At 39.8% G+C, this 144,179-nt stretch overlaps 1 protein-coding gene across 1 annotated transcript; it reads left to right on the top strand.

Moving 5' to 3' along the window:
- Nucleotides 1-38,393: 38,393 nt before the first annotated feature.
- LOC136874620 (zinc finger protein 239-like) lies at nt 38,394-138,421 on the top strand. The gene is made up of 5 exons (XM_067148251.2): nt 38,394-38,520; nt 50,259-50,339; nt 67,725-67,807; nt 106,764-107,287; nt 138,297-138,421. Exons 1-5 carry the CDS (start codon nt 38,455-38,457, stop codon nt 138,419-138,421), a joined length of 879 nt encoding a protein of 292 aa, XP_067004352.2. The 5' UTR covers nt 38,394-38,454.
- The last annotated feature ends 5,758 nt before the right edge of the window (nt 138,422-144,179 follow it).

Here is a 144,179-nt window from a genome sequence, read left to right as displayed (position 1 = left end):
TGAACTAGAATGTCTTGCAGTCTTGTTCGCTCTTGAAAAGTTTAGACCATTCATTGAGCATGTGAACTTCGAGTTGGAAACAGACAATCAGGCTCTTTCTTGGGTGCTAAAGAGGCCCAAAAGAACCGGAAGGATAACCAGGTGGGCGCTCCGTATTTCTTCTTTCAAGTTCAACGTTCGTCATATTAGGGGTTCTGAGAATGTTATTGCAGACTGCTTAAGTAGAATGTTCGAAGGGAATGACGAGTCTGAACTGAATCCTAATGTGGGAGAATTTGAAGTCAATGCTGTTGGTGTCGGCGCAATCCTTTCAGACTTTCCTCTATTGTATCATGAGTTCGAAGATCATCAGAAGTCGGATCCCGAATTGAAGAAGATCATAGACGCAATTAATGATGGTACGGAAGTAAAACCCTATTCTTTGTCTAAAGGAGTCCTTTGTTGTAAGGGTCGAAAGGACCGTAACCTAAAAATCGTTGTTCCAAAGGTTCTTGTACCCATCATTTTTAAGTACTATCACTCTTCACCCATTGGTGGCCATCTAGGTACTTACAAAACCAGGCAAAAGATTCGGCAGTTTTTCATTTGGAAGAAAATGGATCATGACATTAGAACGATGATAAAATCTTGCCAATCTTGTGGCATTAGTAAGCCTAACTTGAACAACAGAATTGGATTGCTGTCATCTTCCCAAGCCTCTCGTCCCATGGAACGGTTGTTTATAGACTATGTAGGACCCTTCCCCCGCTCTTCCCTAGGAAACACCCATATCTTTGTATGTATTGATGCTTTCTCTAGATTTTGCTGGATATTCCCTACCCGCTCCACCAACTCCCGTACTTCTATTAACTGCCTAAATTCCATCTTCTCATCCTTCGGTCCTCCCAAGTTTCTGGTGTCGGACAATGCTAGTTCCTTCACTAGTAATTCTTTCAGGAAATATCTATTTGAGTTGTCCATCTCCCACGTTACTACCACTCCCTATTATCCGAACCCTTCATATGCTGAAAGGTTAAATAGAAATTTAAGATCTGCTCTGATTGCATATCATCACGACAACCAATGCAAATGGGATTCTTGTTTGCATTGGCTGGCCCACGCCTTTAACTGTGCTACTCATGAATCTCACGGAAAGACACCTATGGATCTTATGTTTTGTTATACTCCATATTCTCCTATGTCCAATCTGTTGTCTATTGAAGATCTGTTGCCTGAATTCTCTAAACCTAAAGATGTCCAAAAGATTTGGGATGAGGCGAAGAAAAATTTGGCTGTGTCCTACGAAAAGGTGAAAAATAGGTATGATTAAGGCAGAAAGTCATCAGAATTGAAAGTTGGTGATCAGGTCTATGTAAAGTGTTACCCCATCAGCAAGGCTGTCCATAAGTTTTCTGCTAAATTTGCCCCCAGGTATCAAGGGTCCTGTACCTTGTTGTAGTTTCTAACTCCGGTATCCGTCTTAGTCAGTGATCCAATTGCTAAACGTATTAGGCGTGTTCACCTTTCTCAAATTAAACCTGGTTAATTGGTAATTTTTCTCGTTGAAACCTTTTGTTAAGTGTGACGTCGGTGGAGAATTAACAGCCTCTGTTGAAGTTGTTTTGCATACTACTAATTGGTGAGTGAATTTATTATTAGCCTTGTGTTAAGTATTTTCGGATGGTTCATTTGGTAACTTATTGATGATTTTCTGATTGGGAACTTGTAACTCGTGAATTTTTGGTAATCTTCTCTGTTTTAGTGTTCTTGTGTTATTTCCCAAATTATCATCTTTATTTTTTGAAAACTGATGCTTGTGTGGTGTACTTCCGAATTACCATTTTAGTAATTTATGGTGTTTACCTTGCTAATTGTACTTCTCGGATAGTTTCTATCTACTAAGTAGGTAATTTAACCTAAAGAATCATGTCCGGGTTGTTTCCGCGTTGAATGTTGAACACCAGATTAATTTATCGCGATGTGGCTTGATCATTGCTATCCTGAAGAGTAGTTGTGGTGATATGAATCGTGTGTGTTTACTGAGTGAATAATTTCCATCTGTCATCTTTTCATTGTGTGTGTGTGTGGGATTGGTAGTGATTCGAGTGACATCCTTTGTCGTTTATTTTGGAGTGGTTATTAGCTTTGATGTTGTATGATTGGTTAGTGGTGGAGATAATGGTTCGTTTGCCTAGTGCATGGACTCTGTGTCTTAATCGAGCTTCATTTCCTACATACTGATACCTTGTACTTATCTATAGCTCAATGACCTTGTGTTCTCTCCTTGGTTAGCCTTGTGAACCACTTCTGGGTTCTGTTCTAAGCGTGAGACTTTCCCTAGTCTTTTTAATCTGGTAAATGTATTTACATTGCTTACTTGGGTGGAAACTATATTGGAATTCTAATATCTACTTCTGGTGTAATGGAATTGGGTTGTGCACTACTTGAGTATGGTTGTTGAATTTCTTTAGCTTTCAACCTTAGTGGTATCTAGGGTTTGTTTTCATTCTTGAGTTGCAGATCACTGCTGGTGTTATGTAATTTACCTACCTACTGGTTGTTAGTATTATTTTGGTTTTGCTAATGGGATCTTTTCCGAAGCATGTATCTTCTTGGACCTAATCGGTATGCCTAAGGGCATTGATTTCTGATGTTTTGGTGGAGTAATTCTAATTTAATGTTTATTGAGATGGAATTATGGCTGAAGATCATGGTGTGGAAGATGTTTATCTTTTAAACTCTAATGAGTTAACCCATGTGTCTTATCTGTGGTTCTTCCTATGAGTATTGTGTCAAGTATTTTGTAGCTATGGCACTTTGGTATGGGAGTGTGTTACCTTTAATTGTACCTCTGTGTCTCAGTAGATTTTGGGAGGAATTAAGAGGTGTATCTGCAACTCATGGTGAATTAACTTGTCTTGCTATTTATTTCTTCTTGGTATCGTATACTTGGTTGCTTCATCTCACGTTTCTCTGCGTTACCTGCTAATCCGACGTAATTTTGAGGTTGCTTTGTTTTACTACATGGTTCTATTTATGTTATGTGCCACTCTCTGGCGTTTTCTTTTCCCCAGTGGTTCTGTAAGGGACATCCGGTAGTGTACGTTGTGTAGGACATCGCTCCTTATCTTCCTTCTTGGTTATCTAATCTGAGGTCTTACCTTTGCCTTTTGATTTGATTGGATGTGCCATTGTAGAATGAATTATTTAGTGATGCCATATAATAGGTTGGTTATTAGATTCCGGATTGTATCCCCTCCTGAATTTTTTTGCTCCGTTTCTGTCCTGTTAATTCCATGTTCTTTATTATGCTCAGAGGAGTGTTTGCTGTTGATCTGTAAACTATTCTTGCTTGGTATTTCTTGGGTGATCTGTTGTCGAGGACCGACTATGCGCAGCCCTACCATCTTCATTCGAAAAAGATCTCCAACCGATCGGCTCAAAGTTACTCTTGCTTGAAAATTGTTTACCTTATAATCATGGAATTGGCATTGATCTGAATTCTGTGCTTTCTGTGTTTTCTTCTATTGGTTGAGTTGTATCCTTTTCTCCTTTCCCTTCCTGTTTGTGATGCCTTGAATCCGTGAGATGTTGATCCAAGTTTTGAAATGATTCTGTAGTGTTGGCTGTACAACGAAGATTTTGAAATATTGACCATTTAACTCACTGATTGGTAGTGCTTGTGCTATTGTGTTCAAAGTATATTTTAACTTTCCTTCTTTTCTATTTAATTGAATTTGTTTGAGACCTGTCCTTGGTCTATGTATTATTTTCTGGGGTGATTTTGGGTATGCTTAGGATTTTTCTTGAAATGAAACTGATTCTCTATTTTCCTTAACTTGGTTCATGGTCATGTGTTTGGGGATTTAATTTTTCGTGTTGTGTACCCTTTTGCGCGTTTCCTTTTTCCTTAAATGAATATGTTTGGATAAATCAGTTTGAATTTACAAGAGAACCATGCCTTTCTCTAGAGTGGAAACCCCGAAAATTTATTAACCTATCCTTTTATCTGTTTTAAAAAAAAAACTAAAATGAAGTGTGACCTAGTTTTCTTCGAAAAGAACGATTTAATGTGGAATTCGGCGTTATTTTATGGGAAGAAGACCTTCGAATTTGTGTGTTCGCGTCCTGCAGATTTTGGTTCCGGACCCAGACGTATATTTAATCACCAGTACCGGTATACGGTTGATACTACTTGTCTACGGTGAAATCTCTAAGTTTTCATTATGACCTGATCCTTCACCCTTCCTGCAAGTCATGTCATGAGGATTTGATTTAATTAAAAGTTTGTATGAAGTTTTTTTGCTCTACTCCGCTGTTCCGCCCATCCCCGTGTTAATCTTTTGGCGGGGGAGGCTCTGACGGTATTTGAAGAGTTTGAAGGTATCTGAGTACCTGGAAATTGACTCATTTATCAAAATCAACTTCCCAACAACTTCATGGCCCGTTGATTGTAATGGAACGTCAACTTAATTTGTGCATGTGCGCGCATTCTCTTGGGAACTGCGTGATTCACGGGAGCCGTATCCTGGAGTGAGACCCGCTATCTGCATCGGACTGCCATCTAGCGGCATTCTCCGGTACTCAACTTGTTCTAGTGATCTACGGATCTCAGTCGATATCTCGGTACGCCGACTGCTTTTGTTTTGATTATTGTGGTGGTTGTTGAAGCTTGTTGACGTAAAAAGATTTGATCTCATCGCTGCTGGTGAAAAACATACTGAAATCTTGGAAAGAAGAAGCAGGAGTCATGATATTCGATACCGGATAAATCCCTCGTCAACCGGCGAGAGCCAAAATGTCTGGGTTTGCCTTATTTTCTTATTATATGTTCGGCGAGTCTGTAAGTATTGCGGATAACCCTAAATCTTGATCTGGGGTCTGGTTTAGACTGAAGAAATGTTGGTTAACTGAAAGTGGAACTGTATTGGACTTTCGATGCGGAAACCTTCAAAATTATTTTGTGCATGGTCCTTCTATAATCGATGCATTCACATTTGAAATTGTTTCGACAAGATGCTATAATACTAATCATCACTTCATATTAACGATATGATTTAAGTCATGTGGGGTTTCTTTAATGTCAAATTTTGGCTATGTTATGCCTATTTATCAATTCAAAACTAGTTATGTTGTACTTTTCATCTTAAAATTCGAATCAGGTGTAACTGCTAAAAACTAATGTTACTCATTGACTGTGGCCTTTGAATTGTATTTATCAAGCATTATATTATGGGTGGGTTAATTCTTATTGTTTTGGATTTTGTGTAAGTCATCTGTTCATTCTGGAAAAAGGTTAGTTAGTGAGAAGAAAACGGTTCATTTGACTTCCTTGATTGTTTATGGGCAGCCATGGCCTGTGGTCACGTGACCCCGTTCCTATGACGACTCTTGTAAACATTACTGTGATGAGAGCTCTCTGTTAGGTGCTAACAGCTGACTCTCGTTGTCTGTCGTGAGTATTTTTGGTGTTGTCATGGTGATGATGTTGATTTGATTTGACGATTGTGAAGTCTGCTGAGTCTACCGCGGGATCGTGTTAAGTGTTTATGTGTATTTCCTTTCTCGTTTCGTTCTTGCTAATTCTTAATTTATTGAATTTATTCTAATTCTCTGTCTGGCCTTGATGGAACTTATTCTGCGGAGATTTTACTTGGAGTTTACTTTTCTATAACCTGTAATTGTTTCTTAAGGAACCGTTTTCTCCTCTCGTGCTGCAGTCAAGTTTTCCTTTGGTGGCAATTAATTTATTATAATTTATTAACTGTAGTTCTGGGATCCCAAGGTCTTTTAAGGGTTTTCTTTAGCTTTTTCTTTTAAGACGAGATCTCGCCGAATTTTAACTTTAATTTTTTTCAAATGCCTTATTTTAATGAAAGTTTCAAATATTTATTTTCCAATTTCAGTATTTCCTTCAAATGGTTGTTTTATTTTAGTCAGTAGCAAATTATTTTACTTACTAGTATTTTGTTTTGTTCTTAATCCACCTGACCTCGGTGGGCCCTAGTAATCTTCCACGTGTTGCTACGACCTTATATTGGGTTCTTTCCTATTCTCAACTGGCCCGGGTCGTGCAAATACTGTCGTGCTATACCTCCTTGAAAGTACGCGACAGTGTTTTTGGTATCAGTTAGCGTGGTTCTTTTGTTTTGTTTGAATTTTAATTTTCTCGGTGATTCCTCTTTCCCCTTTGGTAATCTGTTCGAGGTCATATTTACCTATCGTTAAATTGTTGGATACTGACTAAAATAATAACAAGGTACATTTTGAAAGTGCTTAGTTGTAAAGAGGAAGGCAAGATTCGACTTGTGTTAATCCAAATATATTTCTGTTCCATGTGGATTTTATCATCTTGGGGGAGCCCATCGCTGCTGTGTGAGGTATCCGAGGGTTATGTATTCCTGATTCTTTGGCTTGGGAGCTTGGTATGCTAGCTTGCTGCTGGAAATTTGCTTTGATCTAATCATAAGGCTGACAACCGGTGAGTTATTTTGTTTGATTTTCTCTTAGTAGTTTCTCAGTCCTGTAGCTGAGAATTTTATTTACATGAAAAAAGGTGAAAACATCTCACACTGTTATTTGTCTTGGGGTGCATCTGTGTCCTTCTGTCTTGTGTTTGATGATCCTATGGGTTTGGCATACCCTAAATTTACCGGGAAGTAAAGGTTACTGGATCTCTTATCGTTTTCTCGGTGCCTGAAGGCTCTTATGCGTCACTCATAACCTTTCTTTGAAGGTGTTGATCGACCTGTTCTTTAGTGGAAATAAGCTTAGGGAAGGAAGTGTGTATTGGGCGTGATCTTTGTTTCAGTGTCCCTTACCCAAAAACTATGTCTCGTACTGTGATTTTTCCCTATCAGCTTCGAAAGGCTGAGTTGATATATGAACTATCGATCCGGAATTTAGAGGTACCTGGTACCCTAGGAGAGTGTGCTGCCTTACTGACAGCAAATGTTCATGTTCCCATTGACCTGTCTATTATTGAACGAACTAAGTGTGGGGAATTTTTAAGTGTGATATGTGACTCGTTGCAAGAAATTAACGTCATTAGGGAAGAATTTTCCGAATTACCTCCCTCTAGAGCTCAAGTGAACAGGTTAAAGGCCAGAGCTCATCACTATCTTGGGCGCATTCAGGACATTCTTGCTGTTAAGCCTGAGGACGGAATAATGACAGAATGTATCAAGTTAATAACTATTGTTTCGGGCATTTCTGCCGAACTTGACCTTTTGTTGATCAACAAAGAATTTAGTAATATGGGAATTTCTGAGAAAGTTAACTCCATCACGCCTTCGTCTGAACCTTCTCCAAATTCTATTGTATCCTCTCCTCATAACCCGTGTAGCTGTGGTATCACAACTTCTGTTCTGGAAAATTTGCTAACTCGAGTTAATTCTGCGTCATCTCCTAATTGTTTGAAGGAGATTTTTAAAGGAGTAAATAATTTTTCGGTTAACTCTATTGAGGAAAGTATCAGGTTTTTAAGATTTCTTGTGGAGCTGACAGAGTCAGCTAATGTTTATTCTGTGGAAGACTTGGGTATCTTTCGTGCTCTATTCCCTCACTGTGAAGGGATTTTGAAAAGAGAGATTTCCGAAGCTATATCTCGGAACCTATCCATCAATGCTTTCCATGAGCTGGTACTAGGGAAGTTCATTCCATCTCTTGCTCTCCAGAGCTTAATTCCCAAACACTGTTTCAGAACTCAGTTTTTACATGAAAACTTGTTGTCTTATGTGTTGGACTTGAGATTTTACTGCAAGGTATTTATGATCTCTGTTCAGGAAAGTGAGATGGTAGCTAGAATTTTAAAAGGCATTTCACCCTCGTATCGTTCCTACCTCTCTTTAACCCGATGTCCCACCAATTTCCGAGAACTGGAAGAGGCATGCTCATTCGCTGAGGACGTCAAACATGGTGACTCCACCAGACCTGTCAACCTTCCTCCTCCTGTTAGACCTGATAATCCTACTGTCTCTTCAGTTGCTAGGGATGGAAATGTTCGCAAATGTTTTAACTGTGGATCTAGGGGTCATTTGAGGAACACTTGTCCAGTTGTTAAACGTCATTCTGGTGGTTGCTATTCCTGTGGATCAAAACAACATGTCAAGAAAAACTGTCCCTTGTCAGTTCAGAGTAATAATCAATGACTAGAGGACAACAAGTTAGAATGTAACGGGCCTAGCGTAGAAAATTCTTGGACGTCTGAAAAATTTATTTGCCCGCATGAATGTAACAAGATTTCTGTTCATGTTCCCTCCCAAGGTACTTGTACTCCCGTAGAAATCAATAATGAACCGGTAAACGCTTTACTTGATACCGGAAGTGTGGTGTGCCTAATTAATTCGACATGGTACTATAAAATGAAATCTCCATGTAAATTGCCGGAATTGGAATCTACGAATGTCAAATGCGTCACTGCTAACTCTCAGTTTTTGAAAATTTTAGGTTCAGTCAAGGTTAAGTTGAGGATTGGCAGATTTACCTGGAAGGTCAGATGTTTAGTAACGCCTAATTTGACTTGTAACGTAATTCTTGGTTCGAATTTTCTGTCTAGTGTAGGTCTAGTGTTAGACTTACAGAGTAGGAATTTTTTAAATTTTCTCCAGACGTTAAATTTGCCTTGGTTGATGCTCCGTTGAAGATACCCATTTCTTCGTGTGTAGGTTACCCATCTCCTGTCGAGGATAGTGATCTGAATTGCCTTGATCTGGGACATCTAGGGGAAATTGAAGCTGAAAAAGTGCGAAACCTCTGTAAAGAATTTTCGGAAGTCTTAACTAGTAAATTAGGGTTGACTGATGTCTTAGAATATGACATTGAGTTGTTAGACCATCAACCGGTTAGATCTCCTCCCTATCGTCTGTCTCCACCACGTATGCTAGAATTGAAGAAGATTGTGGAACAGATGGAAAAGGATGGTGTTATCAGACCTTCTACCTCTCCATATGCCTCTCCGGTGTTCTTAGTGCCCAAGTCCTCTGGCGGTTTCCGTGCTGTGATAGACTATCGAGCTCTAAATAATAAGATAGTACTCCAATCGATTCCTTTGCCTGATCTCCACACTTGTTTCGGATGGTTTTCTGGAGCGAAGTTTTTCACCGTTCTGGACTTGAACCAAGCGTACTACCAGGTCCCCCTTTCTAAGAGATCCATTCCCCTAACTGCCTTTATTACCGACTGGAACCTGTATGAGTTCCTGATACTGCCGTTCGGTCTGAGCTGTGGAGCAGCTGTGTTGTCGAGGCTGCTAAATTCCATTCTGTCGGACATAAAGTTCAAGTTTGTGTATAATTATTTGGACGATGTCGTAATTTTTTCAAACACCTTCGAAGAACATCTAGAACATATTAGGGAAGTTTTGGTACGCCTGAAGAAGGCTGGACTTACTGTCAAGCTATCTAAGGTTGCCTTCGCAAAGCCTAGCATGTCCTTCCTGGGGCATGTAGTTTCCTCAGATGGCGTCTCCATAGATCAGTCTAGAACTCAAGGTATCAGGGACTTCAAACCTCCTAGGGACGTTAAAGGTGTTGCCCGCTTCATTGGTATGATCAATTTTTTTCGGAAATTCATTCCAAATTTTGCAGAAATTGCTGCTCCCTTGAATTGTCTTAGACGCAAAGGTGTGAAGTTCACCTGGGGTAACGCCCAACAAGTAGCCTTTGATTCTCTGAAAGCTGCTTTGACCAATGCTCCGGTGTTGGCAATTCCTGACTTTAACAAGGGATTTGTTGTGCAAACCGATGCTTCCAATAAGGCTATTGCCGGGGTACTCTTGCAGGAGTATGATGGTGAGCGTAGACCTATTGCCTATGTATCTAGAACTCTTAATAGTTTGGAAAGCAAGTACTCTGTCTATGAACTAGAATGTCTTGCAGTCTTGTTCGCTCTTGAAAAGTTTAGACCATTCATTGAGCATGTGAACTTCGAGTTGGAAACAGACAATCAGGCTCTTTCTTGGGTGCTAAAGAGGCCCAAAAGAACCGGAAGGATAACCAGGTGGGCGCTCCGTATTTCTTCTTTCAAGTTCAACGTTCGTCATATTAGGGGTTCTGAGAATGTTATTGCAGACTGCTTAAGTAGAATGTTCGAAGGGAATGACGAGTCTGAACTGAATCCTAATGTGGGAGAATTTGAAGTCAATGCTGTTGGTGTCGGCGCAATCCTTTCAGACTTTCCTCTATTGTATCATGAGTTCGAAGATCATCAGAAGTCGGATCCCGAATTGAAGAAGATCATAGACGCAATTAATGATGGTACGGAAGTAAAACCCTATTCTTTGTCTAAAGGAGTCCTTTGTTGTAAGGGTCGAAAGGACCGTAACCTAAAAATCGTTGTTCCAAAGGTTCTTGTACCCATCATTTTTAAGTACTATCACTCTTCACCCATTGGTGGCCATCTAGGTACTTACAAAACCAGGCAAAAGATTCGGCAGTTTTTCATTTGGAAGAAAATGGATCATGACATTAGAACGATGATAAAATCTTGCCAATCTTGTGGCATTAGTAAGCCTAACTTGAACAACAGAATTGGATTGCTGTCATATTCCCAAGCCTCTCGTCCCATGGAACGGTTGTTTATAGACTATGTAGGACCCTTCCCCCGCTCTTCCCTAGGAAACACCCATATCTTTGTATGTATTGATGCTTTCTCTAGATTTTGCTGGATATTCCCTACCCGCTCCACCAACTCCCGTACTTCTATTAACTGCCTAAATTCCATCTTCTCATCCTTCGGTCCTCCCAAGTTTCTGGTGTCGGACAATGCTAGTTCCTTCACTAGTAATTCTTTCAGGAAATATCTATTTGAGTTGTCCATCTCCCACGTTACTACCACTCCCTATTATCCGAACCCTTCATATGCTGAAAGGTTAAATAGAAATTTAAGATCTGCTCTGATTGCATATCATCACGACAACCAATGCAAATGGGATTCTTGTTTGCATTGGCTGGCCCACGCCTTTAACTGTGCTACTCATGAATCTCACGGAAAGACACCTATGGATCTTATGTTTTGTTATACTCCATATTCTCCTATGTCCAATCTGTTGTCTATTGAAGATCTGTTGCCTGAATTCTCTAAACCTAAAGATGTCCAAAAGATTTGGGATGAGGCGAAGAAAAATTTGGCTGTGTCCTACGAAAAGGTGAAAAATAGGTATGATTAAGGCAGAAAGTCATCAGAATTGAAAGTTGGTGATCAGGTCTATGTAAAGTGTTACCCCATCAGCAAGGCTGTCCATAAGTTTTCTGCTAAACTTGCCCCCAGGTATCAAGGGCCCTGTACCTTGTTGCAGTTTCTAACTCCGGTATCCGTCTTAGTCAGTGATCCAATTGCTAAACGTATTAGGCGTGTTCACCTTTCTCAAATTAAACCTGGTTAATTGGTAATTTTTCTCGTTGAAACCTTTTGTTAAGTGTGACGTCGGTGGAGAATTAACACCCTCTGTTGAAGTTGTTTTGCATACTACTAATTGGTGAGTGAATTTATTATTAGCCTTGTGTTAAGTATTTTCGGATGGTTCATTTGGTAACTTATTGATGATTTTCTGATTGGGAACTTGTAACTCGTGAATTTTTGGTAATCTTCTCTGTTTTAGTGTTCTTGTGTTATTTCCCAAATTATCATCTTTATTTTTTGAAAACTGATGCTTGTGTGGTGTACTTCCGAATTACCATTTTAGTAATTTATGGTGTTTACCTTGCTAATTGTACTTCTCGGATAGTTTCTATCTACTAAGTAGGTAATTTAACCTAAAGAATCATGTCCGGGTTGTTTCCGCGTTGAATGTTGAACACCAGATTAATTTATCGCGATGTGGCTTGATCATTGCTATCCTGAAGAGTAGTTGTGGTGATATGAATCGTGTGTGTTTACTGAGTGAATAATTTCCATCTGTCATCTTTTCATTGTGTGTGTGTGTGTGGGATTGGTAGTGATTCGAGTGACATCCTTTGTCGTTTATTTTGGAGTGGTTATTAGCTTTGATGTTGTATGATTGGTTAGTGGTGGAGATAATGGTTCGTTTGCCTAGTGCATGGACTCTGTGTCTTAATCGAGCTTCATTTCCTACATACTGATACCTTGTACTTATCTATAGCTCAATGACCTTGTGTTCTCTCCTTGGTTAGCCTTGTGAACCACTTCTGGGTTCTGTTCTAAGCGTGAGACTTTCCCTAGTCTTTTTAATCTGGTAAATGTATTTACATTGCTTACTTGGGTGGAAACTATATTGGAATTCTAATATCTACTTCTGGTGTAATGGAATTGGGTTGTGCACTACTTGAGTATGGTTGTTGAATTTCTTTAGCTTTCAACCTTAGTGGTATCTAGGGTTTGTTTTCATTCTTGAGTTGCAGATCACTGCTGGTGTTATGTAATTTACCTACCTACTGGTTGTTAGTATTATTTTGGTTTTGCTAATGGGATCTTTTCCGAAGCATGTATCTTCTTGGACCTAATCGGTATGCCTAAGGGCATTGATTTCTGATGTTTTGGTGGAGTAATTCTAATTTAATGTTTATTGAGATGGAATTATGGCTGAAGATCATGGTGTGGAAGATGTTTATCTTTTAAACTCTAATGAGTTAACCCATGTGTCTTATCTGTGGTTCTTCCTATGAGTATTGTGTCAAGTATTTTGTAGCTATGGCACTTTGGTATGGGAGTGTGTTACCTTTAATTGTACCTCTGTGTCTCAGTAGATTTTGGGAGGAATTAAGAGGTGTATCTGCAACTCATGGTGAATTAACTTGTCTTGCTATTTATTTCTTCTTGGTATCGTATACTTGGTTGCTTCATCTCACGTTTCTCTGCGTTACCTGCTAATCCGACGTAATTTTGAGGTTGCTTTGTTTTACTACATGGTTCTATTTATGTTATGTGCCACTCTCTGGCGTTTTCTTTTCCCCAGTGGTTCTGTAAGGGACATCCGGTAGTGTACGTTGTGTAGGACATCGCTCCTTATCTTCCTTCTTGGTTATCTAATCTGAGGTCTTACCTTTGCCTTTTGATTTGATTGGATGTGCCATTGTAGAATGAATTATTTAGTGATGCCATATAATAGGTTGGTTATTAGATTCCGGATTGTATCCCCTCCTGAATTTTTTTGCTCCGTTTCTGTCCTGTTAATTCCATGTTCTTTATTATGCTCAGAGGAGTGTTTGCTGTTGATCTGTAAACTATTCTTGCTTGGTATTTCTTGGGTGATCTGTTGTCGAGGACCGACTATGCGCAGCCCTACCATCTTCATTCGAAAAAGATCTCCAACCGATCGGCTCAAAGTTACTCTTGCTTGAAAATTGTTTACCTTATAATCATGGAATTGGCATTGATCTGAATTCTGTGCTTTCTGTGTTTTCTTCTATTGGTTGAGTTGTATCCTTTTCTCCTTTCCCTTCCTGTTTGTGATGCCTTGAATCCGTGAGATGTTGATCCAAGTTTTGAAATGATTCTGTAGTGTTGGCTGTACAACGAAGATTTTGAAATATTGACCATTTAACTCACTGATTGGTAGTGCTTGTGCTATTGTGTTCAAAGTATATTTTAACTTTCCTTCTTTTCTATTTAATTGAATTTGTTTGAGACCTGTCCTTGGTCTATGTATTATTTTCTGGGGTGATTTTGGGTATGCTTAGGATTTTTCTTGAAATGAAACTGATTCTCTATTTTCCTTAACTTGGTTCATGGTCATGTGTTTGGGGATTTAATTTTTCGTGTTGTGTACCCTTTTGCGCGTTTCCTTTTTCCTTAAATGAATATGTTTGGATAAATCAGTTTGAATTTACAAGAGAACCATGCCTTTCTCTAGAGTGGAAACCCCGAAAATTTATTAACCTATCCTTTTATCTGTTTTTTAAAAAAACTAAAATGAAGTGTGACCTAGTTTTCTTCGAAAAGAACGATTTAATGTGGAATTCGGCGTTATTTTATGGGAAGAAGACCTTCGAATTTGTGTGTTCGTGTCCTGCAGATTTTGGTTCCGGACCCAGACGTATATTTAATCACCAGTACCGGTATACGGTTGATACTACTTGTCTACGGTGAAATCTCTAAGTTTTCATTATGACCTGATCCTTCACCCTTCCTGCAAGTCATGTCATGAGGATTTGATTTAATTAAAAGTTTGTATGAAGTTTTTTTTGCTCTACTCCGCTGTTCCGCCCATCCCCGTGTTAATCTTTTGGCGGGGGAGGCTCTGACGGTATTTGAAGAGTTTGAAGGTATCTGAGTACCTGGAAATTGACTCATTTATCAAAATCAACTTCCCAACAACTTCATGGCCCGTTGATTGTAATGGAACGTCAACTTAATTTGTGCATGTGCGCGCATTCTCTTGGGAACTGCGTGATTCACGGGAGCCGTATCCTGGAGTGAGACCCGCTATCTGCATCGGACTGCCACCTAGCGGCATTCTCCGGTACTCAACTTGTTCTAGTGATCTACGGATCTCAGTCGATATCTCGGTACGCCGACTGCTTTTGTTTTGATTATTGTGGTGGTTGTTGAAGCTTGTTGACGTAAAAAGATTTGATCTCATCGCTGCTGGTGAAAAACATACTGAAATCTTGGAAAGAAGAAGCAGGAGTCATGATATTCGATACCGGATAAATCCCTCGTCAACCGGCGAGAGCCAAAATGTCTGGGTTTGCCTTATTTTCTTATTATATGTTCGGCGAGTCTGTAAGTATTGCGGATAACCCTAAATCTTGATCTGGGGTCTGGTTTAGACTGAAGAAATGTTGGTTAACTGAAAGTGGAACTGTATTGGACTTTCGATGCGGAAACCTTCAAAATTATTTTGTGCATGGTCCTTCTATAATCGATGCATTCACATTTGAAATTGTTTCGACAAGATGCTATAATACTAATCATCACTTCATATTAACGATATGATTTAAGTCATGTGGGGTTTCTTTAATGTCAAATTTTGGCTATGTTATGCCTATTTATCAATTCAAAACTAGTTATGTTGTACTTTTCATCTTAAAATTCGAATCAGGTGTAACTGCTAAAAACTAATGTTACTCATTGACTGTGGCCTTTGAATTGTATTTATCAAGCATTATATTATGGGTGGGTTAATTCTTATTGTTTTGGATTTTGTGTAAGTCATCTGTTCATTCTGGAAAAAGGTTAGTTAGTGAGAAGAAAACGGTTCATTTGACTTCCTTGATTGTTTATGGGCAGCCATGGCCTGTGGTCACGTGACCCCGTTCCTATGACGACTCTTGTAAACATTACTGTGATGAGAGCTCTCTGTTAGGTGCTAACAGCTGACTCTCGTTGTCTGTCGTGAGTATTTTTGGTGTTGTCATGGTGATGATGTTGATTTGATTTGACGATTGTGAAGTCTGCTGAGTCTACCGCGGGATCGTGTTAAGTGTTTATGTGTATTTCCTTTCTCGTTTCGTTCTTGCTAATTCTTAATTTATTGAATTTATTCTAATTCTCTGTCTGGCCTTGATGGAACTTATTCTGCGGAGATTTTACTTGGAGTTTACTTTTCTATAACCTGTAATTGTTTCTTAAGGAACCGTTTTCTCCTCTCGTGCTGCAGTCAAGTTTTCCTTTGGTGGCAATTAATTTATTATAATTTATTAACTGTAGTTCTGGGATCCCAAGGTCGTTTAAGGGTTTTCTTTAGCTTTTTCTTTTAAGACGAGATCTCGCCGAATTTTAACTTTAATTTTTTTCAAATGCCTTATTTTAATGAAAGTTTCAAATATTTATTTTCCAATTTCAGCATTTCCTTCAAATGGTTGTTTTATTTTAGTCAGTAGCAAATTATTTTACTTACTAGTATTTTGTTTTGTTCTTAATCCACCTGACCTCGGTGGGCCCTAGTAATCTTCCACGTGTTGCTACGACCTTATATTGGGTTCTTTCCTATTCTCAACTGCCCCGGGTCGTGCAAATACTGTCGTGCTATACCTCCTTGAAAGTACGCGACAGAATATATATAGGTACTTTAAGACAGAAAGAGGTTCCAGAAAGGAAATTCCAGGAATCATTAATGAACAAGGGGAGTGTGTATGCGAGGATCTTCGAAAAGCAGAAGTATTCAGTCAGCAGTGTGTAAAGATTGTACATTACAAGGACAATGTGCAGTTAGAGGAGGTCACTAATACTAAAGAAGTATTAAAATTAACATATGATAACAATGACACAGTAAGATACAAAAGTTGAAAACTAGAAAAGCGGCTGGAATTGATAAGTTTTTCGGGATATACTACAGATAATCGGCTGGGATATAGTACCATATCTGAAGTACTTATTTGATTATTGCTTGCATGAAGGAGCTATACCAAATGAATGGAGAGTTGCTACAGTAGCTCCTGTGTATAAAGGAAAGCGCGACAGACATAAAGCTGAAAAATACAGGCCAGTCAATTTGACATGCGTTGTGTGTATGTTTGGGAGGGCATTCTTTCTGATTATATTAGATATGTTTGCGAAATTAATAAATGGTTCGCTAGAAGACAGTTCGGGTTTAGTAAACATCATTCCACTGATGCTCAACTAGTAGGTTTCCAGCAAGATACAGCAGATATCCTGGATTCAGGAAGTCAAATGGACTGCATCGCAATTGACCTATCTAATTTATTTGATAGGGTAGATCATGGGAGAAATGAAAACGAAAACCTATAACCCATTTTCCTGTCATTGAGTGGTTCAGGGATCGAATGAATGAAGCCACCACCTTGCGGCGACGATAGGAGTTTTACCAGTTGCCGAGGCCTGTCGCATTCCTCTGCGGCAACGATTAAAGACTGAAAGATGAAATGAAATGATAATGGAGAGTGTTGCTGGAATGAAAGATGGCGGGGAAAGCCGGAGTACCCGGAGAAAGTCATATCCCCCTCCGCTTCGTCCAGTACAAATCTCACATGGAGTGACCGGGATTTGATTCACGGAACACAGCTGTGAGAGGCCGACGCGCTGCCGCCAGAGCGAAGGGGACAGTTCGTGGGAGACTACTGGCAAAAATGAGGGCAACTGTACAAGAAAAAAGAGTGAATGATTAGGTGGATATATTGCTAGAAAACAAAACTCAGAGAATTACAGTAGTCGAAGCTTTATCTGTCCCTGTAATAATTAGGGGGGAATTCCTCAAGGCAATATCATTGGACTTTTATGTGTATAGAAGTGGAATCAGAGATAAGGCTTTCTGCAGATGATGTTATTCTGTACAGAATTATAAACAACTTAGAAGTTAGTGAGTAAAAGCAACATGACCTAGATAATGTTGTGAGATGGTCAGTAGGCAATGGTATGATGATAAACAGGATTATATGTCGGGTTGTGAGTTTTGCAAATAGGAAAAGTTTTATCAGTTTTAATTACCGCATTGATGGGTTGAAAGTTCATTTTGGGGATCATTGTAAATAGGTACCTAGGTGTAAATATAAGGAAAGATCTTCATTGGACTAATCACGTCAATGTGATTGTAAATAAAGTGTACATATCTCTGCCCGTGATTATGAGGGCGCTTAGGGGTTGTAGTAAGGATGCAAGGGAGAGGGCATAAAGGTCTCTGGAAAGACCCCAACTAGAGTATGGTTCCAGCATATGGGACCCTCACCAGCATTACTAGACTCGAGCTCTGGGAAAAATACAAAGAAAAGCATCTCGATTTATTTTGGGTGATATCCGACAAAAGAGTAGCGTTACAAAAATGTTGCAAACATTGGGGGAGGGAAGACTTGGAAGAAAGGAGACGTGCTGCTCGACTGAGTGGTATGTTCCGAAATGTCAGTGGAGAGATGGCGTAGAATGAGATCAGTAGTCGAATAAGTGTGAGTGGTGTCTTTAAAAGCAGGGAAGTTCACAATATGCAGATAAAGTTGGAATTAAAGGGGACAAATTGGGGCAAATATTCGTTTATAGGACGGGGAGTTAGGGATTGGATTAACTTAACAAAGGGTGAAGTTCAATAAATTTCCAATTCATTGGCAATCATTTAAGAAAAGGGTAGGAAAGCAAAAGATAGGGGATCTGCCAGCTGGCCGACTTCCCTAAATGCAGATCAAGATTGATTGATTGATTGATTGATATGATAATATTAATATATATATTTTACTGTTAGGAATGGTCTCTGAGTAATATTTCAGTATCTCCAAAAGTAGAGATATTTACCGTTTCTCTTTTGCATGAAAATATGTACGGTACTGAACAATAAAGCTTACCTGATTTCTTATGAGGTCAAGAAATCTATGAAGTTCTTTGTTGAGATTGGGAAGCCTAAAATGGCTGAGACTCCAACTTTATCAGCAACGTGTCAAAAGACTGTGGTCACAATAGGAAATGAAAGGAATCTCATTCGGTTGAAAAAATCTGAGAGAAATAGCAAAGCTCTCGGAATAAAATTGCGCAAGTTCTCGCGCCATGCAATGCCAACCACTTCAAGAGCAAACCCGAAAGGGTCAATACTCTTCCCACCTTAGTGTGTGCATAACGCCACCTCGTCCATGTTGCGGCGTGAGGCCAATATCACGATCAGAAGTAGGTTCTGAGAGGACATAAGGAGAATTGTCAAAACAATTACATTCGAAAAGACCACGAAATCGGAACATGAGGGGTACCGGTATCCTGGTTGGTTGTTGTTGTTGTTAGTCGTAAGTTACATTACAAACGTGGACATAAATGGGTAATATTATTGAAATCGTTAAAACCGGAAGGCACCTACGATAGGATACAATCTCCTTACGATCGTATTTTTGCAAGTATTGCATCCCCGTGAGTAACACCATGGGTAATTGTTTAATGTTAATTTTGTATTGTAATGTAAGGGACAAATCAAATTACCACATCATATTGGAATTAATAGCTGAAAGGTAACCTTTGAAAGTTATCCATATGAATGTGTAGCATAATTTCAATTACTACTGCATTGGACATCTGTAAAACAGTCCATAACATACACAAACAGCTGTAAAATACAGTATTTACCATGCTTTGTGATCTTTCGACTGAAATAGGTCTACATTAAAGCAGTGCCTATGCACAAGACACAAAGAGTGTCACATAACCTACAGGGGCCTGTTTCATAAAGCTACAAGTCTATAAGTGTACAAGTTGTAGTTACAAGTGCATGTTCCTACACTTGTAAGAAATTTTTGTTTCATAAACAAAATTTCTACAATTGTAAGGTTGGTACTTTTCACTACAAGTCTTACAAGTCAGCTGATTTCTGTGAGATAGACAAGTGGAGTCAAAGGAGTCAAAGATGAGTAGTAAACAGCAACAAATTGCCAACAAACTTTTAATCCTTAATAAAATCAGGGATGCAAAATAAATTTTGTTTGGAGCCTTCTCTTCTTCACTCACAAAAGAAGATAAAGTTAGAGAGTGGAGGAATATCCCCAATATTGCCTTATCTGTGGGTCTTATCCCTGATACTAAAGATTTTACCCATGTTAGAGATGTCTTGTGGCAGAGTCTAAAGAAGACCACTGTTGCAAGTATTAAAACATATATTGTCATATAGGCCTATATTCTTATCTCTTAAATTTTAAGGTTACGTTATCATTGTACACAACTTTGTACATAATTTTTATAATATTCTGAATTTCAGACAAATAGTATTCATATACTTATATTTATAACACAGTCAGAATATGAATTTGTTATACATGTACATTTTCCATTATTTCACAGGCAAAATTGGACAATGCCAAAAAAAAACAGGTTCTGCTGGTGGCAAAACATCAAAGCTGACAGATATAGATAATATAGTAAATGATATAATTGGCAAAGAATCCCCCATTGTAACAAGTTTAGGGGTAAATGAAACATGGGAGAAACCATTAGAAGAGACTACTGCTTGTGAAAACAATGCAGAAGCAACAGCAGTAGTAGTTGGTGATGAAACACCATGTTCAAGCAAAGGCAAGTTAATGTTTCTTATTTGTTTATAAATTTCAGATACATTCTAATATTTTAACCATATTTAACCATTTTAACAATATTTTAACCTTTAACCATAATATTCTAACCATTTATGAACATTTCAGGTCAGAAAAGGAAGAAAATTTCCTCTGAGTCTTCACTTCACCACACAGATTACCAGAAAATTCAGAGGAGAAAGAAGATAGCCCTTCAGAATGAGCTATTAGAAATGCAAATATATAAATCAAAATTGGAGGCTTTGAAACTTGAGAGAGACTTGGGCCCACCCATGTCTCATTATACAAAGGACATTAGAAAGTGTGATGATAATGTAGAAGAGGGTGTTTTTTAGTTATTAACAAATGGAGTGGCTGAAGAAGCTAATGAATGATTTTACATCTATGTTTGATTATTTTTCTCATGTAAATTAAACAATAACATTAAGGTAGTTTGTCTGTGTAAATAACTGTCTTTTATCACATTATTTCACTATATATTTTACAAGACATTATTTCACTGAATATTTTAGGTAAGCCTTAATCTTAAGCAAAATGGTTAATGAGTTGTTGTAGGCGCCTATGTGCTGCTGGAAGTGGTACATAGTCAAAATCTGGTTCATCGTTTTCATTTTCATTTTCAACAGGTTCTATGTTCATCACATTCTGATCTTAAAGTTCTCTTGAAATGTTACAAAGTGTAACACAACAAATAAAAATATTAGCTGCAAAAGTAGGGTTAACTCTAAGATTATTGAGACATGGAAATTTCTCTTTTAAGATCCCAATAGCAATTTCAATTATACGTCTTGTTGACTTATGAGCTTTATTAAAACGCATAACTGCAGGGTCGTTTATACACTGACTGACAGAGCAAATGCAACACCAAGAAGGAGTGGTCAGAACTTTATGCCAATTGCAGGATAGACTGACGTCACTGAGATATGCTCATGATGTGAAATGCGCCGTTGTGCTGCACACGTAGCGAACGATAAATGGGACACGGCGTTGGCGAATGGCCCACTTCGTACTGTGATTTCTCAGCCGCCAGTCATTGTAGAACGTGTTGTCGTGTGCCACAGGACACGTGTATAGCTAAGAATGCCAGGCCGCCGTCAATGGAGGCATTTCCAGCAGACAGACGACTTTACGAGGGGTATGGTGATAGGGCTAAGAAGGGCAGATTGTTCGCTTCGTCAAATCGCAGCCGATACCCATAGGGATGTGTCCACGGTGCAGCGCCTGTGGCGAAGATGGTTGGCGCAGGGACATGTGGCACGTGCGAGGGGTCCAGGTGCAGCCCAAGTGACGTCAGCACGCGAGGATCGGCGCATCCGCCGCCAACCGGTGGCAGCCCCGCACGCCACGTCAACCGCCATTCTTCAGCATGTGCAAGACACGCTGGCTGTTCCAATATCGACCAGAACAATTTCCCGTCGATTGGTTGAAGGAGGCCTGCACTCCCGGCGCCCGCTCAGAAGACTACCATTGACTCCACAGCATAGACGTGCACGCCTGGCATGGTGCCGGGCTAGAGCGACTTGGATGAGGGAATGGCAGAACGTCGTGTTCTCCGATGAGTCACGCTTCTGTTCTGTCAGTGATAGTCAACGCAGACGAGTGTGGCGTCGGCGTGGAGAAAGGTCAAATCCGGCCGTAACTGTGGAGCGCCCTACCGCTAGACAACGCAGCATCATGGTTTGGGGCGCTATTGCGTATGATTCCACGTCACCTCTAGTGCGTATTCAAGGAACGTTAAATGCCCACCGCTACGTGCAGCATGTGCTGCGGCCGGTGGCACTCCCGTACCTTCAGGGGCTGCCCAATGCTCTGTTTCAGCAGGATAATGCCCGCCCACACACTGCTCGCATCTCCCAACAGGCTCTACGAGGTGTACAGATGCTTCCGTGGCCAGCGTACTCTCCGGATCTCTCACCAATCGAACACGTGTGGGATCTCATTGGACGCCGTTTGCAAACTCTGCCCCAGCCTCGTACGGACGACCAACTGTGGCAAATGGTTGACAGAGAATGGAGAACTATCCCTCAGGACACCATCCGCACTCTTATTGACTCTGTACCTCGACGTGTTTCTGCGTGCATCGCCGCTCGCGGTGGTCCTACATCCTACTGAGTCGATGCCGTGCGCATTGTGTAACCTGCGTATCGGTTTGAAATAAACATCAATTATTCGTCCGTGCCGTCTCTGTTTTTCCCCCATCTTTCATCCCTTTCGAACCACTCCTCCTTGGTGTTGCATTTGCTCTGTCAGTCAGTGTATAATACAGGTGTAATGAGCCATTCCTTAAGTGGGTACCCTGAATCACCAAGAAGAATTGCACCTGGAAATGGACGCCACCCACCATCAAAGCGTTGAGAAAGAGTGCTGTTTCTTAGTACACGTGCATTATGCACACTTCCAGGCCAGTTAGCACCTGCATAGTAAAACTTCAGATTTGGTCCACACACTACCATGCAATTTATGGAATGGTTCCCATGCCTATCAATGAAGTCATTCTCATGTCCTACTGCAGGAGCATCAATGTTTATTAGTGTTCCATCAATACATCCACATACTTGAGGCATACGAGCAATACCATGGAACTCTCGAACAATGTGGCCAGTTTCCTCTGGCCAGTCAACAACTGTGGGAAACTTGACAATATTCACTGCATTCACAACTGAATGGACTGCTCTGCACACACTAATTTTGATACACCATGCATATCACCTACTGCATGATATTGCCCTCCATTTCCTAACCAGTGTAATGCTATAAGTAACTGTTGTTTTGGGGATAGAGCACAGTTTCTGTTAGTTGCATGTTGAAGTTGATTACCTACATCTTGAAGGAGTGACTCCAGTTTCACTGAACTCATTCTAAACCTTTCATTGTATTCATAAAAGCTTGTGAAAGCCGTGTTAACCCTACTTCTGAAATTTCTTTTACGTCTTTGCCCATCCCCTACTATATCTTCATCACTATCACTACTACTATATAACAAATCCATATTCCACACAAAAATGAACATAAAGCTTGAAAACTAATTGATTATTGGGTATTTAACAGAAAATTACACAGACTTGTAATCAACCTTACATATCTCAAACAACTTGTAAGAAAAACTGTATTTTCTACAAGTTCTTGTACTCTACAAGTATTTTTATGAAACAAAACATGAATTTTGACTTGTTGACAAGTCTTGTAACTTGTATAAATTCACTTGTACCTACAAGTGCTTTTATGAAACAGGAATTAAATTTTTCCTACAACTTGTATGAAAAATTACTTGTAACTTGTAGACTTGTAGCTTTATGAAACAGGCCGCAGGAGCATTATGGATAGAAAAGTACAGAAGTTTCATAAATCAGTGAACCATACAGCACCAACGGATGGCAACAAAAATGAACTCTCAAGAGCAAAAGATAAACAGGTAACAAGAAACTTTCACTTATCATAACTTGGAAAAATTCACAATGGTTTAGGGTCAACTTAAGATCAATTGGCACCAGTTGCAGTACCTATCTGTATATGTAGCAAGAGTGTTTTATATGCTTTTTCAAACTGTCTAGCTGTGGGCTTGTTGTTATGACCACAATTACTCCTAATGTCAGTAGCAAAACACTTCGAAGTCATGCTGACTAGGTTTGTAAGTGAGCAAAAAAATGCATCTTCATTAGTGGCATATTCAAAATTGAGTCATACACTCCTAAGTCAGACTGTAGACACATAATCAAACCTAAGAAACCAGTTTTCCTAGAGCACATCACTAGATGAACACTACCACCCATCTCCTGAAATGATTGTGTATATTTAATAACCTCCTGAATATAGGCCCTCGTTCTGTATATTCAGTGGTTTCTACCATCACTTTAAATGAAGATTACGGCTGTTCAAGGTGTCAAATATATTGTTCATAAGCCTAACAAATTTGACAGTCTCCCCACACCCTTGACGATGATATAAGTCTTTGTCAGAATATGTTAAGGCACTGGCAACACTTTCACACTTTCACTGAATGTTTCTTAAGCAAGCTTTATTTTCACGGGTTCCTTCTGGTAAGTTTTGTCCCAAGCTACTCTGAATTTTTCCTACTTCTTCGAAATACCTCCTGTCTATGAAATTCACCCATGGCAAAATTTCTCTTAGCTCCTAAAGTGTACCGTATATTTGTCTTCTAACTTCACTACCTGTCTTTTCCATTTCCAAATTATGTCTTTTTTGTTCAGCTAGTTCAGCATCATTTTTTGTTTACTATGAATAGAAGTTGCAATTCCTGCTGGTCCACCAGCTAATGCTCCAAGAGCACCTAATTCGGCAATTAAAAATGGTAAAAATCCTCGTTCTTGTTTTGTTAATCCAGAACCTTCTTTTTTTCTGTTTTAGATAATCATATATTTGTTTCACAATGGGAATAGCCAATGTAAATAGTAAACTTCCTCCTTTTTTGATTTTTGTTGCTTTCTGTTTCTTTTGTGCATCGTCAAATATTCGTCCAAAAAGTTGTTAGCTTGTATATCTTCGCTCGAGAGTTTTATTTTAACAGCTTTAGGTTTTGAATCCCCTTTTGGAGAACTATTATAATCAATACTAAATCCTTTCATTTATGTAAAGAAGAAATAATTATTAATTTAAAGACACCAACCATTTTCATCAAGATCTGAACCCATTCTTAATTTTCATTTTCCAAACATAAGGCCGGTAAAGGCTGTTGCTGCTAACCTTTCTTTAAAATCTGCGTCTTTACTAAACATTCTCTCTTTTGCAGCCTGTTGTAATGTTTTATCAGCTTCACGCCTATGTTGTAGATCATTATAATCTCTATAAGCAATATCATGTTGTTTACAAGCTTTGTCTAATGGATTTATTCCTTCATCTCCTCTAGCTAATCTTCCATCTAGTTTTATAAATGGACCACAATAATTATATCCTGCCATATGCATCTCAGGCATTGTAAATTATTTAAAGCCCAATTAAATAATCCTTTCCCATATTTTTCTGATATTCAGAATGTATCAGGAATGTTATTTAAAAATCTAATTAGATATGGCATCCCTTTGGGATCGTTATGAATAAACTTATTAAACTTACTCATAAGTTATTCCAAATTTTTCGTTGTAAAGGTCGTTATTTCCAGCATTTTCTTCACCGTGAATAACCATTAATCTATCTTTTTGAATCTCTAACATCATTCATCCAAACATAATCAATCGGATCCTGATTTCGGGGGAGTGTTTTGAGATGCAGATCTTTGTTGTCTACTTGCTTTCTCTGTGTGCCATATATCACTTATCAACATGTTGTACTTTTTACCCACACTACTTTTAGATTTTGGATTATTTGGGTCATTATTTTGATGAATCGCATTTATTATTTTAAAATATCCTTATAATTATTTAAATCTTCCTCAGTATACTCATCATCGTTTGGTAAATCATTTGAGGTTAAAAATAGCATTAAACCTTTTGTAGCTCTAAATTTCTTACCATTAATTATAATATCATCATTATGGAAATTAACTTTTGAATCACCTATAAAATGGTTATGAAAATTCTCATCATACCTTATCCCAATTTTAGGGTCATTAATTCCAGGCAAATATTTTGAAATGATAGGCCCCAGGTACGTTGTAGAATAATCTGTTATTTCCTTTCTATTGATCTTCTTCATTATCTTCATATATTTTTCTTCTCTTTAATTTTTCTGTTTGAACTTCTAAATATTTTCTGGCTTTTCTTCCTGATTTTAAAGCTTCTTTGCGCTTATCACTAACATATTCATGTATAAAATGTGAGTCTTAAGAATCTGCTGGGGATTCTTGTTTATATTCATTTTTATATGGAATTAATTAATTGCTTCTCAACCTCTCATTTTTCTTCTATAGCTTTAATAACATTTTCTCTAATAGTATCTAACTTATCTCCAAAAACACCGACAGCATCAATAACAGGGTGATCTTCTTTTTTATATTTCTCATATTCTGTTATAGGCTGCTTCTTCCATTTTAGAAACTCATCCTTCATTTCTTCATATTTGTTCCTATTTTTTTCGCTTCTTTAAAAACCTCAGTAAAAATATGATAACGTTTACGTTGACGTTTGTTTATGTTGTTTGTAGAAACGTTTTAATTTTGTTGCGATATTTCCCATCATTAGTTTTCTGAGTCATGTCAACAGTAATAAAACCAAATTCTTAATTCCAACAACTGCTACTAATAGCCTTAAAATATTCAAGCTTCATATCCCTACCCACAAATTCTTTATAAATATCATTTAAATTGGTATCATCTTGTCTGAATATATTTAAAAAGTTCAAGTTACCCCTAACCAATTGTTTTGGTATTTTCGAATATGTTTAGGCTAAATAAAAACAATCAATACATTTATGTCCTACTCTTGTAAAATATTCTTGAACAATGTCTTGATTACCTAGAATAAAATCGTCGAAAGTAACAACTGGATTGTGGTCACACACACCTAAAGTATAGCATCTTCATTATTGTCGATGAACGTAGTAGCTATCGAACAGCCTCATTTATCTTCAATTTCCTTACATCTGCTGATGAGGTTCTGATACTTTGATTGAACCAAGCTCTTTGAATAAACGTAAAAGTGTTTGACTTTTTCTCAATTGAGCCATCCTCTAGCAAGAAGGTAATTATCTAACATAAGTGTAGATTTCCAAAACATCTTTGGCCAATGATGGCGCAACGAGTAGGATTAGGCAAACGTTTTCCAAGTCTGTGCTTTATTTTTTTCTCAGGAAGCCTTACTTTTTGTTCCCAACCTGCCTTTTTTATTTTATTCATTTTTATCTATTTATGACTAAATAAATAAATAAATAAATAAATAAATAAATAAATAAATACATAAAATATTTGAATTAAGTGATAGATCATCAGTTTTATAAAAAAGATTAACTATTCCATTGAGAGGTGAATTTAAAAAAGTGGGATTAATTGGATTTTATTCAACTTCCTTAACCCATAATATTACAACAAAAAATAATAAACTACATTATGAAAACAATTGTCCCTGGATTAATTGAAGATGGGCCACATAAGATAACTGTGATGTTTATAACTCCAGGCCAATATACTCTACAAAATTTAGGGAAATTTATTCAAAATCAAGAACCTAGTATAATTATAGAACAAAATTAAATTTTAAACAGAGTTGAAATCATCAGTGGCTATAAATAATATTTTGATAAAGAAGAAAGTATTGGTTCAGTTTTAGGTTTTAATAATCAAATTGTACAACCAAAACACAAAACACTTGCGCGCAACTTACCTAAATCATTCCTTTCGAAGTTATTAAAATCCACTTTAACTATGCTGATGGAATGCTTGTAAAAGACTCTGAACAGTTTCATCGTGAAAAAAATATTATTGCGTCCTTTAAACCTAATTTGATATTTGGAGCGCCTATAATTTATGAACCAAAATATCCTATATTTTGCTCAGTTTTCGATAAAATACAAAACTTGAAAGTTATTGTAACTAATGAAGAAGATGAAATCGTAGATTTTGATGGCGCAAAAGTAACAGTAATTTTAGAAATGCAATAATTTACATTTATTTACTTTTTTCTTTCTTATAAATGAACGAAGTAGAAAGTTACCGGTGGCAGTCATTTCGTATAAATGAAAAAACTAAAAATAATTTAAAGTTGCCTAACAGCGACGTAGAAATAGATATTAAAGTTGGTGATGGTTGGATTGATAATAAAGCCCATTTGTATCTTACTTTCGTTGCAACTCATGCTGATGGAACTGATTATACTAATAATGAAGGAAAAACAAATGGGAAGCTAATTGATATTTTTCCCGATAATCAGTATTACCATTAGGGAATTTCAAGTTTCATCACTAGTGGATTTAGGAGCACAAGTTTCTCTAATATCTGACAAGTTGTTGATAACATTAATCAAGGACAGATATAACATTCTTATTTTGCCTGTAGCGCAAGTTAAAATCAAGGGCATTATTCCTGAGACGAATATCAAATGTGAGCAGCTAGTCTTCCTTGAGTTTGCCATCAATGAAGAAGTGTGTGAGCATATTTTTCTAATAGTTTTGCCTAGGCAATTTAACCTTATCTTGAATTCAGACTTTCTGTCTAAATATAAGGCTACCATAAACTATTCTGCCAACACTATTCACCTCTGTAGGATCTGATCCGTAGAGTTACAGCTGGTAGACGGTGAAGATCTTAGACTTCAAGGGATTGATTTACCACGTACACAGGTCGATGGTGTGATTGGCGATGCCGCCCCAGTCGACCAGGTACAGAAATAAGAGGGTTATCCCGAGGAAGAAGAGGGACACGTGTCAAAAGAAGAGGGTGATCCCGAAGAAGAGGGCCCATCGGTGAAATTTTGAATGACAAAGAGGCTGATTTTCTCACCTACATCTCCAGTGTAACTGAAGCCCCAGATTGCCACCTAACGTAGCAGTGGCGGAAGAAGGGATTTATCAGACATATCCGGACGTCTTCGATGAGAAGCCTGGAGAGATTAAGAATTTTAGACACCACTTCAACGTCAAGAATACTTCGCCTATAAATGCAAGCCATCCCCGGTGCCTGAGAAGTATAAGGAGGAAACCAGGACACTGATTCGTCAGATGGAGGCTGACGGAATTATCTCCAAGTGCGTTACGCCCTATATTAATCCGCTCACCAGAGTATGGAAACCCAATGGTAAACCGCGATTAGGCTTGGACGCTCGTGGCTTGATTGACTAACTGGTACTTGAGTACGACCAACCTCCTCCGCTTAAAGATGTCATTAAGCGATTTTATGGAAAAAAATATTTTTCAGGCATGGACATGACATTATCTTATTTCTATCTTGTGTCAGTTGAGCACAGCAGACACTTGACTTGATTTCTTCAATCGATAATGTGCCTCTGATCAAAAAGTACTTTGAGTAAGATGAAATTAAAGAAAATCCTCACAGTATTTTCTTTCGCCCTGAGAGGGAGGGATATGTACCGTTTACGACCAGTACATACCGTATTGTTTGATTATTAATTGTACTTCATCATCATGCAAGACGTTCAGAGCGAACTTGGTTTGTTTACGTTAGGAGGAGCGAGCAGGCTAGCCAGCGACAGCTGTGTGTGTGACGTAACTGCAGAGACAAGACAGACTATCCGCCTGACGCCACGTGTAGTTTGCATGGCCTGGTATGTTATGGATATGAACGTCACGCCTTAGCTAACATTCGATTGAAAAAATGTCAAACCTTCTCTAATAATAACCTCAGCGACTTGAGCGATATGTCGTTTCGAAGAGCATAACATAAAGGTCTCAGATTGTGAATCTCAAGTAAATCCGTCGAGGTATTCGCGAGATAATCAGCCTGAAAGAGATCACGTTATACGATGACGTAGGAGCCCCAAACTGAATATAAGCTGAGCTCACTTGACTCTGATCGGACAGTCATAGCTGGGAGTCCAGCCTGACTCTCCACGCTGCAGTGTTCGACGAAGTGCTGACAGAGGCTATCTTCGAATATTCGAAGTCTTCATGTGGGACTTAAACTCTGACAGGCGTGCTGAACTTATAATTTGTGCGCGTGTTTGAACTCTGATTATGACAATTCGTGTATTGGGCTTAGGTGACAACAGTCAAGTCGAACTTATATTCTGTGCGCATGTAGGAACTTCTGAATATAACTTAGTTTCTTTCATGTGGAACTGAGTTTATTACCACGTTAACTGTGTTAAACTTAGTCTCTGAACAAACATTATTAATTACAGTGTGACACTACTGCGATATACTAGGAACTGTGATATTTAAGTTTTAAATCTCAGTCAGCAGAACTTAATATCTGAACACACATTAATTTCAGTGTGATACTACTACATTATACTATTAACTGTGACATTTTTAAAATCTCAGTCAGCATAATCTCCTTAATAGGCAAGGGTGTTTCTGAAAGTGTTCAAACTTTCTCATGAATGTTAATACAAGTAATTATCATGATAAAATAAATCGTGTGCTACGACACGAGTGTTTCACCCTGAATTCAAACTGTATTTTTTCAATTCAAATATTGTGCATTATTTCTTCTGAATAGTGTGGAAATTATTTGTGTGTGACTGACAGCAGTGTATTTGATAAACTCTCGAACAGTCACCTACTTATTTAATGTCAAGTGCGCCTAACAACGAACTGTGCTTTTCATTTCAACCTTATTTCTTCGTCAAAATGTTTATTATTGTTTCATGTCTGACAGCAGTGTCTTTGATAAACTCCAGAGCAGTCATACATTTCTTTCAACGTCAAGTGCTACTTTATTTAGTGGAAAATCACCACGAACTGTGTCAAGTGCATGAACAATTTTCAGTTTCATTATTTCTATTCATGACCTGTGCTTTATTTTCTTCCAATCTCGATGCTACTCGCATCTACATCTGTAATGAACTTATAAATTCTATCTACAAGAATAAAAGTGAATTCAACGGCATATCCCAACCATATCAATAGAAACAGTGCTGTTAGACCAAAGTGTCGGGGGAGTGTGTAAATTTAGACACTCGTGTAAGTTATGTGACGAGTGATTACCCCGCAACGTCGTCGGAGACCGTCCAGAACGTCCAAAGTTCGAGACTCAAACCATATCCAACCAACCTTGGTGTTCCGGCCTTATCTCAACGAAATAATGGCAACTTCCAGAACGTGTTCCAGTCCCATTCAGCCTGGTGAACTGGGAGCGCGGGTCATCATAAGGTGACGTTGAAGACAGCGACTATCAACAGTAAGGTGATGTGCACATTGAAATGCGTTTTCTGAATAAAAAACTAATATTCAAACTATTTAAAAAATTTCTTGTAGATAGCACCCTGCCTCCTTTACCAAGGCCTAGCTAGAAACCACCCAGTATTGTCCTGAGACTTACTTCGTGCTAAGTTTAATAATTATTCATAAAGTCGGGCTATTTACTGGTACAGTACGTATTTATGATCCAATCTCTATTTCTCTGTTTACTTGTGAATATTATTGAAAACTCCGTACATAAGTTTCCTTCAAAAAGATCTATTTGAGGAACGATTGCCTGAAGTAGGCGCGCCTGAGTAGGGAGTAAGCGATCATCCTTCTATGCTGTCTTGGGGCGTTGTGAGGTATGAGAAGGAAGAGGGAAAGAAGTGGCCGTAGACTTGAGACGAAGTGGAAACTACGAAAAACCACTTTGAGGGAATCGAACCTCCTCTACTCAAATGACCTCCCGAGGCTGAGTGGATCACGTTCCAGTGCTCGTACGAATTTCCAAACTTCGTGGAATTGCCGGACCTCCGGGGCTGGCAGGTAATTACACCACAGAGGCAGAAGAAGCAGTATTCGAGGTGAAGTAATTTAGAGTTGCAGTGCATTCATGAAGGTATTGAAGATGCCGTCACTTCTCTGGAATAAGCAATGGACACGAATAAAGAAGTGTCACGTAAATGTAACACACAGGCTTCTGGTACGCAACTACGCGATACAGCGACCTGTGGTTTGTAAGTATGCCGTCAGCCTAGAGGAAAATCAGGCTCTTCAAAGAAATAAGTCTTTCAAACATCATTAATAATAATATCAATCATAATATACAATGTTGTAAAGTTTGGGCAGGGAAGACTTGGGAGAAAGGAGACGAGCTGCTCGATAAGTGGTATGTTCCGAGCTGTCAGTGGAGAGATGGTGTGGAATGACATCAGTAGATGAACAAGTTTGAGTGGTGTCTTTAAAAGTAGGTAAGATCGCAATATGAAGATAGAGTTGGTAATCAAGGAGACAAATTTTGGCAAATATTCATTTATAGCAAGAAGAGTTAGGGATTGGAATAACTTACCATGGGAGATGTTCAATAAATTTCCAATTTCTTTGAAATCATTTAAGAAAAGACAGGAAAGCAAGAGATAGGGAATATGCCACGTGGACGACTGCCCTATCTAGATTGATTGATTGATTGATTGATTGATTGATTGATTGATTGATTGATTGATTGATTGATTGATTGATTGATTGATTGATTGATTGATTGATTGATTGATTGATTGATTGATTGATTGATTGATTGATTGATTGATTGATTGATTGATTGATTGATTGATTGATTGATTGATTGATTGATTGATTGATTGATTGATTGATTGATTGATTGATTGATTGATTGATTGATTGATTGATTGATTGATTGATTGATTGATTGATTGATTGATTGATTGATTGATTGATTGATTGATTGATTGATTGATTGATTGATTGATTGATTGATTGATTGATTGATTGATTGATTGATTGATTGATTGATTGATTGATTGATTGATTGATTGATTGATTGATTGATTGATTGATTGATTGATTGATTGATTGATTGATTGATTGATTGATTGATTGATTGATTGATTGATTGATTGATTGATTGATTGATTGATTGATTGATTGATTGATTGATTGATTGATTGATTGATTGATTGATTGATTGATTGATTGATTGATTGATTGATTGATTGATTGATTGATTGATTGATTGATTGATTGATTGATTGATTGATTGATTGATTGATTGATTGATTGATTGATTGATTGATTGATTGATTGATTGATTGATTGATTGATTGATTGATTGATTGATTGATTGATTGATTGATTGATTGATTGATTGATTGATTGATTGATTGATTGATTGATTGATTGATTGATTGATTGATTGATTGATTGATTGATTGATTGATTGATTGATTGATTGATTGATTGATTGATTGATTGATTGATTGATTGATTGATTGATTGATTGATTGATTGATTGATTGATTGATTGATTGATTGATTGATTGATTGATTGATTGATTGATTGATTGATTGATTGATTGATTGATTGATTGATTGATTGATTGATTGATTGATTGATTGATTGATTGATTGATTGATTGATTGTACATATGGAAGCTGCGAACACAAGATTGACAAAAATAAGGAAGAGTAAGGGCCAAGTTGTATGCTATTGTTGTATTAATCTCCCGTCTCTCGGTAGGTACGCACGCCATGTTTATTCTGTGCTGTGGTCTGAGTGTTGTGGTTGGTCTTGGTAGTCCGAGACGACTTTTGACTTCTGTCCATGTGCATTAGTTGTCTGAAGATAAGTGAATTATACCGGGTGTATCGAGGAACAACGCACTGCTTACACAGTTGTGAGAAGCGCTGTTCACTATTTCTGGTTTACTATCGAAGTGGTTGGCTTGTAGTTCTTTAATGTCCGTATTTATTTGTTTTGTATTGTGCATCTCGGACATTATTGCGGCAGCTTGTCCAGGTTTGTTCTGTGGATTGTGCTGTTTCGCTTAAGAAATTCTTCATTAGGTAATTGCAGTTTCTTACGTGTTACACTGTGACCAAAGCTTTGAACATATTGCTAATAAAATTGGGGTCTCAGTTTTGTACATTTCCATAAGAAAATCAATATCGTACGGTACGTGATAAGAAATAAGGCGAGCTTTATAGTTCATCTGGTATTTAAACACAAAGAACAACGGCAGGTAATTCTGTTTTTTCAGCCGACTGTTGGCTGTCTACATTAAATGTTACCCAGCTATAGTTCTTAGTGATAATATATGCAAATTTGTTCCAACATTGTTGTCGTTTGAGTCATCAGTCCATAGACTGGTTTGATGCAGCCCTCCATGCAACCCTATCCTGTGCTAAACTTTTCATTTCTACGTAACTATTGCATCCTACATCTGCTCTAATCTGCTTGTCATATTCATATCTTGGTCTACCCCTACCGTTCTTACCACCTACACTTCCTTCAAAAACCAACTGAACAAGTCCTGGGTGTCTTAAGATGTGTCCTATCATTCTATCTCTTCTTCTCGTCAAATTTAGCCAAATCGATCTTCTCTCACCAATTCGATTCAGTATCTCTTCATTCGTGATTCGATACATCCATCTCACCTTCAGCATTATTCTGTAATACCACATTTCAAAAGCTTCTATTCTCTTTCTTTCCAAGCTAGTTATCGTCCATGTTTCACTTCCATACAATCCCACGCTCCACACGAAGGTCTTCAAAAACATCTTTCTAATTCCGATATCATTGTTTGAAGTGAGCAATTTTCTTCTCTTAAGAAAGCTGTTCCTTGCTTGTGCTAGTCTGCATTTTATATCCTCCTTACTTCTGCCATCGTTAGTTATTTTACTACCCAAGTAACAATATTCATCTACTTCCTTTAAGACTTCGTTTCCTAATCTAATATTTCCTACATCACCTCCCTTCGTTCGACTGCAATCCATTACTTTTGTTTTGGACTTATTTATTTTCATCTTGTACTCCTTACCGAAGACTTCATCCATACCATTCAGCAACTTCTCGAGATCTTCTGCAGTCTCAGATAAAATAACAATATCGTCGGCAAATCTCAAGGTTTTGATTTCCTCTCCTTGGACTGTGATTCCCTTTCCAAATTTCTCTTTGATTTCCTTTACTGCCTGTTCTATGTAAACATTGAAAAGGAGAGGAGACGAACTGCAGCCTTGCCTCACTCCTTTCTGGATTGCTGCTTTTCAACGCCCTCCATTCTTATCACTGCAGACTGATTTTTATACAGATTGTAGATAATTCTTCGTTCTCCGTATCTGACCCCTATCATCTACAGAATCATAAATAGGTTGGTCCAATCAACATTATCGAATTCCTTTTCTAGATCTGTGAATGCCATGTACGTGGGCTTGTCCTTCTTGATTCGATCCCCTAAGATCTGACGTAAAGTCAGGATTGCTTCACGTGTTCCTACATTTCTTCTGAAGCCAAATTGATCTTCTCCCAACTCAGCTTCAACTTGTTTTTCCAATCTTCTGTAAATAATACGTGTTAAAATTTTGCAGGCATGAGATACTAAACTAATGGTGCGGTAGTTTCCACACCTATCAGCCCCGGCTTTCTTGGGAATAGGTATAATAACATTCTGCCGAAAATCGGATGGGACTTCTCCTGTATCATACATCTTACACACTAAATGAAATAACCTTGCCATGCTGGTTTCTCCTAAGGCAGTCAGTAATTCAGAGGGAATGTCATCAATTCCAGGTGCCTTGTTCTTATTTAGGTCACTCACAGCTCTGTCAAACTCTGACCTCAAAATTGGGTCTCCCATTTCATCAGCATCAACAGCCTTTTCATGTTCCAGAACCAAATTATCTACATCTTTACCTTGATACAACTGTTGGATATGCTCCTGCCATCTTTCTGCTTTCCCTAGAAGTGGCTTTCCATCTGAGCTCTTAATATTCATACAACTAGATTTCCTTTCTCCAAAGGTTTCCTTGATTTTCTTGTATGCAGCATCTACCTTTCCCAGGACCATACAGCCTTCGATATCCTTGCACTTCTCCTTCAGCCATTCTTCCTTAGCTACCTTGCACTTTCTATCCACCTCATTCTTTAATCGCCTGTATTCTTTTCTGCCCTCTTCATTTCTAGCATTCTTGTATTTTCGTCGTTCATCAATCAGGTCTAGTATCTCCTGAGTTATCCACTGATTCTTAGTTGATCTTTTCTTCCTTCCTAACATTTCTTCAGCAGCCCTACTGACTTCATGTTTTATGACTCTCCACTCTTCCTCTATAGTGTTTCCTTCAGCCTTTTCATTTAGTCCTTGTGCAACATGTTCCTTGAAACAATCCCTCACACTCTTTTCTTTCAGCTTGTCTAGATCCCATGTTTTTGCATTCTTTCCTTTCTTCAATTTCTTCAACTTCAGATGACATTTCATGACCAACAAGTTGTGGTCAGAGTCCACGTCTGCTCCTGGGAAAGTTTTGCAATCCAACACCTGGTTTCTGAATCTCTGCCTAATCATAATGAAGTCTATTTGATACCTTCCAGTGTCTCCAGGTCTCGTCCACGTATACAGCCGTCGTTTGTGGTGTTTGAACCAAGTATTGGCAAGGACTAAATTATGAACAGTGCAGAATTCAACCAGCCGACTTCCTCTTTCGTTCCTTTTTCCCAATCCAAATTCTCCTACTGTACTACCTTCTCTTCCTTGGCCTACTACAACATTCCACTCTCCCATCACAATTAGATTCTCGTCACCGTTTACATATTGTATTAAATCTTCTATCTCCTCATATATTCTTTCGATTTCTTCATAATCCGCTGAACTAGTAGGCATATAGACTTGCACTACTGTTGTGGGCATTGGTTTGGTGTCTATCTTGACGACAATAATTCCTTCACTATGCTGGTCGTAGTAGCTTACCTGCTGCCCTATTTTCTTATTCATTATTAAACCAACTCCTGCATTTCCCCTGTTTGGTTTTGTGTTGATAATTCGGTAGTCGCCTGACCAAAAATCTTTTTCTTCCTGCCAACGTACTTCACTTATACCAACTACATCTAACTTTATCCTATCCATCTCCCTTTTCAGATTCTCTAACCTACCACAACGATTCAAACTTCTAACATTCCACTCTCCGACTCGCAGAATGCCAGTATCCATCTTCCTGATGATCGCCCCCTCTCGTGTAGTCCCCACCCGGAGATCCGAATGGGAGACTAGTTTATCTCCGGAATATTTTACCCGGGAGGAAGCCATCATCAGTACATCATTCATACAGAGAGAGCTGCGTGTCCTCGGGAGGTAGTTACGGCTGTAGTTTCCCGTTGTTTTCAGCCGTGTAGCAGTATCTACTCAGCTAAGCCATCTTGAGTATTATTACAAGGCCGTATCAGTCAATCACCCAGACTGCCGCCCTTGCAACTACCGAAAGGCTGCTACCCCCCTTTTGATGAACCATTCGTTAGTCTGGTCTCTCAACAGATACCCATCCGATATGGTTGCACCTGCGGTTCGGCTATCTGTGTCATTGGGACACGCAAGCCTCCCCACCGCTGCAAGGTCACATGGTTCGCAGAGGAGGTCCAACATAGTACCGAATTGATTCTGAATAGCCTACTCACGCGCAGTAGTATACTTGCTGTTCCAATAGAGATTCAGAATTGGTTCTGAACTGGAGTTCTGAATTTACTCTGTTCTAATGACATTCAAGAGCTTTTGGAGCCAATGGCTGCAGTTCCCATTCAATACCACGGATTTCATGTTGTATACATGCATATTTAAGTCGACCAGTAAATGGCGTGGCTACAAAGAGTACTTCTCATTAGAATAGTGGCGTCATCCATCGTCCATTGTAAAAGTTTTGTAACAGTTCATACATTGCTTTGATACAGTTCACAGTTGCCATTTGCAAATCTAAAAAGCATTATTAACAATCAATTCTGGAGGCATTCTGATTCACATATGCTCATTAAGATAGTTTTGAAGGAGTTCACAGCCTGTTTGGAACAGTTTGTTGTAACGAAGGAGTTCACAGCCTGTTTGGAACTGTTTGTTGTAACAAAATAGTTCATAGCCAGTGCAAACTGTTTATTGTTACAAACATACGGTATATGTTGTAACATACGTAGCAGTGGTTGCAACTTTTGGGATAAAGTTGCCAATCAGTACCTGGCTAACCACTACCAAATAATTTGTTTGATCAATAAGGAATATGACTAAACTGCTACTCTTAAAGGGGCTGCTAGCCCAGGTGAGGACTGTGCATTGAGAGAAGGGCTATGCCTATATCCGTGCAAGAAATTGGCTTATTAAAATGCATAAGGCATTATCATCCAGGATGACTTACATAATTTGTAAGTGTAATGAAGTAGGCTGGGCTCTCCTTCTACTATCTGAATGTTTGTGGAGTGAAAACAAAACTGAATGAACTATATCAGAACATTCATAATAATTACTTTAAAATTTATATAGTAACTGAATTACTGTGTGAATCTGGTGTAAAGGCATTACATAAAGAACAGAGCTAATAGAACTGGCGGAGTTACAGGATTGGGAGGTTGTGTCTTCACATTGAGATCATTTGCCCAGCAAGTTAAGCAAGAAATGAATAGTTTTGCAGATTTGGTTGTAGAATTTTATTTTTACAATTGGCTTTATGTCACACCAACACAGATAGGACTTCTGGTAATGATGGGATAGGAAAGGACTAGGAGTGGTAAGGAAGTGGCCGTGGCAGCCCTGAAGACAGTTTTCCATGGTTTCTCATTTTCAAACCAGGCAAATACTGGGACTGTACCTTACTCAAGGCCACTGTCACCTCATTTCTGCCCCTAGCCATAACGCCGCAAGTCGTATCTGTGTCAGTGTGATGTAAAACAAATTGTTTAAAGAAAAGTTCTAAAGGACAAAATATAATGAACAGATTAGAGTAGCACAGGATGGAGTTGTATGGGAGATACATCAAACCAGTCATTAGACTCCCTGTGTAGTCTGCCATATGTAAGTTGCATTTTCCACAATGGATGTGCAAATTAATCCCAATTTGTTGGTGTGGGATGTTCTTTCAGTGAAAATGTTTATCCCTGAGGTTCTGTTTCCAGGTAAAACTGGAGGTCCTATGGCTATGAGCACAATATCAAGTTACCTAAAACTACAGGTTTTACTAAAAAACAGCAATAATAGTGTTTGTTGTTCTTGTTTCAGTGCAAAGTCTGAGGAAGTAATCTACATCCCAAAACAGTTTAAACCTTCACACGCTATTTAAAATGGACTTAAATGTAAAGATCAAAGAGGAGCCAATCTGCTGTGAGGAAACATCGAATGCTTCATGCGTAAGTATCATTGCAGATAACTGTATAGTGATTACAAATACATTGTTAGCAGTCATCTGAATTAGACTGGTTATATAACTCTACATTCTTCTGTTGTTTAGGAAATATATGAGTGTCTTGCTGTCTATTCTTAAGTACACATATATTTGTATACTAATCAAAAATTTACTAAATATTTTTTTATGATTATGTAAATGCAGGATTTATAACCGTGCATCTTTTATTTTGCACAGCATGTCTGAAAGCGGTTTTGATGAAGAAGTGGATTTCTCTTCATCTCTCTTTCCTTTGTAGCTCTTGTCAGGAAAGATGGCAGTCTGAGTAGCTTAGGTTGTGGAAGGCTTGCCTTCAGGTTTCAAGTTGACATTAAATCCTTTATCACCCTGATGGTAATAAATGTGATCAAGCATATCATCCTCTTGCAGGAACGATTTCTGTCATCTTAGTGTTTTGAAATCCATAAAGATAGTTAGCAGGACATAGAATCAATAATGATATGATAACAATTTATAAGTTATGAATGTCATTATGGCCCGTGTTGGCAATTGATCACTATCAAAGATTAGAGGAAGATGCATTTATTCAGTAGTGTTAGATTAATGTTGTTAAAGATACCTGTGCCTCCGCTCCCTCTTGGCAATCAGTCTAATGTAGGCGTCCATGCTGAGTGCATGTAAATTACGAGGACAAGGGGCATTCACTTTTGGGTTCGAACCCCGCTCTCAACAGCCCTGAAGGTGGTTTTCCGTGGTTTCCCATTTTCACACCGGGCAAATGCTGGGGCTGTACCTTAATTAAAGACATGGCCACTTCTTTCCCTCTACTAGGCCTTTCCCATCCCATCGTCGCGATAAGATCTATCTGCGTCAGTGCAACGTAAAGCAAGTTCTAGAAAAAAGGAATATATATATAATGTTACTCATATATTCTATTCAACAAAGTATGATTTGTAGATCAATTGGGTCCACTATCAAGACAAATAATATCAGCTCCATGATCAATTCATGACTCGAGAATATTTGGTTATTATAAGGATATTGATTGTAGCATGGTCCAACACCAGTCACAATGTTTTTAATGTGTTATTTTAGTTTCAATTTTAAATGTGCAGTCATTAATTTTATCACTTTTAGATTTAGGTCGTACTTAAGGCATAGCAAATTGTATTTCTTTTTTTGGTTGTTATACAGTAGAACCTCGATAATTCGAAATCGGTTAACTAAAAATCTCACCTAATTGGAAGAAGCTGTCGCTCCCGGAAACATGAAGTACAGTTTTGCATGATATTGCAATTGTTTAATTCGAAATGTGGATAATTCGTATTTTGAAGAATAACGTCGATCCCATTACCAAAATTCAGACTTTAAATTCAAAATTGCCTTCACATTAAAAAAAAAGTATTTTACAGAGTAACTTAATTTCAGAATTTCTCCGCGTCATGAAAGAACGCGTCTTCCGGAATGTTCAGGGGTAGCTTTCCACACTTTCACTCACTTCCATGTGTCTACAGTGTGCTTCATGTGTGCTAAGTTTACGTGAAATTGTAATTCTTTTGTATTCAGCATTTTAAGGAATGCCACAATATTATGTAGCAGGCAGTGTTCGGAGAAACATAACCCGCAAACACTGGCGATGCCGACAGTTGATAAGAAAGTGTGGCTCATATAATAAATTCGTACACAATGAACAGTATTGTCAGTGCTGATAAAACTGCATTGTTTAATTTTTTAGTGCCAAACCCAAATGGACTTACGGCTTTAAAGGAGAGAAGTGTCAGCGGGGATATCATACAAGGGGGTGGGGTCACTGTATTGTGTTGCAAATTTTATAAGCCACGATGTTTTGAGGGCGTCACGCACTTTCCGTGCAGTACAAGGCATCTAGAAATGCAAGCGTACAGTAATCTAAAAGAGAAAGCATTTGAACAGGAGATTGTCCTCAACTTTGATTTTTTCTTTTTTATTATTATTATTATTATTATTATTATTATTATTATTATTATTATTATTATTATTATGTGCGTATGGACCCAATGGATCACGCAAAGCTCTTACGATTCTGTTTTCTGAGTTGCCAAACAGCTCTCATCCTTTCTCCGTGGATCCTTTTTCGTTCTTCTGTCCACTTTGCTCCAGTCTTCTTTTTCACTTCGTTCTCTGGTTGCACTTTCCATCCATTAATTTTTTTCCTATAAAGGTTTCTTTTGTTACATGAGGTTATGTTTGCCAGTGTTTTATCCAAGAATAATCTGTCTTGGAATTCTATCCTCCTCCATCCTCTTTACAAACTACTTTAGTATTATGTAGTTCTAGTGGTAAATAGTGTATATTTAAAAAAGAAAAACTGTATTTGTTGACCCCGACATGATCGAAGTACGGTAACATGTTTACATAATCTCTTACAAAGTCCGCAATTCTATTCACACATGTCCAATCCAACCGTAAACGACGGAATAAGCGCTGGCGTGGGATTTTTGCGGGTAGCGGCAAAAGTACCACCGTTTCGGCGTAAACACGTCAAAGCTTGTTTCTTACAAGTTGATTCCCAGTTTATCACTGCAGATATAGCAAACAAAGTAACCAAATGTCATTATATCTTAGGATCTCTCGACAGTGAAATTGCAGATTTAATATCCGACTACATAACCAAACCTTTGTCGACTATACCGTATAAGGACTTGAAAGCACATCTTCTCGCGTACTGGCCTTCGGTTCAGAGGGTGCCAAGTTCGATTCCCGGCCGGGTCGGGGAATTTAACCTTCATTGGTTAATTCCAGTGGCCCGGGGGCTGGGTGTTTGTGCTGTCCCCAACATCCCCCCAACTCACACACCACACATAACACTACCCTCCACCACAATAACACGCAGTTACCTACACATGGCAGATGCAGCCCACCCTCATCGGAGGGTCTGCCTTACAAGGGCTGCACTCGGCTAGACATAGGCACACGAAATTATTATAATCGCAGAATTTGAAGAGTCAGAGATCCGCAAGGCAAAAAAAAGTTACTTACAGGTGTAGAGTTAGGAGACAAAACGCCAACCTCCTTACTTAGAGAAATGCGTGCTCTTGCAGGTTCTCAAATAACCGACGACTTCTTTAAAACAATTTTTTACAACGAATTCACACCAATGCACGGTCTATTCTAGGTGCTAGCCATGATGCACGTCTCGATGCTATGGCCTGCATGGCCGATAAAATTACAAAAATAACAACACCTACCCAGTTCATGTATAGCACTGAATTTCTAGCTCAGTTACCACATGGTAAACTATTTTCACGTCTTGAGAAGCAGCTTTCTGACGTAACAACCTATATCCAACAGCTTTGAATACGATCACCATCACGGAATAGATCCATATCACCTCGGGGAATCCTCAAGTATTCCATCTCTTGGTACCACTGCTAGTTCAAGCAGAATGCTAAAAATTGCACTCAGCCATGCTCGCTTGTTCGTCAACCACCTACGAGTAGTAACACATTGCCGAAAACATTTAGGGCCATCACTTGGCGCAGCACAAAGTGAGGAGGCTGAATTATCCCGCCGCCTGTTCATAACAGATCGCAACACAGGGCTAATGATTTTAGTGGATTCTGGGGCCGATGACTGAGTTCTACCTGCAACCGCACTAGAACACAAAAACGTTCAGAAGTGGCAATTCTATGCAATAAATGGTTTCACAGTACACACGTATGGCGAACGCCTACTTAGCCTTAAAGTAGGACTTCGGAGAAAATGTCCATGGCCATTTCCAGAGCGGCAACTCTATGCAGCAAATGGTTTCACAATATACACCTATGGCGAACGCCTACTTAACCTTAAAGTAGGAATTCGAGGAAAATTTTCATGGTTATTTCTTCTAGCTGATGTACGCCAGCCTATTATTGGAGCTGATTTTTTGGGTAATTTTGTCCTCTTGTTAGATGTTAAGTTAAACTGATTGATTGTCAGGCACACGCTTTATAAATTCAACAATTTATAAATCAGTAGTCTTGATAGATCCGGGGCACAAATATCGGGATTTATTGAAGAAATGTCCAAACTTCCTCAATGAGAAGCCTAATTTCAACTCCCCTGAAGTTACTGTTCATCACATAATCGCCAGGACGGGACCCCCACTGCATGCACGAGCCAGGCGCCTACCACAAAGCAAAACTGGAATTCCGAAAGATGAACATTCTCGGTGTATATCAACCTTCTAAAAGCTGCTGGTCGAGTCCTCTCCATCTATTACCTAAAATAGATGGAACTAGGCCCCCTTGTGGGGATTACCGTGCACTCAGTGCCATCACAGTATGCGATCGGTATCCAGTTACTCATCGGCTGGATTTCAAACGTCAACTCTCCAACAAAACCATATTTTCCAAAGTTGATCTCATTAGAGCTTATCATCAAATTCCTGTTGCACCAGAGGACATCCCAAAGAGAGCCGTCATTACTCTATTTGAATTTTTGAATTTTGCCATTTCAGCGATGTATTCATGGCGTTTTGTCGGACTTGCCTTTTGCTTATTCTTATCTTGATGACATCAGAGGAAAAACAAATGGTCCACTACAACAACTTTTCGAACGCCTAGATGAACATCACCTTGATGTCAATGTAGGAAAGTGCATTTTTGGTGGAAAATAAGTTTCATGTCTAGGTTACCTTGTGTCAAACCGAGGAATTTCACCTCTAGCGGACAGAGTACAGGTCATCAAAGATTTCCCACGTCCTACAACAGGAGCAGAACTTCGACGATTTTTGGGACTTGTGAATTTCCACCGACGCTCTTTACCAACACTGCAGATACTCAACAACCCTTATTTGATCTTTGCAAAAACGCGAAGAAGAAGAAGAAGAAGAAGAAGGATAACCGTCCAATTGCGTGGAATCAATTAGCAGATGCATCGTAGACCCAGCTAATGCAGCCTTGCTTGCTCACCCGTCACCTGATCTGCCCTTAATCTTCGGACTATGCCATAGAAGCCTCACTACAGCAGCTGAGGGGGGAAACTCCAGAACCACTTGCATTCTTTTCCAAGTCCTTCATAAACGCGCAACGCAACTATAGCACCTACTATCGTGAATTGATAGTTGCCTATTCTGCTGCGAAACATTTCAAATATTTGCTAGAGGGCAGAAAGTTCACAATATATTCAGACCACAAACCATTATCGTTTGCTTTCCAACCACGCTTGGAGAAAGCAGCACCTAGACACCGCAATTTTCTTGCATAGTTTACTACGGATATTAGATATCTCCCAGGCGGAGAGAATATCCCTGCTGTCACATGCTCTAGGATTGCGGATATTACGTTACCAACAAGATATAGCTAAGTCACAACAAAACGACACACAGTTGGAAAGTCTTAAGAAAAGTGAAACTAGTTCATGGAAATTCACCATCATGGTTTTATCTGATGGATATAACTTGGTTTGTGATAGTTCTACAGTGAAACTCTGACCTTACATCCCGCCATTCGCATTGCATGACTTCGCTCACCCCAGCATCAAAGGAGCAGTGGATTTAATACGACAGCGTTCTGTTTGGCCTTCTCTAAAACAGGATGCAAAATTGTGGGCAAAAACGTGCATTCCTTGTCAAAGATGAAAATATTTCTAACACACAAATAGTGCTATCGGAACTTTCAGTCAAGTCAGTGATCGCTTCTCTCACATTCATCAGGACATAGTAGGACCACTACCTTTTTCTCAAGGCTTCACATATCTACTTACGATGATGGATTCAAACGTTGGCCGGAAACAGTACCACTAAAGGTCAGTACTGCAGAATATGTTGCTAGTTCTCTCTTCTCATCATGGATTGCACGTTTCGGTGTTCCTAAATTCATCACCACCGACAGAGGACGAGAGTTCGTTTGCCAGGTTTTCGCTCACCTCGAAAGAGGTTTGGGAATACACTACATAAGAACTACCGCTTAGCATTCCGCTTCCAAAGGGAAAGTCGAACGCTGGCATACCAATCTCAAGGCTGTCTTAAGAGCTCGCCCCTCAGATGGCTGAATCAACAACTTTCCTACAATCTTAATGGGTCTCCGTGCATATGTGAACCCTGAATACAATGTCACTCCAGCAGAAATGACTCTCGGCGTTACAATCAAACTTCCAGCTGATTACTTTGATTCAACACCATTGGCCTGCGACATTCCTTCCTTTGTCGTCACCCTGAGGCAGCACATGGCCTCAATGAAGCCGGTCAACATTCGACATCACTCTGCAAAATCTATCTTCATCCATTGAGAATATACGACAACTTCTCATGTATTCATTAGACAAGATGCAGTTAGAAAACCTCTCCAACCGATTTACAATGGACCGCATCTTGCAATAAACGTTCTGAAAAGAACTTCATTCTTGGAACGCCCCATAGTCAGAGACAATTGCAATCGACAGACTTAAACCAGTATTTCTCCTGCATAACGTGGAACCTACACCACGCAAGTCCTCAACGCCAGTGCAACCCAGCTCTACGATCAACCCTGGTGACAGCCTTCATTCCAGCAAGCGAATTACTCGTTCTGGTCGAACAGTGCGCTTCCCACGTTGTCACTGTGGCGGGAGTAGTATGTGGCGGCCAGTGATTGATTCATTAACTACTAAACTCCTTGACTAGCGTTGTTTGTTCATACATTTTCTTCGAGTTTTGTATTCTAGTATTCTTTGGTTTTAACTTAGCCAACATATGATCAATCTCTGTATTATGTAGTTATAGTAATAAATAGTGTCCATTTAAAAAGGAAAAACAACTTCAGTTCGTCGTATTTTCAGATACCTCTTGATCCTACTTGCCGTGAATTTACGGCCTTTGCCACTCCTTTCGGCTGTTATCAATTTAACGAAGTTCCCACGGGCATTTCTGTAGGTAGTCAGGCGCTGAGTCGCTTACTCGATTCAGTCTTTGGAGATCTCAAGATCTGCTGTCTGGTTGCTTATTTGGACGACGTTGTAGTTTATCTAACTCCTTTGAGAAACAAGTCAAGCAACTTCGCGAGTTCTTCACTAGAAACATGGTTCACTGTCAACCCTGAGAAGTTATCATTGCGATCCAGGTGCACATTGAATCCAGCTCTGGCATCTCCGTAAATCCAGAGAGAGTGAAGAGTATTCGTGAGCTTCCCAGGCCTAAAAGTCTCCGAGGTGTCCGCAGGTTTCTTGGAATGGTGGGTTTCTGCAGTAGAGTTATCCCGAATATTTCCGATATTTCGACACCGTTAACACTGTTCAAGAAAGAAAAACACTCGTTTCTCTCGGTATAACGCACAAGAATACGCCTTTTGTAAATTTAAAGATGCTATTTATCAAGCTCCCGTGTTGCAAAGTCGTGATTTTAACAGTTACTTCGTTCTTCAGTGCGATACAGGTGGCATTGTTGTCTCTGCCGTGCTAAATCACATGCTAGAGGATAACAGGTTGGCCCCTATCGCGTACTTCAGTAAGAGGTTGCACGACTCTGAAGTCAAGTATTCTACGAACGAAAAGGTGTGCTTAGCTGTCGTACTAGGCGTTTAAAATTTCCACTCGTACCTCGAACGTCGTCATTTGTGGGTTCACGCGGTTAGTCGAGCGCTATCCTGGATGAGCACTAATGTCAAAAAACTAGGAAGGACGACTCGCTGGATTCTTCCCTTATCGTCTTATAAGTTCACTGTGGTTCATGTGAGAGGCAAGGACAATATTGTTGCTGATTGTTTATCACGCGTGTTTGAAGGCGCAGAAACACCCAATTGTAGTCCCGCCGCTCACCTTCCCGTCTTTTCTTCAAAATTAACCCTTTAGCTTTACAGATATGGCTGAATTTTATAACAAGGATGATGAGTGTGTTCGTACACTGGATAGAATCTCTAAGGATGAGCAGGATTTGGAATCTTTCGAGGCGAAGAAAGGTCTGTTATATCATAAGAGTCCCGGAAAGAAAACTTTAAATATATTCTTTCCCCATGCCTTAAGATCTACGATTTTAAATTTTCATCATGATTCTCATATGGGCAACTTAAATCCTGCCATAAACTAGCTAGGATCTATTACTGGCCAAATTTAAAGCAGGATGTTACCGAATATGTAAAGACTTGGGACGATTTTCAAAAATGTAAGCCTGCTCAAAATGGTCAAGTCAGCTTTCACTCCACCGATGTTGGAAGTTCCCCTGGGGAGAAATTATTCATCGACTTTATTCTGGCCGTTAACAAAATCCCATAACGGGAACATCGTTATATTATCTGTCATTGATGGTTTCTCCAAGTTCATTTCGTTGTCTCCTGTTCGTAAGATTAATTTCAATGTCACTATAAATATGTTAACTAAGCATGTGTTCGGCATCAATCAATATCAATCAATCGCTACTGATCTGCATTTAGGGCAGTTGGCCAGGTGGCAGATTCCCTATCTGTTGTTTTCCTAGCCTTTTCTTAAATGAATGCAAAGAAATTGGAAATTTATTGAACATCTCCCTTGTTAAGTTATTCCAGTTCGTAACTCCCCTTCCTATAAACGAATATTTGCCCCAGTTTGTCCTCTTGAATTCCAACTTTATAAAGGAAACCGTTTTCATATTATCTTCATATTCGGCCCCCAAGATTTTAATATCAGACAATTCTTCGGTTTTACTTGTGCTAATTTCCAAAATATGTGTTTCTCTTGGGGAATTAAACATGTCCGTCTCAGCCCCCACAACCCCCAACCAAATCTCGTCGGGAGATTTCATCGTAACTTTAAAACATGCTTGTCTGCGTTTCATCATAATAATCAATCCCGTTGGGATTCGTGTCTGTCTTTCTTTAGTCTAGGGTTCAACACAGGCATCCATAAGTCCAGCCGATTTACTCCTGCTGAACTGTTCTTGGGAAGAATCTTCAACCAGCCGCTCGCACTGAAATGGACATTGAATATCTCTCTGAACCTTCCCGCCACATGGATGTTAACGAGAAACGAAAATAACTCCCGAATATCTGATCAATTCCAGAGACAAAGTTGCCCGAAGATACAACAAGGGAAGGAAACTTGTTCCTTTCCATGTTGGAGACCTGGTCCTAATCAAGAGATTTCCTGTTAGTTCTGCTACGGACCACTTCATCGGATAGCTATGTCTAAAATGGTCTGAACCTAAGAAGATCGTTGAATTTTGGGGGCCTGTAACGGTCATATTAGAAGATGTCGCCAGCCATGTTTTGTCCATGGTCCATGTATCCTTGTTGAAACCGTACCATTCAAGGAACCCGTAATATTTAATTAGTCTACATTTCCTGTATTATTATATCATTTTGATTTTACTTAATGATATTAAAATAAGCCTGTAGTAGAGAACAATACGCTTAGACCTTTTCTGTTTCTTGTGAGGAAACCCTTTTCCTTTTCTTCAAAGAAAAATTATGATAGAAGGAGGCATAAGCCAAATTGGCAAAGTGATAATGGAAAAGGGAAAATGAAAATCTGTGTAGGACCGAATTCGACTCATTCAAGTTTTGGTGATTTAAAGGACTGCAAAAATATAGTTGTCTGGAGATACCACCATTCTTGAGGCATTATTTTTTGCTTAGTGGAAGAACGCTTGTACCAGCATATTTCTCTGAGTCGCATGCATATTTGTATAATCATATGTTACACACATTTCCAAAATGTCTAGTTTATCCTTCATTGTAAGTTTAGATAGTTGTGCACGCACATTCAGCTCTAAGCTTTTACCCTTATGTAAAAGGATTCTTCCTTGATTGATCACCAAGGAAAGGACTCATTTTCCAAGTGTTGTTGGGGAAAATTGAGCCGCACCTCTTTACCTCTCTATTTTCCTTTTGTACTTTACAAGATATCGCACTCTTTACGATGTCACAGATCAGTGTGTTATGGCTGCTTAGTGTTCTCTATTCCTGATATGACGTGTAACCGTACCGATTAGACAGATAGCACCTCATGTAACGGAGGAATGCCAGAGCATTTCTTTCTAGCTTATCTGTGATTCCAGTTATCCCTGTTCTTCTGACAATAATGCTTTGGAAGGAAAGATGGAGACGTTGGCCTACGAGATGCCTTTCATCTCGTACAAATGGTTCTACAATAATATTCCAATTTTATATTTTATAGCTCTTTATTTTATAGTCAATGAATATGGCTACTTAGAGTCAATGAATATGACTTCTGCAATTTCGAGATATTTATCCTACTTATCTTTTCTTGGCTTGTCATAGTTATCCTAGTTTGTTTTCTGAGAGATCGCTCTTTAGTGTATTATTCTTCTATTATTTTGGTGCAGATTTATTTCACAGTCCTTCCCTTCTCTTCATGTCTGCTTGTTATGTAATCGTTCGTACATAGAGCGAAAGGTAGCACCGATCCGACTATACGTGTGTGTGATGAGTTTGTTTTTGGTTTTTGATTGGAGACCTTTTATGTCTCTTTTTATCCGACGTTTGGCTTGTGCTTATATTCTGCATTATGTTTTAACGCTGATGCTCTACGATTCATGTACGCCTTGGTGTGTGCGATATGAATGCATCTCATGCGGCGTGTAAGTTATTTACGTTGTGTGTTTTGACTGTGTGAGGCAGGCCTCTTTGAGGTGACCCAGATCAAGCTCATGAGCTGTTGACTGATACATATCATGCTGTTACGATTCTTGTCGTAACGTGTCCTGATATTTAATTTTCCACACTCTCTGCTTCGCATGTTTGGTCTCTGAGTGTGTGTGGGTGTGGAGTGGTTATCGGACATGTGTTACTTTTCAGTATATATTGGATATTTGCTTTTGTCATTATTCTTTATCTCGTTTATGTTTCCGGCTTCCTCAGTCGATTATATTTATTTCGGGATTTTGCTCTCATTTTTCTTACTTTATTGACTCATGTTTATTTGCTTCCGTAACTATAGCAACTACTTTTCTTACCTCCTTGCATTCCATATTTGTTTTCTTTTCTACCAGCCTTGCTTCACTGGTGTCTTTGATTTGTGGGGATGCAATCTCTTTGGAGATTGTTGGAAGCCATGTTTCCTTTTTGACAAAAAGCCTTGACTTCGTCCGGGGTGCCGTGATAATATTATTGTGTGAAAGCTGTCACTTTCACCTCATGATTCCAAATGGTCTTTAGGAATGAAATACATTGGATCGCGTTTTAATTGGCACTGTCTGGTAATAAAAATAATTGTATCACAGTTCATGAAACCTCTGTTGCGACGGTGTAAGATTCTGTAAGATTCAAATCAATAAGTGAAGCAATTTGATTGTGATTGGAGTATCTTAACAAACCATGTGTGTGAGTATTTGTCTCCCTGTATTCCCCATTTATTTGTTTATTCCCTTTTCTCTCCAAGTTCATGTTCATTTAAATTGACCTCAGCTCTACGTTATTGTCTCTCTACTTTGGGGGACATGCCTTTTACACTTTGTTCTCTAGTCTAAGAGGCCCGGATTCAGCTCCTGGCAGTTTTGAGCCAGTTTTGGCCGACCCAGAAGAGGTAGGTTGTATATACGGTGTTAGTTTAGAAGGTTTCATATTGTAGAATTGTTCTACTCTTCAAAAATATCTCTGAGCATTCAAACAGGACATTTCTGCACTCCTGAACGTCTCTTATTTGTCCTGTTTTAAATGATACTCGACATACAAATTTTCTGAAAAATGATAATGAAGATCTGAAACTGAATCTGACTTATTTACTAGTAAATTATGAATTGTTAAGCCAACTCATGAATGACTAAATTTGACGATGTGTCTGAAAGATGTCCCTAATATATTAACTTTTCCACAGGACAATTATAAAGTTACATCAGAGGAGATGCATTTGAAAGAAGAACCCAAATCAGAGTTGGGAGAGCCAAGAGAAACACAGGTAAACTTATTTGAAGTAATCTAATATTTTGTTGACATTTTTCCGATAGTGGTTGTTAAAGAAACCGCTGAATAGATTTCATTGCGCAGCTCCTCATTTTAAATCAGACATTTTGAAGGTCCTTGGAAATATTTATAGTGAGATTTCCAACATTTTATATGATTTTCATATTTTCTTCATGTAGTTCACTATTGTATGGTAGGTGGTATATAGCAGCTATTTGTTTTCAAAGTCCCTCCACTGCACGGCATCTGATGGCTGTTTTTACCTTCTACTTTACCCTAACTGGATTTTAGCTACGAACATCGTTATCTTCCTTTTGTCGTGTGTCAAAGAGCTCCAACCCATTTCTTCAAATATTTATCCAAGATGCCAATCTTGTGCTAAGTCCTCTGTTGCCTAAATTTCTTCCTCAAAATACAGTAACTTAACAAATGTCTTAGTCACTTAATAGCGTGTGGGGCCTCCTCTAGCGCTGCGACTGGAGTGAGACTCCGTGGAAGTGTGTCGACAAGTCTCTGGTAGTCCTCTGGACGCAGCTAACACCAAATCGTTTGCAGAGCGGCCGCCAATGCTGGTATTTTCGTGGGTGCGGGATCCATGGCACGGACCCTGCGTTCCAGGACATCACATATATGCTCGGTAGTGTTCGTATTGGGGCTCCTGGGTGGCCATGGCAGTCGTTGGACCTCCGCTGCGTGTCCCTGGAACCATTCCCGGGCGACGTGGGAGCGATGTGGCGGCGCGTGATCATCTTGAAACACCGCAGAACCGTCTGGGCGGTGGAAGGACATAAATGGGTGGAGATGGTCTCCGAGCAGCTCAACATACCGCGTACCATTCAAAGTCTCATGCAGAACAACTAGGGAGACCATTCCATACCAGGAAATTGATACCCAGACCATATCAGAGACACCAGCGCCCTGGAGCATATCAATCAATCAATACTGATCTGCATTTAGGGCAGTCGCCCAGGTGGCAGATTCCCTATCTGTTGCTTTTCTAGCCTTTTCCTAAATGATTTCAAAGAAATTGGAAATTTATTGAACATCTCCCTTGGTAAGTTATTCCAATCCCTAACTCCCCTTCCTATAAATTAATATTTGCCCCAGTTTGTCCTCTTGAATTCCAATTTTATCTTCATATTGTGATCTTTCCTACTTTTATAAACGCCATTCAAACTTATTCGTCTACTAATGTCATTCCACGCCATCTCTCCGCTGACAGCTCGGAACATACAACTTAGTCGAGCAGCTCTTCTTCTTTCTCTCAATTCTTCCCAACCCAAACATTGCAACATTTTTGTAACGCTACTCTTTTGTCGGAAATCACCCACAACAAATCGAGCTGCTTTTCTTTGGATTTTTTCCAGTTCTTGAATCAGGTAATCCTGGTGAGGGTCCCATACACTGGAACCATACTCTAGTTGTGGTCTTACCAGAGACTTATAAACACTCTCCTTTACATCCTTACTACAACCCCTAAACACCCTCATAACCATGTGCAGAGATCTGTACCCTTTATTTACAATCTCATTTATGTGATTACCCCAATGAAGATCTTTCCTTATATTAACACCTAGATACTTACAATGATCCCCAAAAGGAACTTTCACCCCATCAACGCAGTAATTAAAACTGAGAGGACTTTTCCTATTTGTGAAACTCACAACCTGACATTTAACCCCGTTTATCATCATACCATCCATAATATCTCCCCAGGAGAGTTTCCAATTTCGGCGAAATGGAAACCGACTTGACTATTTTGAATAGGTTTACAGTTTTGACAAATGTCATAACTTCTGACATATGAAAGTACTACGTTGTGGCTGAATATCTGTCACGCACGTTTGATGGTGTGTAATTACTGGACGATAGCACTGAATGTAGTCCTGTTTGCAGTTTCTCGGTCAATGTTCCTCAAATTTACTCCTGGAGATTTACTGATTTGCTTTAATTTCTGAAAAAGTACGATGAATTTGTTGCTTACTGTCCATCCCATAATATTATGGAAGGAGCCTCCCCGAAGAGTGCTAGTTAAGGCATTCGGGCGTTCCCTGGGCAACGGTGATACACCGGCTGATTCTTCCACGAAGGCGCTGCTACACAGCAACAAGCAGATGATAGCAAGTACTATGTCCACTAACAGTCCTTTTCAGGACCAACCAGAACACTTGACATTGTTGTACTACAGGAAACACATACAGAGAACACTGAACAGTTATTGGCAAGGGGAAAGATACCAGGATTTAAAATGATAGCAGCTCACGACCATGCTCAATACGGAATTGCTACTTACATTAGAAATAACATTTGCAACTACAGTACCCTACCAGTAAGCGATCATCCAACCTATTTCTCCACCTCAGTACAAATAGAAGACATCATGGTAACGAATATTTACAAGCCACCCAATGAAATATGGCCTGATCCCATTCCCATAATACCTTCTCATAATAACATCATCCTTGGAGATTTCAACAGCCACCATACATCTTGGGGCTATAAGCGAGATGATGAAAATGGAACTAAGGTCTCAGAATGGGCAGAAGTAAACAACCTTGCACTGATATATGACCCCAAAGATAAGGGAACGTTTCACTCTGGCCGTTGGAAATGTGACTACACACCAGACCTTTGCTTTGTCTCGCACAGTTTTATGTTACCATCTTGCCGTGTTAGGAGACAAGTGCTCAATAACTTCCCGCACAGCCAGCACAGACCCATAATCTACCAAATAGGAATTCAGATCCCAGTTATACAATCTACACCCAGACCTCGCTGGAACTTTCAGAAAGCAGACTGGGTTGCTTATGCCAAGTCTACTGATGCCAACATCAGATGGATTAAACCTGTCCCAGAGAACTACATGAGGTTTGTTGGCTTAATAAAATCAGCAGCAAAAACCTATATTCCTAGAGGATTCCGTAAAGACTATATACCGGGATGGAGTGAAGAGTCCAGCAGACTGAGTAAGGAATTCGAAGAAAATAGCAGTCACGAGAAAGCAACAGATTTACTACAATCACTTGATCTTGCTAGAAAAGAGAAGTGGGTGAAGACTGTAAAAGACATGAATTTCACCCATTCCAGCAGAAAAGCATGGTCACTTATTCGGAAATTAGATTCCACATCCATACCACCAAAGCAACATTCCCCAATGAAGGTAGAAGCAATAGCAAATCACCTCGTTTCCACCTCTAAAACAACAAGGAATAAACTGACCACGAAATGGGTTAAAACTGAGCTTAAACAGGCAAAACGAGAAACACAACCGAACGCAACCTATTCACAACCTTTCACATCACAAGAGGTCGATGAGTGATTAAAATCACTCCGAAATGGCAAAGCTGCAGGACTAGATGGAATCTACCCAGAACTACTAAAAAACTGTGGTCCAGCTACAAGAAGATGGCTTGCTGCATTCTTCAGTCAGGAAGACTTCCCCCAATCTTCAAGAAGTCAAAAATTATTGCCCTTCTGAAACCAGGAAAGGATCCAACTCTCCCACAAAGCTATCGACCTATAGCTCTACTCTGCGTCACCTACAAGTTATTAGAAAGACTGATACTTAACCGAATAGCACCAGCCATCGAAGCATTCCTTCCAGTTGAACAAGCAGGATTTCGACCCAGCCGTGACTGCAGTGACCAAGTACTGTCCTTGACCACATATCTGGAGGTTGGTTTTGAGAAGAAATTGAAAAGCGTCTCTGTCTTCTTAGATCTTACAGCTGCATATGACACAGTCTGGAGGGAAGGTCTTATGCTTAAACTGATTAAAGCTGTTCCTTGCTTAAAAATTACTACACTAATTGACAGAATGTTAAGCAACCGACTATTTCAAGTTCACTCAGAACACAACAGAAGCAAATTCCACAAAGTCAACAATGGTCTGCCTCAAGGGTCGGTTCTATCTCCTACTCTCTTCAACTTATACATCCACGACCTGCCTGAAACAGTGTCCCGAAAGTTCATATATGCGGACGATATTTGCCTTACAATTCAACGACCCAACTTCGCAGAAGCTGAAATAGTTCTTAACCGAGACCTTGAACTGTTGGATGACTACTTTCAAAGATGGTACCTTCATCCCAATCCACAGAAAACAGTGACATCTACATTCCATCTGAACAACGCAGAAGCAAACCACCATCCAAGGGTATTCTTCAAGGGCCATGAACTACAATATTGTGCCAATCCCAGTTACTTAGGAGTAACATTGGACAGGTCTCTTACGTACAAAAATCATCTGCAGAAAACCGCCAACAAACTAAAAAGTCGTAATAACATTCTCCAACGATTGGCTGGAACTTCCTGGGGAGCGGATGGAAACACATTAAGGACAACATCTCTGGCCTTAGTCTATTCTGCAGCAGAATACTGCTCTGGTGTTTGGCTTAACAGTGCTCACACACAGCTAGTAGATTCACAACTTCGTCAAACCATGCGAATCATAACTGGTACACTTCGTGCTACACCGACCCAATGGTTACCGGTTCTCAGCAATATACTACCTCCACATATCAGGAGACAGAAGGCCCTTTTTCAGCTATGGACCAGAATGCTAAAGAATGAACGTCTACCTGTTCATGAGGATATCAGACAGAAATGCACACGCCTGAAGTCTCGCCAGCCTGCTTGGAAGACAGCCGTGAAGATAACATCTAGTGAATTCAACCCCACCTCTAAATGGTTAACAGAGTGGTCTTTATCCCCAGCTCGGGCAATAGTGGATATTAATAACCCATCCACAAAGCTGGCAGGCTTTGATCTGCCACGTTGCACCTGGAGTAGACTAAACCGCATGAGATGTGGAGTAGGTAGAACAGCATCTACTTTACACACCTGGGCTGGTCAGTTTCTCCATACTGTGATTGTGGGGAGGTTCGACAAACAATGAAACATGTAGTGCAGGAATGTCCACTCCGTGCTTTCACTGGCACCATGGAAGACCTCAACACAGCAACACCCGAAGCAGTGAAGTGGGTGGCGGGTTTGGACATTCACATTTAGTGACATGCTCATCACTCGCACTCAGTGTGTATATATGAACTGTCAGAGTTGATAGGTGGATAGCGATGTAAATATATTGTGTTTTCTTCTTGTACTTTCAAACTTTGTAAATTGCTTTCTTTGACTGTATAGATATGATAATTTGTATTTACTTTGTACTCATCTTTCACTGGTTGTGTAAATAGTTTATGGGTTGTCATTATTCATCATACGCCAAATAAATAAATAAAATAACTTGTCGATCAGACTTGGTAACAATCTCCGCATTTGTCACTTAAATATCGAATCCATATCACCACCAAAGAGTCAGTATCTGTCTCGCCTTATGCTGGAGAACAACGTGGATTTGATAGCACTACAGGAAACACATACCAGTGACAGTGAAGATCTCTACAGAAGAGGAAAAATAGGTGGTTACAATCTTGCTGGAGCAATCAATGATGAACGTTATGGGATCGCAACTTACATCAGATCCCAGTTAACTGATTTTAAAGTTGTTTATGAAGACAACTCAACAGATATCTCTGTCCTGGCAGTGGAAATCTCAGGCATTACTGTTGTGAATATCTAGAAACCACCAGCAGTCAGTTGGTCCAGCTGTTCATTAAAAGTTTTTGATCACCCTGTTTTGTACATCGGAGATTTCAATAGTCATAGCCCAGCATGGGGATACGAATTTGAAGATGACAATGGGTCCAACCTAAATAACTGGATTGAAGCAAACTCCCTACAACTCGTCTACAATGCTAAACATCCTGGCACATTTCATTCTGGCAGGTGGCTAAAGGATTATTCTCCTGACCTGTGCATAGTGTCACAGTCAACTCCTGAGAATCATCACATGGTACAACGAAAGGTCATCAGTTCCTTTCCTCACAGTCAACACAGACCAGTTATTATTTACTATGGCACTGAGATCCCTCTTGTGTCTTCAGTACCACAACCTCGTTGGAATTTTCGACTAGCAAAGTGGGATAAATTTGCAGAAGGACTTGATAACACTGTACAGTGGATACGACCAGTTCCTGAAAATTACAATAGATTTGTCAACGCCATAAAAGCTAATGCTGGGAAGTTCATTCCCCGGGGATATCGCAAGACGTATATACCAGGATGGTCAGAAGAATGTAATCAGCTCTACACCGAATATCAGAACTCTCCTAATAAAACAACAGCTGATGAGTTGCTAAGGGCTCTAAATAAATCTAGGAGAGAGAAGTGGCACAGAACTACAGCAGAGATAGACTTCACACACTCTAGTCGTAAAGCCTGGAACCTCATAAGAAAACTTGGTAGTGACCCTACAATGAAACTCCGAAGTTTGCCAATGAACCCAAACACCATTGCCTCCAGACTGACACAAATCTCTAGAGCGAAAATGGACAAGGTACACGCAAGGAGTGTTAAGAAGCAACTAAGAACGAAAAGAACACAGTTGACATCCCATCCGGAGTATTCCTGTGACTTCAGTACTGAAGAACTGGACAAGGCTCTATCCAAGATAAAGATAAATAAAGCTGCTGGTCTGGATGAAATCTATCCGGAGTTTCTGAAGGCCATAGGCCCTGGTACAAAACAATGGCTAGTCAACTTCTTCAATGAAATTCTACGAACTGGTAAATTACCTAAGTTGTTAAAACAAGCCAAAGTAATTGCAGTCTTGAAACCAGGAAAGGAAGGAACTGATGCTTCACATTATCGACCAATTTCACTCCTTAGTGTAATCTACAAGATGCTTGAAATAATGATACTTAACCGTATCCAGGAAGCAATAGAAGGAGTCATCCCAGTTGAGCAAGGGGGTTTCAGAAAGAATCGTAGTTGTTGTGATCAGGTGTTAACACTGACAACAGAGATTGAAGCAGGATTCCAGAAAAGACTGAAGACTGCTGCAGCTTTTGTCGACCTTACATCAGCCTATGACACGGTCTGGAGAGAGGGACTGTTGCTCAAGTTTGTTGAGGTCATCCCTTGTCAGAAGCTAGCATGCTTACTAAACAACATATTATCCAACCGTCGACTTGCTGTATTTCTGAATGGTGAAAGAAGCAGGTGGAGATCTCTAAATAATGGTTTACCCCAAGGGTCAGTTTTATCTCCCATTCTATTCAATCTATACATCCATGACCTGCCAAGAACAACTTCAAAGAAGATACAGTTTGCAGATGATCTAGCTTTAATTACTCAGAGTACGGATTTGGCACACTGTGAGGATGTACTTACAGAGGACCTAGCTACCATGTGCGACTATTTTCACAAATGGAGACTCCAACCAAATCCTAGTAAAACGGAAGTAACAGCATTCCACTTGCATAACATGGAAGCTAATCGGAAGCTACATGCGCTATTTAACGGAACAGAAGTCTCCCACAACTTCTTCCCAAAATATCTGGGTGTCACACTGGATCGGTCCTTGTCGTTCAAACAGCATTGCTCGAATCTGTCAAAGAAGCTGAGTACAAGAGTAAATCTACTGCATAAACTAGCGGGCAGCAACTGGGGTGCAGATGCAAACACTCTTCGCACTGCTTCACTTTCTCTAGTATACTCGGCTGGTGAGTACTGCGCTCCTGTGTGGGAAAACAGCGTACATTCGAGCAAGATTGATGTACAGCTCAATGAAACCATGAGAGTTGTTACTGGTACAGTGAGGTCGATTCCTACTCAGTGGCTGCCTGTTTTAGCAAACATTGCTCCTCCAGATCTGAGGAGAAAAGCACCAAAAGTACAGTTGCTCAAGAAGACCTTTGCACACAGGAACTCACTTTTGTTCAATGCCTTACGAGATCCACCTGTGATGAGGTTAAAATCCAGGAATCCACTCTGGACTGATCTACACTCCTATGAAAAATTCAGTGTAAGAGCAGAATGGAGACAGCGATGGGAACAATGTCCACCCACTAACGCCTTTCTGATTAAAGACCCAACGAAGAAAGTGCCAGGTTTCGATCTTCCTCGATATGAGTGGTCAAAACTCAACCGTTTCAGAACAGGCCACGGCAGGTGCCGATATATGATGAAAAAGTGGGGATATTGTGAAAGTGCTGCCTGTGAGTGTGGTGCTGGTGTTGTTGAGAGCTGTCCACTGTCAGCATTTAAGGACGGTTTACGGACTCTGCATGAATTGACACCAAGTGCAGTGGACTGGTTGTCGAAGCTGGACATTCTAGTTTAATTACCTCTATATTTTAATGTGTATGTTAATTGTATATTTTTACAGATTATGCTTGTAAATGCCATACGATAATAATAATAATAATAATAATAATAATAATAATAATAATGGAGATTATTTTACAGTTGTTCACAATCGTGTAACTTATTTATTACTCTGTACAGAATAACGTCATCTGCTAAATGCCTTATCTCTGATTCCACTTCTTTACACATATCATTGATATATATTGCGCCCTTTTCAAGGCCTCCGATGCGGTAGTCTTCTTTCTCAATTGATGCGCCGGCTGCTCCTGTAGACAAATGACATTTACCTAATACCTACCGCTCATGTAGACTCTTATCTTCTCAGGGATGTTTACGTCCTTCAGCTTTCCTCGGGGTTGACAGGCCACACACAATCGGGGATGAGGAAGTGAAAGACGAGGGGTCACTAAACTACCAAAATGACAGTACCCAGAGACTGAATTAAATTGGAATAATAAAAATAGTTTATTGAACAAAGTCGGAAAAATGTGTAGAATAAAAAGAAGTTAAATCAAATTAAAATCAATAAGGTTACTTGAAAATATCACCATACCAAAATCTCCTCAACAAAATAAAACATCTGCCTAAATGAATTTGACTGAAAGTCAATAAATTTTAATAATAATACTCATTACCATCGAACTGGTATCTCTTATATACGAGATACAACCACAACAGACTACAGGTTCATTAATATTCAGCATTTAAATAAGGCACATGAAATGCACTTAAATCGTATCCCAAATAACTGGACTTGCGTAACATTAAATAATTAATTAATTAAATGATTTCATAATGTGGATGTCCTAGACTTGATTACACTAAGTTCAGTTAAGTTGATAACTGCCCAACTCTAAAATATAATTGTGTACAATCACCATGAACACGGTATCTCACCACCTTACTATTTCTTAGCCACAAAATTGAATAAACATTGGCTGAACCAAGAAAAGTTATCAAATCACACGTTGATGACGAATAGCTACTTATTTAATTAATTTACACATTACTGGCTGTGATAGCCGGGACATTTTAGAAATGAACTAGAACAAGTTAGGCCAAGTGCCTCAGTTTTACCGTATTAAATGAATTCGACCCTTTTACAAATTAATTTATTTTACCTTGCCGCTGTCTGTATTTTCACAGTGAATTATTAAAATTATATGGCATCACCATCGATGGAGGCAGATTCCATCTTGTCTGCGTATTTTATGGCACTTATGACACAACTTTTTTTTAATCAAGGATAGAACCATTTACTTAATTTAACTTTTGTAGTGGGGTTCAAAGTTTTGTGATTTACGATGTCCTAGAGCATAAATGTTTATTTTGACATTGGCTAAGAACGATCTGTGGTCTTGCTAACCTAACACAATGAAATTTATTTACAAAATGTACATGACAACGGAGTAATCACAGTGCTCCAAAAGAAAACAAATAAATTCAAAAATAACCTAACAACTCCTATCTTATTTACATCATTTAAATCATGAACAATCTTTCACATACCGTCTGTCACTACATAAAAAATATTAAAACACGGTGACCAAAAATAAAATATCCGCGCAAAGCAGAAAGAAACCGTTAAAAGAAAATCACGATAAAAAGGACGTGATCACTGCCTATCAGAATTTAAATAAAAATACGCACAGATCAAGCTGCAGAAAAATTCGTAACCAAACAGATTTAAAGTAACAATAGGGTGAATTTGATGGCAATCTCGTGATGTCAGACGGAAATGTCTGGGCATGACCTCTCACAACTTTTAAGGATTCTAACTAGGAATATTACATGTCAGTTATGATTGACTTTCAAAATTTCTCACATTGCTTGGTCAGTCCGTTCCATGTTTCAACTTGGTCTTTGATTTGCATATTTCCGAGTGTTCTATTCATCCCTGGAAAATTTATAAATATGTAAGCCTTCTACCTGCAAATGTCACATATATCGTCGAAGATTTAACTATCCTAGTTAAATTGTTTACCTCTCAATTCACATTCATCTCATTATTCTCAAAGTGGCACTTATTTGCCAATATAGCTTCGCTCATTTGAATACGGGCCAATCATTATTAATACATTGTGTCGTACGCATTCATTTATTACGACACCATAATACAACATGGTCCTCAAGCTTCATATTCTCCATTTTTCTATTGTTATCATCAGGGGCACTACCATCTCATTGTTCATCTATGTCATCTTATTTCCACATTTCATGCCACGGATTATCAGATTTGACCTGCAATGGTTTCCCTGTCCTTATTTATTGACTGTAACAACAAGATTTGCCTGTCAAATACCCAGTTGTCGAAAATGTGAATCCACGTACACAAAAAATATAAGTATTTATATACGAAATAAACACAATACCGCAAATAACAGGTAAGATGTCCAACGAGAAACGATCATCTAAAAATGTGATAATGCAAAATGAATAATAAAATTGTATGCGCTATCATTACAATTAGTTAAAAAATCCCAAAACAACTCGGCAGCGTCCACAGAATCAAAATATCACCAACACACCATATTATTGTATGTTAAAAAATTAGAACTGGTACAGGGCGTAATCTACAGAAATATTTAGATTCACGACTGAAAAATGGTAACTCATATCAAAAATTTATCCAGAAATGCGTGAGAGAAGGTCACCAAGAAAAATACGATTATTAGATTATTATATTTATTATTATCATCATGACACCATGGCATTCACATCCCGAGTCGTCAGATATTATTGTCCTGGTGTCACATCCAACTCTAACTACAAATAACATCGAAGAATATAATTACACCATCCGGTACGTAAAATTTAATTTTATTAAACCTACAGAAATCGCTACCCTAAATTTGACCACTGATTGTTCATAGCCCTCAAGTAAATTGTTACATGATTATAATATGCTCACATTACCTTTGTGCTGGAAGGTGGGCTGAATCCTCACAGTCCCCGCTACATGATTTTATTCCATCTTCATCTTGCGGAAGCTAATCAACACTTTATGCACACGAATTGGATCCATTCTCATGTTTGCGTTGCACACGTAAGATTATTTCACACGCCTTTTAACAATGACATGAAGATAAACATAAATTACACTGCAATAGCTCTCGATGAGTTGACGTGCACTTTAAGAAAAGATCTACCTGGCGATTCTCCTGCTGGTCGTCTCTGTTCAGCACCCTCCTTCTATCGCTTGTTTACACAAGGGATTTTAGCAGGCATCGACCTCTCTCTGACAAACGAAAGTGGATACTAGTCCTTGTACCGTTAAGCTCCAGTAGTAAACAAAGTCTAACCCTGCAATTAGCTCACCTAATGTTTGCCCCCAAAGTCTCAGATGAAATCATATTATCGACTGTTCACGTTTAATTGTAATGTTCCCATGTAAGATATGGAGAAATGTTTATGAAAATACCGTCTTCCAAAATAATACTTCTTCATTATAATCGTAACGTGCAAGCTAATTGTGAGCTAAGAAAAGTTGTATAATTACAGATTAAACAAACTTCCATTGTCCGTCTCTGTGGTCCGCCAGCCTCATTGCATTAAATGTTCATTTATGAAAAGTTCGTAAAACAGCTACAACTGTCATTTTGCTAGGATAATTGTTTGACTGATTCCTAAAATCTGATATTATTTTTGAGTTCTCCCTAAGTGTTCTTTGCTAGCCTAAGTCTTTACTCACACAAGTGTTAAGTCGTCTCTCGGCGCTGCACTCGGTACTTTGGATTGTTTTTACACTTGTCCGTAAGTTAAGATGTTCGGAAATGCACTCTAAATACTCTAAAATTTGGTTTGCTTTGAGTGTTGCATTCCGTTATCAGAAATGATCGCAGTTTAATTTTTAAATTGAAAAGCGTCATAGGGCCTATTTACACTGGGAACATGGCGCCTTGCCGCCATGACACTCCGCTCTCTGGGCGCAACCACTCTTCCAAACAATGTTGAAAACTTATGTTTTGAGAAATAATTAACTACGTATTTGCGTGAAATATTCGTTAAATATTATTTGCAAGTCAGGACACTGTATTCCACAATTACTTTCGGCACTAGATCACGGAAAACTGGATACAGATTCCCGCTAGGACATGACACTTAAATTTCGTAAATTGTGATTGGCTGAAATTTTGCCGCTCCTCCAAGCTTGGATTGAACCACCTTCTGCCGAGGGGTGACAGGTATTTCTTTCTTCTCTGTCGCACACTAGGGATGGGCACATTTCATATTGCCGGTTTCCCGTGAGAAACCAGATACAAGGTCTGCACACTTCGGCGCAATAAAACTTTATTAGACGGAGGCTTTTAGTTAGCTATTTCCTGTTCGTGACTTAAAGCATATTTGACGGATGTACCTCCAGCCAACACGGCTCCTGGGTGGTATTTGTGAGACTGCTGGCTTTTCCCTGCCTTTGCAGTGTTCACATATGCGAATTTCAATAATTAAACTAACATTTCCATTAGGCTCATTCGATTATGGGTGCAATATATATTAGAGAACATAAAGGTCCAATAATACTGCCCTGAGGAAATCCCCTCTTAATTTTTACACGGGCAGATAAAGCTTCCTCTACTCTAATTCTCTGAGTTCTATTTTCTAGAAATATAGCCACCAATTCAGCCACTATTTTTTCTAATCTAATTGCAATCACTTTTGCCGGTCGTGTCTCATTATCTACCCTATCAAATGCCGTAGGTAGGTCGATCACGATACAGTCCATTTGACCTCCTGAATCCAGGGTATCTGCTATATCTTGCTGGAATACTACAAGTTGAGCTTCAGTTGAATAACCTTTCCTAAACCAAAACTGCCTTCTATCAACCAGTTATTGATTTCGCAAACATGTCTAATATAATCAGTGAGAATGTTTTCGCGAGGCTTGCATGCAATGCATGTCAAACTGACTGGCCTGTAATTCTCGGCTTTACTTTTTGCTTGTTGTTAGCTTGAAAGTATATGTCATTAGTTTTGCTCCTTCTAATTTCATTAGTAAGGTTTAGACTGATGGATTCATTTGACCAGTGCTCATTTGGTGAAATGCTCTATGACAGCTAACTAAATTGAATCCTTCTACCTTTGTTACAACAGTTGAAAGTTCACTTGTGAGTAAGCAAAGTGTTATATATATTTGTCATATGGCAAACATGAAAATTATTTTTAATTCTACATCAAGATTACAAATGTATTATAGTGCCTGTGGTGTCCTTAGGAAGAAGTCTCTAAATTCAGCAGTGTAAGATGTTTGTGGGCGTTCTTGAACTACATGCCGGTCATTCTGTCTTACAGCATCACACTCGCAGCAGGGTGAAGGTATTTTCCTCAACTTGTACAGGAGATTTTTGACCAGTTCTTTCTGGTTTGAATGAAGCTTGGCACCATCTCAGTTATGCAGGGCATTTCTAAACTCTCTGTAGGGGCAAACAATTTCCAATCATGAGACCATCTCTCAGCCAGATTGAATTTGTTAGCTACGAGGTTCTCCGCTGTGCAGATAGGTGGATGTCTTGAACGTAATCGTTTCACACGTAGATTGGCTACGTCACTATGAACAGGTAGTTGTTTGTTGGTCTGGATCTTCTGATATCGTCTTGTTAGAATGTTGTATCGCCACAAATGATGTGGAGTAATGTGCCTGAGAATAGGGAGCCATTGTTCTTGTAGTCATGCGCATGGTGTTTTTCAGTTTTACATCTATTAATCTTACATGAGTACTGTTTATGCACACCGGGGCACAATACTCAGCGACAGAATAAACTAAACCTAAAGCTGAGCAACAGAGAGTAGTTGCACTGGCACCCCAAGACGTACCGCATAATTTCTCCAGGATGTTGTTGGCAGCAGTCGTTCGTAGATCTTCTTTGAATGGGAGTGTTCTGTCCAGTGTTACACCCAAATATTAGGGATGTCTGTTACGGCGAAGGAGCGTGGTATTAAGGTAAACAGAAAGTTCCCTTGTTGCCTTTTGATTGTTCAGGTAGAAACAAGCAACTTCGGTCTTAGTTGTACTTGGTTGAAGTCTCCATTTTTGGAAGTAGTCTCCAAGAACAGAGAGATCATTTGTCATCATCTCTTCTGTTCTCTCGAAACATGGATCTCCAGCAGCAATTGCCCAATCATCAGCATATTCAAACTTCATGGATGTTGTGTGGGGTAAATCTGATATATACAGGCTAAATAAGATTAATTGATCCTTCAGGAAGTCCATTATTTCATTTACTTGGTTTGCTGATTTTACTGCCAATGATGACCTGGAAACTTCTATCACTCAACATGTTGCTTACAAACGAGCCAATATCGTACAACCTGAAATAGTTTGTAAATAACACCCTCTCTCCAAACATTGTCATCAGCTGTCTTAATGTCTATGAATGCCACAGATGTTTTTTGGCGATTCAGTAGCCCTGCCTCAATGCAGGTGGTGGTGCGTGCAACTCCGTTGTGGTCTGAACCCCGCTTGTTCTATGGGAATTACCTCAAGCACTTTCGAGGCGATTCTGTTCAGGATTAGTCTCTCAGTTAACTTCTAGCATATACTGAACAGTGCGATAGGTCTATAGCTGCCTGGTCTGTCACTGGGTTTCCCAGGCTACAATATGGCAATGATCTTTGTCAATTTAAACAAACGTGGTAGCTTGCAAGTCTGAACAATATTAGTGTCTAGCTTGGATATCCAAAGTCGAGTGTGTTTGCCACAATTTCGGGATGTATTCTGTTAAAACCTGGTGCCTTAGGGCTTTTGAAATCTGTCAGAGTTGTATCAATGTCCCTGGTGGTGAAAAGTCTAGTATATTCTGAACCAGAATTACTTGTGGCTTTTAGTTTGGCCAGCTCTTTCTTAATATATATTGTGTGTATTCTGTCTCTAGCTGTTCGAGACATACAAACTATATGGGTAGCAACCATTTTTGTGGTGATAGTTTGACTTCCGTGAGCAATTAGGATACCTCCTCCGGGTTTTTTGAGGAGTGACCAAGCTTTACTGCTGGATTTACCGGATTTCATAAATTCCATAGTTTCAACCCTCTTTTCCTTCTGAGCATTGTCATTAATTCTTCTGCAATTTCTTGTTAACTACTAGCCAAGAACTCTTGGTACAGCTTTTCACTTGTCTCAGTCCATTCACGAACATATTCCTTCCTAAGAAATCTTTTGAAATGTGCTTCTTGCTATGGAATTGCAGCTCCTACAAATCTCTCATAATTGTCACTTGTTTGGGGTATCCATCGGACACATTTATCTAGTTCTTCTGAGAAGGATTTCCAGTCCGCTTTTTTGAAGTTCCAGCGTGGTTGAGGATATGAAGTCACTAGAGGAATCTGCATTCCAACTTCAAGATAAACTGGGCGGTGTTGACTGTGCGGGAAAGCTGGAAGAACTTTCTGCGTAGCACACAAAGACCGGTAGTTGTTGTCACCGGATACAAAAACCAGGTCCGGGTTATATTCCTGTTTCCATGCAGCTGATCTAAATGTGCCTCTATCTTTAGCATCGAACACAAGATGGATGTTACGTTCCTCAGCCCAACTCATGAGAGTTTCTCCATTGACATCAGTGGTCGCATACTTCCATTGTTCAGGATGGCTATTCAAATCGCCTCTACAGACAGCAGGATGGTCATCCACTTGAATGGCTTGAGGTGGCCATGCAGAGACTGGAGGCTTATGTCCGTTTGTAACGATGGTCCCACCGATCATTATGACAAGTGGATGAACGTTGTCATCGATGTTAGCTTTCAACAGTGAAACATTATCAATGGTACTCCGCACATAGGTCGCTACACCATATGCATGGTGTTATATTGCGCCGATTATATCATATCCTGGTATTCGCCCTCTTAATTGCAGTTGTTCTTCATTTGCAATATGAGTTTCCTGAATGACAACCACATATATTTTTTTGAAAAATATTGGCACTTGGATATACTTAAGCCCTCTAGATTTAGTTGTGTAGGTCCTATACACTTTCTGTTAGCTTGTTGTTGGTTCTGAAAAGAACTTTTTGTATCATGATTTTTCATTTTCGTGTTAGATAGCCTGGAGATCACAAGGATAGTCTGACTGCCTGATCACTATTGTTCGTTTAGCACCACCCGGGGGTCACATGTAGGGCAATTAAGGGTTATACCTACAGACATGAGCAATGTTCATCCCCCAGCAAAATGTAAGGTTTCTCTTTTTTTAATATGAGTGATAACATTAATCTAACATTGCATACCAAGTCAAGTATAGACTATGTCAGTTGAACGATAATTTAAAAAAATGTTAGGTTCTTCTGTTCATATTTAGGGAATATATTAGGAAGTTTACAACTGTCTGAACAGTCCTTTAATGATCATACCAAAACCCATGGTGCTACAGCTCTGATGTGCATTATCCTGCTGAGCGACCTCTGATGGTCTGCAGTTTATGTGTGATGAGCACAACAAATTTTCTGGGCCTTTATTCTCAGCTTTTAGACTAAGGACTCCACCTCTCTCTCAATTAACACCTTCATTGTTCTCATGTAGTCTGACAGGACCAGCAACCGGCCGTCAGACTCTGGTAATAATCCCTGATTTGTCCGTGAATCAACTCCGGGGCTTCCGGGATTGTGGTGTACTTGCTATCCATAGAAAAATAGCTTTAAAAATCTGAATGTAAATGTTGTAAGTCTATGTTGGTAAAGCCTTGAGATTGTCTAGAGTCAATGAAAAGTCCAGCAACTGACCATTTGTTGAATGTACTTGGATATGGTAGGCAGGAGATTGGCCTTTCTCAGGTTAAGATGCAATCTATGCCTGTTTGACAATAAGAGCCATTTGTGGGAACCAACAAACAAACAAGTGACCAGTCATTTAAGAACAAATAATAGGAAGAACACAATGACAGGATGTTGTCAGGAGAGAAGACAAGAGATGTGGAGATTATACTTGTCCTTCAAGCTTTCCTTCTTCTTTTGCTCTCTCTTCCAGTGCTGTCCTCTTTATCCTATTATGAGTCCCTTTTCTTGTTCCTGTTCTTCATGTAATTATGACTTGACACTTGTTTGTTTTTTCCTTTCTACATTGGGAGAATATATTGATATTTTTATTGTGCAATTATGAAATTTATTTTGTCAGCTATGTCATGTCTATTTATAAATGTTTACTCTACATTTCTTACTTTGCTTTGCATATTTGTTCCTTACAGCTTACTACCGGTATTAAGGATGAAATATGCGTGGATGAACACATAGTTTGTCCGCTGGTCGCCTCTTTCAAAGAAGAAGACAAGTAAGTACAGTTTAGCTTAATTAGATTTTACACCCCTAACCCTCGACAATATGGAATTTGATATTTATGTGTTCAGTATCTCCCTCTGCAGACAAGTGGTGGAGTGCGGACCTCCATATCCAAATTTTGTGGGTTCAAAGCAAGCACAGGTCCAACCAGATCATTCTCAAATTCCGTCAACTCTGCTTCACACATGGTTCAATCTTGTTGGTTCGATCGTGGATCATGAGGAAATTTCAGAAAATCAAAATAACTCAGCCCATAGTATCTAGTGATCAGCAGGTTGCCTAGATTGCACTGCTCGGTATCTGAGCGAGTACAATGATTATTAATATTCTATATAATTTAATAGGTGTTCCTGGGTTTTCAGGTTGACCATGACTTTGCTGTTGGCCATTCTTGTAACATGAACAGTCCAGTAACTCAAGTTGTCTTGAATTTGGCAATATTCTGTCTCCTTCCATGTATCTGTACATCTCTGCACTCTTCTATCGAACCACAATTTCTTTCATTAGTGTCACTTCGAAAATATCTTCTTTCTCTGATTATTTATTTACTGTCGCTTTCTGTGGTTTGTTAACTTTCAAAGTCATAGAACACAGTGGCTCCTGTGATGACATAATAGATTTTTATCTTGGTGTTATTAGGTAGATATTTTTAAAAATTGTTTCAGATGGAAGAATAACAACAGACACTTGCCTGGAATCTTTCTTTTATTTTAAAGCCTGATTATTTGCAGTTAGATGACCATGTCCTGATATACTAAATTAGCTTCACATACTCAAAATTTATTCTGATCTTTGAAACTCTGATCTTGGTGTCCAGTGGCTGAAACTCCTCATAGGCTGGTGTGTTATATTCCATCATCTGTATTTGGTTTATTCTTCTTCACCTGTGTCACTTTATTATAAACACTGCTCCATGCAGTGTGGAGAAATTTGTCTGAATTTAAGTCTCTATTGCTCTGTGACATTTAACTTGACCTCCTGTTGCTGTTCTACAATCCATGTTCTCACATCTGACCCTGTATGTAGTAGTTGATCTCTGTGGTGATCAAGGGCAATATATGGTAGAAATGCAAAATGCCACTCACACATACCTGTCAACCCTTCCGATTTACCCAGAAACTTTCCGTTTTTTAACTCGTCTTGCGATTTTCAGATTTTTTCTATTTCTTCCTATTTATTACCATTGTAACCTCTAGTAGGTCAATTCTCTTCCCCTAGGATAAAGGATACATTTTTATGTGCTAGTCTAATTTACGCTCCCTCATTTTCAAGCGTACTTATTGGATGCTTTATTTCGAGAGTGTATTGTCCGTCACCTTCATGAATCACGTATCCTGCTTCCTGCAGCAGCGTGTGCGCTTCCCAGCTGGAGTTTTGGGATGGAAATCGTCTTACTTACGAGCAAGAGGCTCGCACGCGCTGGCAACTTAGTTAATCGGGATGAAAGAATGAGTTTGTCATTTTGTGGTTCGCATACTGTTGACATAGTTCCTGTGCATAATTTCGTTGGAATTGTAGGCAACGTGTTTTTTCTTGCGGTTCTGTGCTTCTCGCCTGTCAAAGTTGTATGTTAATAATGTATGAGACGTACTGATCCCTTTTGTGTGCTGTAGTGTTGCGTATTTCAGTGAATTTGCGTTCATTCTTACATCATAATTGTAATGATTTGAATGTGTTTCAGGGACAGTTTCTGGTATTTTCTCTTCATGTTATGTTTCAAAGAACATAAAAGTTACCTCCAAGTGTTCAGAGTTAGCTATAAAATTAAATTTCCATTCATTTTACAGTCTAAAGAATAAACTATTATCCATTTTGTTGTATGTGTCAGTGTGATATTATTATTATTATTATTATTATTATTATTATTATTATTATTATTATTATTATTATTATTATGTATATGTCCGAGAATTAAAGTCCGAGAATTAAAAGTCTTATTTTTTATTTCTAAATGTTGGCATCTATGCGCTCACTCATCATAATATTCCAAGAAGTATCAAATCAATAAAACTGAAATATGCTCATGAGTAACAGGTAAGCAACCCATTTGTGAAATGCATCCTGTTGGGGTTAAATTAAGTGAGTAAAAGAGAAACAAAAGTGGGACCTGATTCAAAGCGACAGGTTGGCCTCGGCATCCTCAGTGTTGAGGCAGGTTGAAAATATATTTTGGAATAGACATGTTGGCAACACTTCCTCTTGTCTGGCTCTTTTGGATGAAAGTAAAGGAATCTAAGGTTTGGTTTTGCAAGTGTGTTATTCTCAAATATTTAAATCTGCTGCTCATCACAACAAAATAACGAGAAAATAGTTCAAAATGGGGGCAAGCAGCAGTGTAGTGATACAAGTTCTCCGAGTTTGTGTCGTGTTTGACCCTTACACTGCTATGCCCGAGATATCTCGTCGCTAACTTTAGGTAAATTACTGAAAAGAAAAAATATATGCCTTTGGAGTTTCCTTTGTTTTTCAAACTTGAGTGGCAACAAGCTACATCTTTTAGCAGCATAATGGATGATCAGTTAAAACGAAGACTTCATTCTAACACTATCTGCGGTCAAATATCTGAAGTAATGCACTGAGCTCAGTGCGCAACCTAGGTTGGCAGTCCCGCAAAACACCTGTCTCCAGGGTTTGTGAAAATGGCTTCAAGTAGCGGACGGCGCGTTCCTTCTGAGTTCGAACTGTGAATACTCTAGGATCGGAAGGTGAGTACTCAGATATCAGTGATTACAGTCCTCAAGTACCAGCTCGGCACACCTGGAAAGGAATTTGTTCCTAACCTGATTTATTTCAATGGCGCACGGGTAATATGTTTAGTCCTGTAATACACAGTTTGGATGACATTTCATGGGGTATGACATTCGATGTGATTCATGATGAACCAGCGGTTTTAGACATATTTCAGTGCTTCTTTTCACAGAAAATGGTGGAGCATATAGTAGTTCAAACATAGAAGTACTTTGCATTTGTTACGCAAACAATTGCCACCATTTCCGAGTACAAGGCTACAGAAATGGAGGGGAACCACATCTGTTTCATCACATTCTACTGCTGCCATATTCTCACCATCTACTTGCTCACTAACTGGCCTGTTCCCCTGCAACGCTGCTGCTCCGCTGTCACGTCACGCTTACGTATTTTTCTTCGAGTAACTTCTGGACTCACTTCACCACCTATATAAGCGTGCTATTACTTCGTTTCGTTGGTCAGACATCGAGTGAAATTATTCTTGAATGGAGAGAGCAGAATATTTCGCAGGCGGCTGGTCCGTTGCGACGTTTTGAATATTTATTCTGAAAACGCTGGTGGAAGAAAGTTCCTTTTGGGTTCCATGCACTGAGCTCGGAAATCCTCCCGGTGACACCAACGAGATATTACTACTGTCTCTAAGCCGTGTAGAAAATATAAAACATTGATTCAAAAGTATCTAGAATTCCGGTGATTTTATCTTGGAAATATTCTGGCAGCATTATTGCCCTTACATCCTGCCTATTCCCATCAGTCCATTTAGCAGCAACATTCGTTGTATCATTCTAGGACGCGTTCATTGAACAATTAATTACTGCCCCAACTCATATAATGAAGACTCTTGGCCTTACTTATCTCCTATCCTCATTACAGCAGACAGAAGTAATTCTCTGTTTCTTTGAACACCTAGCAGTGACAGCTACCATAAGATGAAAGAAACCACCAGTAACAACTTTAATAGAGTAGTCTATAACAACAAGAAAGCCCGCTGGGAACTGCTATCATAAATTCTAAGATGCCATCTACCTATCCTTACTAAGGAAAGCTCTTCATAGATCACAAAAGAAATGGTCAAAATGATGCGCAAAAGGAATATGCTATACAGGAAATTGAAACAGGACACAGGCAAACTTATGTGGGAGAAATATAAATACAATACAACCAAGAAAGTCATCCACAAAGCATGCAAAAAATATTTAACAAGATTCATAACAACAGCAAAAACATGCGTTAATACCGTAATCGTAAACATGACAAATCAGCAAATACACATTATAATCTAACCAAAATAGTTGCCTCCCCCAAGGCCACTGCCTCGACATTCAATGAAAAATTTACAGGGGGCAATAATGATCCAGGGAAAAGTACTAATATGTACCCAAACACAGCTCAGCCATTACCACTCTCCCTCTCCTACGTTTACTTCACAGAGATTAAGGTAATTAACAGCCTTCAAAATATTGCTCCCGACCTAGACAACATACCTCCAATTATCTTAGTGCAATTCGCAGAAGCATTACCTCCCTCGGAGCTGACATCTGAACAAAATGTCGCCTAAACATTGTACTAATGAGACTAGGGACAATGTGTAAGGATTAATACATATGCTTTACGCATGGAGGCGTAATATTGGAGGGTGATCTTGGGACACAGAGCTGAACTTGAAACAAGATGGTGGCCACACATTGTGCTAACGGGACTAGGGACATTGTGTAAGGTTTAATATGTATGCTTTACTTGCAGAGATGTAACATTGCAGGGTGATATTGGGGCTCTGAGCTGAACTTGAAATAAGATGGTCATTACATATTGTACTAATGGGGCTAGGGAGATGGCGTAAGGATTAATACATATTTTTACTTATAGGGGCATACAATTGGAAGGCAGCGACAGGGACTTGATGCTGAGCTTGGAACAAGATGGTGGCTACATCTTTCACTTAAGGGACTAGGGAGATGGTGTTAGGTTTAATACTGATGGGGCATAATCGAGGGCACCCTGAGGGACTGGGAGCTGAACTTGTAGTTCTGTATAAGATGGTGACTATACATTGTTTATATGGGGCTAGGGAGGTGGTGTAAGGACTAACATGTTTGAGTTCCTTATATGGACATAATGGAGGTCGATCTCAGGGTCTCAGGGCTGAGCGACCACAGACTCACTCACTTGTTAGTTTTAACTTTTTGAGTGTATGGATTTGAAATTTAGAGACTTCTACTTGCATACCATAATGTTTATATCACTTAAAGATTAAAGTTTTGGGTTCCGAACTCAAAGAATATGCTGAAAGATGGCTATCAGTCTGTATAGGCTATCTTAGTTAACGTAAGACATTTCATTTTTGTCCGTATTGAACTGAGAATTACAATAAATAAACTTGACATTAAAAGTTTATTTAATTGTAATTGTAGACTAACTTAGGCTGAGGAGCTCAAGGAGATGAGCACTTGACTTTCGGGTCTTGAAAACTGCACTGTCATCGTCCTGAAGGGCTGATCTAAGGATCACTAGACAGAGGTGATGTTGAAACATAGCATCATTTCACATCTCTGTAGAATTATTTAGCCTAAGTAGCTCAGGCCTTTTGAGTCTTGAAAACTGCATGGCCATAAGCCTGAAAGACTTATCTAACAATGATATTCAGAAATGAAGTTAAAAAATTAGTAGCATATCAAGTTTGTGTATAGTCTATAGGCTGGGAAGATGTTATCTAATTCTAAATATGGTCCAAACACCCATTAATCTTGAAAATCTGCCTAGATGGGGATTAAGCCTTTTGGAAACTGCATGTTCGTCAGCAATGAGCAGTAGCTAATGAGCATGGATTAAAGAGCTAGTTTTTAAATATTGTATGCAACTATTTTCTTACACCTCAGTAAAAGTTTAAATTCATGTATATCTGTGTATAGTATGAAAACTCAAAAACTCATGTTCGGACAAAAATGATTAGAAATATTCTGTTTTACTCCTTTAGTTATGTAGCATTTGTTGATAGAATGACTACTAATGCTGTTATACAAGAATTAAATTTTATACTTCTCCCCAAACTACTATTTTAGTTAGCCTACTATTTAGGGTGTCTCTCTTGTTTTACCCAGGCTTGAGACCTTCTCTATACATACAGTTGGAGTTAACATCCAAAACGATGGAGGTTATTAAAGAGCTTGCAACGTTATAGTGTGCTGTAAGCTACAGAAAAAGCATAGGTTTGTGAAGGTACTTTTCTGACTGTACTGTAAAAACTATTACTCAATAATACCCACACAATGTTGCCCTATTTCTATAATCTCTGCTTCATACTTTGTGTAACGACAATCTTGATCGGCTCTTAGCAGTTACAAGCGTTCTACGTGTAGGTTGCGATCTTCCATCTACATAAAGTAACAGAGGCTTGTTGTTAACACTTCAGACTATGTGCAGAGTGTTAATATGTAGAAAGCAGTATTCGACCTGGGTTGTTGGCAAAAGGGCATTGAGATCTTCTTGCTCGTCTTCTTTTTCATCGCCTTCTCCATTTTGTAACTCATTCTGCTGCTCTTTAGATGTTTGAACTGTGATAGAAGCTGTATTAGGCTTATGCAATGAAGTAGAATTAAAAACACTGGTGTCAGAATACCATTGATCGTTTTCCTTCGTCTTCTTTATTGCTTCTCTTCCCCTTGAGATGTGATCACAGGAATAGAACTTGTAAATCTAGACAATGAAGTAGAGTTTGATATATTTTGTAGTGGTTTACCATTTACAAATTAATCATCTGCTGGAATACGTTTGACCTGTTTAAACGTTTTTCTCGATGAAGCTACACTACAAGCTTCTTCATGATGTTTGCCCTTGGAAGGGTTCTAGCACAGACTTCTACCGTGTTTGCACCGAAAAATTGTTCTACAAGACATCTCATGACGTCTGTTGTTGTTCCTCCAGAGGGAGGTTCTTCCACACTCTTTGCAAATATAATCCGGAGTGAGTTGTTTCATGGTAGATATTTTAATGACAGAGAGAGGCAAAAGATATGAACCTGTCTTTTTAGTTTAACAGTTACTTCTTTCTCCCCACCAGGGGAGCGTGCCATCAGTCTAACAAATTAACTCTTAGTCTGATTACATTTAGAAATATTTGTTTTTGTTATGGTTTTGTGCTAATTTCACACATTTTATGAAAATAAATTTAAAAATCCTTTATTCCGCGTTTGTAAAACACATCGTCAGAAATACAATCCAGATGTTTCCAGTAGATTGAAACAAAACCAACAGATCTGTGCCCTGTTCCATGAACACACGACAGTTTAAAACAGAACTAAGAACATTGTTAAGTTCCAAGCATTGCGTGCCATGTGTACATTACAATTGAATGTGCATATTTCATCTAGTTCATATTTTTTTCAAGTAGAATGAAACATGACCAACAAGTCTGTTCAGTTTTCCACAAACACTCGATAGTATTAAACTAAAAAGACTGGTTCATCTCTTATTGCCTCTCTCTGTATTTGAAATATCTACCATGAAACAACGCACTCCGGATTATATTTGCAAAGAGTGTGGAAGAACCTTCCTCTGGAGGAACAAATACATTTACATGTATTTTAAATGTAGGTATACAATCGATGACATAAAATTATTAACCAGTTCTTCTCCATGTGAATAAGCTAAGTTATCATAGGTTATGATTTTCATTTCCGTGCTGACGTATAACTAATATAATAGAGTTTAAGGGATGTTCCACCATTCAAAACGTTCTAAAAATATATTAAATTGATTAAGTGAAGACTGGTTTCGACTACCTTTGAGTTATCATCAGTTTTGTAGAATATGACATCAAGGGGAATATGATAATAATCATAATTCGGTTTGCCTACGCATATCTCGATTGATTGACATAAGCCATCATAATAAAATTATACACATAATGGTGATTGCCTAAAAAAATATCAATGGTTTGTAAAACATAGGGACAAATTAATCCTGCGTTGCTACTGTATGAAAATGTAACTCTATTGCTACTCTGGGTCTGACAGACCCAGTTGGCATACTACCCATTTTGTATGGGAATAACAAGAAACTACGATTCAGGATATTTAATTAACATATTTATATAGAGTTAAGAAATATTCTGTTTTGGTTTATGATTACTATATTTATCATTTACAGAATAAAATTGCTAATTTACACTACTAAATGTTTCGTATACTTGTTTAAAAAATTTAGTGGCATACTGCGTATGCAATTTAGTCCCTCACACTCATCAGTTCTAAAGACATCAGAAAACATTGTGAATATCACTGAGGAGAATCTAAAGAATGAAAACCTGTCACAATTGTTACTGTAGGCACTCTCTACACAAGTAGCACCTTCCTTTCTTTGGATGATCATTGCTTACCACTTTCTCCTTTTCGCGTTCTTCTTAGCCCATCAGTGATCTGGCTCGTTTTCTTGTTGTTGAAGCAATGTGTTTGTTGTCACTTCTCTTCTGCAAATGGTTTCCCAGAAGTTCCTTTCCAAGAGACTTCAGAAAGCTTCTTCTGTTTATGTCTTTCTGACTGTTAGATTTATATATTATCAGGCTGTTGATGGCAGCAATGTTCAATATGCAGAAGAACAGAGCAAGTGGCCAATGATTTGTTGTCCTCGCTACATCATATAAGGCACTCATTTGGTCGACTACGTCCACTCCACCTTTTGTAGCATTGTAGAGGGTAATCATCTCAGGCTTCTTAGTGTTGCCTGTGCTCTCGTCAATTTTGGCATCGTGGTGCATGATACTCATTAAAATCACACACTTATTCTTCTTCGGCACATAGCTGACAATTGTGCAGTCTTTTTGGAATCCAAAAGTACTACTAAAGCATTACCGCCCTCTAGTGTTGCTGAATTCGGGTGGGATTTCTTTCTTGTTCTTTCTTACAGTTTCCAAAATTGTCAGTTTGTAGTCTGTCAACAATGTGTTTCCTAATTTGTAGCTCGTAAACCAGTTGTCCATTGTAACGTTCCTTGAAGTTAGTCGTATCACTAAGTCATCTGCTTTATTGCTGATACTAAATGGTCCGTCTGGTTGTTCACCCACGTACACTTCTAAATTGCAGCTATACCCTGTCCTCGCATCCGTTCAATTGAAGACCTTAATGCCATATTTGGCTGGTTTTGAGGGCATGAACATCCTGAAGGAGCATCGGCCTCTGAATGCAACAAGCATTTCGTCCACGGTTACATACTCTCCCAAACAGTAATGGTATTTACAGTTGGAGTTAAATAGCTCAAAAATATGGCATATTGGGGCTAGTTTATCGAGCTTCTTTCTTTCTTCTCTTGTTCCCCTTTCATCGAACCGCAGCGATTGCACGAGAAAGCGGAATCTCTGTAATGTCATTGTTACCTGAAATATTTCCAAGCCTGTACCATCATTGTCCTAAAATTCTTCCGCATTCACTCGTCCTGCCTTGAAAACCCCACCTAAATATAATAGTCGCAATAAAGCTCTAATTTTATCAATGTCCGTCTCTCGGACGAAAGAATGAGCAGACGAATATCTCCGAATAGTATATTTGATGTAGATGTTGGTACACCTGGTCATTTCAGTCAATATGTCATCCGTAATAAAAAGGTGCAAAATATCATAAGGGGAATTCACTGTTTTAGCAATTCCTTTCACGCCAGGAATATGTGAGATAATATTATGTGATCTGGTTCTAACGCAAGGATTGGGCATCTCTTTTTTCCACTTCGTCACTCTGTCTTTTCCAAGAAATAAATTATCACTACTTTCTGCTGCGTTATCTTCACTTCCACTTTCCTCACTCTCTCTGTCATGTTCACTGCATATCTGAAAATCGGGATCAGCGTCAGAATCTTCATCTGATTCCATAAGATCGGTACCCTCAGCGTCATTCAGCCCATCCAGCATCTCAAGAATACGTAAACGTTCCGTTTCATCCATGTTTCCTGTAATATACATAGAGACTGAGGTTATGGGCCATGATTTGTGCTCGTACTGTGGTAAAGAAACACACAAGCGCGAAGTAAAACTGCATACAACATTACTACCCTGGGTCTAGCGAACCCGTGCTTTACTTACCTGCTTGCTACCGTTGGGTCTGTGGAGCCCTAAACTATTGAAACAAAGCTGGAGGGTAACATCACGGCTGGCGCGCACTACCAAACTATTAACAACAATAACATAAGAAGCTAGAAGACAGATGAACATTGTCCACTGTTGCCAACATGTTCAAAAACAAGACTGAATAACGCCACGGGTCTCTCAGACCCAATAGTAGCAATGGAGGGTTAAGCTCACAATGACATGGAACATTTTGCACTTCAAGAAAGATCTTGGTACTGTCGTGTGTTGGTAGAACACGGAGCAGACTCTCGGTCTTGTTACAATCAATTTGAAAATATGTGAAAAAAATGAAAACCTACAACCTGTTTTCCAGTCATTGACTGGGTCAGGAATGGAATGAATGAAACAGATATAGGCTATTAGTACGATGGGGTCGCCACTCCCAAAGTGATTTAGTAATGACTGATAGATGCTATGAAATGAGAATGGAGAGTGTTGCTGGAATGAAAGATGACAGGGAAAACCGGAGTACCCGGAGAAAAACCTGTCCCGCCTACGCTTAGTCCAGCACAAATCTCACATGGAGTGACCGAGATTTGAACCACGGTATCCAGCGGTGAGAGGCCGACGCGCTGCCGTCTGAGCCACGGAGGCTCCACTTGAAAATATGTGAATCAGTTAAAATAAAAACTAATGAAAAATGATACACATATTGAGTGAAGACGCTTGGCACTCCTTGGTTCTGGATTGAAAATACTACCGAGTGTTTGTGGATCACTGAACAGACTTGTTGGTCATGTTTCAACCTACTTGAAAAAATGTGAACTAGATGAAATATACACATTCAGTTGTAACGTACACATGCCATGCAGGGCTTGGAACTTAACAATGTTCTGGTTTAAACTGTCTTGTGTTCATGGTACAGGGAACAGATCTGTTAGTTTTGTTTCAATCCACTGGAAATATATGCGCCGGTTGAAAATATACAAAATGTACACATCGACATGAAACACATATTATGATATGAAACACGTGGCATTTTAAGAATGTTCTTGGATTTGGGTTTAAAAATACTGTCGTATTTTTGTATAACTTGGAACAAACTTATCAGTCTCGCCACAATCATCTTGAAAACACGTGAACCTTTTGAAACAAATCTTAATTGCTAATTATACCACACAATCACAGGAAACGTTCGGTAATGTACGAAAGTTCTTGGATCTGGGTTGAAACACTGCACGTGCATTTGAAGAACGCGGAATAGCCTGGTTGGACTTGTTTCATTTAGTTGGAAAAATTAACCATTAGAAAAATGTACATTGACTTGAAACGCTTGGTGTTTTAAGAAAGTTCTTGGATCTGATTTAAAATTATTGCCGTGTGTTTGTGGAACACGGAACATAATTTTTGGTCCTATTTCCATCAGCTTGAATATATGAAATAGTTGAAATGAAATACGTTTGACAATGAAACATTTAACAAATATAGAAATTGCTTGTTCTATTTTACGTACTATTGCAGTGCCTTTGTATAGTATGGTTTTATGGTGATCTGATATTACGAATAATAGATAGATTTAAAATGGCTGAAGATCTGGGGAACATCCTTCGTTAGGGAGCACTTACTTATGAAGTTGAAACTGTCGTCTGCTATTGTTGTTGATGTAGAATTAATGATGGCATGGCCTGGGCCTAGGAACCGTGCATTAAAGGTGGATGTCTGAAGAGAAACAAAAAAAGAAATGAGAAACTGTTGTGTGTGTTCGAGTTTAATTGTAAAATGTTATTTATATAAATTACTCAACTTGTTCTCGCTCGCGCTGACCTCCCATTAGAAGAGTGGGTTGCGATTTGTTCAACTGTTCTTGTACGTGTGTGGTGCATATGTTGACTAGGAGTGGCGGCGGGGAGAGGTGGGGGAAGGGTGGTGGCTTGTTTTGACGTGGAGGAGGTGTGCGAGAGAGGGGAAGTGATTCGGTGTCGAGCCGTTCTGCCTAAATATGTCTTGATGATGATGGGATGAATGGCCTCGTAAATAATGTTTTTTTCGGTGGATTCGGTCAGATTATGATTAAAATTAACTTGTTGGTCTAACGATATGTAAAACATTTCTTTGATATTGAGTAGGGGCCCCTTTTCCATTATTTCAGTTATTTGTAGGTCGTTGTCTATGTAGGAAAATGTGTGATTGGATTCGTGCATGTGTAGACCTATGGCTGAATGTCTGTTATGTTTGACTGGAAGATTACGTAAACTAGAACAAGCAGTTTCTATATTTATTGAATGTTTCATTGCCATATCTATTTCATTTTAAGTACACTCTAGCCTATAACAAAGAAAACGACGCACCGTGAAGGCGTTGTCCGATTGTAAGGAAACTGCGTTTGCGAAGAAATTGGGACCGAACAAGCAAATGATTAAAGTTTCGTGTCCAATGAATGAATAGCGGGAGATCCGGCGCATCCGAACTGCGCATGCATCAGGCTATATAAGGTGCGATTGTGAAGCTTATGCTCAAAGTAGCTGTTGAATTCGACTGCGATATCTCAACGTCGGCTGTAAGAATGCCACGTCGAAGGATTCGTGCTCATTACGAGCAGGTGTCAAAGTATGAAAGAGGTCGTGCGATCGGATTGAAAGAAGCTGGTTTGTCGAATCGAGCTGTCGCTGGACATTTGGGTCGAAGTGATGCGGCGATCAGACGATGCTGGCAAGCGTGGGTCAGCACCGGCAGGCATCAGCGTCAGGACGACAGTGGTCGACCGAGGACCACAAGAGCACGGGCAGACAGAGCGATTGTCAGAACAGCTGTCACAGAACCGGAGTCGCTATCAACGATTCAGCGTGTGACCCGCAAACATATGTCCAGCATGACCATCAAGAGACGACTGAACATTACGCCGCTTACCACTCACGCCTGTTCACCGTCAAGCCAGATTACAGTGATGCCGCGCTCGAACAACGTGGAACTGCGCTGACTGGGGGCGTGTAGTCTTTAGTGACAAGTCCCGTTTCCAGCGTTGCCCTGATGACAACCGCAGACGTGTTTGGAGACGTCCAGGCCAGCGTGGGGATCCTGCCTTGACTATCGCACGCCACACAGCCCCACAACATGGGATGATGATCTGGGGTGCCATCTCCTTTGTTAGCCGGACCTCTCTGGTAGCCTGGCACACTGACAACTCAGCTGTATGTTGATGACATTCTACGGAAGGTTGTGTTACCGTTCCTTCAGCGATATCCAGGCTTTACTTTCCAACAGGATAATGCCCGGCCGCACACGGCACGTGTTGCTATGAACTGTCTTCAAGCTTGCCCTATTCTTCCTTGGCCAGCTCGGTCGCCTGATCTCTCTCCCATAGAGCACATTTGGGACGTCATGGGAAGGCGATTGCGAACATCCCGGAATGTCGCCGATTTAGCCCAACATTTGGAGACCAAAGGTACAAAATACCGCAGGACACCATCCGGGACTTTTATCAGTCTATGCCACGTCGAGTTACAGCTTGCATCCAGGCCAGGGGTGGACCAACACTTTATCGACGTCCTCATTTTGTAACCCTCTAACTATGCAATAAATCATTCGATTGTTCTGCACTTTTGATCGTTTGTTTTTCTATGTGTGTTCCTCAAATTCACCGACTTTTATCGTCATCGGACAATTCCTTTCTGATGCGTCTTTTTTGTTATACACTGTATTTTACATTCAAGCTGATTGAAACAGGATAGAAAATTATGTTCTGTGTTCTACAAACACACAGCAATAATTTTAAATCAGATCCAAGAACTTTATTAAAATTCCAAGCGTCTCAATTCAGTGTATACATTTCGAATGATTCATTTCTCCAAGTAGATGAAACAAGTCCAACAAGTCTATGCCGCGTTCTTCAAACACGCGTGCAGTGTTTCAGCCCAGATCCAAGAACTTAACTAAATTACTAAACGATTCGTGTGATTGTGTGGTATAATTAGTCATTAAGTTTTGTTTCAAAAGGTTCACGTGGTTTCAAGATGATTGTGGCAAGACTGATACGTTTGTTCCGATTTATACCAACATACAACGGTATTTTTAAACCAAATCCAAGAACATTCTTAAAGTGCCACGTGTTTCATGCCTATGTATTAGTTTCATTTCAATGTGCATATTTTGAACTAGTGCATATGTTTCCAGTAGACTGAAACAAGACCAACAGATCTGTTCTGTGTTCCACGAACACACGACAGTTTAAACCAGAACCAGGAACGTTCTTAAGTTACAAGTATTGCTTATCATGTATACGTACAATTCAGTGTGTATATTTCAACAAACTGTCATCTTTTTCAAGTAGGTTGAAACATGACCAACAAGTCTGTTCAGTGTTCCACAAACACTCGGTAGTATTTTCAATCCAGAACCAAGAAGTGCCAAGTGTCTTCAGTCAATATCTATATAATTTTTCATTAGTTTTTATTTTAACTGATTCACATATATCAAATTGATTGTAACAAGACCGACAGTCTGCTCCGTGTTCTACCAACACACGACAGTACCAAGTGCAAAATGTTCCATGTCATTGTGAGCATAATTTTTCACTATCTTTTACAACACATTGATATGTTTTAGGCAATCGCCATTATGTTAATAACTTTGTTATGAAATCTTATGTCAACCAATCGAGACGCATGTAGGCAAACCTAATGAAGACTGTTATCAGCTTTCCCTTGACTTGATATTCAACAAGATCTGATGATGACTCCAAGTGAGTCGAAACCGGTCTTCGCTAAATAAATTTAATATATTTGAGAACGCGTTGAATGGTGGAACATCCCCCAAAATATATTATATTTAAAAGCCAAGTTGTCATAATTTCTGAGGGAAGCAAAAATAACAAGGCGAACCTTGCCCAGAAATGTGTGATCTGCAGTTGTCCACAATTCCATTTTGATTTTATATTTGTATATGGGCTGACTTGGAGGTGGGAAGAGGTGCTTGGTGGTATGTGTTGGTTGGTTTGTAAGAATGGCAGTGTTGAGAGGCTAAGAGCTAAGTGCTTCGAAAAGTTTATGTTTCAGGGAACCGGTTTTGTAAATAGAGAAGGCAAATAGAGAGTAGATGAGTAGGGAACGTATAAAGCTTGTTGAATCCTGAGTCGTTAAGCTAGTCGGGTAGCATGGCGGTATGTCTTATGTATTCGATAACGGAGGCGGAGATCCAGGATAATGAGGCGTACGTGATAACAGGTCGAAGAAAGTCTTTGTGACGTGTTAATGATTTGGGTAACTTTTAATCCCCAGGTTTGATCTAACAGTCAGCGGAGGAGGTGAATCCTGTGTGATGCCTTTTTATAAAATTTGTCCAAACTTACATTCCATTGTAGATTATTTTGGAACGTTGTGCCGCCCAGGTAGGTAAGAACGGTGGTTTCAGCAAAGGTTTGATTATTATTTAGGGTTAAATAGCGTTTGTGAGTAGAACAATATCTATTATAAACCTTTTTGCTTATATTAATTTCGATTTGTCAGAGATTGAGCCATTATTTGAGTTCATTTAAAATAGTTTGGTGACCGGATGGCAAGGATCTATTATTGGATTCTATAGCTTGTATATTTTTGTGTTCAGCAAACTGACATCAAGGTTGAATAATATTAATAAAAACAGGACATACCAAAGTGGTGACATTGGGCTACCTTGTGGTACCTTGCTTTAATAGGAAAAGTGTAGGATAATGTGTTGTGGCCACGAACCTACTACGCTGGCGTAGCAGGGAGAGAGTTTATACTGCCACGTGGCGCGACCCAGTTGCGGATAGGGGGGTCCTAACCAGCTTTCTGCGGACTTGAGGGAAATAAAATACCTCTCGCGGACCAAACACACTACCCCCTGCGGGTGAGGGACGCACTTTTAGAATAGACCCACGGTATTCCCTGCCTGTCGTAAGACGCGACTAAAAGGAGCTACCTACGCGCGGATATGGATTGCGGTTTTGTATAATGTGTTGGACCTCCTGTGTATGAGAGGGGCTGAATACATTTACAGGTAATCCCTGCCTGTCGTAGAAGGCGACTTAATGGGTCATGAGGCCGTGGTACCCTCTTTATTTTTTATTATTTTTCCGAGGGTCAGTAGTAGACCATTTCAAAATTTTGATGTGCGTGTGATCGAGCTTCCCTAGGTTTCTGGTCGCTACCAGAACCGATGGGCAGAATTTTAAGCTGGTAAAGTCGATCCTTTTTAGTAGACACATTGAAAGCGTCTACGGCGAATTTGAGGACCTCAAGAAAATGCGCAACGGTAGTTTACTTTTGAAGACTCGTACCGCAGTGCAGGCTAATCAGCTGCTTCAGTGTGACCACTTTGGCGAAATCCCCGTCAAAGGGGAGGAGCACAAGTCCTTGAATCTGGTTCGCGGAGTCATCTTTCATCGCGACCTTATTTTGAACACTGACGATAAGTTGATGAAGACATGAAGAACCGTAGCGTGACACACGTCCGGCGCATCACGCGCAAGGTCAACGGTGAAGACGTTCCCACTGGTGCCTTCATTGTCTCTTTCAAGTTGCCAGTGTTACCAGAGAAAGTCAAGGTAACAACTTATTGTTATGATGCAATGCTATCAATGCCAGCGATTCTGACATATGGTATCTCGTTGTTCGAATCAGTCTGTGGACGTGTAGCCCACGGCACAACTCCGTACAGTTGCACTAACTGCTCCGGTTTTCATTCTCCTCGGGATCGGAACTGTCCGACATTCTGAGTGAGAAGAAAATCCGGGATATCAAGACCCTGGATGGTCTTTCCTACAAGGAAGCGCGCCGTAAGTTTAATTGCACGAATACACCTGCCCGTACACTCGACTATAGCATGATAGCTCAGAGTCTTCCATGTTTGTCATTTACAACATCGTCACCTTTGCTGATCGCTGCGCCCAAGGCGACTGTTGCTCCTCCGAGCAACGTCGAGGTCGCAAAGAGTAAAAGCTCGAATTAGGGACCCCTCCACCTTCGACTAAACAGAAGTTCCCAGCCGGCATAGCAAGTGGGCGGAAGGCTAAGTCTCCCTCCTAAGAGGTCGGCGAAAGCCGTGCCCCAGCTGGCGTAAACTGCATCGTCGACCAGGGCTGGGAAACCATATCCCAGCCCGTCTAAACCAGGAAAGAAGGCGGCGAAGAAGAGCGCCCTTGCTGAGCGCTCTCGCACTTCCCCTGCGAAGGAGAAATCATGGCCCACATCTGGAGGGTATGAGTCTGCGCCAGGAGGTACACCTGCTCCATAACCTGCGCGCTCTCCTCGTAGGGGAACTGCCCGCCCCCGAAAAAAGTCGAAGTTCTAGGCGGCATCCCCGCCGTCTGTTTATGACGGGATGGATGTCGCGCTGTCATCTACATTTATGGATGTAGATGTTGATATTATTTAGGCTTGTGAGCATTTTGTCGCTCATAATCTAATAGTCCTTTCATAGGCCTCACTATGGCACTGTTAGAGTGGAATTGTAACGGTTTTGACAGGCATCTTGCTGAGCTACGTCAGCTCATTAGTGAGTACGCAGCGAGTATAGTCTGTATTGAGGAGACCAACTTCAGACCTGGTCATCATACGGTCTTGAGATATTTTAGACTAAACGATATTAAGTTCACCGGGCTTCCGGTGGCGTTGGCATTTTTGTGCGTTCCGATACCTACAGCGAAGTGGTTACATTAAGAACCCCGCTTGAGGCTGTAGCTGTTCGCGTTCCGCTGCCTGTCATAGCAACAGTGTGTAATGTTTTCCACCAGGCCAGCATCTTAACGTAAATGATGTCGCTGATCCTATAGATCAGTTTCCATCTCCCTTCTTCTTATTGAGCGATTTTAACGCTCATCACCCCATATGGGGCTCTGAGACGCCTTGCCCCCGGAGAAGGGTGCTGGAAACATTAGTAACAGAGCTAGATTTATGTATTGTGAACTCAGGGGAACCAACTCACTTTAGTGTACTATACGGCACATATTCTCGTATAGACGTAAGTCTATGCAGCCGAACGTTGGTTCCGCTGTTTCGGTGGAATACACACGACGATCTTAGTGACAGTGACTATTTTCTCATCATTCTTACTTTGAAGGAACAAAAATGCTTCGAGGCTCCCTCCCGATGGATTTTTAAACATGCTGATTGGCCAAAGTACACGTTACTAGTTGTCTTAAACGACGATATCAAGTGGACCGTCGGCGAGGAAATAACTTACATCACCCAAGTTATTCTTGCTGCTGCTGAGGAGTCCATTCCGTTCTTCTCGGGGACTCCTCGCCGAAAACTCGTTCCGTGGTGGAACGATGAAATAGCAGCAGCTATCAAAGAACGCCGTCGCGCTCACAAACGTTACCGTAGACAGCCTACTGCGGCCAACTTGGTAACATTTAAGAAACTCCGCGCTAAGACGCGAGTTCTTATTCGCCAAAGTAAGAAGGCTTCATGGGACAAATGTGAGTCGTCTATGAAGTCACATACACCATCATCTCAAGTGTGGACTAAGCTTCGACGGATTTCGTGTATCCAAGGATCATCTCCTGTACCGGTAATATCCATTGCGGGCAGTGTCGCCACTGACCCTCTCACGATTGCTAACCATCTAGCTAGTCATTTCGCGGATGTATCTCGCTCTGGGGATTACCATCGTGATTTCCTCGCTCTGAAGCGGGAGACAGAACGCCATCACCTTAATTTTGCCACTCAAGCTTCAGAGGACTACAACGTGGCCTTTACGGAGTGGGAACACCGCAGCGCCTTAGCGCTTTGCAAGGACACGACTCCTGGACCAGACAACATCCATAACCAGATGTTGAAACACCTTAGTGATGACAGTCTACTATATCTCCTTCGTGTGTTCAACCGAATCTGGATAGAGGGTGATGTTCCATCTCATTGGCGAGAGGGCATATTCATTCCTGTCCTCAAGCCTGACAAAGATCCTAAGTATGCATGAAGTTACAGACCGATTTGTCTTACAAACTGCCTGTGTAAGATATTTGAGAGGATGGTCGCCGACTCGTGTGGTGTCTGGAGAAACAAGGACTGTCGTCCGAGTACCAATGTGGTTTTCGAGTCGCTCGCTCGACCACTGATCACTTGGTACGCCTGGAGAGCTCTATCCAGGATGCATTTCTCCACAAACAGCATTTCGTAGCTTTTTTCTTTGACTTAGAAAAGGCCTATGACACCACATGGCGATATGGTATCTTTTAAGTCGTGCATCAGTGGAGATTCCGAGGTAACTTGCCGGTATTTATTGCGAATTTTTTGTCCCTCCGTCTATTCCGTATCCGAGTAGGGAGGACATATTCGCAATACCACGTTCAGGAAAATGGAGTCCCACAGGGATTGGTCCTTAGTGTCACTCTGTTCGCGATTGCCATAAACGGTATTGTCGCTGCTGCTGGTGCAGCAGTAATACCGTCGCTATATGTGGACAATTTTGCTCTGCACTATAGCTCGCGTAATATGGCGGTCGCAGAGCGACAATTACACCAAGCTATTAGAAGAATAGAACAGTGGGCATTAGAACATAGCTTTCGGTTTTCCACCGCAAAGTCCTCTGTTGTCCACTTCTGTCGGCTCCATACTCTTCATCCACAACCAGAGCTTTATTTATGAAAAGTCGCTCTTCCAGTTGTTGACTCGTACCGATTTCTTGGGCTCCTTTTCGACAGCAAATTATCGTGGAAGCCACATGTGTGGCAGTTAAAAGTGCAATGCACTAAGAAGCTGAATATCATGAAGTTTCTTAGCAGCACTAATTGGGATGCTGACCGCACGGTACTCCTACGATTCTATAGGGCACATATTTTATCACGGCTAGACTACGGCGGTGCAGCATATGGCTCAGCCAGGGCAAGCGTGCTTGCGAAGCTGAACAGCATTCACCACGGCGGGGTTAGGTTGGCGACGGGAGCTTTTCGTACAAGCCCCATTGCCAGCCTGATCGCTGAATCTGGCGTGCCGCCTTTACGAGGTGCCAGCAGCTCCTACTTACGTATGCTGCAAATTTGCGACAGATACCACTTCATCCAAGCAATCTTTGCGTGTTCAGCAATGGCTACCGTTTGCTGTACGCTGCTTGTCCTCGAGCAACGCGCCCGGTTGGGATACGCTTGGATAGCAGTTACAGATTGTTTCACGTACCTTCGGTTCCTTGCCTTGTCAGACAACCAAGTGGGGTACGTCCGTGGGTAGTACGATGACCTGAAATAATCCTGGATCTGCACACTCGCCCGAAAGAAAACACGGACCCTTCGATTTATCGGAGGCTCTTCCTGTCCGTTGTTGGCCGCTATCCAGGTTCAGTCGTCGTGTACACGGATGGTTCAAGGACAGAAACGAAGGTGGGCTCTGCGTTCGTTGTCGACAATGACAGGTTTCTTTTTGCTCTCCCGGAAACCTGTAGTGTGTACACAGCAGAGCTCTATGCTATCTTTGAAGCTGTGCGGTACGCACTGTCCAATGGACGCCGACATTTTCTTCTGTGTACTGACTCCTTGAGCTCGCTACAGTCTATTGATACTTGTTTCCCTCGACACCCTCTGGTGCAGCGGGTCCAGTACCTGCTGGCCGGGTGTTCCGATTCCGTCATCGGAATCGCTTTTATATGGCTCCAAAGCCACATGGATGTAGAGGGAAATGAATTAGCAGATCAGGTTGCCAAGGAGGCAGTTACACTGCCCCTGTTGCCTTTCAAGGTTCCAGCAAGTGATATTCGCACTCAGCTGAGACATTTGCTTATGTCCCATTGGGAGATGGAGTGGCAGGCCATTCCACTTCCAAATACGCTTAGAGCGATAAAACGAACAACGAAGGTATGGAGGACTTCCCTTCGGGATTCGTGTAGGGAAGCCGTGGTATTATGTCGTCTTCGGATCGGCCACGGTAACCTGACTCACTCGCATCTTTTGAAAGGAGAACCCCGTCCGGTGTGTACCTGCGGCTATAATCTTGCCGTGGTACACATACTTACGGAGTGTATGGACCTGGTCGATCTTCACTGTAGTCTTAACCTCTCCAGTACAATCTCCCTTATCTTGCGAGATGACGAGTAGTCAGCAGACCTCGTCATCCGCTTTATGAGGGATAGTGGTCTGTTTTATCGTGTATAATGATGTCCTTTGTCCTCGTGTATTTGTGTCAATTGCGCTTTTATCCCATTGACCTCATTTTGGTTTGTGTTGCGTATTTTAATGTGTTATTTTAATGTCTAACGTAAATTATGTATATGTATCTGTACTACCAGGCGATGCCTTATTCCTTTCTCTCCTGTATTTTCTTTTATGTTATTAGGAAATGAGGCATTGCGAATGAGATCCACAGACTATCTTAACCCTCTTAGTGCCAGGCTCGGGTTCTCACAGTATGCCAAGAGTGCCAGACAGATTTAGAGAATTTTGCAGGTTTCACTCTCTGGACTAAATAGTTCACAAATGTTATAACTATGACTTGAAATTTTTATTGAATGTTAACAAGAATACACTCTTACCGCTGAACTAAATTAAAACACTAAAATGCCCATGGGTATTTTGAAAAAAATATTTTTCAAACAATTTTCAAACACCAAAATTTAAAAATCAGAAACAAAACAGAAAAAAACATAAAATTTAACTCAACGATATATATTGATGACTTCTTTGGAATGTCCTATTTCGGATGAATAAACATGTAAAGGTTCGCATTTTTACCTTGAGTATTTTAAGAGTTATGTACAGTCGTATCGTAATATACAATTGGTATGGCCAACAATGGGATCGAACCTGGCACATGGGTTGTAGTCAGGGTGACCATATGGTGATAGATTATCATTGTTCACAAGATTAAAGAATCTTAAGATCAATTGGAATCTGTTTCTTGAGAACATATTTCCAAACCATGGAATATAACGGGAGTTTTTTTACCTAATAAGAAAATATGCTCGGCCGTCTAGCTACACCCATTTCCAACGAAACAGCAATGAAAGCCTTCATTTCAATCATTGTAACCGGGCGCCATTGCTGTGCTCTGGCATGTAGTGACAAGACATGATTTGTCATATCTGTTTATCTTTGTAGTTGTGAGGTTCCATAACTGAGCCGTGAAAAATGAAATAAAAATACGCTATAGGTTTGCGTCTGACGAAAGGGCGTGTCTCGGGCCAGGAGTATCATAATAATCACATGAGGGTTGGTATTTTGCATCTTGACCTAATTGAATTTCACGGAAAACATGAAATTTTTGCTGTTGTGTATTGTTACAGCCGTCATCATCAGTACTCTCACTCAGACGGTCATTACCACTCGGACAATGAGCACGTGGTTGAGTGTTTACAGAAAACTCTCCGTTATCAGTCCCAATAACACTTTCACTTTCCCCTTCCTCACTTGTTGGACGAGTGAATTCCTTATCTGAGCCTTCATCATCCCCTTCTTTACTAAAAATTATTAAGATATACAGCCAGTTCTTCATCGTTAACAAAATAACTTCTCCCGCTAGTCGCCATTTTAAACACGCCGCATGGAGATCATACTGTCCCCTTCTCCGGGGTCGCTCAGTCGGCAAAACGAGAGTCCCAAAAGGGTGGACCGTTCGCAGGGCCGATTTTGCTATTAAGGGACAATTTCATAGAGTTTATATTTTCAGGACCCTTGGTGACTGGATAGGTGACACAATATAAATGAAAATCAGGGCAAATAACAACAACGTTTATTAAAACATAACGGAAACTCAGTCTGGACAAATGCATGAAAGAAAAAAAAAAATTTTTAATACAATGTGATTTTGCAACAAAAGAAATATCTCAATCTTTAATGGCTTGTGAATAAATGAACACGACTATAAGTCCTCGCATGCTTCTGGAGTTAGATTCCATTGCTTCTTCAATGAAACTCCACCCAATATTTTACTCTGCAACATCGAATGAACCACAAAATTAGCAAAGCTGTCATTTCCCGTTATAACTCATGTTTAGTCATTTACAGGTAAAATAATTTCATACATTTTGAAGAAAAATTACTATTAGCTCAGCATTTACTTGTTCGAGGAAATCCCTTGAAAATTCATTCACTCTACCTGTGAAAATCCTCTAACTCATCTTGTCATCATAAAATTCCTTTACAATTTCATTTTAGTGTTGGGAAATATTTTTACAATTTCTTTGGCATAACTCCCTCTCTCTCGTAGACTACGCTTGACTGTATTCTTTCCTTACTCTATTTAACTTTTCTAAATTACCTAGCATTTCATGGATGGATAGAGCATCATGAGATCCTACACGGAATCAACAACAACAACAACAATGCTTCACAGTCACAAAAAAAAAATATACAAGATAAGTTTCCTTGGAATGATATAAGTAAATGACATCAAACAACCCAATTCTACCAACTGGTTAAGTAAATTTTTATCACACAATGAATCTGTAATATTTATTATTATTATTATCATCCAGTCATTTATCTCGTCTTCCTCTTGAGTTTTATTGAAGATCCTTACAATCATCTGACCAGAATAAAAACTCGCTCATGACTGTAGTTATGATGATACAGAAAGCCAAATTTCTCTCTCGAAGAATAACTATCACCATCATCAGTGATAAGAGCTCACGAGCCTCGAAAACATCTAATAACGATTAAGTCATGTATTATTCATTTCAGTTGTTGAGCCAGAAATAGACCTATTATTAGTCACTAAATTCGTACATCCTCATAAATCATTATCGCCATAATCATTCATTACAATCACTGTGACTCATAATACCTTTTAGGCCCGACATGCACCCTAGTAGTCCCATGTCGTCCATTAATGACGAACTCCATTATCACAATGACCATACAAGTTTAATCTCAACAACTTTTACATTATCCGACCTTTACTATTATTAGCATTATTATTATTATTATCCTATAATGGCTCCTAGATCGTTCTCTCGAAGAATATTTCTCACATTCGTCGTTCACTTTCCCTTCTACCATCAATCACTACATATGACTAACAGGGTTTTAAAACTACGATTTAATTATAGTGTACTCCTACATCTAATCATATCTTCATTTACTATTTTTATGAGTTTAATTTATTCTTATTATTATTATTATTATTATTATCATGATTGTTAGTAGGCCTTACTCCCTTAAAGTCACTTTCGAAGATCATAATCACTCACTCTTGTCGACTCAAGAACAACTGGGATTATTCATCATCACGTCCAAAATAAAACTATCATTATTCCAAGGAAATGCAAAGATAGAACAATATTGAAATCACAAATCAACGAAGTAAGGAACGCTCTCCCATCACCATTAAATACAAATTACTAAGGAAACTACTTTACTCTACGCAAGAATACAATCTAGTCATCTACTAAAAGAGAAGAAATTTTACAAGGGTACTCATATTTCCGGTGAGAATCCTTGGCGTCGGGATGCTGCTCCAGGCGACGACATCTCTTGCCTCATCTATGGTGGTTTACGGATGTACAAAGTCATCGCGTTGGCGTGCACTCTGGAATTTAGTTCCTCATGACTGTAGCCCTATTCAGCGTCTTCCTTTTATTCCAGCAAAGTCCCAGAAAATCTCTCGATTTCCCTCTTGATCGCCGCATGTCGACAACTTGGTTTCCTCGGAGATAGCTGAAACTAAAATATTCTATTAGCACAGGGATCCACACTAGCTATAACTCACTAAGTTATTTTCAACACTTAACTTGGCGCAACGATGTACTTCAGGTCCATTATTACTATAAGCTTCGTCTTCTGAACACATTCATTAAGTTACGATGCGCCTTAGGCTGACAAATAATAGGGCTGAATATTATGATGATTAAATAAAGGTTAGATTTCCTCTCGTCTATCCACTTGAGATCGTGACTTCCTTTCATAATGTCCAATGGAACATTCCTAAAGCTTCTATGGCAAGAATCGGCTTTAATGAGCACGCTGACTGTCTGTGGTTTAACATTTTCCACCCGGGAGAATGCATGACTGTAATAAGCTCGCTGGATACTGCGTTGAGCTAACAATGAATTACACTGGCATTCAAGTAATGTAATGATCGTGCCCTACAAGGATTACACTAGTATTCACGTCGTCTGAAAATATTCTTCTTTCCCGTAGAGAATACACGGTTCGACTTCTCGTAAGAAAACCACTGTCCGACGTGCTCTTGGAAAACTGTTCTGGCCGTCGTCTCGTGAAATTTCTCCTGAACTGTTCTGTCGTTCATACACAAGAACTTCCTTCGACTTTTCCAGAACAATCCTAATATTTCCAGCACTTTCCTCAATTTCTATTGGCTGGTAATCGACCTGCGCCATAGCTCGTCCTTGACCGCTACGAGTGGATTTTATGAGAACATTTCTCCTCCCCTCTGTCGTCTGCTGGTGTCATGACGTAACTGCGCTCTGGTCACCCTCGATCAGCTGTTGACCTAGTTTCGGCCGGCTCGCTCTCGCACAACTATGTCACAGCTGGTACACGCGCACTCGTAAGCAATGCTCCGTAATAAATATTCCCAGCTTTCCCAAATTAACTGAGGTACCATTTAGACGGGTACATAATCCCCCTTGGTTGATTTAGGATTTAATTAGTAGATTAAATCATAACAACTCAATTCACTTTCTAAATGTACACGGAAAATGTGCACCATAACAGCTCCTTTTCAAGATTAATTTCTAGGATTTCTCCGGGACTGGTGATAGACACGTAAATTCCCAGCATTATAAATAGCTCTAAAGTGTCCATCAAAGCTCTCTACCTGGTATGCGTTGTTCCCCAAGTCTTTAATTACTCTGTAAGGTCCAACATATAAAGGTGCGAACTTCGCGTAGAATTTTTCAACAGGACTTGAAATAGCAGGTTTACGGAGTAATACGTACTCTCCAACATTTAAGGGACGATGAAATCGTTTCTTACGTACTCTCCTCCGTCTTCTGTTGGCATGATCTACAAGGTTTTCTCTCGCTTGGAGAATTACTTCCGCATGAGTAGGACGTCTTTGATCCAGGTGGGGAATTACGTTGTCCCAAGTTCGGACGGGATATTGATTGAAGTGAATGACTGAGGGAATTAATTTCGTCGCCTCATGCACTGTGTTATTTACCACGTCCATCATTATTGGTAACACTGCGATCCACCTATCGTGTCTGTTTTTACAATAAATTCTGCAAAATTTTGAAATCTCTTGCATCACCCGCTCCGCGGGATTACTGGCTGGATTTCGGATCGAACTCATGGTGTGCTTGATCCCCATTTCAGATAAGCCTCGTCGGAACTCTTCAGCCGTGAATTGCGATCCGTGGTCAGTCAGCAAGACTTTGGGTTTCCCCATCATAGGAATTATGCTTTTCTTTAATCTCCATAGGATCGATTTTGTGTTCGCCTTCTGAATTGGAAAAAGGGTTAGAAATTTCGAAAACACATCTATGGTTACAATTACGAATTTATGTTTAAATCTACTGGCTGGAATCGGGCCAAATATGTCCATTGCGAATAAGCTTAGTGGTCTCTCTGGAACAATAGGAATAGGTTTTTGCTTAGCAAAGTGTGAGCTGGCTTTCGTTCTCTGACACGTATCACAGGTGCGTATAATTTCACGTACATTCTGGCGGAGTTTATCCCAAGTGAAGGTTTCTTGGATAGTTGCTACAGTTTTATCGAGTCCTGCATGACCCGTAATTCTGTGCACATGCCATACTAAGTCTTCTCGAATTTTCATGGGCACCACGGCCTTTAAATTGACCCTCATGGGGTCCACGAATTGACATAACATGCCCCCTTGGTTAAGATATCGTTTAGCTTTTCGCCTCAGCATTTTGTACCCGGGATCACCCGGTTCGATCTTTCCAGACAAATAATCAATCAAAGGCCTTAAAGTAGCATCTCTTTTCTGCATCTGTGGAAAATATCGTAATTTTCGTAGGAGCTCCCGGTCATCCGGAATTAGCTCGATCCAATAAACCTCGACATCTTCTTCCGGATTACGGCTCAAATAGTCTGCTAACACATTCTGTTTTCCCGGGCAATGCTAGACTTGGATATCAAACTGCTGGACAAAGAGTGTCCATCTCATTACCCTTTCGCTACTCATTGTGGTGCGCGTCATAAACGTCAAGGCATGGTGATCTGTTCGGATCAGTATGGGGAACCCATAAATTATTTTTTTCCATTGCGTCAAAGCGTAAACAATTGCTAACATTTCTAATTCCGTTATAGTGTATCCTTTCTCATTAGGTCGTAATTTCCTGCTTGCAAACGAAATAAAGTCTTTCACGTCCGGTTTCTCTGGATTTTCTTGAAATAGGACTGCTCCCACTCCAACCTTTGAGGCGTCCGTCTGAATAATGAACGGTCGTTCGAAGTGGGGTAGCTAAGCTTAACATTGTTCCTTAGCATTTCCTTGGTCTGGATGAAAGCTTGTTCTTCAACTTCCGACCATTTCCACTTCTGGTTCTTTTTCAATAATTCCTGCAATGGCGAGATCGTTCTCGTATAACCCGGGCAAAAATTCGCGTAAAACTGACACATGCCTAGGAATTGACGTACGTGTTTTATCCTTCGTGGACGTGGAAAATCACAAATAGCGGTCACCTTGACCATTCGCCAATATTTCGGGTATTTCTTCATTCAAAAATTGACGTTTTTTTTTTTCACCCCTTGACTCATTCCGGGCTGGCAGACGGTCTCCTCCTCTCCTTTCCGTCTTTTTTTTTCTTCCTGAAATGCGAGGGATTCTGCGCCTGTTACGTCGGGATCTGTATTTTGATTCAAAATAGCTCTTCTCCATATTTCACCTCCGTCTGTTTTCTCCTTGAGTTCCCGGACATGTTCTTTGTTTTCATCAACTGTCCCCCTTGGTTGATAAAACCGATAATAATTTCTTCTTTTCTCGGCGGCATATTTTATTCCTCGGGAAGTTCGGCCAAAATATCGATCTCTTCCTCTTGATCCCATCGAATACGGTCGAAATCCATGGAAGCCCCTCTGTAATCTCTGCTCATCCCTTGTTTCACTCCGTTCGGACCTTTCTTTAGTTTGTACCTCTTTATTTTTCTGTGGAACCACCGTCCTTTCTTTCTCAACATAAGTCGAATTGATTTCCTGACTCAAGGCTCGAGTATTACGGGTATGATCCCTAGACGTCATATCTAGCTGTCTTAATACTCTTTCCAGCTCTATAGCTGTTCGGATGTTCGATGCTATTAATATTCTTTGTACGTCCGGCGGTAGCTGTCGAATGATGACTCGGCATAATTCTTCCTCTGGAAGTGGGTCGTCCAATTCTCGAATTTTCCGGATCTGATTTGCGGCAAACTCGGAAAATTTCGTAGGCAGCGTCGAAGCATATCGACGAGCATACCATTCCGTCCTTAAATTGTGCTGAATATCTGTGTTCCAAAATTTATCGAAAAATGCGACTTTAAATCCTTCGAAATCATCGAAACTGTACCGGAATGCCATAAACCACGTGTGAGCTGACGAATCTAGGTATTTTTCCGTCACTCGTAATTGTCGTTCAGGAGGAATGTCATTATCTTTAAAATATTCTTGTAGGTCCATAATAAAAGTTTTAGGTGTAGGTCCGTTTTGATTGTTGAACTTTCGGGGTTGATTGTCCTGTAGACGTATAATATTCACAATCTGCGGCCTGTTCCCTTTATCGTCCATTTGATTTAAAGATGCGGTATTATTCTTAGCTCGACCGGAAGTTTTTATCTCCTGTGCTGCATTAGGAGTCGAACAAATGAATCCTGCTTTAAACTGTTGCTCCATTTGTGATTGCCTTTCAATTACGGACGCAGTCACAACTCGTGTGCTGTCACTATGCAATCGCAACGTTTGTAGTTCCGTTGTCATATTTGATATTTCGTCTGACATCCCCTTTATTTTATCCTCCATTTGTCCTACTAACCCACGGGACGCAAGAAGTTCGTGTTCCACCTTGGATACAACTTCTCCGATAGCTTTCTTATTGTCATTTACAGTTGTTTTCAGACCTTCTACTTCACCAGTAATGACTTCTTTGCTCATCTGAATTTCCTGTCTGACCCCCTTGTCGACCTGAATTATACTATCACATACTTCCTTAAATCGTTTAGTCCACCTCAATTGCACATCGGTCGTATTTTCCTTATGCGATTGTATTTGGTTGCTAAGCTCAGAAATTTTCCTTTCCACCTCAGTCTTCTGTGTGATCATATTATCCATAATTGATTTCTTGAGCGTGCCTAGCCTCTCAGTAAACTCCTGCGCTACGCTAGCTATCGAGTTTGTAACCGTTCGTTCAATCTCTTGTTTCAACTTCGCCTGACTATCTTTAAAATCACGCGACATCACTTTAATTTCTTGGGTTAACCTAGTCTGGTTGTCTTTGAACTCACGTGACATCTGTGCTTGACTCTCCTTAAACTCAGTTCTAATAGAATCAACACTAGCCTTAGTTTCCGCTCTCATTTCGGATTGATTACGTTCAAGTCTTTCAATACTAGCCTTATTCTCAGCTCCCAATTTCTCAGCGCTGGCTCTCATCTCCGCTATCATCCGAGCTAAAGTATCCAAATCCATTACAATTCATAAGCATTGTGCTCGCCAACAACGATGAACCTGTACATCTTTACCCCATTTGCCTAAATTTCACCGGAAATTGCCAAAGAATTTGTAAAATACAAAGTATGAACTCAACAAGCATGCTCTCCGTACTGTAACAAATAGACCTATACCGAAGCAATGTCCAGCTGTATTATGTCATTACCAACCTTGGTATCTCTATCCATTTAATTGTCACCATTTAACTGAATGAAAATTACCATCTCCTTGCTTTTGCGCCACCATAGTGTTCGCCGAAACAACAAGATCGTAAATATAACAACAACAACAAAAATATGCCCTGGAAATAACTCACCAAAACGATCAATGCCTAAGCAATGAGGGTTTTGGTTGGCCCTGAAAGTTGGGCGCCAATGAAATATGTCCCCTTCTCCGGGGTCGCTCAGTCGGCAAAACGAGAGTCCCAAAAGGGTGGACCGTTCGCAGGGCCGATTTTGCTATTAAGGGACAATTTCATAGAGTTTATATTTTCAGGACCCTTGGTGACTGGATAGGTGACACAATATAAATGAAAATCAGGGCAAATAACAACAACGTTTATTAAAACATAACGGAAACTCAGTCTGGACAAATGCATGAAAGAAAAAAAAAATTTTAAATACAATGTGATTTTGCAACAAAAGAAATATCTCAATCTTTAATGGCTTGTGAATAAATGAACACGACTATAAGTCCTCGCATGCTTCTGGAGTTAGATTCCATTGCTTCTTCAATGAAACTCCACCCAATATTTTACTCTGCAACATCGAATGAACCACAAAATTAGCAAAGCTGTCATTTCCCGTTATAACTCATGTTTAGTCATTTACAGGTAAAATAATTTCATACATTTTGAAGAAAAATTACTATTAGCTCAGCATTTACTTGTTCGAGGAAATCCCTTGAAAATTCATTCACTCTACCTGTGAAAATCCTCTAACTCATCTTGTCATCATAAAATTCCTTTACAATTTCATTTTAGTGTTGGGAAATATTTTTACAATTTCTTTGGCATAACTCCCTCTCTCTCGTAGACTACGCTTGACTGTATTCTTTCCTTACTCTATTTAACTTTTCTAAATTACCTAGCATTTCATGGATGGATAGAGCATCATGAGATCCTACACGGAATCAACAACAACAACAACAATGCTTCACAGTCACAAAAAAAAAATATACAAGATAAGTTTCCTTGGAATGATATAAGTAAATGACATCAAACAACCCAATTCTACCAACTGGTTAAGTAAATTTTTATCACACAATGAATCTGTAATATTTATTATTATTATTATCATCCAGTCATTTATCTCGTCTTCCTCTTGAGTTTTATTGAAGATCCTTACAATCATCTGACCAGAATAAAAACTCGCTCATGACTGTAGTTATGATGATACAGAAAGCCAAATTTCTCTCTCGAAGAATAACTATCACCATCATCAGTGATAAGAGCTCACGAGCCTCGAAAACATCTAATAACGATTAAGTCATGTATTATTCATTTCAGTTGTTGAGCCAGAAATAGACCTATTATTAGTCCCTAAATTCGTACATCCTCATAAATCATTATCGCCATAATCATTCATTACAATCACTGTGACTCATAATACCTTTTAGGCCCGACATGCACCCTAGTAGTCCCATGTCGTCCATTAATGACGAACTCCATTATCACAATGACCATACAAGTTTAATCTCAACAACTTTTACATTATCCGACCTTTACTATTATTAGCATTATTATTATTATTATCCTATAATGGCTCCTAGATCGTTCTCTCGAAGAATATTTCTCACATTCGTCGTTCACTTTCCCTTCTACCATCAATCACTACATATGACTAACAGGGTTTTAAAACTACGATTTAATTATAGTGTACTCCTACATCTAATCATATCTTCATTTACTATTTTTATGAGTTTAATTTATTCTTATTATTATTATTATTATTATCATGATTGTTAGTAGGCCTTACTCCCTTAAAGTCACTTTCGAAGATCATAATCACTCACTCTTGTCGACTCAAGAACAACTGGGATTATTCATCATCACGTCCAAAATAAAACTATCATTATTCCAAGGAAATGCAAAGATAGAACAATATTGAAATCACAAATCAACGAAGTAAGGAACGCTCTCCCATCACCATTAAATACAAATTACTAAGGAAACTACTTTACTCTACGCAAGAATACAATCTAGTCATCTACTAAAAGAGAAGAAATTTTACAAGGGTACTCATATTTCCGGTGAGAATCCTTGGCGTCGGGATGCTGCTCCAGGCGACGACATCTCTTGCCTCATCTATGGTGGTTTACGGATGTACAAAGTCATCGCGTTGGCGTGCACTCTGGAATTTAGTTCCTCATGACTGTAGCCCTATTCAGCGTCTTCCTTTTATTCCAGCAAAGTCCCAGAAAATCTCTCGATTTCCCTCTTGATCGCCGCATGTCGACAACTTGGTTTCCTCGGAGATAGCTGAAACTAAAATATTCTATTAGCACAGGGATCCACACTAGCTATAACTCACTAAGTTATTTTCAACACTTAACTTGGCGCAACGATGTACTTCAGGTCCATTATTACTATAAGCTTCGTCTTCTGAACACATTCATTAAGTTACGATGCGCCTTAGGCTGACAAATAATAGGGCTGAATATTATGATGATTAAATAAAGGTTAGATTTCCTCTCGTCTATCCACTTGAGATCGTGACTTCCTTTCATAATGTCCAATGGAACATTCCTAAAGCTTCTATGGCAAGAATCGGCTTTAATGAGCACGCTGACTGTCTGTGGTTTAACATTTTCCACCCGGGAGAATGCATGACTGTAATAAGCTCGCTGGATACTGCGTTGAGCTAACAATGAATTACACTGGCATTCAAGTAATGTAATGATCGTGCCCTACAAGGATTACACTAGTATTCACGTCGTCTGAAAATATTCTTCTTTCCCGTAGAGAATACACGGTTCGACTTCTCGTAAGAAAACCACTGTCCGACGTGCTCTTGGAAAACTGTTCTGGCCGTCGTCTCGTGAAATTTCTCCTGAACTGTTCTGTCGTTCATACACAAGAACTTCCTTCGACTTTTCCAGAACAATCCTAATATTTCCAGCACTTTCCTCAATTTCTATTGGCTGGTAATCGACCTGCGCCATAGCTCGTCCTTGACCGCTACGAGTGGATTTTATGAGAACATTTCTCCTCCCCTCTGTCGTCTGCTGGTGTCATGACGTAACTGCGCTCTGGTCACCCTCGATCAGCTGTTGACCTAGTTTCGGCCGGCTCGCTCTCGCACAACTATGTCACAGCTGGTACACGCGCACTCGTAAGCAATGCTCCGTAATAAATATTCCCAGCTTTCCCAAATTAACTGAGGTACCATTTAGACGGGTACAATACGTCGTAGATGAACACGGAATTTGGAAATTCAGTACATGATAACGAATGAATTTACGCACTATCTAGCGACGTAGTTAAAATCTAATGAGAGTTCTCTATGGATTGGATACATAAAATGTTGCAATCTGACGGCCCAAGTTGTACAAACTCGTATAGAATTGCGCGCTATCCAAACATCGATATATCGTGGTTGGCACTTTACGCGTAGATACGAAACAACGATATATCGTCGTCTGGCTCTCTACGGGTTAATCTCATATTCATTTTTTCATCATTTTTTAACTCTAGTCATGGATACATTTTAAATGTTTTACCTATCATATATCATGTCGTCCATCTCGTCTCATTAGGGACCGATGACCTGCAATGTTACGCCCCTTAAAACAAGCATCATCATCATCATCATCATCATCATCATCATCATCAATGTCTTTTGGAAATTGATTATGGCTAGGATATTTTCATAGGAACTGGAAAGTGATGGAGTTTGTATATCAGTCCTTTAAGAGGCCCTACCCATATCAAGACTGGTAATGGATGCGCATACTTTTGTAAGGGATGCAGAGGTATGAAAGACCTACTCTTCTATGGAGTGCTGAGGACAGAAGCCGGTTTGTGACTGAGATATGAGAAGGTGGGAATTGAGATAGGTGTATATACAGTGAGCGAAGTTGATTTCAGAGGTTGTAGAACACACTCTTATAAGACTTATTATCCGATATGAATTTAATTGAGATGGTAGTTGGCATGTACCCAATTGGGGGGAGGGAAGAGTCCAGGTCGGAGAAGAATGGTATGCAATACATTTCGGAGTTGTAGAAAGGGAAGTGGAGCTTCTGTTATGTGCCGTTAAGTAATTTGATTTAGTCCATGGGCAGTGTTCTTTTTAGTCCTGGGTGTGTCTTTTTATACCGTGTGCTGTAATAGGACTATTTAGGTTATGTTGGGAGTCAAGAACTGGAGGGGATTATAATGTAGGGCAAAGAGGATTTTGTGTAATATCCAGATATTCGGTCATTGCATCGTGGTCAGGATGGCAGGCATTGGGGTCGGAAGATGGTGGGAAATTTACTTTATAATGACTTGCAAAATTTGTCTCTCTTTGTTTTATCACTCAGTGCAGATTTGTTATGTATTACTGGGTAAGTAGTAGGATTGATTTATGTTTGTCAGTTTTTTACCTTATTGTGGTATTTGCGAGTGTCAGTCGTGTTGGATAATTCAGTGCAAGTGTTTATCCAGGCTTTTCTTCTAATAGCCTTGATGAATGATCGAGCATGTCTAAGGGTATTTCTATGTTCGTAGAGAATATTTGGGTCATTGGTTCGAAGGTATGCTTTGTAATGAATTGTAGTGCTTAGGGTGGGAGGGGAGGTATGGATGGATGGGTGGTGTGGCGAGGAAAACGGAGTCGGGTGACAATAGTTAGTGGGGATTCTAATTTCTTAATTTCATCTTGTAATTTTTGCGGTGAAGTAGGAAGTTTAGTATTGCGTACTATGTCTGATATTTTTGTATCCTACTCAATTGGTTCATGTATACCGTATGACCCTTGGGGAACGATGGTTATGTTGGCATGGATTTGTTAGTACATTGGTTATTGGTGGTAGGGCAGGGACATGGTGACGTCGCAGTTCGTTCCTTGCTTAGGGCTGAGGATAAGAAATTCAGGGGTTGTGCTTGATGTAGGGCGGGTAATTGCAGGGAAGGGTAAGTCAACAGCCCGGATATCATGTAATAGCTTATCGTAACTAGCTTGTTGTTGTTGTTGTTGTTATGTATATGGTGTAATGTAAAAATCTGTGTTAATAATATAAGTACTATTTTTATGATCGATAGGGTAAGTACTATATTTCTGATCGATAGGGTAAGTACTATTTTTGTGATAGATATATTCTACAAATTTCTGAGGTGGGGAATACAATATACAATATTTTGCTGAAAGTATTATTTGATTTACAATCTTGACTTCTGTTTTTAAGTTCTCAGACAGATATTTAAAGAGTGATAATGTTGTGATGGGATGGGTTTATGAAGACTAATTTCTAACCCTCCATTACAATTTTTGGGTCACTGTCGCTTGGTCCTCAAAGAACACACACTATCACAATAAACTTTCATTTTCTAGAATAGTGGAGTAAGATCATAGGGAATTAATGCACAGCGAATTCTTGTCCCAGAAAACGTTCCGTCAAAGTGAGTCTGGAAGATCATTCGTGCCGCTAACTGGTTCTGATATAGAACATCCGGACATTGGAATGGGAGAATATTCTGGAGCACTATCGTCATGCTTTTCAGAATGTTCTCGTTGGAAGGAGGGGGAAGATTGGAGGGGGAGCGTGGGGAAGAGACGTCATTGGGGATGATAGGTAACACTTTTTGTGATTGAGTGGAAGTTGTTTGAAGTTATCCTTGCATTTCACTTAGAAAGATAGGTGAGCTTCGGCGCAGGTATTGCATTTGAATGATCCCTGTTTCGTGCAGCACTTGCGATGCGCTGACCACTACAAATCATATATATATTTTCAAGAATGCAATAGTGGGATGTCCACAATAGTAGGTTTTTCCACTGGAATTCCGGATCCGAATGGCCTGAAATATTTGCTGTTCCTGTTGCTGGAGATGGGCAGTGATAACATAGCTGCTTATGAGCTCATATGCCACCACTGACTATTCTGGAGCACTATAGTCGTGGACGTGAAAGTGGATGGTTGCGCCACATTTTTGAGCCAGGTTCTGTGCTGCAGCGTGCGTCCAAAACGCGCCAGTCTCCTTCTGTTGACTAGGACTCTGTAGAAATTTCTGTAAATTTTGATGGTGTGGCCATCTTTGCTTATCTGAATTTCTAGGTGGTGATCCCATGTGGTGTTGGGCAGAAGCTTGGTGTCTATATTGTAGATTGCAATCGGGTGGTTTATATTCGGGTACAGATTTCTCAACTTCACTATTAAGAATGTGGTAAGAGGGCCAGTGTTTGTTGCTGTGTCAATGTGTTTTTTATTTTGTGTGTCAGTGCATTTTTTGCTTCCTCTGATTGGGTCCTGATATTGAATGGCATGAATCCTGACGAGCGGTTTGCAGCTGGTAAATAGAACTGTGCTAGAATATCTCTCTCTCTCTGATGTTGAGACATGATACGCCACCTGACTGACAGTGGTGCGTATGTACTGCCAGTCAATGAAAGTGGGATTTATTCCTCTGGAGCTATATCAAGCTACTTGCAATGATTAGGACTTGGAGAATCAGGCTCCTAGACTGCTTTCCTGCGTACTCCTCTATCGCAGTGTGTTTTCTTCATGGTGGTGGTGGTGTGGAATTTCCAGACACTATGGAGAAGCTTTTCCTGCAGGTGGTAGATTTCTTACTGATGGTGCCCTCTGTTTGTTTTCTGTTGAAGTTGTGTTGCCGCTCGTCGTTGGGTTGTCATACTACTCAATACTCGATCTCGTTATTAACCGAATCTCTGTCAAAAGCTTATATGAAAACCGGATTGCTAAACGAATATGAGTATTAACACATTTATCTGCTAAGGAATTGTTAGTTTTGGAGTTCAGTTCTCTATATCAGAACTCCGAGATTGATGGTTGGGTTCTTAATGGCGACGGCAAGGAGAGTCTCTATTTCAATCTGAATGGATGAAGTATTAATTTCAACAGCAATTCTATTATGCCTGTTCGAAACAGGTGTACATTCGATTGTCTGTTAAGAGATTGGGGAGATATATCTGAAGCTTACTCAAGTTTGTAACAGAAATGAGTATAGGGTAGAAGGACGTCATGCACTACTACGTCCATAAGGAGGTGAAACGCTACTAAGTCTTTGAGGAGGAGTTGCTTAAGGCTACAGTGAGGTTACTTTGACCAGCTTGGTGTGAAAATGGGAAGCCACTGTAAAACCATCTTCAGAACTGAGGGTTTAAACTTACCATTCCTTGAATGGTAGTTCTGGGCTATAGCACCTACAACCATGTAGCTAACTCGCTCTGTGGAGGAGGAAAGCACGCCGATTCCGGGATGCAACAGGCTGATGTAGCATCGAGCGTTGAGACTCCAAACTAAGTTCTATGATTTATCCTAAGGCTCCTTTACTGGGCATAATGAAGTAATTGAACCACTGTCAATTGGATCGACTAATTGTTTCCGATTCGTAGTCATTTCTCATCATCATTCATTTGATGTTGTCAGTGAATACATTTGAAGTTTTAGTTATTGTTCCATTTCGTTGCACCTTGTCCCAAAGAGGCGTATTAAATATGTCATCATCATTGATCTAGTTGGTGACCGTGTTTAGTCCCACTATGTGAGGAACACCATCAGTCTGCATAACTTGTGAGTATTACGTACCCTTATGTGAGGAAAACCATCAGTCTGCATAGCTTGTGAGTAGTAGCCTTATGTGAGTGATACCATTGATGTGTGTTATTTGTGAGTGATGCAATCATGTGACATGCTATGTGTGTACGTTCCCTGTGATTAGTACCACTATATGAGAAAGGCCATGGTTCTGCTTTACAAGTGATTAGTACCGTTATGAGGGATGTTGATGCTGATTTAGGAAACCTTTGGACAAGTATCACCTCTGATAATACGTAAGAAGTTGCGAATTACATCCACTGATGGTTTTGGATTCACAATCATTCTGTCACGGTCATTCGTTGTAGATTTTACTTCACATTACCAACAAGGGCACTTCCTTGAACAATTCCCAATAATGCTATAAAGGTTAATAGTTGTGCAACTGTTTCACCAACTCAAACATTTTGCTAAGCACATCGTGTGTAACACTGAGAGACAGTTCAGGATAGATTGTACTACTTAAAGCTTTCTTGGGACTGCGGAGTCACTTATCTTAAGTGCCTTCTTCAGTTTGTTCGCAAAATGGGCCTATGACCTTAGATGTTAGGCCCCTTTAGACTACAAGCATCATCATCATCATCATCATCATCATATTCGCAAATTTCGTATTCATCCTGAAGTGTCCCCTATAGCTGAGTCTAAGCATAATGTTGTTAAAATTCTCAAACTCATTGAAAGTAAGTTTGCGCGATTTTTAGAATTTAAGTAGCAGTACGTAATTTTCATGTGCGAATACAGTGAATTTGGACACATGGAAATTGCATCCCTGGAGACTTCTAATTCCTTAAGCTTTTACATACCCCATCATTGTGTGCTCAGTGATTCTAGAACGACAATCAAGCAAAGAGTTGAGTTTGACAGAAACTATGAATCTTTAAATCGGATAGCATTAAATTCTTTGTTATTGGTTGACCCTAATATTCAGCCAGACTCCCTGTCTCTCGTTTTAAGGTTCAGAGATTATCTTGTTGCTCTTTGAGCTAAGATGTACAGAAGTGTATTAAAGCTTGCCAACTGCAGGAGTCTTCAGAAAATTGTGTGTCATGATTTCTCTGATGAAGAGATCAAGGACAACCGCTTGACTACAGTTACAATTTCTACCCTCCTTCCTGCTATGAGACTTCAGGATCCACTTTGTGAAAAACAGAGAGAATCTCACCCCATTGCATCCTCTTCTTTTACGTTGACGTCCTGTTGACAGGTACTATCTCAGTTGAGGAACCTAAGGAGCTTTCCATGAAAACATTCTTCCGTGGTTGATGCTACAGATGTGTAGCTCAAAACGTGGACGTCAGATTGCCCAGAAGTCCTTGCCAGTGTCCCTGTAGATGACTGAGGAAACTTGTCAACTTGCAACATCACAAAGGATGAAGCTATTAAAACATTTGGTATTCTTTAGCATCCAATATATAATGAATTTCAGTTACAAATAAACTTGAAGAAAGCATGTAAGGAAATCACTTCGAGAAGCATTCTCACAGTCATGGATTTGTTTGGATGTACTTTGGTTAAGTGCAATTTTGGCAAGTAAAAATTGTTATGGATGGCCTGTTAGAGTCTAAGGAACAATTTGAAGATAAATGTTGAGCAAGGCTTCATATTACAAGATATTAGATTCATTACGTATTGACGATTTACACTTTACATAGAAATTTGTTTGTCCTCTTCAGTACGTATTCTTCTCCATCATTCGATGGAGTGACAATAGTGCTATGTATTACCTTGCAATGTACAAAGAAAGACATTCGGTACATATATTATGTTTGCTTCTCCTCACTGTATCTGATTTAGTTACCTTAGTTAGAAAATGTGAAAACATTTGTTTTTTTCTGTTTTCTAGACGTGAGAGCACTTTATTGACTGAAGCTCCATCTAATCAGTCGCCAATTCATCCCGCTAGACAATGGTCGCTCTCCTGTAATGAATGTGGTAGAAAGTTTTCTCATAAATCTGCTTTTCGGATCCACCTGCACAATCAATGTGCAAAGCGTCCGTTCTCTTGTAAGGAATGTGGGTATATGTCTTCGAAAAAGACGCACCTCCTTCAACATGTGCTTTCACATAGCGAAGAGCGTCCATATTCTTGTGACGTATGTGGTAAAAAGTTTCCACAGATTTCCTATTTGAAGAGACACATCCTAAAACACAAAGGACATCATTCACATTCCTGTCATCAATGCAGTCGTGGGTTTTCTTCCGGATCTTCTCTTCGTACACATATGCTTCAGCATACAGGAGAGCGTCCACATTGTTGTGCTCAATGCGGTAAGAACTTTCCACAGGTATCTTCACTTCGGCAACACATCCTTGTTCACACTGGCGAGCGTCCACATAAATGTTTGGAGTGCAATAAGACCTTCTCCAGTAAGTCTCACCTTAATTCTCATATGCGTACGCATACCAGAGATCGTTCATATAAATGTAATGAATGTGGCAAGAAGTTTCCTTACAAGTTAAGCCTAAAGGATCACTTTCTTACACATACTGGCGAGCGTCCATATTCTTGTGCTTATTGCGGTAATAACTTTGCTGTCAAGTCCACCCTTAGAGAGCACATTCGTACACATACTGGTGAGCGTCCTTTTTCATGTGATCTTTGCGCTAGTCAGTTTACTGTTAAATCCAATCTACGAGATCACATGCTTACACATACTGGTGAGCGTCCGCATTTATGTAGTCAATGTGGCAAGACGTTCGCTCGAAGGGGTACCCTTCGAGGGCATCTTTCTACCCATACGGGTGTGCGTCCACATTATTGCAAAGTATGTGGAAAGAACTTTACTCTGAAGAGTGGTCTTCGACAGCATATGCGTAGACACACCTAGAGTGCCCACTTGTTTGGTACAATGTGGAAATGAGTTTGCTACCGAGTCTAAAAATCGACAACAAATTAATGTTCATCCATACTGGTGAGCGTGCACATTTTGTGGTTAAGCATGGATGTATAATAGTTGCAGATTACTGATTACCGGAACTCCCAGAGTTTTAACGATAACGTTATGGAATTCCATACGCATGATCATCAGTGTTCTGGGCATGCGTGTGTTACTTTTGTGTCGATCACTTGAATGGATCCTATGCTATGAGTATTTGAACTTTCTGAAACATGTACCCTGTTTTGAAAACCGTCAAATCCTAAGTTACCAAGAGTGGCACATAATATCTAAGGAACAATTTGAAGATATGTGTTGAGGAAGTCTTCAAATTACAAGATATTAGAATCATTACGTATTGACGGTTTACACTTCAAATAGGAAATTTGTATGTCCTCTTCAATACACACACATGTCCATCATTAGATGGAGTAACAATAGTATTCAACTCATTTTAGCTATCATCAGTTAAAAAGGGGTGAAATTATTTTACATAATAGTTGATAACATGTGTACAAAACATAATGAAGGAAAGAATGAATAACATTAGAAGAGAAACATGACTGAAATTTAAAAAACAATTCCATATATACACATTTCGATCATTTGATTGAGCAATAATCAACCCGTTTGGGATATTTTCTGTCAAAAATAAACGTTTTTATATAATTGAATCTAAAAATGTGTTAAACCAAGGAAGAAAAAACAAATGAAATAAGACGAAAATAAGCAACAGCTGATCATGGTGAGGCTGTGAACTTCTTAGTTTGAAAATTTGCAGTGTGTGATGATTAATAAAGAGGAGGAGAAAACTGTGTTATAAAATTCAGTATTACGTCCGACTTGGCAGATTCGCCACCACAAATAGTTTAGAGGGGAGCGATAAACTCGAGAATCCAAGTTTGAGTAGAAATGCATGTGAACACACAATTGAAGAACCGCCTATGAAGTTCAAATTTTAGAATAGGACCACTTTCGAAAAGACCTGATCTCCATTTTTGGTGTCCCGCTCTCAATTAGTTTTCATTGTTGGCTAGGTGTGTTTGCTTTATTCTTGAACAGTCAAGAGTGAGCTAAAAATTTGAGAAGCTATCTTACAGAAGATATTAGATGCTTGATGAACTGTACGTGGCACATAGTGGAAACTGTCAATGAAGTTCAAATCTGTAATGGGAAAATTAGGTTGTATGAGAATATCTGGGTGGATAAGTAACAAGTTAGTTTGAAGAAACTATTAAACATACTCATTAAGTAGTTATCCTCTCGAAACGGCCTGACCTTATCAAGGATAACGGTCCTGTTCTTAAAATCATGTCTATTGTTGGCTCTGCTGTTTGCGAGGGGGTGGGAGTGAAGGGAAATGAGTGTAGTGCTGATGGATTGGGCGAGAGAGGAAGTGGTTGAGGGATGGACGCGGGGTTTGTATTATTATAGAAGTTCTTGTAAATATACGGAATTAATGTTTCAAGTAGTATGATCTTTCCGGTGAATTCATTTACATTTTGAAAGGGGTTCATAAACAGATCTATATCGATCTGGATGCTCTCGAGAACGTTGGGCAAGATGCCTTTTCGCTCATAGTGCAAGGTCCTAAGATCTTTATCTACTGATGTGTATTCGTGAAAGGATTCCTTATGATGCTCACTCGTGGCTGAAAAACGATTATATTATAGAGCTTTGGGATGTTCGGCGTATCTTATTTTAAAATTGCGGCCTGTTTGACAACCATAGCTGATTACAGGATTGGCATTCTAATTTGTAAACTCCGGAGTTCAAATATCTATTATTATTGTTATTTTTGGCAGTGTATGGATTGAAAATGAACCAGGAGTTGGTGTGGGAGGTTCTAAACGCTATATTAACGTTGTGTCTTTTAAAGATATTATAAAATTGGTAAATACTACTATAAGTGAAAGTGGAAAACTCTTTATGTTCGGAATATTTTTCTAGGTTAGTCTTGGGTCTGCTCTTATTTCTGTTTCTGAAGGTTCTACTCAAACGTTGTATTCTGCAATATTATAAATAGTATTCATTTCTTTTTTTATAATTCTTGTGAGATAAAGGAATAGTTCATGCTCTGAGTACCATGCTATTGTAAACGGCTTTCTTATGTATGTCTCGGTGCCGAGAAGATTGTTGGATGGTATTGATGGTGTGGGTGGTTTTCCTGTATATATTATAGGATAAATTGTTGTTGCCGTTGAGCATAATGGTTAAGTCCAGCTAAGTAAGTACATTATTATTTTCTGACAGTGTGGATCAGTAGATTTGAGAAATTCAAGTACTGTATTGCTGTTAGTAACACGGGAGTCTAAAATAACTGGCGTGTTTTCTGCATACCTTGTCCAGTGCTGAATGTCGTTAATCTTACAAATGATCGATGCGAATATACGCAAGGATACATGAAGCTGTTGACTCCATGGGACGACCTCTGTGTTGGTAAATGACATTACTGAAAGTGAAGAAATTGTTGTTCAATCCATCAATTCATCAATTGTACGTTGTTATCGGGCACATTAGCATACATGTTACTAATATCAAATGAATAAAAGCGTCTGGTGTTTGGATAAATTAACGTATTTAGTTTTATTGCAAAATTCTATGGAAATTTTCATTAACCTATTGGCTTGAAAAGGATAGTGTGATTTAAGTAATTAGTGAATGAACTGAGATAGTTTATAAGTCTGACTATTTCTGATATAGATAATGGGCCTGATGGGGATGTCGGCTTTATGCATCTTTGTTGTGCTTTTGCTGTTGGGTGCTTCGGATTCATAATTTTTTTTTTTTTCGGTGTCATTAAACAAAAAGGGAAAATTCTTTTTTTTTGCTAGTTGCTTTACGTCGCACCGACACAGATAGGTTTTATGGCGACGATGGGACGGGAAAGGGCTAGGAGTTGGAAGGAAGCGGCCGTGGCCTTAATTGAGGTACAGCCCCAGCATTTGCCTGGTGTGAATATGGGAAACCACGGAAAACCATTTTCAGGGCTGCCGATAGTGGGGTTCGAACCTACTATCTCCCGAATACTGGATACTGGCCGCACTTAAGCGACTGCAGCTATCGAGCTCGGTGAAAAGTTCTTAATTATGGTTTTTGGGTCACTGTGTATTTTATTAGTTGAATATTTTTAGAGGTTATTAAGTAGATTCCAGTAAAAGAACATTTGTGCTTTACTGATATAGTCACTTTCTTCCCTGATTACGGTAGCTTTCCGTTTGTCGGCTTTTGTTGTTATTAAGTCATTGTGTTTGGCTTTTTCTCTAGTTTGTGGACTTTACCTCTGTGTTCAGTGTTGGGCTTAATGGTTTGTTGTTGATTATGGGCAGAAGTGACTACATATCGGACCTCTTCTTTTACTTTCATTGAAAACATATTAATGGCTAATTCCGATTCAGCTTTTTGTGGAAATTAAAATAACACTGTTCGAAGGATTATCCCCAAATATGTTTAGGTCCCTTGCTCAGCATTTCCAGATCATCGGCATCGAGATTGATTTTACTTATGTTTAATACTGGTGGATGAAAATCCTTTCGTTTTACGCTATTTGGGGTATTATGTTTGTTAAGTGTTGTTTTTTGGAAGAGCATTCCCTTCTTAAATGTGTTTTGTTTCTTTAACAAAGTACGATTAAGTTTGATAGTGTCGTTTAATTGAAAGGATGTCCACTCGAGGGGGAAAAGAAGAGTGGAAACTTCTAAATGAGTTTTCATACTGTTTGTTGTTCAGAAGAGTTTTATTTTTATGGACATATTTATATCGTCTCTAATCCAAATTTTATCGGTTTTAAGCTTAGTCGCACGAGTTTTTGCTGTTTTCCTATGAGTTTTCTTGGTGAATTTTTAAAATATGTTATTGATGAAGCATTTTTCAAAAACCGTGTCGCCCTAACTTGGCAACCTTTATTTTGAGATAATAATACAGGTCGGTTTTCTTGCCTGCCTACACGGTATTTCCATTGCAAGATATTAGAATAATTCCATACTGACGGTTTTCACTGTACAAACGAAATTTAAAATTTCCTCCTCTTTAATACACACACATCTCCATCATTAGATGGAGTAATAGTCAGACATGTTTCAACTCATTTGTAATAATAATGTTATTTGCTTTACGTCCCACTAACTACTTTTACGGTCTTCGGAGACGCCGAGGTGCCGGAATTTAGTCCCGCAGGAGTTCTTTTACGTGCCAGTAAATCTACCGACACGAGGCTGTCGTATTTGAGCACCTTCAAATACCACCGGACTGAGCCAGGATCGAACCTGCCAAGTTGGGGTTAGAAGGCCAGCGCCTTAACCGTCTGAGCCACTCAGCCCGGCTCAACTCATTTAAGCCATCTTCAGTCAAAAAGCGAGTTAAAGTAATCTGCAGAATAGATGCCAAAATGCGTTAAAAGTATAATGAAGGAAATGATGAAAAACCAAAAGGCATGAGGGAAATGAAGAACAATTATATATACACATACTTCCAACATTAGATAGAGCTATCATCAACTCGTTTGAGAAATCTTCAGTGAAAATTTAACGTTCTTACATAATTGAAGCTAAAAATGTGCTAAACCTAATTAAGAAAAGAATTGAAACAAATGAGATAAAACGGAAACAAGCTACACGCGATCATGGTGAGGTTGTGGACCTCTTAGTCTAAAAATTTGCAGTGTGTCACAATAAACAGAATGAAATCACTGTGTTAAGAACTCAGAATGACGTCTGTCTCTGCAAATTCACCACCACAAGGAGTTAAGAGGGGAGCGAAAAACTCGAGAATCCGAGTTTGCGAAGAACACGTGCCAGGTGAAATGTATGCGAACGTACAACGGTAAAACCGCCAATGAAGTTCAAATTTTAGAATAGTAGCACACTCGAAAAAGCCAGATCTTCTCAGTTTTAGTGTTCCTGCTCTAAATGATTGTTTTCAATGTTGCCTACGTGTGTTTGGCTTATTTATGAATAGTCAGGAACGCAGCGAAAAAATTGAGAGGCAATATTAGAGAAGATAACAGATGACAGGTGAACTGTATGTGGCATATAGTTGAAACCATCAACGGAGATCAAATCTGTACTGGAAAAATGAGGTTGTATAAGAAACATGAGTGGATAGTGAAAGGTAAGGGTGAAGAAACTATTAAACTTACTTATTAAGTAGTTGTCCTCTTGAAACCTTCTGAAAGTTAATGGTCCCTTTATTACAATCGTGTCTATTGTTGGCTCAGCTGTGTTTGCGAGGATGGGAGAAGTGAAGTCGGATGGTGAGGGGGGCAGGGGATTGGAGGTGGAGGCGGGGTTTGTTTTTATTACACAAGTACTGACAAATATATGGAATGTATGTTTCAACTAAAGTGATCCTTTTTTCGGTGAATTCATTTAAATTATGGGAGTGGTTCATAAAGAGATCTATGTCGATCTGTATGCTCTCGAGAACGTTGAGCAAAGTGCCTTTTTGCTCATAATGTAAGATCATAAGGTCTTTATATATTGATGCATGTGCGTGACTGAATTATTTTATGATGCTCACTCATGGATGATAAACGATTCTATTTGAGGGCGTTGCCAACTTCGGCGTATCTTATGACAAAATTGTGGCTTGTTTAACCAAAATAGTTGGAATTACAAGATTGGCATTCTAATTTGTAACCTCCGGACTTCAAATGTCTATTATTATTGCTATTGTTGAAAGTGTGCGGATTGAAAATGAGTCTGTATTTGATGTGGGAGTTTTTAAACGTTGTTTTTCTGTTGTGCTTTTAAAGATGTTGGAAATTTGGTAAATGCCACTATTATTAAAAGTGAAACTGAAAAATTTCTTTTTAGGAGCGGAATCCCTTCCTGGGGGAATCTTGGGTCTACTGAAACTGTTGTATTCTTCACTATTGTAAATAGTATTAAGTTCTCTTTTATAATTATTGCGAGATAAAGGAATAGTTGACGCTAGTACCATATTTTATTACGCTGCTTTCTTATGTATGTCTGGGTGCGGAGAAGTTTGATGGGTGGTATTGATGGTGTGGTGGGTTTCCTAAATATATATTAAAGGATAAAGTGTTGTTGCAGTTGCGCATAATGGCTAAGTCAATGTAATTAGGGGCATTATTGTTTTCTGACAATTGTGGTAAATTTTATATGTGGATCAATGGAGTTGAGAAGTTCAAGTACTATATTGATGTTAGTAAGACGGGAGTCTACAATAACAAACGTTTACTCTACAAAGGGTGTCCAGTGTTGAACGCCACTAATCTTACCAATGATGGATGCAAATATCTGCAAGGTTCCATGAAACTGGTGGCCCCATGTGAAGACTTATCTGTTGGTAAATGGTATCACTGAAAGTGAAGGAGTTGTTATTCAATGTACATTTCAGAATCTGAATAAATTCATCCATTTTGCCTACACTTAATTTGCTGATTTTGGAAAGATTATTCTTAATCAATTGTACGGTGCTATTAACGGGCACATTAGCATACTTGTTAAGGGGAGTGATGAGTGAGTTTTGAAAATCTGAAACTACTGGACGGATCATTTTGAAATTTTAACCACAGGTTGATATGTCTATAGTTAGGACACATTCTGAATTTTAACTTGATTGCTCAAATAGTTTTTGAAATAATAAAAATACATTATAAAAACATTGGGTCATAAAAAATGTTCCTTGCGATGGAGTTTTCACGCATTTTCATTCATACTCGGTAAAATATCCTAAATAGATTCATAATTAGAAATTGCTTTTGAATTTGATGTGCCTTTAATATGAGGATCAGGAGAGAGAATCATAATGATTACATTAATGTTTTGCCCAAAAATCAGAAATTATTTATATTTGAAAGCCCGAATAATGCAGTTATTTTTCACTGACATAAAAATTAAGAGCTAATTATAATTTTCATACATATTTAAATATCCAAACCAACTTTGAACTAAATAACTTGAAAACTGCATTACAGGTATCTTTTTTATCATAATACCTGTAACGAAAATTACTTCATGAGAAAACAGCAAATAAAGTTGGGTGGTTAGTTACTTACATCAGAACTGCCCTGCACCATATCTACAGCCCTCATATCTCTTCAGCCTTTCTTCTAAGGACACATTTTGCAGTTTTCTCCCTTTTCCTTGTAGTTTTCTCTCCTGGGGTGCTCCTTCTTCTGCCCTGACGAAGACGGCTGTGGTCACGTTGCGCACTGATCTTCAGTGAAGAACTTGTCATAGGTTCTTGCTTAATGTCATGCATCACTTGTAATGTTTTCACACAACCCCTGTTGAATTCACTCTCTGCTCTTCTGACTGCTAATTCCAGCTTCTTCTTTGAAACGAAGACCTCTTTAGGGCAGTTATGCCAAATAATGCTACGGAGACTCTCATTAGCATTTTGAGTTTTCCCTCTATTGCACCTCTCCAGCAAAGCATCTGAGGCCAATCTCTGGTAAATAGGCAGTATTTTCCCAACAATTTCAAATGACAACTTGGTTTTCACACAACCAATAGCGTGAAGTATCAAACCAGGAAAAATTAGGCACACTCCAAACTATATTACCCTTGTCACAGATCAATATACACCAACAAATATTCCAAAAACAACCCACATGGAGCGAATTGGTAGGAAGTAACTATAGTGTTTGAATAAGGAACTCATTTATTTACTAGTTTCTTCTATTTACTTCATTACTGATAACAAAGGTGTATTGGACGGCATAAAGAAAATGAAACTCAGAAACTAAAGGAAATTATTTCAATATTTTATGACAGAGGTTATTTCATTCCCATGTATAAAAGGTTATAACTTGACTATCATTGTAAAGTATGAGAATTTTCCGTTCCTAGATGTCAAAAGACACTTGCATGACCATTTCCGCAAGTGAATTTTTTGGTAACTTGTTAGCAATGACATGGAAAACAAAATCCAAAGTGTTTCAGTACATGAGACAGGTAGGCGTGCCGTGCTTAGGTATTTACTGTAATAATGACGCACAAACATCTTTAAATCACCGCCAGGGCTTTAAAAATGGTGCTATGGGAAAAATTTCAACATTCCTTTTTTCAGAAAAGGTTTGGGCGCTAATTATCGGCAAAATGCAAAATTCGGTATTTTGGCCGTATTTTCATGAAAACTCACTCATAAGTCCCCTTAATAATATCAAATGAATGAAGTGCGTGGTGTTTGGATAAATTAAAGTATTTAATTTTATTGCAAAATTCTATGGAATTATTCACTGACTAATTGGCTGAAAACGATAGTGTGATTTAAGGAATTTATGAATGATGCTTCATAAGTTGGATTATTTCAGAAATTGATAATGGTCCTTATGAGGTTGTCGGCTTTATGAATCTTGGGTTGTGCTTTTGCTGTGTGAAGCTTCGGATTCATAATAATCTTTTTGGACTTTTCAAGGTCATTAAACAGAACCGAAACGTTCTCAATAATTATTTTTGTATCTTTGTACTGTATTAGCTAGATATTTTTTACAGGTTATGTTTTCTGTAAAAGAACGTTTGTGCTTTACTGATATAGTCACTTTTGTCCATGATTACGGTAACGTTCTCTTTGTCGGTTTTTGTTACTTTTAAGTCTTTTTGTTTGACTTTCTTCTTTAGTTTGTGGGCTGTTAGCTGTGTGTTCAGTGTTGGATTTAATGATTTGTTGTTGATTAAGGATAGATTATAGTTTACGTTTGACTTCATATCCTACCTCTTCTTGTATGTTTATGGTTAACTTATTACGCTAATGGCTAATTCCGATTCAATTAAAGTGGAAATTAAATTATCACTCGTAGAAGTATTACCCCAATTACTGTATGTTTATGTCCCTTGCTCATCACTTCTAGATCATCGGCATAGAGATTGTTTTTACTTATATTTACTACACGGTGGTGGAAATCATTTGGTTTTACGCTGTTTGGGATATTGTGTTTGCTAAGTGCTTTTTTTTGAAAGAGCATTCCATTTTTGTCAAGTGTGTGTTGTTTCTTAACAAAGTATGATTAAGTCTGTTATGACGTGTAATTAAAAGAATGTCCGTTCGAGGGGGCAAAGAAGAATGGAAACTTCTAAACGAGTTTCATATAGTTTCTGCTTCAGAAGAGATTCCTTCTGATGGAGAAATTCCATTTCGTCGTTAACTGGTGAATTTTAAAAATTTTGCGGTTAAGTTATTGATGAAGCATTTTTGTCAAAAAAGTATGTCTTGCCTTAGCCTTTATTTTGAGGTTGGAATAAAGGTTGGCTTTCCGGAATGCCTGGATTGCAGTTCCATTAAAGGATAATAGAATCATTCCGTATGGACGTTTTTCACTTTACAAAGGAAATTTAGTATGTCCTACTCTTCAGTATGTACACATCTCCATCATTAGATGGAGTAATAATAGTCAAACATGTTTCATTTTAAATCAGGCAAATGCTGGAACTATACCTTATTTAACCCCGGGCGTCTTCCTCCCCACTCCTACACCTCTTTTTTATACTACCGTTGCCGTAAACGGTACCTGTGGCGGTGTGTCATGAAGCAAGTTGTATATTGAAAGTTACTGGACGTATACGAGGGTTGTAACTTTAATTGTAGCAACTATTTAATTACAACTGTTACAAAACAGATTAATGTTATACCAAGATTTACTGTCCTTCGGAGTAGACGCCAGTATTGTATATATGTATACGATGCGGAAGTCATAGGATATCTATTGCTGCACTTGTTGTGTTCATTGTTCGAATTGAGTGCTTTACTGCTTGACAAATGTCTGAAACAGTTCTGGAGGAAAGGCCCCGAAGCAGTTTCTTCATCTTGTGAATCAAGTCACGACTTAAATCCATGGATTTTGGTGGATGGTTCAGCAGTTCCCAGCCCCATTGACTGAACAAATTAGCCACAGTTTGCGCTGAATGCGGCCGAGCGTTGTGGAAAATGACGGCATGCTGTGGAGGATAGACCCAGCACAGTCGTACATGAGAATAACATGGCTGGGGTCCTTAAGAACTCTCAGTCTTTGTGGTTTCCCGTAATGAAATCATTGGTTCGATCACATTTCAGTTGTGGCTCACACAATTTAGTCAATGTCCCATCCTGCATAATGATAAGGCGTAGGAGAGCCTCTTCTTCGCACTTATAGTACTCTAAATGGTTATGTGCAGTAATCATTACTATATTTCCGTTGAACGATGCGGAACCTATTGTGATGAAATTTTTCTCATGCCCAGATATCCTTTCAAATATGAAGCACAGTCGTCTTTGCTAATCCGGTGTCTCCGGCCAGCTCACATATCATATGACATCGACCAGTGTCCATTAACACGGCACTGACATTAGGATGACCTGGCTGACGCACGTCGGCCACATATTGGCGTCCCTCATTGAAGGACCAACATGTCACAGTCCTCTAAGGCAATGCAGATTCCCCGGAGGCCTCTTGAGTACCTCGATGACACTGTCGTGCTGTACGACCTCTGGCACATTCATTCTTTATCAAATACCATTTTTCTCGTTTCAAAAACATCGTCACAACGCTACCTTAGGTTGCCAGCTGACCCGAGGCTGTTTTTCTAACGCCAGATCGCATGCGTGCGATGTTAGAAGGGTGAGTCCTTATGCTCTGAGGTAAGGTAGGTATGTAACTAACGTCTGCTGTCAGTGACATTATTAGATTCCATTGCATGGAGTCCCTGCAGCAGTGTTGCCACCATTGAAGTTCCAAATGTCTTATCTCCCATACTTCAGTCTGCCTTTATTTTCTAGTGCTAATTAAACCTCATTTCAGTTGTCATCCACCTATGGCCCTCTTAATCTTCATATGCACAGTCCACTGAAACATTTTATGGATATATCTGGAGAGTCGCTTGTTTTAAGAATGTGTTTTCTCATGAAGTTAATATAGATTGTCGTTTGAAGCATTCTTATTGTGAACAAATGGGGCTGCCTATCCAGTATGAAATGGCATGTCAATATCAATATAACGATGCTTGTGCTACGTGGCGTATCCATAGATGCAGCTGATTCTGGAGAGACTTATCTGAGAAGAAATGCGCCTTGAGAGATTCCAGGGCAGTTTTATCTATGTACTTTGGATCTTTTTTTTTGCAGCATTTGCTACACAAGACATTGGGATTTTCTTCTCTTTTGCTCGTTGTTAGCTTCAAAATATAAAACATTTTTTGTGCTCCTTCAAATTTCATTAGTAAGATTTAGATTGATGAATTCACTCGATGAATACTCGATGACGGTTAACTACATTGAATCCTTTCACCTTTGTTAGAACAGTTTAAAATTCACTTCTGAGGAAGCAACATGTGAGGTTTCTCTCTTTCATTAACATAACATTGCATACAGAGTCAAGTGTAGACAATGTCAGTTGAACGATATTTTTTTAAAATGTTAGGTAGGAAACATATTGTGTAATTTTACACCCTATGAACAGAGTCCTTTAAAGTCCAAAGCAAAACCTATGGCGCTACAGCCCTGATGAGCATTACCCTGCCAAGTGACCTCTGCTGAACCTGTATGGCATGTGTGGTGAGCACAACCAATTTTCCTGGCCTTTATTCTTGGCTTTTTATACTAAGACTCTGCCTCTCTGTCAATCAACACATTCATTGTTCTCATGTAGGCTGACTGGACCAGCAACTAGCCGTTAGATTCTGGTAATAATCCCTGACATGTCAGAGAATCAATTCTGGTGCATCTGAGAATGTGGTGTACTCACTATTCTATTAAAAAGGGCCAGCATTGCCCTTTAAAATCTGAATGTAAACGTTAATAAAGCCTTCAGTTTTTCTGGAGGTAATGAAAAGTCCAAGAACTGACTATTTGTTGACCGAACTTGTACATAGTAGGCAGGTTAAGATCTATGAGAACGCAAGGAGCTAATGAGTGACCTGTCATTTAAGAACGCATAATAGGATGAAGGCGATGATAGGATGTTGTAGGAAGAGAAGACAAGAAATGTGGAGATTATCCTTGTCCCTCAAAGTTGTTCTTCTACTTTTGCTCCCTCTCTTCCGGTGATGTGCTTTTCATCCTATTATGAGTTCTTCTTGTACTTGGTATTCATATAATTATGACTTGTCACTTGTTTGTTTCCTTTTTACATTATGAGTGAAATAGATATTCTTATTGTGCAACTATGAAATTTATTTTGTCACCTATGTCATGTCTATTTATAAATATTTACTCTAGTTATCTGTTTACTCTACATTTCTTACTTTACTCTGCGTATTTATTCCTTATAGCCTTCTACCGATATTAAGGATGAAATAGCTTGTCGCCTATTTCAAAGAAGAAGACAAGTAAGATCAGTTTAGCTTAACCCCGCATTTAGCATTAAGGAAATGTTAATATTCTCAACTATTTATTGCTATTCCTTTTGGTTATGGGACATTAATAACCTATGAAAAAGGCGCCATAAGCTTGCTAAGTTTGATTCAAGGCAGAAGAGGAAATTAGAGTGCGGGCACTTAGGGCTAAAGTGAAATGTCGGACTCAAGATGCCAAGATCCACATCCGACCGCGGCTGCAGTAGCAGAAGAAAACCCCTATTTTAATACAATATTATTATAAACTTCGAAAATTCCAAATTAATCTGTGCAATATCCTTCGGTTTCAATGAGAACCCTTTCACTGATTTATCCGTCATTACGGAAAAATTCGGGTGCGTTTGTTTGTATCCGTTATCAATATTCATACATTATATGACTCTACTGCAGCGTTTATACTGAATGTGATCGATCATCTTCCGTATCGATTCCTCGCTACGTGCGAGTGAGACTGCTCACGACGCCGACTGGTGAAAACAAACATCGGGATATTAAATTCTGTCAAGTTGTTAACTCCTTAGAAATAAAGGCTGAAGTAAACGATTGCTTAATTTTAATACTGTGCCCCGTGGTAGCACGGTCAGCAGATTCTGTTCCCAGCGGCTAAATTTCTTCTCAGGGTATCCATCAGTCAAGTTAACCGCTCCACCGAAGACGTATCACCGAAGAATTAATTCATCTAAGAAAGTACCGACTACCGAAAACCTCGAAAAATTCTTACCATGCATCAATTCAATCAATAAATTACTTAACTTAACAACTAACTTATAAACTAAGCGTAAGAGAAAGAATTCATAACACGTTCTTTCTAGGAAAATAATATAATAATATTCATTTAAATAAAATATCGACCTACGAAAAAGTAGTGTGAATTTGGGTAGTATTTTCATGTTTTTATACATGAATACCGGGCGAGTTGGCCGTGCGCGTAGAGGCGCGCGGCTGTGAGCTTGCATCCGGGAGATCGTGGGTTCGAGCCCCACTGTCGGCAGCCCTGAAGATGGTTTTCCGTGGTTTCCCATTTTCACACCAGGCAAATGCTGGGGCTGTACCTTAATTAAGGCCACGGCCGCTTCCTTCCAACTCCTTGGCCTTTCCCATCCCATCGTCGCCATAAGACCTATCTGTGTCGGTGCGACGTAAAGCAACTAGCAAAAAAAAAAATTATACATGAATAATAGTTCAGAGTCAGCGCTGGCTGAAATAAAAGAAAAGTAATTGCAACGCTAAGGTATTTACACACATTCATACTCATATTCATGGTGAGATTCATATCCCTGTTCATGTTAACATTCACATTCCGAAATGAGATCAAAATGAATCTTACTATTCACAATTGATCACTGAGCAATCACAATCCTCCATTGAAATACTTCATTAGGTTGGCGTAAATACTGTCATGTTAATTATATTAGTTATTCTCATCACATTCAAGTCAATTACGTCTTAATAAAACGTTTAGTTTTCCAGAATGAAGCGCAAAAATAACTAAATAGATTAAAGTCAGAATGTAAATATAAATCTGAGCATATCTTTGGATATATGTCTCTGAAAATAAACCCTAGCTTAACTTTTAACTCATAAATCTGATCCCATAAATCTGCATTCATAAATTTGAACTCATATTGTTTGGTCCTTCTTCTTAAATACGCTTCAATAACAGCTTAGGGGCTAAGGCAATACTTCCCTAGTGCCTGTGACATCTGGCTCCTAGCCTACCATTTACCTATTCATTATATTTTTCAACAAACGTCAATTCAAATAATCTCTGTGTCAAAAGAAATAAATTATCTATCTATGTACGCAGTTTCCGATCCACTCACACATCTATTTCAGGCTCAATGTGCTTTCCCTGTCTCATGTTACATAGTTTTTCTCCTCCTTGCAAGCTACTGAGTCCATATGGTCAGACAGAATGAAAATAATACGCATTCATGTTTGGAAATGTGTTACCGCATCAAAGAATATCATGATTACATTTGGCCATGAACACAGTTGAGTAATACACTGACTGACAGTTACAATGCAACACCAAGAAGGAGTGGTTCGAAAGGGATGAAAGTTGGGGAAATACAGAGGCGGCACGGATGAATAATTGATGTTTATTTCAAACCGATATGCAGGTTACACAATGCGCACGGCATCGACTCAGTAGGATGTAGGACCACCGCGAGCGGCGATGCACGCAGAAACACGTCGAGGTACAGAGTCAATAAGAGTGCGGATGGTGTCCTGAGGGATGGTTCTCCATTCTTTGTCAACCATTTGCCACAGTTGGTCGTCCGTACGAGGCTGGAGCAGAGTTTGCAAACGGCGTCCAATGAGATCCCACACGTGTTCGATTGGTGAGAGATCCGGAGAGTACGCTGGCCACGGAAGCATCTGTACACCTCGTAGAGCCTGTTGGGAGATGCGAGCAGTGTGTGGGCGGGCATTATCCTGCTGAAAAAGAGCACTGGGCAGCCCCTGAAGGTACGGGAGTGCCACCGGCCGCAACACATGCTGCACGTAGCGGTGGGCATTTAACGTGCCTTGAATACGCACTAGAGGTGACGTGGAATCATACGCGATAGCGCCCCAAACCATGATGCCGCGTTGTCTAGCGGTAGGGCGCTCCACAGTTACTGCCGGATTTGACCTTTCTCCACGCCGACGCCACACTCATCTGCGGTGACTATCACTGACAGAACAGAAGCGTGACTCATCGGAGAACACGACGTTCCGCCATTCCCTCATCCAAGTCGCTCTAGCCCGGCACCATGCCAGGCGTGCACGTCTATGCTGTGGAGTCAATGGTAGTCTTCTGAGCGGACGCCGGGAGTGCAGGACTCCTTCAACCAATCGACGGGAAATTGTTCTGGTCGATATTGGAACAGCCAGGGTGTCTTGCACATGCTGAAGAATGGCGGTTGACGTGGCGTGCGGGGCTGCCACCGCTTGGCGGCGGATGCGCCGATCCTCGCGTGCTGACGTCACTCGGGCTGCGCCTGGACACCTCGCTCGCACGTGCCACATGTCCCTGCGCCAACCATCTTCGCCACAGGCGCTGCACCGTGGACACATCCCTATGGGTATCGGCTGCGATTTGACGAAGCGACCAACCTGCCCTTCTCAGCCCGATCACCATACACCTCGTAAAGTCGTCTGTCTGCTGGAAATGCCTCCGTTGACGGCGGCCTGGCATTCTTAGCTATACACGTGTCCTGTGGCACACGACAACACGTTCTACAATGATTGTCGGCTGAGAAATCACGGTACGAAGTGGGCCATTCGCCAACGCCGTGTCCCATTTATCGTTCGCTACGTGCGCAGCACAGCGGCGCATTTCACATCATGAGCATACCTCAGTGACGTCAGTCTACCCTGGAATTGGCATAAAGTTCTGACCACTCTTTCTTGGTGTTGCATTTGCTCTGTCAGTCAGTGTATATCAACGTACTCTCGTATTTAACACACAGCATCTACAACTGCCACATAATTCTGTCACGAATCTCAATTCTATTGTAGTACATATCAACCTTACCTCAATTAGGTCATCCACGCGATGTGCTCTCTTTCACATACTCTTTTCATTTGACAAGAAATCTCACCTACTAAATGTAACATAGCGTTTCCTCAGCAAATAACATTCTTATCCACACCGAAGCACATAAATAAACATCCACGTTTCAATATTCATAAATACATTCCGTCGAATAACCATATTACAACTTCATTTCAATACACAACTATCACTTCATTTGCATAATCTCTAGCACAAACATATCGTCGATTACTGTTATAATGCTATGCTAAGTATCTCAGAATTGTTTTTCTATTAAACGCTTTTCAATAACCATGTATATTCAAACCCAAAACAGAGTTCAAACCCCTCATGTTACAGAGCAAAGAGTACGTAACTCAAATACATTCATATCTGACGCGCGTGGCAACGTGACGTAAACATTGTGCAAGTTAATACGAGATCTGTCGACGTTCCATAATATCTGTTAACTCATTGCTATCAGCTCTTAATACAAACACTTCATTCATTTACTCATGCCACATTCTACTTATTCTGACCAAGTGTGGTAGCGCGTATATAATGTAATAAAAATCTATTCTACACTGACATATTATATTATAGCCTTAAATATCTCACACTTCACTTGTATACTTCACTTGCATTCTTAATTAAACGGTTAATATTACCAACTAATCAGCACATGGCGAACTTAGAGTGCGCATACAGATCAAAAACACTACGCAACTAAAAAAATATAAAGACTTAGCTCGTTTGATGTTATATCTGATCCAGTTGTCGCTCCAGTGCTCGGATGTGGTTAGACCCGCGGTTGGAATCCGGGTCTGGTCATCCTCCGTCCTCCCGTTCAGAACCGCTTTCTGGTGGGTTGAGATTCTCCCTCATCATGGTCTGGACATCAGGTTGGACATCGCCTTCCTCGTCATGTGCTGGTCATCTGGTTGGGATGTACCTTTCCCCAGTTCGGTCCATCTTGCATTTTTAGCAGGCACACATCATTTCAGTTCTGTAGGCAGCAAAGATATTCATTTTAAAGAAGGAATCTGTCATTATATTTTCCATTTTTACGATGATATCTCTTCAATTGATATTCTTTTCCTTGTTCTTTGGGATGTAAATTTTTTTTAGTCGGTATTAAGTTCTCCGTATATAAGAATTTATATATCAGCTTGTTTTGTAGAACTCGAAATTTACTCTCCTCCTTCTTGAATTGAGCTAGGATAGTCTTCTTCCCGTTTGAAATTATTTCTCCTCTGTTACAATTGGTCCTTCTTTACCAAACGTAAGACGATTGCTCACGGGATCCTGCTAGATCTAGATCACCGTATTTTACTTATATTTTTTTATTTCTCGGCTCTTCTTATATCGTCCGCTGGTGAATTATTCCGTCAGTTTTTGAACGACAATGCCTATTCTTCGATATTTTCTTCTCAATTCTTATATATTCTTCCGCTATGAAGCTCGTTTGGCAGATGCGTCTTCCCTCTTGCGATTAAAATTTTTAAGTGAAGTTTTTAGCAATCCCTTCGCTGCTATATTTTTTAAAATACAATAACCTTGTCTCTCTACTGTCCCGTTGTGCCTTCCAAATTGGTTCATTCCGAGACGTGTGGCCTTCTATGACATCGCACTATCTAGAAATTCATAGTATCTCATAGATCGCATGGGCCATACCTTCCTACGCCGCCATTTTGCAAACGGTCTACGAGGTGTGAACGGGCACAGTATTATTTCATTTTTGGAATTTCTGTCTTGCCTTTACGTTTACACTATTAAATTTTATTTTTTATAGTGGTTAAGTGTAAGAGAGGGCCGTGAGCACTAACTTCGCCACAAATGTAAGTCAGGAATAAATAAATAAATAAATAAATAAATAAATAAATAAATAAATAAATAAATAAATAAATAAATAAATAAATAAATAAATATGTATCTTTTTTATTTTATTATACAATTACGGTAACTTAAATGACTTGGTTTATCAATTCTATAATAATTATTTACCTGACACTTATTTTTCTTCATGATTTTTTAAATTATTGGCGTTGTCTTATTTATGGGCCTACATATAATTTATGTGTAACGTATATGTTATATAAATGTTCATGGTCCGTTACCCCTCTATTCATTCTCCTTCTGTACCTTGCAAATAGGTAATTCGATTGAGCTAAATACAGTCTAATATGCGCAAAAATAATAGACTATTTGAGCTTACATTTCGAGATTTTTAAGCTATCGGTAGGTAATGTTGTTAAACCTATTATCATCAAATCAGGTGCTCACAAATTTGATAACTATTTAAACATTAGTTTAGTATCTCACGCTTGCAAAATATTGACACAGTTATTTAAGGAAGACTAGCAAGGCAATTTGAATCCGAGTTGGGAGACGATCGGGTTGCCTTCAGAAGAAAAGTTAGAACACGCGAAGCAATCCTGACTTTACGTCTGATCTTGGATGGTCGAATTAAGAAACACAAGGCTAAGTACATGGCGTCCGTATATCTAGAAGATACAATCGACAATATTAATTGGACCATGCTATTTGAGATTCTGAAGGATACCGGGTCAGGTACCAGGAAAGAAGAATTGTACAAAAATCAGTCTATAGATATAAGAATCAAAGGCTGTGGAGATAAGTAACAATCCAAAAAGGAGTGAGGCAAGGCTGCAGTTTCTCTCCTCTAGATTTCATTGTTTATATAGAAGAGGCGGCAAAGAAAATTAAAGATGAATTTGGGGAAGGAAACATAATCCATGGAGAGGAAATCAAAACTCTGAGATTTTCCGATGATATTATTAATTTATGTCAGCCTGCAGAAAATCTGCGGAAGTATTGCTGGAGATAGAGTACAAGTTGAAACTGAATACATCCTAAGTAACAGTGTTAGAGTGAAGTCGGACGAAGTCAGATAATACAGGAAATGCTGGATTAGGAAATTAAGTTTTAAATGAAGTAGATGAATGCGTGGTAGAATAACTAATGGTGCAGACCAGCACAAGCAGGGAAGGCCTTTCTTTTGCTCACTTAGACCATTGATATACGAATGAGAAAGATGTTTTAAAGACATTCGTCTGGATCGTGAAATTTATAAAATTGAAATATGGACGGTAACCAGCTCAGAAAGAAAAGGAACAGGAGATCTTGAAATGTGGTGTCAGAGAAGAATTGTGAAGGTGAGGTGGGTAGATGGAATCACGAATGAAGTGATACTGGATCGAATTCTGAGAGGAGAACGATTGGGAGAGGAGACAGAATGGTAGGCCACATTTTAAGGGAAGTGTAATAGATACCAAGGTATGTGCAGGACGTAGTGCTTACGTAGACATGGAAATGTTACAACAGGATAGGGTGGAATGGAGAACTGCATCAAACAACACCGGTACTGTTCTGCGAAGTCGCATGCTAAGACACTATTCTGTATAGAAACAAGTGGAAGGTGCCTCGTGCTCGTTCATTTGCTACCGCCGTGCTAAGGTGCAAAGAATGTCCGCCTCTTACCCTCCGGGTACTGTGAGCCCTCACAGGTGAGATCTAGCGTCCCTGTTTCAATTCATAATTTCTTAATACACTGACTGACAGTGACAATGCAACACCAAGGAGGAGTGGTTCGAAAGGGATGAAACTTGGGGAAAAAAACAGAGACGGCACGGATGAATAAATGATGTTTATTTCAAACCGATATGCAGGTTACACAATGCGCACGGCATCGACTCAGTAGGATGTAGGACCACCGTGAGCGGCGGTGCACGCAGAAACACGTCGAGGTACAGAGTCAATAAGAGTGCGGATGGTGTCCTGAGGGATGGTTCTCAATTCTCTGTCAACCATTTGCCACAGTTGGTCGTCCGTACGAGGCTGGGGCAGAGTTTGCAAACGGCGTCCAATGAGATCCCACACGTGTTCGATTGGTGAGAGATCCGGAGAGTACGCTGGCCACTGAAGCATCTGTACACCTCGTAGAGCCTGTTGGGAGATGCGAGCAGTGTGTGGGCGGGCATTATCCTGCTGAAACAGAGCATTGGGCAGCCCCTGAAGGTACGGGAGTGCCACCGGCCGCAGCACATGCTGCACGTAGCGGTGGGCATTTAACGTGCCTTGAATACGCACTAGAGGTGACGTGGAAACATACGTAATAGCGCCCCGAACCATGATGCCGCGTTGTCTAGGGGTAGGGCGCTCCACAGTTACGGCCGGATTTGACCTTTCTCCACGCCGACGCCACACTCGTCTGCGGTGACTATCACTGACAGAACAGAAGCGTGACTCATCGGAGAACACGACGTTCCGCCATTCCCTCATCCAAGTCGCTCTAGCCCGGCACCATGCCACGCGTGCACGTCTATGCTGTGGAGTCAATGGTAGTCTTCTGAGCGGACGCCGGGAGTGCAGGCCCCGTTCAACCAATCGACGAGAAATTGTTCTGGTCGATAAGGAACAGCCAGGGTGTCTTGCACATGCTGAAGAATGGCGGTTGACGTGGCGTGCGGGGCTGCCACCGCTTGGCGGCGGATACGCCGATCCTCGCGTGCTGACGTCACTCGGGCTGGGCCTGGACCCCTCGCACGTGCCACATGTCCCTGCGCCAACCATCTTCGCCACAGGCGCTGCACCGTGGACACATCCCTATGGGTATCGGCTGCGATTTGACGAAGCGACCAACCTGCCCTTCTCAGCCCGATCACCATACCCCACGTAAAGTCGTCTGTCTGCTGGAAATGCCTCCGTTGACGGCGGCCTGGCATTCTTAGCTATACACGTGTCCTGTGGCACACGACAACACGTTCTACAATGACTGTCGGCTGAGAAATCACGGTACGAAGTGGGCCATTCGCCAACGCCGTGTCCCATTTATCGTTCGCTACGTGCGCAGCACAGCGGCGCATTTCACATCATGAGCATACCTCAGTGACGTCAGTCTACCCTGCAAGTGGCATAAAGTTCTGACCACTCCTTCTTGGTGTTGCATTTGCTCTGTCAGTCAGTGTATTTGGCTAATATCGCCCTTTGACACTGCTGACCGTCGCAAATTTCTTTAGGGTGCGTGAGGCGAAGTTCGACCTTGGCTCAGACCACTCGGTCAGTGTTTAACCATACGTGCAAGCAGACCTACTTACCTCCTTTCACTGGTACCACGTTTTCTTCCTACCGGCGTGAAGAGCTAGCTGGGAGATGTGCGGCTGACGCAGATGATCTCGGTGTTGATCTATTCCGGTGGCACCGCACGCCAATGTTCTTTGGTACGTGGAATGTCAAATTATTTGTCTTGTTTTCCCAGCCGTTCACCGAAAGCTTGAGGTAGGGAAGGTACAGTTTTACGGTAGTTTCTTCTTCCCAGCTTCAGCGTTACCTCTGAGGATGGATACAATATGGAATGGCTCTGTCCACTGCCAAATTCACGGCCTGAAATTTGTTCGAACTCGGTACCAGTTGAACCAAACACAATTCAGCTAAATGTTTGGAAATTCGTGTGGTATTCAAGCGCCGCCTACCACATTTCCCCACTCTAGCTGTTTTCCATATAGCGGTGATGAAAACGGTTCTCGTCCGGTCACTCAAGACAACGTACCGGGAAAGTCTCCTTGCTGTGTCTTGGAACCCGCTTCGGAGAGAGGTCGATCCGGAGACTGAAGATCGGCTGTATTTTCTTTTCAAGCCTCATGCTTCCAGCTGCTTATGTTTCCATATTCTTGGATGTGAAATACCCGATTAGCGACAGATGTAGCAGCCAACCATTCTAAAACAATTGTGGAGTTCGTTTGGCCAATAACCAGTGCATCCCAGAGCTCCAGACGCAGCAGGTGTATGGTCTTCACTGGAAGTGGACAGTGTCAATGCTTTGCTTCGCAGTTCTAATATACTGTACCATAGACCTTCTCGCATGCATCTGAAAATCCAAGTACTTGGACTTTTACATTTTATTCGTTAGCTAAAAAAAAATTATCACTTTGAACCTTATTTATCCGTGTGAGGCAACTCTTCGGAAGTGTTTCATCCCTTTGCACTCTGTGAAGCCATAATTTCAGAATTAGATGTAGCTGCAGTATTCAGCGCTACCGGGTAAGATATGTATTACGACTTATTTACGTGGGAAGTGATTTGTATAAAACTCTTTACGGAGATTTTGATTGATATTTTACGATCTACTGCATAGCTTTAGAGGTATTCAGATGTGTTTCAGATTATGATTATTATTATTATTATTATTATTATTATTATTATTATTATTATTATTATTAGTTTCAGATTATTTAATTTCCGAGTAACACTTTGTCCTTAATAAGTGATAACTATACGTATTTACACCCCGCACAATAGATATGATATACACGATTGTAGCTGTCATTGACACCGTCACCAATCAGGTTTGCCTCCACAAAAGCAGTGGATTAAACACTAAGCTAGGTGTTTTTGTGCGATTTACTTTTAATCCCTTCTTAGGTCCCCCTCTCAATGGAGGCTGAACGTGGACTTAAATTGTATTCAGGGCGTCACCATTCGTCTAAGCGATACACAAACAATGGTTTCGACATTACTATCGGTCATTTTCCATTATTTTTACATGCAATCCCCTCCCATTGGGGTGTTTCATCTCCATAGTATCATTTTTCCAGATGGTAAGTTATGTATGTTCCAAGTTTCGTTGAGAGTTATTCTGGAACATGTCGCACATTTATCCATAATCCAGTTAATTTTACATTCATTTTAACCGGGTGAGTTGGTCGTGCGGTTAGGGTCGTGCAGCTGTGAGCTTGCATCCGGGAGATAGTGGGTTCGAACCAAACTGTCGGCAGCCCTGAAGATGGTGTTCCGTGGTTTCCCATTTTCACACCAGGAAAATGCTGGGGCTGTACCTTAATTAAGGCCACTGCCGCTTCCTTCCCACTCCTCACCCTTTCTTATCCCATCGTCGCCATAAGACCTATCTGTGTCGGTGCGACGTAAAGGAAACATTCACAACCTCGACACAGTATGACTAACCATCCTGAGTGACACAGTTCGACTCAGCGACCTCGTAAACAATGTGTCCGTCATTAATATCAGTCATTTTAATTAACTTTTATATTTCACCCCCTTTCCTAGGACAGTTTTTTTCAGGTAGTAAGTAATAAGCGTACCAATTTCGTATGAGCGCTACACAAACATCCGTATGTCAGTCACATTGGACATATTCTTCTCCACCCTTCTCATCCCAATGCCACGGGGGGGGGGGGTGTGAAGATGGACTACAACGACATTATTCACATCAGTGACCCCGAAAACTATGGACTGTACTTTAAGGTCTTATGTCGACGATAGGATAGAAAAGGCCTAGGAGTAGGAAGGAAGCGGCTGTGACTTTAATTAGGTACAGCCTGGTGTGAAGACAGGAAACCACGCAAAACCATTTTCAAGGATGCCGACAGTGGGCCTCGAACCCACTATCTGCCGGATGCAAGCTCACAGCTGCGCGCCCCTAACGGCACGGCCAACTCGCCCGGTCTGTTATTTTTATATTTCACCCAATTTTCAATGTTTTTAATTCAACCCCACCCCTAGGGGATCTAGGGGTATCTTACCCCCATCGCAGCTTCTTCCAGATAGTAAGACATATGTGTACCAAGCTTGGTTCAGAGATATGCTAAACGTACACGCATACGTCCTTAAACTCGTTCACTTTGGAAATGTTCTAAAGCGTTATACTCAGATTCAATCAAGCCATCCAAAGAAGAGAAAGATATATACTACTCATTAATATCGCAGTAGCCCTTAAAACAAAACCAGTCTAAACAAAATTTCATTAAACTGAAGACACACTTGAAGAAATGATTGGAGGAAAAGTAGAGACCAAAGGATGCAGGTCACTAGAGGCGAATATTTAATCGATTAGAAGGCTTAATGAATGTCATCGTCATGTAATCTCTGATACAAGTTGTATTTTATCATTGAATGAACGAGATTGTCGCCATGGAATACCTCTAAGGAGATAAGGGAACGGACAACCCAGGACTACCGAATCCGGCCAAAGATGATCAACCGGGATGACGACAGCAGATGTAGCTACTAGCCACAAGTTTCGCAGGCAGTAGCTGAGGAGACTAGACCATTCCAAAAGGCGGAAGAATCGAGATAAGTTCCTTGTTCTTTTAAAATGTTTATACAGTTCGGTAGAGAATATTTCTTGCGTTACCTGCAAATTAAATATAATCGTTGTGCTCAATATGATCTCCGAAATTAACTTCTTTTATACAGTAAGCTCTCGCGAATAACTTACGTGCCAATCGATTTATATTAGAATAGGAAGTGACCTATGTATATACGAATCTCGATCTCATCACTGCTTTTATGCCATAGGGGAGTCTGTTATAGGAGTATGTGTAAGCCCCAAATCATAACTAAGGATAATGTAGATGTTATTCGAAGAGAATTGGAGAGGTTATGCGCTGTGTATAATTAAGCTTCTTTATGTAACATAGTAATGCTATTATACGCGACTAAGGCTATGAAAATGTGAGAAAAAATGGAACCTCTGTTAAGTATATGTGAGAACAGAAGCAATGTTACTCTGCCGTTTTCATGTGTGACATATGCTACAGCGCGAACAAAACCAACTAGCACGAGGTCCAGAAACATGGCGCCGAAGCAGTTTAGGCGAGGACTGGTTTATAAATGTCGAATACGCAATGAAGTGATTGTGAAGAAAGGACTTTACTTTCATCTCTAAGCGGAGAAAACGTGTATATATGTGTAAATACTGTTAGAATTAAGTCGAATGTAAAATGTAGAATGTATGAAAACAAGACGAAACCAAAGATTGAACACATAGGGTAATGTTACGGAGTATAAAATATCGATATTTGCTAATAAGAACGGTAGCGACATCTAGATGTCAGTAGATGTAAGTAAATACCTAAGATAGAGTTCCATATCTAGTAGCTAATTTTGTTATTCTATGACATGTGTAAAACGTTAAAAGTATTCTTGTCAATTGTTATTGTCAATGTGATGGTAGTATGGAAATGATACCTAAAAATTAGAAATTATATGCAAAGGAAATTAATAGGGAATATATATATGCAGTTAAGCAAATGCACCCGGCCTAAAATAACGGTGATACGCTTATGATTGTATAAAGGCCAGACCATTACAGAAGGAGCAATACGATATATAATAGAGATTGTCCGTATCGTAAATAACTTCGTATAATTAGAAGTAAATGTGTAATTGATTTACTATTGGCTCTGTGTGTTGTCAACGAACTAATATTAACCTTTTTCAGGTGTAATCTGCATGAGTCTAAAAGGAAGTACTAAATCAAAGCAGAATATGGAGTGCTAAATTATGTACAAGTAGGTCCAGCTGAAACGGTGGAGTGGTTACCGGGATGGATAACTTAAGCCAGTGATTCATATAACCCTGGATATTCAAGGCAGTAACTGCTTTCCATTATAATGATGTCTTTTTATTGTGTGCATTTTATTTGATGCAACATTCATCTGTATTTTATTTTAGTTACTAGTTTATTTAATGTAGGTAGTAGTGTATTTGTAGTACATGTCCTGAAGTAGTTCGCCAAAACGTAATAGTAATTACATCTCGAGCGGCATGATATTATGTTATTTGGAATATAGGAATTCTTATATGCGTTAGGCGACTCGGCATTCGAAATGATACGATACCATGCGAGAGAATGAACGGTTATGTTAGTGGATGACTTCGATATCGCTTATATTATATTATAGTGCCGTAATTACTGGAAAAGGTGAGCCTATGTATACATATGTAACAACATCAACATAGAATCAGCATATTTATCGTGAAGCTAACCTTGGTATTGCAGGTAAGTGATACAAATGTAGTAATGTTGTGAGTAATTACACTGGTATGAATCAACGTGAGATAATAATAATAATGATGATGATGATGGTGTGAGTGTCAGATATATTAAGTACCTGCGATGATGGTGGTCATTGTGTTGATGAATAATTCAAGTGTATTAAGTGCATGTGGTGGTAATAGTTATTATGATGATGAATAATAAAACGTGGGGATGATATCGTGATGTGCCATCGATGTGTGGGTTAGCTCACATATAATTTAGTGGTTGAAATAATGAAAAGTGTTGTGTTGTGTGGATTATTTAAAGATGGGAGGTGACAATAAAGATTTGTCTTGATATCGCCACATAGAACGTACTATTTAATTGCTTTATGCCAGTGTGAAGTTAGATAAAGCAAAAGGAGAGGTATCACTTGTATATAAGGGAATGCTGAAATTGTAATGCCCTAGTATAAGATGATGTTAAGGTTATAATGCTCTTACATGAGTGAATGCTGGGATCGTAATGTTGTTATGTAAGTGTAGGCTAAGATGGTAAGGCGGATAATTATTAATTGCAATCAGATGTCGGCCACAATTGTCCTATCGATTATCGTTACGTTTCGGATGTCATATTCAAAATCTATGTCAATCATTAGGGTTTTTTTAGTCGGTATGACGGCGACGTGATCGAGGCGTGCATGAAGCTTACCACGCGTACAGCTTCGAGGACATATGACGTGATATTAATAAGTTAGATGTTTACTTCATGGACATGGTAGTTTAGTAGATGTAGTAGAGATGTCGTATGTGGTTTTATTAACATTTAAGTGTATATATTCTTGTCTTTATGTATATTATCTTTGATTATTTATTTCATGCATTAGCATTAAGGCAACATGATCCTCGAAGGTATGCACGAAGGTGGACGTGTAATTATTGTCGCGTTGAGGCGAACCTCATCAGGACGTACGAGTTAGTTAAGGTGGTGATGATTATTTATTTTAATTAGGTTATGCATGACATATAAAAAGACATTATTATCAGCTGAATTTGACATGAACGAAATTCTCCTATTGAAAATCTGACATAAAATCAAAACTGAAGGAATAAGAACACCTAAAACTTGTGGAGTAAAAGAAAGAACACAGTCATTATGGTAATTTTTCAGGTTTAGGCACGTTATTGAATAAATATAGATTTATGTTCGGAATTTCAAATAGCCATTATAAATGAGGAATGATCAATTTGAAATCACTGCATTATGTTGAGTCGGGTATAAATTAATTCAATTACGACAGCTATTTTATGTCATTACCAATTTGTTCTTCGGTAATATTTATAATTTGTGTTGTACTTTGGTTTCGTCTTAACTAGTAGGATTATTTAAATTAATAAATATAATCCGATCCAGAATATCTCCATCTTCTCATTATAAAATGGATATTTATGGCCTTACTTATGAAATTAATTCAAATTCCAAGATCATATTTGGTGTAACCAATTTTAATTCAAGACAGGGTCTCGATTATTATAAGCATGTCATAAATTATGCAAATAGGTGATGCAAACACAATAGCGATTGGCTTAAAAACATTAATATAGTAATTTGAAAATAAGCCGCCCGATAGGATTCCGAATCCAATTTTCCACCGTTGATGCGATTTTTATTCACCGGAACATATTAGCTAGCTGAGGCTCATACAAAGTCCTGTGATCCTGAAATAGCCCCACAACAATAAAAGAATCCGTCAAGACCCTGGGTGTAGAGTGCTCCCAGTGCTAACCTATGGGGCAGCGCCACGTCGAGGATGCATATTTGTCACCCAACAGTGGGGCTCGATGCGGAATAAGGCCAGGAGGGTGCACTACGTCGAGGGAAGTTATTGTTATGATGAGTTATAGATACTGAGGAGATATGCGAGGTGAAGTGCAAGATGTATGAAGCAGTAGAATTAATTAAAGAATAGGATTACATGTGAAGTATATGGAAGGGTATCCGTCGTCGAATATAAGAAATAGAATATTTTATGTAATAGTTTATACGAGGTTGGATCATATTTGTCAGTGATGGGATAGCAATATTTTCGTCTTCGAGAAAATGTATACCACTATAATTGCAGCGTACTCAACCTGACGTAAGACCCATGACAATGGATTATAGTCGCATAATAACATCTATACTATAAATAATTGTTATGATACTGGGTTATGATAAGGTGAATCGGCACATACAGAGCTACAATCTTCTTAACATTTCAAGTCATGATTGAAGCTATAAAATGAATCAGTACAAAGGCATACGGGAGAATAATTAATGTGGTAGTATATCTTCAAATAATGAAAGTTTTCCCGATGTTTATTGGCCCACATATGATTTTGTAGTTCCCGTTTAAATAAATGAGCTATGCATGACATGTTTGACCTTGCTGATATGTTATATGAATTAGATACTCGACTACTAGGTGTGATATTATTTCTTAATGAACAGTAGGTTACTAACAGCGAATATTAGCTACCTAATACAAGAAACGTATGGAGTATTCTGAAGCTTAAGCAGATATCAGAATCCATTATGAAACTGAGATCAAGTCAATTGAAGAACGTAATTCAGTTATGAGATTTAACTCGTGATGTTAAATGTTACAATCCACCAGTCACATTTCACAGTGTCACAGAAAATCAGGTGAAAACGGTTTTCTACTCGACTAAAGCAAAGGCTATAGGTGTAGATGGTATTCCTATTACTTTTATACATAATAATATAGGTGCTGTCCTACTTATACTGACGCACATACTAAATTACTGTTTACTAAACGGAACTTTAACTACTGTCTGGAAAACAGCCAATATTATACCAGTACCTAAGAATTTAGACCCACAATTACTCTCTGACTATCGTACCGTGTCCATGCTCCCTGTGCTTCCTAAAGCCTTAGAACGTTTAGTATATGACCAAGTTTTGGAACACCTAAATGAAAATGCCCTTCTGGACCCTATGAAATCTGGATTTAAGAAGGGCCACAGTACTGCGACAGCACTTTTGAAGGTTAGTGAAGACATTAGAAACGCCATGGACAAACGACTGCTCACTATACTTATCCTTCTTGACTTCCGTAGCGGTTTTGACTGTATAGAAATTCAGACTATGCTAAAGAAAGTTGAATTGCTAAATTTCGACCTGGCTGCGCTTAAGTTTTTAGTTCTTATTTGAGTAAACATCAACAGCATGTAACAGTAAACGAAAAGGCCTCTAAATGGAAAATTAAACTTAGTGGTGCCCCACAGGACAGCATTCTACGGCCCTTACTTTTCTGTATTTATATCAGTGATAGGAAATAACACACACCACCTCTATGCTGAAGATCTACAAATTTATCGACACTGAAAAACATCAGACTTAGATGAGTCATTACAAGATATTAACAATGACCTCCGACGACTCAGTAAATATGCACAACGAAATTCTCCTATACCAAACTCCACAAAATATCAGGCAATCGTAACTGGTGCACGAAAATCACTGAGCGGCTCAAACAATGTCGCAATCCCGCCTATTATACTGAATGGTGACATTATTCCCTACAGTAAAACGTTTAAAAATCTCGGAATAATTAAGAATGAAATACTTGATTGGTCTGATCACACGAAAGAAATACGTAAAAGGATTTCTGGAGTGCTTCACCCTCTTAAACGGCAGAGGGATTTATTTCCATTTGAGCTGAAGGCCAAAGTAATACACACACTGGTTCTCCCTATTCTCGATTATTGTGACGTTGTTTTAGTTGACATGACGAGAGAAGAAACACTTAAACTTCAACGAGCACTGAATTGCTGTCTGCGATTTATTTACAATATCGGCTACGATGTTCATATCACCCCATATCAGCCTCTCTCATAGCTGGAGCCTGATAAAAGTCATCAGTTACACAAGTTAACGAGGGTGTTTAGATTGTTAGCTGAAAATCATCCAGTCTATATTTCAACATTAGAAATCATCCTAGGCAGGGCCCTCATCTTCACAGACATGCAGGTCGCCTAATAGGCCGTCTGCTAGAAAAAGACCTGCACGATGCCTCTCCGGACGCCATACGCCATTATTATTAGTAGTATTATTGTTATTATCGTGATGCTATACTGTTGGCAGTGAAGGATGGGTTTTCTTCCCCCTATTCGTATGTCCATCAGTGCTACTTCCAGACTAGCGACACTCCCCTTGGTGAATAAATTATACTCTCTCAATGTGGAGTTCAACAAGGTGACCCACTTGGTCCTGCTCTCTTTGAAGTTATTCTTCAGTCGATTGTCAACTCCATTAATGCCGAGTTAAACATTTAGTTTTTGGATGATGGTACCATTGCTGATAAACCTGACTTCGTCCTTCCATTTCTAGATAACATTCGCACACAAGCTTCAAACATTGGTGTACATCTTAGCTTTCGAAGTCCGAAGTGGGTTTTCTTGACGTTCATCAGGAATAAGCTGAGAAACTGTACGATATGTTTAATTGTTCTGCCCCGGGAATTCGTCCTTTAACAACGTGCAATACATTTCCACTTGGTGCAGCGCTATAGCCTGAAACTCAGTGCAGGATTTTAGCTGAAAAGGCGGCGAAACTGAAGTTATTTCACGTCTTTCCATTGACTGGGCACATTCAGCCTTCTTCCTGCTCCGCGCTTCGTTTTACATCACGCGATTTTTGTACTTCCTGCGTTATTTTCCGACTTGGCGTGACAGCCCGCTATTGGAGGAATTCGATTTTATGTTAGAAACTGGTCTCGAAACCATCCTCAATTGATCACTGAGTGACAATGCCTGGCTACAGGCTTCTCTTCCTGGCCTGGGCATTTGTCGTGCAGTGGATTAGACGATTCCGTTACTTTTAGCGTCTTTCCAGGGTTCTCTTTGTCTTGTCGAGGCTCTCCTTCCACCTGGTGGATGCTTAGACCCTGATGCCGCAGAAAATGAGAGTATTCATAGTCGGCGTGTTATTGGAACAAAGAATTATTGAAGGTGCTTCAGATGCTGATCTTGTCAGTCACCTCCAATCGCTCTGCAGCTGCCAACTTGTAGTCTTCACGACAACTCCAGTCTACTCGCAGTTTCTTCTCCTGAAACTGGTGCATGGCTCCAAACATTTTCTTCTCCTTCTCTTGAGTAGGAGAGCTGTGACAGTTCTAAAACACTGGCGTCAGCATTTTTCTTGCTGAGTCAGCACCCGAGGTCATTGACCCCGGTCACGTGACCATTACGTAATGCCCACGTGCTCTTGTTTGTAAACAAAGCCACGTGCTTTATTGAATGCTGTCACGCGCCATCTTCAAACAACGACGCATCGCTAACCTCAGTGCTGCCATCTTTACGGCACTAAACCTCACGGGCGGGAGATTTGAACCTTAACGCGAAATTTGAATTTCCACGTGCTTTTTGACAGCTGTCAAGCAGCCATCTTTAAACAAACAACGCATCGCTAACTTCAGTGCAGCTATCATGACGGGGCTAAACCTCACTGTTGCCACCTTATGCATGTGATATCGGGCAATTTGAAAAATTCCACGTGTTCTTGTCTGTAAACAAAGCCACGTGCTTTCTTGACAGCTGTCATCCGTCATCTTTCTTCGCTAACCGCGGTGCTGCCGTCGTTACGCCACTAAACCTCATAGGCACGTGGTGGTGGGCAATTTGAGAAATTCCTTGTGGTTTTTACAGCTGTCTTCCGCCATCTTGCATCGTTAACCTCAGTGCTGCCATCTTTAGCTACTACCTTTGAAATGTGGTGGCGAGCAATTTTAAAATTTCTATCTGCTTTTGTTCGTAAACAAAGCTATGGGCTTTTGACAGCTGTCGTCCGCCATCTTGCATCGCTAACCTCAGTGCTGCTATCTTTAGAGCACTAAACTTCATACCTTTGAAATATGTTGGCGGCTAATTCGAAAATTTCTACGTGCTTTTTTGACAGTTGTCAGCGGCCATCTTTAATCAATAGCGGTTATACATAGGCTGTCAATGCCTCCTCCTCCTCCTCCGTCAGGGCTTAGCTCTATCAATCAAGTTTAACCTGCATCGCGAAGGCAGGAGTGTGCACGTGCTGCAGCTATGACGTCAACAGAGTTGTGCATGTTAAGACTTGCAGATCACAAAATAAGTGATTGAAACATAACAAGACTAGAATCGAACACTGAACTCGATGCCGTTAACTTTAACATGTGATCAGAACATTGATTTATGTGTTCAGAACATGTCAAGGGATACCTTTGTTCTAAGATGGATTCGAACAGAGATAAAATAATAAGACTAGAATTCTGAACAGCTTGTTCAAGATAGCGACTGTTATAACGACCTCCTCCTCTTCCCGCTCGGTTAAAGCATATCTCTATCGAACATACAACGTGATTTTATGCATAAGCCAGTGCACATACTGCGTAGCCAACTCGCTCGGTAACAGATAATATGAATACAAAAAAGTACTACTTCAATGATTTACCTTGTCTTATGCGGAAATCAAAACTACAGAAAAAACCCGCTCGGTAAACGTTAATATGAATATAGCAAAAGTAACAACTTCAATTATTTGCCTAGTGTGAAAATCAAGTACTACCGAAACACGCTGTGCACATATCGCGTAGCTAACTCGCTCAGTAAACGATATTATGAATACAACAAAAGTACAACTTCAATGATTTGCCTAGTGTGAAAATCAAAACTAAGGAAACACACTGTGCATATATCGCGTAGCTAAATCGCTCAATAAACGATAATATGTATACAGCAAAAGTGCAACTTCAGTGATTTGCGTAGTACGAAAATCAGAAACTACGGAAACACATTGTGCACATACCGCACAGCTAAGACGCTCAGTGATTGCAAATACATCACATCGCGCGTTATCGAGCAGAACACTGATATACGCATACACGTCACTCCTTTTATTGGGAACACACTCGGACAATAACGTTGTGAGGTAGCACATGCCGTTGTTCGTGAAGTGAGACACTGGATACTGCGATATAAAATCCCAGTCCTTAAACCTTTGGCACAGGAAAGGCATCCGGGCCTAAAACAGATTCTTGCGTTGTTTAGTCGCATTTACTGCGAATCAAATCCCGGCAACTTATTAGCTTTGGCGTCAGGAAGGGCTTCCGGCCGTAAAACATATTCTTGCGTTGTCATCAACAAAGCTTTGTTTGATTCTTGCAACCAAAAAAAACTTAACTATACATTATGGATACTGCGATTTAAAATCCCGGTCCTTAGACTTTTGGCGTTAAGAAAGGATCCGGCTGTAAGACAACAACATGCTTTAACTGTCTGCTCTGCGAGTTTTTTGCTACTGCTTGTAAAAAATGCACATGACGTTGTTCGTGAAGTAAGACACTGGATACAGCGATTTAAAATCTTAGTACTTATACATTTGGCGTGAGGAAGGGCATCCGGCCGTAAAACAGATTCCTGCGTTGTAAGGGCTAAGAGAGGGAAGCGGCCCCTCTAGTACAGCCGCCCCCTAGCATTTGCTGACGACAGTGTAGTTCGAACCCCGCTATTTAGTCGTTATGCCTTGGGAGTAGGCTATGTGCCAGCACCAGGTTTCGAATGAGGACTTGAGCAGATCCTGGAGTAGAATATCCTCCGGCACTGCGTTAGAGATACATAAGTCTCGGGCAAGAAGTATCGTAGGTGTTGTTCCTGTGCTTGTAATCTCTTACAATAAAAACAACGTTGTTGTTCAAATCACTTGGGGACGAAGTTAGTAAATAGGATTTTAGAGTGTAGTTCAAGCAAAACACCCAGGCTGCTGGAGTTGTGTCGTGACTACTCCCAGTTATTAACTGGATTGTAGTGCATCAGCAAGTTTCGCCCGGTACGAAGTCCACTGCTCGCTCGCTCGCTCGCAACTGTACCATAAGTAACAGCAGCAGACATAGTTAAGAGCTCTAGAGACTTTAGGCCCAAAACTGCTCTTCTCTCATGCCGGGCTAGGCTGAGTAGTTCAGACAGTTAAGGCGCTGGCCTTCTAACATAGCAGGTTCGATCCTGGCTTAGTCCGAAGGTGCTCAAATACAGCAGTCTCGTGACGGTATATTTACTGGCAGAACTCTTAAGCGACTAAATTCCTGCACCTCCGCCTCTCCAAAAACAGCATGTTCGATCTTGGCTCAGTCCGGTGGTGCTCGAATACGGTACGTCAGCTTCGTGTTGGTAGATTTAGTGGCAGAACCCTTGAGGGACTAAATCCCGGCACCTCGGCGTTTCGTGTTGTTCATACCCTAGCTCAAAGGCCGTAAGAGGTCGCTCTAAGATTACAGCCAGGGGATATCGAAGATGTTGGCTCTCTCTTTTTGCTCAGCTCAGTGCCCGAGGATCGCTTCTTAAGTCAGCTCAGGGCCCCGTCTACGCTACCCCAGTTCAGAAATCGAGGATCGCGCGCTAGCCTTCTAACATGGCAGGTTCGATCCTGGCTTAGTCCGGTCGTGCCCAAATACGTCAGGCTCATGACGGTAGATTTACTGGCAGAACTCCGGAGGGACTAAATTCCGGCACCTCTTTTTGTCAACCTAGCAGTTTCGATCCTGGCTCAGTCTGGTGGTGCTGAAATACGTCAGCTTCGTGTCGGTAGATTTACTAGCAGAACTCCTGAGGGGCAAAATTCCGGCACCTCGGTGTCTCGTGTTGTCAACATATCAGGTTCGATCCTGGCTCAGTCCGGTGGTATTCGGGAGTGTCCGAGGACAAGTTGGTATCGCTACGTGGAGATCTTTTGATTTGATGTCCTTAGGCGACCTACGCGTCGTGATGAGGATAAAATGATGATGAAGACGACACATACACCCAGCCAGCCGTGCCGTGCTGAACAAGGGCCTCGTTCGAAGAGAAGTCGACAGGTTCAATCTAGTTACACTATGCAATATATAGTGATGAATCTTGGTATGATTCTATGAAACATTAATATAAATAACATCCTGGAATAGGCGTTTTTTAAAAAACTATATCGGATTTAATGAGGTAACAAGTCACTATATGTTTATAAAAGTTTAGTCCGTCAATTATGAATTCCTCTAACGAAATAAAAGTAAACAAGATATCACACCTTCTTTCAAGACGTATCGTTAAATTCAAATTATTCTTTAGATACTATGTGGCAAATTTGGTAACATAGAATGTGATGGTTTTCTTAACAGGGTACATGTTTCAGCAAGTTGAAATATACATAGCATAGGCATCATTCAAGTGATCAGTACAATAATTAACAAGCCGTACATATCAAGTTCTATAAAACTCTGCGACCGGGCGATTTAGCCGTGCGGTCAGGAGCGCACAGCTGTGAGCTCGCATCCGGGAGATAGTGGGTTCGAATCGCACTGTCGGCAGCGCTGAAGATGGTTTTCCGTGGTTTCCCATGTTCACACCAGGCAAATGTACTTAATTGAGTCCGCGGCCGCCTCCTTCCCATTCCTAGGCCCTTCCTCTCCCATCGTCACCGTAAGATCTATCTGTCGGTGGGACGAAAAAACAGATAGTAAAAAATGAAAAATCTCTGGGAGTTAAGAGAATAGTTTTAAAAAGTGCAATTTTGCCTACGTCTCCACTTAATCGCAAGAATGTGCGCGCTCTCCCTTGTGGATGAGCATTTTTCGTCGAAGATTAAAATTCGTAGAAAATTCATTACCGCACTGATCACAGAATATGGACGCTCTAAGGATGAGCAAGCAGATGTTGTTGAAGTGAATCCTTCGGAGAGAACTCCTTACCACACTGATTAAATGAGTGGAAACTCATCCAGTATGAGTGATCAGGTTTGTCGAAGGTCAGACTTTAGATAAGACGATTTATCACATTGATAACAGAAAGTGAACGCTCCGCAGAATGGGTGAACAGCTTTCGCCGAAGGATAAACTCTTGGTAAAAGTTACTGCCACATAGATCACAAGAATATCAGCGCTTCTCAGTATGTGTAATCATGTGATCGTGTAGGTGCGACTTCCTGGATATTTCTTATTGAACTGGACACAGGAAAGGGGATGATTATTATTAGGGAATAAGTATGCACAATGTGCATTACATAAAACTATTTACATAATTGTGTTATTGACGACAACCTCTTAGAACACACAAGAGCGTGATATCTATCACATATCTTTTTACATAATTTGCAAATGCACTGTGGTGTGGGCACATGGAACATCTCTGTTTCACAAATCCCATGGTAAAACGGGTCACTGTGTGTCTCAGTTCATAGGCAGTGCCCTTCCATTCTGTTGACGTCATGGCCGTTGTGGAGTAGAAATCAATTGGGATCTCCTTTTTTGCTAGTAGTTCTTGTGGTACCTCGCTGTACTGTCTTGTGGACGGTAGTTAGTGATCCAGTCGAAGTTCTTCGACAAAGAAAGTTTTTCCTGCTATTTCATATGTCAATCTCGAAGGGGTGTATTTCGATAGGCAAAGCAGTTTCTTTAAAAATATAGTTCTCACTTTCGCTAAGTCTCTCAGATTAATTTTGCTTAAATTATCCCATATTATATCCAAACCATACGTTGCAATAGGTGTAATTTTCGTTTTAGAATCTCGTTGCCGATTGCAGAGACGTGTCCCTGAGATGACTAATGCCATTCATTGATCTGACAGCACATATCACCTTATCTTTCACATGCCGTGTGAATATTTTCCCTTGCGTCTGAAGAGTAATTCCTAGGTATTTGAAATGACAGGTTTGAATCAATGGCTCATCTCTGAGATAAAGAACGTCATCATTGGCTGTTCTTCCCCCCTTTGTA

Source organism: Anabrus simplex, chromosome 5, assembly GCF_040414725.1.
Source record: "Anabrus simplex isolate iqAnaSimp1 chromosome 5, ASM4041472v1, whole genome shotgun sequence".
NCBI classification, from domain to species: Eukaryota; Metazoa; Arthropoda; class Insecta; order Orthoptera; family Tettigoniidae; genus Anabrus; species Anabrus simplex.
This window is presented reverse-complemented; position numbering and strand designations above follow the sequence as displayed.

Coding starts and splice junctions, on each gene's coding strand:
- LOC136874620 (XM_067148251.2), top strand. CDS start 38,455: ATGGACTTAAATGTAAAGATCAAAGAGGAGCCAATCTGCTGTGAGGAA. Junction 38,521..50,258: donor AAACATCGAATGCTTCATGC/GTAAGTATCATT, acceptor ACTTTTCCACAG/GACAATTATAAAGTTACATC. Junction 67,808..106,763: donor TCTTTCAAAGAAGAAGACAA/GTAAGTACAGTT, acceptor TCTGTTTTCTAG/ACGTGAGAGCACTTTATTGA.